This window comes from Tauraco erythrolophus, chromosome 24 (genome assembly GCF_009769465.1).
Source record: "Tauraco erythrolophus isolate bTauEry1 chromosome 24, bTauEry1.pri, whole genome shotgun sequence".
In the NCBI taxonomy this organism is placed as follows: Eukaryota; Metazoa; Chordata; class Aves; order Musophagiformes; family Musophagidae; genus Tauraco; species Tauraco erythrolophus.
Window position 1 is genome coordinate 656,414 of NC_141488.1, and position 122,967 is coordinate 779,380.

At 45.9% G+C, this 122,967-nt stretch overlaps 3 protein-coding genes and 1 long non-coding RNA gene across 10 annotated transcripts; 1 reads left to right on the forward strand and 3 right to left on the reverse strand.

Moving 5' to 3' along the window:
• Window positions 1-42,189: 42,189 nt before the first annotated feature.
• Window positions 42,190-50,701, reverse strand: LOC147527064 (uncharacterized). Of its 3 annotated transcripts, none has more exons than XR_015222842.1 (4): window positions 50,503-50,701; window positions 47,885-48,401; window positions 47,212-47,315; window positions 42,190-42,759 (listed from the first exon to the last, which is right to left on the reverse strand). It is a non-coding gene; the product is annotated as an uncharacterized LOC147527064 (long non-coding RNA). The 3 variants fall into 3 exon arrangements; XR_015222841.1 differs by lacking the exon at window positions 50,503-50,701 and having other exon boundaries at window positions 47,885-48,086; window positions 48,170-49,468; XR_015222840.1 differs by lacking the exon at window positions 50,503-50,701 and having other exon boundaries at window positions 47,885-49,468.
• Window positions 50,702-66,822: 16,121 nt separating this feature from the next.
• HNRNPR (heterogeneous nuclear ribonucleoprotein R) lies at window positions 66,823-96,291 on the reverse strand. 5 transcript variants are annotated; one of them, XM_086625860.1, is made up of 11 exons: window positions 96,186-96,291; window positions 89,705-89,870; window positions 87,213-87,331; window positions 86,684-86,791; window positions 85,862-85,975; window positions 79,830-80,006; window positions 77,078-77,213; window positions 75,776-75,981; window positions 74,933-75,082; window positions 69,551-69,672; window positions 66,823-69,364 (listed from the first exon to the last, which is right to left on the reverse strand). In XM_086625860.1, exons 1-11 carry the CDS (start codon window positions 96,258-96,260, stop codon window positions 68,752-68,754), a joined length of 1,986 nt encoding a protein of 661 aa, XP_086481986.1. In that variant the 5' UTR covers window positions 96,261-96,291; the 3' UTR covers window positions 66,823-68,751. The 5 variants fall into 5 exon arrangements, with proteins under 5 accessions (XP_086481986.1, XP_086481983.1, XP_086481985.1 ...); XM_086625857.1 differs by having other exon boundaries at window positions 89,705-89,873; XM_086625859.1 differs by having other exon boundaries at window positions 89,705-89,891.
• A 6,797-nt stretch (window positions 96,292-103,088) lies between these two features.
• On the reverse strand, window positions 103,089-103,855 carry ATP5IF1 (ATP synthase inhibitory factor subunit 1). Its single transcript, XM_086626179.1, has 3 exons — window positions 103,769-103,855; window positions 103,553-103,665; window positions 103,089-103,375 (listed from the first exon to the last, which is right to left on the reverse strand). Exons 1-3 carry the CDS (start codon window positions 103,853-103,855, stop codon window positions 103,234-103,236), a joined length of 342 nt encoding a protein of 113 aa, XP_086482305.1. The 3' UTR covers window positions 103,089-103,233.
• Window positions 103,856-104,103: 248 nt separating this feature from the next.
• Window positions 104,104-115,748, forward strand: DNAJC8 (DnaJ heat shock protein family (Hsp40) member C8). The gene is made up of 9 exons (XM_086626202.1): window positions 104,104-104,172; window positions 105,428-105,529; window positions 106,882-106,938; window positions 108,660-108,726; window positions 109,374-109,468; window positions 110,319-110,390; window positions 111,558-111,649; window positions 112,579-112,654; window positions 114,993-115,748. The coding sequence occupies exons 1-9, from the start codon at window positions 104,104-104,106 to the stop codon at window positions 115,113-115,115; spliced, it is 753 nt and encodes a 250-aa protein (XP_086482328.1). The 3' UTR covers window positions 115,116-115,748.
• The last annotated feature ends 7,219 nt before the right edge of the window (window positions 115,749-122,967 follow it).

Consider the following 122,967-nt stretch of genomic DNA (forward strand, 5'->3'; position numbering starts at 1 on the left):
TCCTCGGGCCTCTCTGTCCATCCCTGCCTGCAGCCCGTCGGCTCCGTTCCCTGCTCAGCATTAGGGTCACTTGTGCAATGACTTGTTTCACACTTGGACAGCCCAGCCTCTGCTGAACTCTTCACACAGCACAGCCTTTGGGAGCTGCAGCCCACTGTTCTATTTCCCTTCAACACCATGACTTACTTCTGCAGGCTGTACCACCATGGATCAGAGCTATTCATCACAAATGGGGGGAATTGTGGGTGTCTTCTTCAGGTGCAGGCAGAATATGGGAGAGCTGATCACCATGGTCTGTGAACGTGAGGCTTCTTCCGGTTGTTCGAAGAAGGCCTCATCTACTTCATCTTGATCAGGAAATACTACAACAGCACCCATGTTGGTCCGCCCACTAAAGCTGACCCATAAGCTCTCAACTGGCTCCTGACCCATCCCCAGGCAGATCTCCCCACTTTCTGGCTGCTCTCTCACATAAAGGGCAACCCTCTCCTTGCCTTTCTGGCCTATCCTTCCTATAGAGCAGCAGCTTCCATCCATTGCAGCACTCCAGTCGTTGAGCCATCCCACCACGTCTCCATGGTCCCGAGAGGTCACAGACCTGTAACTGCACACACACTTCTGATTCTGCCTCTTTGCTCCCTGTGCTGCGTGCATTAGCACGAAGGCATTTCAGAGGCACTCAAGCATGCCAATTCCCCTGTACTGGCTTGAGAGCTTTATTTATAGACCTTGATGGGTTTTTCCAAGTATTCATCTTTGATAGAACTAAGACATTTGGTTGACATTGATTCTTTCTTGGTCTGACTGAACTGATAATCCTTTCCCCTCAGAAAGCTCCAGCTCAGTTTTGTGTGTGCTGGGTTTCTTTGGTTATAAACTGATATTTTCAAGTCTAAGCCTTGTCCCCAGCCCACACCCAGAAAATCAACTCATCTGTCTGGAAACTCTGTGAACTACATGCACATGGGAGTGATGGTGAAAGTATTTTAATGAAGCAATGTGAGACAAAGAGAACAGGAAGATAAGCAAGGTACTCTGTGATGAGCAGCTGTTCATCTTTCAAAACATAGCTGAAGCACTTTTTTTGTTGATCTTTTGATCATGAAACTGTTTGGACAAAGAGCTGCTCCCCACATCCTGCAGTCACCCTACTCATCGTGGGTGACGAGCTATGTGACTGTACTGGATAGCAAGACCTTCTCGCTGCTCTGACTCTGTAGTGCAAAATTCCCAGTAGTCCTTCTGAATGCTCCAAAGATCTGCTCTTTAGTTTGAATTTCCAAATGCAAGGGATGCAACTCAGTCTTTCCTACCTCAGGAATAATTCTCAGATAAACGTGCTCTTCTTCAGGTGGGAGATTTGCATCCTAACACCAGTTAGGTTAGAGTGATCCCTTGCCTCAGCAATTTCAAAAGCCTTATTTGTCCTTTTACATTATTAGAGCTTTAAAACTTTCTCATCTTTATTTTGAGAGATGTGATTCCAAATATCACAAAACAAAATGCAAATAATTGGTTTTAAGCTCTTTTGAGTAGTCTAATGCCACATGGATGGTGAGGACCTCTGGAAAGATCTCACAAAACCAACCTTGGGCTAATAGGTGGCAGATGTTCTTAGGTGTAGATAAATATAAGGGAACTCATCTAGAGAAAAATAATCTACACTCTATTTCCACAATGCAGAGCCAGAACAGATAGCTGTAACTCAGCAAAGTGATGTTGAGAACATCATTGACACCATCAATTCAGTGTGCAATGCTAAGAAAAAAAATATTTTTTTGAGCATCATCAGGAAGGGCACTGAGGACAGGACAGAGGACATCACCCTGCCCTTGTTGCACCCTCATTTCAATACCTACATCTACATCAGGTCTCTGCTTGCTAAGCAGGAACAGAAAAGGCAAAATGGTTTAGAAAAGAGACATTTGCCTGCCAAAGAAAGGCTAAAAAGGCTGGAACTTTTCAGTTTGCAGAAAGAAATGCTGAGTAAGGCATGCTGATCAAGGTTCACAAAATCCTGAAGGCAGGGGATGTGCTGACAGTGGAGCTGCTCACCCAATCCTGCCACACTAGGACTGAGAGCACTCAGAAACTCATTGGAGATGAGTGTACGACAACCAAGAAGTTCTTCATGCAGCAGGTCATGAGCTGCCCTGGGTGGCTGTGGGAGCTGCCAACTGCAGCCAGTTCAGAGAGGGACTGGACAAATTTGTGGGAAACGGGTCCGTGAGTGGATGCCGGAGGACGAGGCAGGGATGTCCCCTCTGCGGCCCCAGGCTGGTGGCTGTGGGAGGGGGGTGCAGGGGTGGTGGCGAGTGGCCAGGGCCACGCGCTCCTGCCCTGGCATCTGCCCTCGGAGCTGGGGCTGGGCTGGGCCAGGCGGACTGTTCGTCTGACCCAGTGGGGTGTTTCCAATGTTCTTACGTTTTGGGTCTTCCCACTGGTCCCTTTTATTCATTTCCCCTTCCCGCAAAGAGAGCACACCTCCTGCTCCTTGCACAGGGGCTCTGGGCAGAGCCTGCTTTTCTCTCTCAGGCTGCAGTCACGGGCTCCCATCTGCCAGACCCTGCAGGTACGAAGCACCTCCACAGTACAAATAATGTGTCATCCCAGGAGCATTGTATTCGGCAGCAATGCCAGTGCAGGCAACACCACCCTCTCCCTTGGTTGCACCACAAATCCAGATTAAAAATTACCCTCGCTCCAGCTTATTGCATGGCTGCACTGGGCCAGCGCTTCAGAAAAGTAGCGTGGTCATTTCTGTGAATGGTTGACAGGGAAAAGCTGCTTAAAACTTGATGACCACTGAAGTGCTTATGAAATTAGGGTTAAATATATTATTTATTAAATCATCATGTTATTAAAATTATAATTAGTTATTAAATTTTATATTTTACATAATATTTCATTAATTACATATAATATACTGACTAAATCCTAAGGCCACAAGAACACAAACTGGGGAAGTTTTTGGTGCAAAAATTTTATAAAGGAAAATATTGAACATTTGCTTAGAAAAAACAGCTTCATGTAAAAACTGATCCAATGTCCAATGCAAGTAGAGTGAAAGAGCTGAATAAGTCCAGAACAGAAAGCAGAGCATTTATTAGGAGCTGAGAAAAATAACACTAGGTTTACTCAAAAGTTTAAAATGTCCTTAAAATTTCTGCTTAACTTCCATCTGGGTTAAATTTTCTATCAGATGCTTGGATTGACCACAGTTAAAAGTGTACTTCTGCCTGATGAGATCTAGGTGATGGCGACTCATAGAGACTTATCATAGACACATAGACTGGTTTGGGTTGGAAGGGGCCTTAAAGATCATCCAGTTCCAACCCCCCTGCCATGGGCAGGGACACCCTCAACTACACCAGGTTGCCCAAAGCCTCATCCAACCTGTCCTGGAACACTTCCAGGGATGGGGCAGTCACAACTTCTCTGGGAAACCTGGTCCAGTGCCTCACCACCCTCAGTGTAAAAACTTTCTTCCTTAGATCTAATCTAAATCTCCCGTCTTTCAGTTTAAATCCATCGCCCCTTGTCCTGTCACTACACACCCTTGTAGAAAGCACCTCTCCAGCTTTCTTGTAGGCCCCTTTAAGTACTGGAAGGCCCATATCAGATCTCCCTGGAGCCTTCTCTTCTCCAGGCTGAACAGCCCCAACTCTCTCAGCCTGTCTCCATAGCAGAGGTGCTCCAGCCCTCAGATCATCTTCGTGGCCTCCTCTGGACCCGCTCCAACAGCTCCATGTCCTTCTCGTGCTGGAGACTCCAGAGCTGAACACAGTATTCCAGGTGGGGTCTCACGAGAGCAGAGCAGAGGGGCAGAATCACTTCCCTCGACCTGCTGCCCACGCTGCTTTGGATGCAGCCCAGGACACGGTTGGCTTTCTGGGCTGCCAGTGCACATTGCTGGCTCATGGTGAGCTTCTCATCCACCAGCACACCCAAGTCCTTTTCCTCAGGGCTGCTCTCAATCCATTCTCCACCCAGCCTGTACTTGTGCTTGGGATTGCCCCAACCCATGTGCAGGACCTTGCACTTGGCCTTGTTGAACTTCATTAGGTTCTCTCCAGCCTGTCAAGGTCCCTCTGGATGGCATTCCTTCCCTCCAGTGTGTCCACCACACCACACAGCTTGGTGTCATCTGCAAACCTGCTGAGGTTGCACTCGATCCCACTGTCCAAGTCGCTGACAAAGATGTTAAACAGCACTGGCCACATACCAATCCCTGAGAAACACCATTCATCACTGATCTCCACTTGGACATTGAGCCATTGACCGCAACTCTTTGCCTCAATGACCATCCATCCAATTCCTTACCCACCGAGTGGTCCATCTGTCAAATCCATGTCTCTCCAGTTTAGAGACAAGGATGTCGTGTGGGACAGAGTCAAATGCTTTGGATAAGTCCAGGTAGATGATGTCAGTTGCTCTTCCCTTATCCATCAATACTGTAATCCCATTGTAGAAGGCCACCAAATTTTTCAGGCACAAATTGTCCTTAGTGAAGTCATGTTGGCTTTTTTGCCATGTGCCTTAGCATAGTTGCCAGCAGGATCTGCTTCATGATCTTGCCAGGCACAGTGGCAAGACTGACTGGCTTGTAGTTCCCCAGGTCTTCCATTTTTTCCTTTTTAGAAGGAAAGGCTATATTTCCCCTTTTCCAGTTGGTGAGGACTTCACCAGACTGCCACGACTTCTCAAATATGATGGACAGTGGCTTAGCAACTTCATCTGCCAGTTCCCTCAGGACCCGCGGATGCAGCTCATCAGGTCCCATGGATTTGTGCACCTTCACATTCCTTAGATGATCTTGAACATGATTTTCTCCTACAGTGGGCAGTTCTTCATTCTCCCAGCCCCTGCCTTTGCCTTCTGTGACTTGGCCAGCGCAGCTGGAGCACTTGCCAGAGAAGACTGAGGCAAAGAAGTCATTGAGTACCTCAGCTTTCTCCATATCCTGTTTCTTTCCAGAGGGGGCCCACATTTTCCCTAGTCCTCCTTTTATCACTGACATACCTATAGAAGCTTTTCTTGTTGCCCTTGATGTCCCTGGCCAGATTTAACTGTACCAGGGCTTCAGCTTTCCTAACCTGATCTCTGGTTGCTCAGACAATTGCTCTGTATTCCTCCCAGGCTACCTGTCCTTGCTTCCACCCTCTGGAGGCCTTCTTTTTGTGTTTGAGTTTGTCCAGGAGCTCCTTGTTCATCCATGCAGGCCTCCTGGTGTTTTGCCCGACTTTGTCTTTGCTGGGATGCACAGTGCCTGAGCTTGGGGGAGGTGACCCTTGAATATTCACCAGCTTTCCTGGGCCCCTCTGCCCTCCAGGGCTTTACCTCATGGGACTCTACGGAGTAGATCCCTGAGGAGGCCAGAGTCTGCTCTCCTGAGATCCAAGGCAGTGAGCTTGCTGAGCACCCTCCTCGTCACCCTAAGGATCTTGAACTCCACCATTTTGTGGTCACTGCTTCCAAGGGTGTCCTTAAGTGTCACATTCTCCTCCAGCCTCTCCTTGTTGGTGAGAACAAGGCCCAGCATGGCACCTCTCCTTGTTGGTTCCTCTATCACTTGAAGAAGTTATTATCCATGCATTCCAGGAATCTCCTGGATTGCTTATGTGCTTCTGTGTTATCCCTCCAACAGATATCGAGGTGATTGAAGTCCCCCATGAGGACCGGGACTTGTGAACGAGAGGCTGTTCCTATCTGTCTGCAAAGGACTTCATCTGCTCAGTCTTCCTGGTCAGGTGACCTGTAGCCGACCCACACTATAATGTCCCCTGTCCCTGCTCTCTCTTTCATCCTGACCCATAAGCTCTCAGTTGGCTCCTCATCTGTCCCCAGGTGCAGCTCCATGCACTCCAACTGCTCTTTGACATAGAGGCTGACACCTCCTCCTCCTTTCCCCTGCTTGTCCTTCCTAAAGAGCCTGTACCCTTCTGTTCTGACAGTCCAGTCACAGGATTCATCACACCACATCTCCATGATGCCAATAAGATCATAACCCTGCAGGTGAGCACACACCTCTAACTCCTCTTGTTTATTCCCCATGCTACCTGCGTTGGCATAGAGGCATTTGAGCTGGGCCTCTGATGAATCTGACTTACTGGCTGGAGCAGTTGGAATTCTGTTCTGCTGCTCTTCAGGTGCTCTCAGCTTGTCTTGATGAAGCCTGATATTATCCCCCTCCCCCTTCAAATCTAGTTTACAGCTCTGTCAATGAGCCCCGCTAGGATGTGCAAAGGCCATCGTTCCCCTTTGGGAAAGGTAAATCCCATCTGGTGCCAGCCAGCCTGGTGCTGTGTAGGCCATCCCATCGTCGAAAAATCCAAAATTTTGGCAATGACACCAGTCACAGAGCCATAAATATAATTATAGACTGGGCACGTCTGTTTCTTCCAGTGTCACTGCTCGCAACTGGAAGGAGAGAGGAAAAGATAACCTGTGCTCCAGATCCCCTCACCAGCCATCCCAGGGCCCTGAAGGCTCTTTCGATCACCCTTGGACTACGTGTCATGGCTTCATCACCACCCACATGGCAGAGCAGTAATGGGTAACAGTCCAAGGGCTGCACCAGGCCAGGAAGTTTCCTAGCCATGTCCTTAACCTGGGTGCCAGGGAGGCAGCAGACTTCCCTAACAGGAGGGTCTGTCCGGCATAGCGGACCCTCTGTTCCTCTCAGAAGGGAGTCACCTATAACTATTACCCATCTTTTCTTACTCGTGGAGATGGTCGTGACATGACGGGTAAGCCTTTCTGATCCCAGCAACACCTCTAGTGTAGATGGACCATCATCCACACCATCCATCGACGGACTTTCCACTTATCCAGAGCCTCATAGCTGTTGTACAGAGACACCTGGGAAGGCGAGGTGGGCAAGAGGAGGCTTGCCTGCCTTCCTGAGCACGGACTTGCCTCCACTGAGCATGGACTTGCCTCCACGCAGCGTTATGATGGGTTAGATGTAGACACATTTTGGGGAAGGATTGTGTTGGCTCGTCTCTCTTGTGGGATGCAGCCACTCTGGAAATCAGACATTAGCATGCATCTAGGATGTCTAGGAGAAGGGATGTCTGTAACGCAGCCTATATTCGTCACAGTGGGTTTGCAAGCACATACAGAAAAAGCAGTTGACACACATGACACATTTAGGTTGTCTATACATAGAGTGGATGAACTTTTCTATCTATGCACAAATATAGATCCAAATGCTGCTTCATGGGGCTTTCTTCTGCTAGGAAGCTGCTCTGCAAGACTCAACACTTACTGACACTCAGGATTTAAGTGGCAAGATTTTCACTAGTGACTGTCTCTCTTGGAGACCCGTGAATACCTTCGGGCTCATCCTGACAGTGTGAAGAGGGCTGTATCCCTCTGAGTGCTTGGTTTCTCTCACCCAACCTAAACCCACTCTAGAGGGGCTCTGTGACCACAGTCTGGGAGGGTGCACGTGGTGGCAGCTGGGCAGGTCATCGCAAGAGGTGGGATTGAGATCCATACTTTCTCAACTGGGCTGGAAATGCTGGGAGAGCGTGACAAAATGAAGAGGGAATCAGTGGTCATTTTAACCATGTACATTGTGCTGCCTCCATCCAGCCCCAAGTACCAAACTGTTCCTAGTACCAGGGTCAAGGTAGGAATGAGAAATTTTGCAACAGGCAAACACGAGGAGTTGTGTGTGGTGCAGCTCCTTCCGTGGATTGAAGAGCAATATACCTCAATGTACAGGGCTGTGGGGAGAGGACCAGTTTGGAGAAACAGAGCAGCTCTCGGGCACTGAAACCCTCCTGAGATCTCTAGATGCAGCTGTGTGCAGCCCATGAGGGTAAGTTGCATATTGCTCTTTAGAGATCCTCTCGCTTTCCAAGTTCAGCGCAAAGGCGCATGAGCAAGATGTGATCAGGTATGGCTAGCGCAACACTGCTGTAAAGAGATTCATGCATCTTTCTCTGAAACATCTGCTCCTGCACAGGGGGGAATGCCAATATTCTAGCAGCATCAAAATCCAGAAATGTTTCTTTTGGGACCAACAGAAAATATTCTGTTTGATCTGAAATACAGTATTTGACTTCTGCAGAAGTGGTAGGAAGGATGTGCAGGTGAAGGAATGGAGGGGGCTTATTTGCCCATTTTTGTTGCCACAGTTTGCTTTCCACTTAGATTGATTTTTAATTAAAAGTATCACTTGAACACAAAAAATGGGGAAAAAAATCCATCATTCTGAAAATGTCAAGAAATGCTTCTGTTTCAAAATGTCATAAAAATTCACCTGTCATGCTGAGGCCCTGTTCCAAGGGAATCATTTATCTCTGTTTCAGAAGCTGTAAGAATTTGCTAGTGAATTTTCCATTTCAAGTGTCCAGTCTCAGCCCTCATGCAAGGGACACAGCACCAACTTGAACTACCATGCTGGGAAAGGAAAGACTCCGTCTTAGGGTGCCTTGGAGCACCTCTACATACAGAACGGGAGAGTACAAGATTTGCTCTGTGCCACCCATGAAGGCCAAGAGAATCTGATGTCAGAAGAACGAGAGCCCTGTACTGTAGAGAGTCAGCCCCACCGATGACTGGAGACCAGCACAAGAGGTGTTTAATGAATGAGCTCTTGATGTGCAGGGAGGATGCCCAGGACAAGCAGAACCTGCAGGGCCAGCAGTGTGCTCAGCTGGAGGGCAGCCTCCAGACTTCACATCACCTCCAGCTCTCTCCAATGATCCAATAATCTTTCTACGATAACCACGGGATAGCTGGTATTCCCCAGTCCTGCCATGCAATCCCACCAACACAGAACTCCCGCCAGGACATTGGCTGTCCCAACTCTGATTTTCCTGTTGAGGAGTAATATGTTGTTCTCATATTGTAGACTGATGTGACAAAACTCAGCTTAAGATCTTCTTGAGGAGGGAGTTTTTTATTTTATTTGGCTTTTCTAAATTGACTCTGCGTAGTCTCACTCTCACACCCACCTTCACAGGCACCAAGACATGTCTCAAGGTGGTTTGGACAGGATCACTCATTCTGAGATGGAGGACAAGTGGCACTATTACATCCTCACTGTGTCACTCCTTTCTCCTTGGTGAGCCACGGTGAACTGAGTTTTAGGCAGTTCTGTCACACCCTTCAAGAGTAAAGGGCTATTGTGCTGACTCCACTCCCCATACATTTCAAAGTTGCTGCCCTTGCTTTGTGCTTCCTCATTTTGGGTATCTCATAGCAGCCATCTGTCTTCCAGTCAGGATAAGGGGAAGAGGCAAGGTATATGTGACGTGTGGTACCTTGTTGCCATCCTCCTGTTGTTGGAGTGCATGTGATCTGCTCAACTCATCTGCATCTTGTTTTGATACAAATGCCACTTTCCCCAGTGCTAACCAATTTGATTGCTTGGTTATCAGCACTCAGTCCTTGCTCTCGTTTTCTTCTGGTGCTTTCACACACAGACATGCTACTTCATTCAGATCAAGTTGAATATTTCTATTACAAATCTCTAAACCACGATGTATTTCACAGCTGCCCAGACCCAACTTTTTCATTGTCTTGCTAGTCTGTTTATACATCACTCATCACCAAAAACCAAAAGCCAGGTTGGAAAGGGTTGTGATCCACTACTGGTGTTGGCAGTAGGCCTTCAGAGGAGTTTGGCTATTTGATTCAAAGCAGCCTTTACACTTTGTGCCAGCCTTTATCATGTGACTCTAATAGATGATGACAGGTGACTTTCAAGCACTTGGTCCTGGAGCAACTATTTGTACATTTCAGCAAGTTTTGCCTTCCTGTAAGTAAAAAGCAAGGCCATCATCTGTCCACTGTGTTCCCTCGTCACTTGTGTTTACAGCTGCCTCTTCTAAAGCTTCAGCACGTAGCCCATGTTTTATAGCTCAAAAAATAAAAAGCGAGTCAAGGTTATCCCACTCTGATTCTCATTCCCTCCATTGACCATGTAGGAAACACACGGTGAGCACTTTCAGAGCTGAGTTAAAACCACTGTGAAGGTACAAGCACGACCCTGCTCTGCCTGGCTTCACAGTTTCCCTCAGACACCTGGGGACTTTTCTTGACATTAAGAGTTGCTCTGGGGACAACCAAGTTGGTGTCAGTGATTTCCTCAGCAAAGAAAATAACAAAGCCGCCAGTGGTACTGGAGAAACAGTATAGGAAAGGCTTTTCAAGGCATCTTCCTATAGTTTTGTTATTTTACATGTTGCAATACGTATCGCCTCAGCTGTAACTCAGCAGCTGGTGTTCCGTGGAGGAAAGCTGTGGACAGGCAGACTGAGCAAGTAGCCCTCACTCAGCCTACAGCAAGTGTGTGTTTAGGGTACCTGAACACTGAGCAGAGATGGAGGAACTGGTACGGCAGACGTCTCCTCTTGGAGCACTATCTGCAGCTGTTGTTGAGCTGCTGGCGTTTGCATTATGGATGCTTAGGGCATCTACAGGTTGAAGCTCGTTTGCATGCAGTGATGGCTGGAGGCACAACACAAGTAATGTGCTACACTGTCTGCCTTCAGGGGAGTCAAAAGGGTTGCAGACTAATGAGCAAAGCCCAGCTGGTGTCAGCAGTCCTGCAGAGCTGCCAGTTAGTAAAATTGCTAAGGCAGCTCTGTAAGACTAGAAATGTGGTTTCTTGGCATAGTAAGGTGAAATAGCTGAAGAAGGCAGAAGAGGATCATATGAAATGAAGAACTGGATGGAGGGAATAAATGCAGGATCCTTGAGCACTTCTACCTAGAACAGCTCAGGGAGCTGTTAGCAGCTCTGATGTGTTTTCTTTGGACCTGGCTGGAGATTGACCTGCCGTCCGAACCTGGGTGAAACTTTGTGGTGGTTATTCCAGGAATGACATCCAAGCTGCAGTCAAAGGCAGGAATTGGTGCTACCTTCCTTTGCAAAGCACTGTTCATCCGATACACAGGGCTCTGTGAAAACCAAGGTTATATGCAAAACTGATGTCCTGTTTAGTCACTCACTGTCTCCACCAGCAAATAGTCATTTTCCTTCCTGGTAGCACAGACACCCTCCTACTCCTCTTTGCATGCAAATCTTCCTATTCACATCCTCACTAAATCAATATTTTGCACTTCACTCTCAGAAAATAAGATGCTAGGAAGCTTGATGGTGTCCTTGGTGGACCTGTTCTTTTTCTTCTTGGGACTTTACAACCATATTCAGAGGAGTTCTCAGACAGCTTCGATAGGTGACATCATGGATCTTCTGTGAAAGATTTCTCGTCTGGAGCATTTTGATAATAGTAGTTACAGTTAAATATATACTTTTAAATTTAGGCTGAACATTGTAGAGTCAAAAATAACTGATTTTGTCTTGGATATGTGAAAGGCTTCCTCTGCCGTTTGAGTGAGTGGCCACATAGATGAACTGGCCTCTCCAGAGGTCCCAAATGGAAAAAAAAGTCCCAAGGAAACTGTTACAACTGGTCCCTTCCATCCTATATTATCCTGCGATTCCATGATCTATTAAACAATCTTTTACAGTTTGTGGAATAAACTGACACATTTTTGCTGGCGTTTCAAATGCAATCATGAATTTTCAGCAGCCAAGTACTCATTAAGGCCAGCTCGATGAGTGCTTTTGGTGGATATTTACATCAGCAAAACAGGAACATTGAAACCTCGCAAGGAGAAAATGGAAAAGGACACAGAATGCAGAACACTAGTACTCAACTGAGAATGTAGTGTCTTCATATGCAGTAGTTCTCAGAAGTGGTCTTACACAGCATTTTCCACCCAAATGGACCAGTGACACCCAATCAGCATTTCTGGAGCTCTTTTTGCTCACCCTTGAAGCACTCTTCGAGGCAGTCCCTTGGACTGAGGTTGTGATGTGATGGTTCAGACAGGCCAGCCAAACCTCGTGCCACCACCAAAGATGCTGCCTCTCTCTATCTGCATTGACACAGATACTGGTCTGTTCCTGCCGTGAGACAAGGCAGGAGCCCAAACTGAAGAACATGGCTCAGTCTTTTGGATAGGCTTGCACCTCTTCCAGTTCAGCTGCCTGCCCTGGCTCCCTAGGGATTGGAAGAGCAGCAGTGCTGAGAGAGGGAAGCAGAAGGGAGGAAGAATAGCATAGCTCTGCTCAGTGTCACCCTCTCTGTAGCCCTCAGGAGTGCTTGGAGTGATGCAGCTGCTGCAACAGCTGTAACATTTCCTGACGTTGTATGTTTAAGAGCATGTCCAAAGTCCCATGTCAAGGTAGGCTGCAGGGAGAGAAAATCCCTTCTTCTCACTGGGTCTTTGAGAGATGAATAACATCCTGAATCCTGAAGCCCAGTGCTTCTAAGCCTCAGCCCATCCTTCAGTCAAATGTTCCCACAAAGACTGTGTTGCTAACTATTTCCTTCTGAAATGCTACACTACTAATAATGGGAAAATAATAAATGTTTCTTGTCAGGAAAAGGAGAAAAGAAATGAAACAAATATTGGCAGGCAATGGAGAGAGAGAGAGAGTGAGCTCTGCTGCTCCAGAGGTACTGCTGGTGTGAGAGAGGAGAGCACGCCACTGTGGGGACCACTGTCTGACCAGTACCTGAGTCACATCAGGAGATTGTCTGGATTAGCAATGAAGCTGTTGTCGCTCGTCAGAAGAAGAGGACAGAGTGTGGAAATGCTAGTCTTATCATTAATTAATATGACTCCTAGTATCATTGTCCCTGATTAATTGTCGATAATTAGTGCATGTGCTAATGCCATCATCCCTGATGACATGAGGGGTTCAAATGCATTTTTTGCTGTGGCTTTCCTTGTTTCATCAAGCAGTTAAATTTGACCCAAGGGCATGCGTGACTGTCTTCCACAGCTTGCTGCTCAGTCCTGCAGCATTTCAGCTGGCAGAGCACGCTGAGCTCAAGTGCACGTCCGCATTATAGCAGAGCAGTGCATACAGGGAGCACGGCACACCCAGTGCAGTGTGGTTCTGGGTGACAAAATCAGCATCCTTTCAATTTTGATCTCGCTTCCCCAACACTGGGGTGAGCATTCAATGGTGAAGACACCTACCACTACAGCTGCATGGTGGCTGACCGTTGTGAGCTCGACATAGGGAGCCTGCCGAAGTAAAGGAAAGACACTTGGCACGAGCTGCACTGCTTAATTTACACGCCTACTTTGATGGAAATGCATAAATCCCTCACTGAGGTGCCTTGATAAATCCCTCACTCAGGTCACAAGTAGGAGCACAAAGCCTCCACTGAGTTGACTTGCTCAGCCAACTTTGTGGCCCATAGTCCTGGCTTGCCTCTTACATAAGTCTTACTACATTATTCCTGGCTTAAAAGGGTAGATTTAAGAATGTTCCCAAGCATGTAAAAAAAATCACAAGTTTCTCTGCTACTGCTTAGGCCTTTCTCAGCAGCATCTCGTTGTGGGTCCCATAAAATTTATGCTGGGAGAAAGGAAGGAATCATAAACAAGGTGAGAAAACTTGCTGGTGATGCAGAGTAACTGATGGTAATCCCAGGGAGGTATGCTGATAAACACTGCCGGAGCACAACACGACAGAGTGAGAGGTGATGAAAACAGCAGTTGAATTTAATTGGCCTTGGATGCAGAAGTGAATTCTGAAGATCTGCAATGGAGAGAAATTGTCTACTCACACATAGTTTGTGGGGGCAGTTTGCTGCAAAAAGGAGCTTTGTGCTCAGCTATGGCTCAAAATTAAATTATGGAATTGCTAGTAGAAGAGAGAACAAAATGCACCACCTCTTGTGTGCACACACTGTCAATGCTGGATGGGGTTCTGGTACTCCTCTTTCAAATGGATACAAGGTCTTTGAAAGGAAGGACAAAAGATCAGATAGGGAATATCTTTGCAGTGGGAGGAGAATAAACAGACTAGGAGTCATGAGGCTGGAAGAATGAGTAAAGACCATGAATGCAGAGAAGACATCAGGGAAACACTTACCTTCTTCTAGTCAGAGACTAGAAGCTTTGCAGTAAATTTACTTGGCAATGGGCTTAAAACCTGAAACAGAGGACACTTTGTCAATTTATTTGTAAAACTTACCACCCCAGAAAAAAATGTTGAATTTCAAGGGAAAAAATTTCATTGGGTGTAAATAAATTCTGCAACTGAATTTGATCCCTTGTTAAGGGTGTTCTCAAAGCACTGACTGCCAGAAGCTTGGAAAGGATATATGGGATGAGATTACGCTCTGTGTGCCATGTTTCTTGTACTGTTCCACCAAATAAATGATGCTTGGGTTTGCCAAAGAGCTTAGCTAGTGGTCCTTAACACCTCTTTCATCTTCTTGCATGCAGCCTCTTGCTATTTTAGGCCTCTCTGGGCACTAAAATAACCTCTGACTCCTTCCTGAAATAGAAGAAAGGTTGTGTGGAAGTCAGACACCTGGCACCCAGTTTGGGAGCTTCTGTGCACCCCCAACCAGCAGGGAGGCAGCACCTCTTACATGCCAAAGCAGATGGCATCCTTAACCTTCCAAGGCTGCTCTCCTCCCTCAGGATAAGATGCAGATGCTAACTCCTTGCAGGGAAATACTCCAGTGTGCTCAAGAAAGCAACCCAGGGAGTCAAAAAGGAGAGAAGGAAGAAGCTCCTTTGCTGGTGAAGGAGTCAGAGGCAGATCCCAGTGAAGAGCCATGTGCTTACACTCAGGGTGCTGCACAGATCTGTGAGCTGACAATTCCAGAGAAACAACACCTGTAGACAGCCAAAGGACACTCCCAGTAGGAAAAGCTGAAAATAAGCAGAATCTGGTTGGCACTTAATCTGTGTGCCTCATGTGACCATCCTGGGTCACAAATCATGGTCCAGGTCTGACAAGAAAGAGAAAATTAATTCACGGTTAAACGTGATTCAAATTCACAGGGCTCTGAGGAAACCCCTGCACAAGGATGCTGTCTGGGCAGCAGGGTTATAAACCCCCTCTCCAGAGACTCTTCTGCACTAGTGTACACATTAACATGGTGCTCAACCACGCTTGGTTTTTCCTCTGACCATGTCTGTTCAGGAGACAGCCGATCAAGCTGAGATAACAGGACATCTACCGACTTTGCTGCCAAGTGAAAATAAATTATCACCATTTTTTTTCTAGTCTTGAAGTCTGTGAACTACAGAGACCTTGATTAGAATTAGCTCTTAGGGCTCAGTCTCTCAAGGTGGGTTTTTTGAGAAATGCATGATTGATTTTCCATGTCCTGCTGTGCTGTATAAGAGGAAGAGCAAGGTTTTGGCTGAAGGCTAGAAAATGCTGGAAAGGTGATTATAACCAGGCCGGCTTGGCAAGTCATTTCAAGCCATTCTAAAGACAAACTAACTATCAGCCAGTCATAATGCATTATCTTCTTCCAGTCTGGCCAGCAGAACAAGTACTTACATTGTACAAAATGCACAGGCAGCATCACAGAGAGCGCATTAGGAGCAGATACCAGAGGTTTTTAACTCATCTAACAGTATCACCAGCACAGACTCGTGCCATTTTTATGGAGTCAAGATTTCTGGCTGAAACACTGGGCACTTTTCTCTTCTTAAAATCCATCTTGCCAGCAATCTGTAAGCAAACAGGATTCAATAAACGTATATCTGATTCTTCCACATACAGGAATGGACCAGTCTCTTCCTCCCACAGGAAATGAAGGAGAACATTTTGAGACAGGACAATGAAGGCCAGACCATGAGCAAGATCGAAGTCGAGATGAAGCCATCTGCAGCAGTGCCAGCGGGAAGAACAGTGTCGTGCAGCAACTAGGAAACAGCAGCCACTGCTTAGTTCCTCCTGTACTTCAAAGAGCCATCACAGCCCTGGGAATAACGTTTTCCTAAAAAGGGAGAGAGAAGCAGCTGGATCACGGTTCTTCTTCTGGGTATGTCTGATGGGTAAGCAGAGAAAGGCTGAGCTATCTTATCTAAAGGACAAAGATACCTCAAGACTCATGGGTTTGAGCTCACGGGATTAAGCTCAAAACTTATGTGTTTGTAGCTCAGAGATTTACACTAGAAATCAAATGTGCCCTGCCACAACATCAGTGAACGCCCAGAACTGCCTCGCTGCAGGTTAGACAGGAATAAACAACACAGCTGCATCAAGGATTTGATGAAGAGGAGGATGTGGCACTGTCATGTGTGAGCTCTGGGAGTGAAGATCCTGGAGATCCCTTTCAACACCACCTCTTTCGATAAGAAGTGTGACAGATCAGATTTGAAAATTTCCCTCAAAAGGTTCATGCCAACACAACCACCAGCAGTCACTGCTGGAAATTTCTTTTGGGTTCTATTTCCTCTGTACCAACCTAGATACCACTCCCAGTCCAGTGAATAACACTTGACAAAAGTGTCTGGATGGATGGGCAGAATTCATACGTTTCAATGATTAGAAGAGGGGAACAGTTTCATATGTTCAAATTGTGTTAAAAATACTTGAGAAAAATGATAGGCAATTTTTCCAATAGCTTTACTAAAGCCTTGATTTCTTTTAATATAGTTCTAGTATATTTAAGCATTACGCTTTTTTCTACATCTTTAGGATGATGTAAATAATTTTAACTGCAGGAAAAAAACTGATTTGTTCTACCTGAGCACCCAGCACCCAATTTTAACCCACGCCCAGTGATGGGCAGCTTTAACTATCTATAGGATCCCACAGATCCAAAAATGATCCAAAACTTCTCTTCAACTTCTTTGCTGCCTTAGGAGCCAGAATCAAATGAAGTGTTATTGCAAGGACTGGAAAAAAGCGTGGTTTTTTTTGTCGTGGTGGTGCAAGGGAAGCAAGAACTCAGAGATAATCTCCAGAGTGCTGATGACTAGGGGAGGCATCAGGAGCTGTCTAGAGGGAAGAAAGTCCATTTGTTCACATTCAAAATACTAGGGATTTCTACTACCTCTGGAGAGAACTCACTTAGGTGTCTAAATCCAAACATTCTTTCACTGTAGTTTATTTAGAATATGATTTCCTACACATTTGAAAAAAGAAATGTGAAAAAAAGAAATTATCATTTCCAGAGATTTGTCTTCTTGACATGGATACCTGCCATTAGAGCTAAGAGAGTTTGGCAACAGCAGGAATTTTCTGTTTTCAACATCTGAGATCATAGATACATCACCAGAATCCATAGCTCATGGCTGCCTGCTTGCCTGCAGGTTTTGGAGAAGATGCTGCTTTCCAGAGCTGAGTACGGATAACTGGGTCCTTTGTGACAGACAGGACAAGTGACGAATGATGCCCAAGGTCCATCCCTGGAGTCCAGTCAGGAACAAACAGAGATGGAGCCAGAGGCACAGCTGGAAACACTACATCATGGGTCCACTGTCCATCCAGGAGCTGGATGCTTCAAGCAGTGCTAGCTTGGAAGAAAGAGCAGATCACTAAAGACTCAGTCAAGTTTTGAAAACCTCTGTAGGCTTCTGCACTTGTGTTTGGCCAGTCCAAGTAAAGTCTATTTTTGGTTCTGTCCATTCAGGCTTTCCCTTTCTGCAAATTGTGCCTATTGCCTCTTGGCTGCTCTTCAGCTGGAGTAGACAGTATGTGAACATACTACCTGGTGAGGCAAGGAGCTGTGGGAGAGGATGAAACCTCTCCAGAGCCACCACTTAGCATGATACAAAACTTTTCCTGACTGAATTTCCTGGCTTTTCACCAAGGTGTGGGATGCCAGAGCTCATCGAGGAAAAGACTGGAAGAACTTACTACCAAAAAAAATTATTTTCCTATACTGCTGGAAATTGCTGTGGAATATATTCAAGCTATAGAGAACCACTTGGAATAAACAGGATTGTGCAAGGCATATGGAGCACAGAACATTTCAGAAAAGGGTTGGTGTGTAGGATTACATGAGGTATATCCAGCTTTAAAGTGGGAGAAGAAAAATAAAGTTGCTAGTGCAGCTAACTTGAGTTTTCCAGCAATATTATGCTGACAGCTCAGATTTGGAAATTGAGCTTGAAAGCTTGAGTATGGGTAAGGAAAGCTCCACACAACCCCACATGGCTTTTGGTCTTCCTTGCTGTCTCTGAACAAAGGAGTGAGGCCAACATGTCAGATTCAGACACCCACAGTAAGGATTCAAAGTAACTGCATGGAAGTACTTAGACATATCACCAGATTTCCTACAGAATAGAGCAGCCATAATTCCAGACCATCCACGGAAGGTGAGCTTGCTTGGTCCTACTAATAAATATGCCCGTATCAAAAAGACTGGTTACCTCTCTCCTGTGAGAAAGCAACAGATTTTTGTATTGCCTCTGCCAAAAGGTACTTACTGAAACACAGTCACAAGGATGCCCTGTGAGACCTCCTGACCGTAAAAGTAGCCGACCAGCTAGCTCTGGGAGCTCTGGAAAATTTCTGTTAGCAGCAGATAAACAGAAAGCTACTGCTTCAAACAGGAATGAGAGACACTATGGAAATCCCTTCTGCTAGGAGATGAGGAGTGCCCGTCTTTTCTGAGATGGAAAAAACTGATGTCCTCTCCTGAGGAAATGGAGACCACAGCCTCTCCTGAAGACCTGGGCTACGAAGCATTTATAGGAACTCAGCCCATCATTGGTTTTTAATCGTTACAAATACTTCAAAAGCAAACGCTCTATTCCCGGTCAACTTGAATATTTTTTGAACTGCCCAAACAACCCGTTTCACTATTCCACGTTTTTTATCATCATTTTAGTCATCATCTTTGGTGACTTTCTGCCACCCCAAAGCTTCCAGCTTTGCCAAAGGAAATGTAAACAGACTAAAGCATAAATCTTTTAAGCTCTAACCTCAATACAGTGATCTAAATTTGTATTTTTAAATTATTTGAAACACCTAGCAGCGTTCCTAATATAGAGTGTGTTCCCTGCATTCTTTCTCCTGGCAGCAGAGACATCCCAAGAAACATTGTGCTCCTTTAGACTTTTGGAACCTGTTTTTTGCTTGCTTTGGGAGTTCCAGTGAACCCAGTTTGCATTTAGAGCTGCACTGGAAAAACATTTGAAGAAAGACAGGAAAAGAAAACTGGAGCCCTTAAATGGAACCAAACAGTCTTGCTGACCGCAAGGCTCATTCATTAAATACTAAAAACAGTGCTCTGAGTACAAGGAGTCCAAAACGCTTCACGCAGGTGGGCGAGCCTCATGATGTGCTGTGAAGAGCTTCTCTCTTGTTCTCCCTGCTGAGAAAACAGAAAGGCATTTGGAGCCAAATCCAGAGCATGCTGCAGGGCTGGTGCCAGGAGACATCTTCGATGAGTCAAGGCTCCCTTCTGGCTCTCTGAGCACTGCCGTGGAGTTATCAGGAATATGGTCTCGGTGGCTCTACCAGGTCCCATCTGCTGCCCATTTGCTGACATCCACAATTGACAGAGGGAACATCTCAGGGAAACTAACTTTAGCTGAACTTGACACATCCACTATTTGAACTTACAGTAAATATCCTCTATATGGACTTAACTAAAATTCTTGTTAAAGTAGAAAATTAATAATGAAGTTGGGAATGATGGGGGTTTGTAGAGGAAATGCAGAGTGGGCAAAGAGCTCACCCGCAGGGTCTCAGTGAAGGCAGAAGTGGAGGTGACAGGCTGGGGGCACACGCCTAGTGTAGCTCGTAGCTGTCTGCTGGTGAACGTGGGGAGCCATCCCGTGGATTCACTCCTCTGAAGCATTTCCCTTCAGTGTCTGCCGGTGGACAGACTGTGGAGAGGCTCTTCTGGGTGGGACCTGCCCAAGGAGGGAATGATGAGACTTGGAAAAGAAGGAGTCCAAGATCACTGCCGAGGGGGTCAGCTAGGGGCACTGCCTGAGAGCCGAGGAGGGTTCTCAGGAAATTCTGGACTTCGACGGCCTTAGCTAGCTACATTTAGTCATTGGCTTTTCAGCAGACTGGGTGCATTTGAGAAATATCTTCCTCCCAAATGGGACTAGCTGAAATACAAGAAAAACTCTACCTTGAAAAGGCATCAAAGACCCACCGCTGTTCAAGGCTGAGCCAATCAGTGACAACAGTAGCACCTCTGTGATAAAATATTTAAGAAGGGGGAAAAGCCTGCACAATTACAACACCAGTCAGGAGAGAGAAGTAAGAATATGTGAAAGAAACAATCCTGCAGACATCACGGTCAGTGAAGAAGGAAGGGGAGGAGATGCTCCAGGTGCCGGAGCAGAGGTTCCCCTGCAGCCCATGGTGACGACCACGGTGAGGCAGGCTGTTCTCCTGCAGCCCATGGAGGAGGTGGAGCAGATATCCACCTGCAGCCCATGGAGGACCCCATGTCGGAACAGGTGGATACCCAAAGGGGACTGTGACTCTGTGGGAAGCCCTCCCTGGAGCAGGCTCCTGGCAGGACCTGCGGACCAGGTTTGCTGGCAGGACTTGTGCCCCCACAGAGGACCCACGCTGGAGCCATCTGTTCCTGAAGGACTGCAACCTATGGAAGGGACTCACACTGGAACAGTTCATGAAGGACTGCAGTCTGTGGGAAGGACTCACATCACAGAAGTTCATAGAGAACTGTCTCCTGGAGGAGGCACACCATGCTGGAGCAAGGTGTGAGAGTGTGAAGGAATCCTCCCACCTAGGAGGAAGGAGCAGCAGAGACATGTGATGACTGACGGCAACCTGCATTCCCCATCCCCCTGTGCCTCTGGGGGGACGTGCTGGGTTTATGTGGTGGGGTTTTGGTAGCGGGGGAGAAGCTGCAGATACAGCCCCTGAAAGGAGTTGCAAGAAGTTTTTCCAGCTCCAAAACCAGTCGGACCTTCCTCTGGCCAGGCTGAGCCAATCAGCATCTCCGTGAATGACATATTTAAGAAGGGGGAAAGGAACCCGTGCTGTGTGGGACCTGCACTGAAGAGAGGGAGGAGGCAGGGGGCTAGTTGCCCTGGCCTCCCATCCAGGCAGCTGCCTATACTGGGCTGCCACCACTTAGAGTAGTGGAGTAGAGACCCACCTGCAGCCCATGGGAGAGGACGCCTGGCTGGAGCAGAGATGCTTGTGCCCAAAGGAGCTTGTAGGGGACTGTCACCCATGGGAAAGGACCTCATGCTGCTGGAGATTGACAGTGGAGCAGAGATGCATCTGCAGTCAGTGGGAAGAGACTCCACACTGGAGCAGGTGGCTACACCCTAAGAAGCCCTGGCTCTGTGGGAAAAGCCCACGCTGGAGCAATCTGATGGGTAAGGATTGCATCCTGCGGGAAGGACTCATGTTGGAGAAGTTTGTGGAGCACTGTCTCCTGTGGGACAGGACCTCATGTTGGAGGAGAGAAAGAGTGTAAGGAGCAGCAGAGATAGCGTGTGATGAACTGCTGCAACCCTCATTCCCCATTCCCCTGAGCTGCTGCAGGAGAGGAGATAGGCCCAGGAAGAAGGGAAGGGTGAAGGGAAGGTGTATTTAAACTCTGGCTTTATTTCTGGTTATCCTCTCTGAATGAGCTCGTGACAAATTAAATGGATTTGTCCCCAAGGCAAGTTGGTTTTGCTCTGGAGCCATGGTTGGTGGGTGATCCATCCCCATTCTTATCTCGACCCTCAGGCCTTTTCTTACATTTTTCTCCTCTCCACTACACCTTCAGGGAGGAGTGAGGGATCTGCTGCATGGTAGCTCAGCTTCCAGCTCAGCTAAACCACAGAGGATGGGATAGAGAACTCAGGAGCAAAGTTAAGCCTGGGAAGGAGGGAAGGGTGCGGGGAAGGTGTTTTTAAGCTTTGGTTTTATTTTTCATTACCCTACTCTGATTTGATTGATAGTAAATTAAACTAATTTCCCCAAGTCAAGTCTGTTTTGCCCATGATGAACAACTTCTCCGTCTCTATCTTGACTCATGAGACTTTCATTATATTTTCTCTCCCATGTCCAGCCGAGGAGGGGGCGTGATAGAGGGGTTTTGGTGGCCACCCGGCATCTAGCCAAGGTCAACCCATCACAGTCGTCTCATTCCATTGTGTCCTTTTTGCAGCCCACACTCCTTCTGCAGTGTAGAGGGTGTGTTGCCTTCAGAGAATATTAAATGTTCCTCCTAAATCTACTTTATTTTAAAGTCAAGGGGACCGCACTATTCAAAGCTAGCACTGAGGAAGAGTTCTCCTTTTGTCAAAGAGCCTTTGCAGACTGCCTAATCCACCCCAATTTGGGCACTAGCTGCCACCTGGGTAGGTGTCTCCACTAGCCTTTTTGGTCTGGCACTGAGTCCATCTCCACAAGACCCGTGTATGCAGAACTATCAGGGAGGGTCACAGGCCTGGGGGAATGGTCACTGCAGCCTCGTCTTTGAATGGTGCAGTTATGCATCTCAGAGAGTTGCAACTGTGTCCTCCAGAGAATTAAAAAAACCCAAAGTATGCACGAAAAATCATGTTACTCCAATTAATGACTTCCGATCCCTGACAAACTGAACGATGCTATGCTCCTTCCTAAGCCTTGCTTTCATTCTTGCACTTACCGCCTGCCATCATGACAGAATGGAGTCACTGGTGCCGTACATACCCAAATGATTCTGGATTTTCTAAAGAACATCATACACGTGGATTTCCCACGCATATGGCACTTGGATCTCATAATAGAATCACAGAAAGACAGGCTGGCAGGGATCTCTGGAGGTCACCTTGTACAACCTTCGGCTCCAAATAGGGCTAACTTCAAACCTAGAGCAGATCTAGCAGGGTTTTCCCCAGTCAAGTTTTGGAAATCTCTGAAGATAGAGATGCTACCAGCTCTGGGCATCTCCTCCAGTGACTGATGTCCTCTTAGTTGACAATTTCTTTTTCTGATGCACAATCACAGTTTCCCTCATTGCAATCTGTGTGAGCTGCCTCTTGTTCTTTTGCTGTGCACCTGTGAGATGAATCTGGCTCCATCTTCATTCTGACCCTCCTTTCAGGTAGCTGAAGCCAGAAGTTTGATTGTCCCTAACACCTTCTCTTCTCTGGATTGAAGAAGACCAGTTCCTTCAGCTTCTTCTTGTACATTGTGCGCCTTCATTCTTGATCATCTATCTTACAGGTCCTCCATTAGATTCTCCAGTTTGTCAGACCCTCCCTGGCCTGGGGAACCCCAAGGTGGGCACAATGCCAAGATGTGTCTCAGAGATGATAAGTCAAGGGAATGGATCACTTCCCCAGACCTCAGGTTGTTTTCTTGCTAATACAACTCAGGATGTGACTGGCCATCTTCACTACATGGATGCACTTCCGACTCCTATTGAACCTGTTGTCCACCAGGGCTTTTTAGGGAGCTATTCCCCAAGCAGTCATTCCTCACCTGTCCTAGTTGCATGTGGTTATTCCATCCCAGAGGCAGGACAGGCATTTACCTGTGTTGAACTCCATAAGATCCCCATTGACTCATTCCTGCAGCTTACCGAGATATCTGTAAATGGCAGCTGTCTTTCCCAGGACTGACTGCACCACTTTTGAAACATTCCTGAACTACAGGCATGGCTTCCCAGATTTAAGTCCATATTAACATGCAAGCTGATAATAGAAAGCAGCAAGGTTTGTTAGAGAAATCCAGCTCATGCCCCAGTGATGATACAAATGGTCATCATCTCTCGAAGCAGTGGAGTCAGCCGTCTGCTGCGATGAATAAGGTCACGTCCCTGGAGTGGCTACAAGAATCAACGCAACTGCGCAAACTCATCAGGGCTCACTGCAGCAAGAATGAATTTCTTGGCTGTGTTTTAACAACATGTGACAGTAAAGGGTGGGATATGGGCAATATCTTTCTGACCAGGCTCTCCCAGAGTGACAGCAGATGGAATAGAGACAGTCTGCCCTTGTGGCACGTCTGGGATAATCCCTTATTTGCTACTGGAATAGTATCAAACAGTGTCCAAAGAGGACATGGTCTTCACCAAAACCAAAATAGACAAGAGGCCCACAGAGGCAGGACTGTGCTTGCTGTAGGTAAGAAGGCACTTGCTGGATCAGAGCAAAGGCCCGTGTCCCCAGGGGGACTGTCCACCGCAGTCAGGAAGGTGGGTCTCCCAAAATTAGGTCTGCCTCTTATGTTTCAGATGTGCTGGACCTGAGAAATCAGAGCAATTGCACTGCATCAATTGTGACAGTGGGGACGGGGTTCTGCAGAAAGTGCTGGAGTACAGATGTGGCACTAGAGGGTGCTGGGCTCTACTCGGGTACTAGAGCTGCACAGGGGATCCCCAGGCACCAGGATCAGGTGGAAGCTATGAACAAGAATGACATTGCAGATGGACATGGCACCTCCATATGCTGCAAGCGGCACCCACACTACATCAGAACATGCCACGTGGAGCGAGCCACAGCTGCAGTGGGGACCAGCACTACATCTTCTCCCTGGTCAAGGCTGGCCAGGGAGGATTCCATTTGTGGAGAAGTGCAGAGAGGGTGTGAATTGGCAAGAAATTCTGGGAGATGGGCTGGTGACATGCCTGCTATGGGGACAGGAGGGTGCCCAACACAATGCGGAGTACCAAAACTGAGCAGAGGGAACCCAATGAACAAAAAACACACTGAAGCCCAGAGCTTCAAGGGAGCTCTCCCTTCTCCCAACATTCATCTCCAATATCCCTATTCCCCTGGGTATAAATATTCTCCCTCTCAATCCACGGAAAACGAGAGCCCAAGAGCATGGTCCCAGCAGCAGGCATCCATCTTTCTCCATGAACATCCAGTCCTTGGCCAGATGGGAAGAGGCACTGGGAAGAACAGCCCCTCTCCACTCCCTGTGCCCTGGTTCTGGCAAGCCCTTCAGCTTGCACCGAGGCTGGTTCTCAGAGACTTGGCAGTTGAGTGGTAAGGTAAAATAGGACTAACCTGGAGGTTAACCTGGGAGGTGCTGTTGAACCCTCTGTCCTTTCCTGCTGGAAAGTCACTTCATTTCAGAGAGGATTTATAGGCCAAAATCAAAACTACCAGCCACTCAGTGTGGGACCCCTGCAACCTGATAGTATAGTGCCATGTCATCCTTAAAAAGGGTGGGGTTTTAAGGGCATCTGGCTGGTCTGGGGGAAACTCAGCATCCTTTTACTGTGTTATAAATAGTGATAAACCTGTGTCTTGCCACATGAATCTCTCTTCTAATATCTTTAAATATTTTACAATCATTAGTGAAATGCAAAATCAAAATTAGATTTGTACTCCAGTCTGGTTCTAAAGAAGGCTTGAAAGGATTAGAAAAATCAATACTTTTTCTGCTTGTTCTTTCATTAGAAATTCTAGCCCTGTGCAGGTAGCCTTTCTTGGAAGGTGCTAAGGTCAACTGGAGAGCTGGTTAGACTGTAATAATAGAGATTTCATGCAAATGAATCACAAAAACACCCTCTCCAGATATTTTTTGTCCAAGTTTCAAGTACAATGAATTGGATCTTGTTTTCAAATACGGAAAATTTTCTTAAGTATTGTGCTACTGTTGCTTCTGCATTGCTGCTTCTATCTGTCGGTGCTGAAAAATCCCTATCTAATTTCATACACCCTGTGATTTCCCTGAGCAGCCAGAGAGACCAAGGGAAACAACAGATACTTTGCAACGATGGCCAAAAGGGCCATTTTAAGCCCTCCTTTCCTAAAGTGCTGCGATTACTGCCCAGAGACCTTACTTTGTCCATTAAAGTATGATTTAAGGGGAACTGCAGCACTTAAATCTAGGAAAACCACCAAGAATTTTTCCCTACACTGGTTACATCAGAGAGTGGAGACACTTACTGTGGTGGGAGCCCAAAGATTCCCACCCTGGGGAAAGAACCAAAGGACTTAAAACCACATTTTGTCAGACTGGCTGTATTCTGTCCTGGGCTTTATTGTCCGGGTGGATGACATAAAGTGTCTATGCTTCAACACGTCAAACTCAGTGTTTAGACAGGCCTTGAAAAGCCCTGTGGCGTCAGAGATGATGCGACAGCCTGACAGGTAGTGCTGCTGCTGCTGCGTGAGCCCAGCCCGCATGGGCTGAGCTGGCCAGCACAACCCACCCCAAGCATCTCGGGGGGACCAGGGCCTGCTAAGCTTGGTTCTGGCATTTGTCCTCTCCAGCACCAATGGCAGGAGCAGGGTAGGAGAGAGAAATGATGCCAGTCTACTGCTTATAAATAAAGATTAAGAGACTGTGCAGTGAATTTCTTAGCAAAGAGTAGAGCAATTATCATCTATCAGACTTTTTTGCACTGTGCTTGTCATGTTCTGACAGCCTGACACTGTACTTGAAATCAATAAATTGCCCACCTTGGAACATGGTTTCTACTGCAACTGCTTTGCTATTTAACCTTTCTTTGTCTTGTTGTGGGTTAGGCCGATCCGGCAACTAAACCCCACGCAGCTCTCCCAGTCCAGTAAAATGGAGAGGAGAAAAATGTAATAAAAGAGCTGAGGGTCGAGACAGGAACAGAGCAGCACCGACCAACCACGGTCCCGGGCAAAAGAGGCTGTTTTCTTAAAGCAAAACTATTTATTAACAGCTGCCTACAAAGAGAAAAGCACACAAAAACGGTTACTTGAGAGGATAACAAGAAAACAAGGCCAGAACTTAAAATCAACACCACTCCCCCCCTTTGCCTTTTCTTCCCGGCTCCACCTCCTCCTCCCAGCGGCGCAGGGGGCAGGGAATGGGGGGGGTGCAGGTCAGTTCATCCCGTGCTGTTACTGCCGCTTCCCTTAAAGGAGCAGGAGCCCTTACACCATTGTCCCTTGCTCCAGCGGATCCCCTACTCACGGCGAAAGCGTGAATCCTGCCCGCTGGGGGGCAAATCCTTACCCCATCGGATTTGCCCCCAGTGCGGGCTCTACCAGCCCTGGGCTTTTCAGGAGCTGTGGCCACTCGCCCTGCCGTGGGCCATCAACAGACTGTAAATGCCTCCGGCGTGGGGCGGCACAGCGACCTGAAACGCGGCTCCGCACGGACTGAGATGCGCAAATGGCCTCGCCCCGTGCCCGGGAGTCACAGCAGGCTCCGGCTCGGGCATCTCCTGTAACGAAACCCCTCCTCATCGACGTGGGTCCTCCACGGGCTGCGAGTGGGTCTCTGCTTGCCCCACCGAGGGCCGTTTGCAAAGGGGCTGCTGGCAAGGGGGGCTCAGCCGCGGCACACGCTGTTCCGTCCCATCTTCACTGACCTCTGATCCGTGCGGCCGTTTCTCTCAGATCTCGGTCCTGTCTGGGTGAACTCGGCCCGGTGGGCGCCCCGGCAGCGGGGCTCTCCCCGAGTTCCCCAAGCGGCTCCGCCGCCGCCATCCGCGACGGGGCGGGCACCGGCCCGGCCTGGAGCCGGGAGCAGAGGCCGTGCCCCCCTCCCTTCTCCTTGCCCCTGGGCACAGGCACATCTTTCCGGTTCCTTTGTCCGACGTCAATAGGGCAATTCGCAGAGGCGCCGATTGGCTCAAGCCCCGAGGGGGATGGGAGTCCGGTCTGATGGGCAGCTCCTGCCACCCGGACCTCCTCCCCCACTTCAAACCATAACAGCCTTCATATTAAATAGTTCTGCACTTTAACAGCCATTGTGAAAGCGCGGGGCAGCAATGCCTTCTCCCCACCAGCTGAAGGACTCTGTTAGGTTGGCACAAGTTAAGTACACATCGGGACTTGGACAGTATGGGCATGATAAAGGTCTCATAAGGGTGGTCAAAGCCCTGATGTTACCAGGGAGCTGTGTTATTTGCTGCAGCGGTGTGTGCACCACAGTCGGCAGTTTCCCTGAGCCATGCACAGAGATGCTGCTGCAGAGGCTGGGGATGGCATGGCCAGGCAGAGTGATGCAATAGACCTCAAGGACAATTCAGCTGGACAGCCAGGAGCTCTACATGCAACACAGGGCGATGTGAAACCCTGACTCACCACGGTCCTGCGTCTTCCCTATATGCAGAACAATTTCACTTGGATCATGAACCTCTCCCTCTACTGAAAAATAAACCCCACCAGTCACAATGTGGGACAGAAAGTGATTGTCCTTTTAACCAGTGAGCTATCTTCCAAATGGCCAAGCATCAAAAGATGTGTCTCAAATCCCAAATTCCCTGTTATCCCTCTCCATACTAGCACTTTCTTCCATGTCTAGTTCACAGGCACTAGTCCTTTCACAATCCCATGATCAAAGGAGACTAATTTTGCTATACTAAAACCCAAGCATAAACTGGAGGACATTCCCAGATCTGTGCTCAGTTTCCAGGAGAAATCCCAGAAGCAGAAAGATCTGTAAGTGAGGAGCAGGAGCAACCAACACTGGTCTTCACATGGAATTTCTTGCCACGTTGGCAGCCGTAAGAGTAACAGAAGAGAAGCACGAAGTTTGAGTTAAACCTCACTTAGGAATGGCTGCAGCGAGATAACACCATTTATTACCACAGTTAGTGTTATCAGGAGAACAAGGATGAATCCATGGCATCGTGCACACCACAGCCCTGCAGGGTACCACGCGTAGGGCTGCAGCTGTGTGCAGAGGAGAACAGGTGATGTGATGCCTGGAGGGTGGTGGGTGTCACTGTGTGGTGGGTTAGGCTGCTCCGGCAACTATACCCTACGCAGTCCCCTCTCACCCTCCTACACCTCAGGGATGAGGGAGAGAATCGAAGAGGAAAAAAGAAAAGAGACCCGTGGGTTGAGATAAGAACAATTTACTACTACTGCTACCAATATATATATATACAGATATGTACAAGGATAAACATATGCAAACGAGTGATGTACGGTGTGATTGCTCACCACCCCTTGGCCGAGGCCTGTCTCGTTCCAAAGCTGCAATCCCAAAACAGATAAAACTTGATACGGCAATCCCGGATGAACGGGAGGCCCCGAGACAGAGAGCGAGAGAGAGAGAGAAAACACTCTGAGCACCCAAAAGTGAGAGCCCCGGAAGAGCAAAAGCCCTTCTTTCCGGCTGACCCTCACTTTTATACTGGGCATGAGGCTGCATGATATGGAATACTGATTGGCCAATTTGGCCTCAATCTTAAGTTCAGGTACAAATTGTAAGGAGAGTCATGGACCCCCTGTCCCAGCCATGCTCCCCCCTATCCTGTTGTGCTCCTGCACACTGGCAAGAACCCGGCAGACTGAAAAGTCCTTGAGACCTCAGTGCCAACTATAAACATCAGCTTGCTATCAGCATTCTTCTCAGAGCGAGCCCCTGAGTAAAACCAAAACACGGAGCTCTTCTAGCTGCTAAAAAGGAGAGCTAATCCTGGTCCCAGCTAAAACCAGGACACACTGCTGGGTGCTGCCTCCTGCCTTGTCCAGCAATGCTGGACAGGGAGTCAGTGTGCACCAGCCATCTGAGTTTCCTTTTTAGCTGGTTTTGGGGAAAAAAATATATGTGTGATTTAAATGCACCTTAAGCTGCCTGTGAGTCCAACCCCAACCTGCCAGCGCTGCACCTGAGCTGCGCGAGGTCACCAGAGCAAGGAGAACAGCAGCCAGCCAGGGCACTTCTCCCAGGCACATGCACCAGCTTCATCCGCTTCCCTGCCCTCACTGTCTGCAGGATCTGACCCTCCAGGCGTGCTTCAGGCACCAGCTATCTAAATATTTATGTTATGCCACTCTTCTCTGTGTTGCCTCACTTTCCTGCTTTGCCGACATAGAAAGAAGGGCTCTGTGGTTCACCACACTGAACTCACAAGTGATCCTGGCTGCAGCCTAGTCTAGGACCAGAGACCAGCCATCCCCATCCCTGCTGCCCACACTCGGATCCCCCTGCTCCGCGCAGGGGACAGCCAGCACATGCTGCCTTCAGGGACTAAACTGTGAGAGGTAGTCACCTTTTTTCCCTTTTTACCAGGGTTTTTGGTTTATGTATCTGCTGTCTTTGCTACTCAGACTCTTGGTTGCCCACCATACAGCCCTCTGCAACACAGCCCTTAGCCCAGGCCCCACGGAGCCCACCCGGGAGGAGGCTCCTGGGCAGAGACTGGGATGCTGAGTCAGGAGGAGGTGGGCAGGGTCCTAGAGGCACCACTTGCTCTCCCATAGATGTACCCACATATCTCATCCCAGGGATTTTTCCACCTCATCATCTCCCAGACACGCTCTCTTGTATTCTGCCCTCATGGTGGTTACAGCTGCCTTGGTCACAGTTTTTTTCTGGGGAGAAAGAGGATTGAAGCATGGTAACTTCTACCCTAAACAAGAGATGGGTCATTGGAGCCCAGTGGTCACATATCACCTAAGTAGGAGTGATGCCTGGTCTTCTCCCCACTAGCGTCCCCTCCCTCATCCACAAGCTCTTGGGCCACACAACCTCCACTAACCTTCTCCACTGCCAATCCGTAGACTGTAACCTGGAGCATGTGGGGACAGAGCGATTGGTCCATGCTTTCCAGACTTAGATTTAACTTGAGGACACCAAAGCCAGAGTTGTCTGTGAGGCAGACCCTGGGGTAAGGCCACCGACAGATGTACAGTCTGTGGGACTTGAAGATCCCAGCACAGGGGATGAGGATGTGAGCCCCTGAAGTGCAGCACTGCCCTTTACACTTCAGCCAGGTTTACTCTGGACAAACTGAAGACGGAGCTAACTATTCAGGGCTTTCCTGAGCTCTCTTCATCACCTTGCCACCACCTCTCCCTCATCGCCTCTCCACCATCACCATTTTGCATTCTGGACGCTACACTCAGGCCCCGAAGCAGAAACGTCTGTTCCTATTTCAGAAGTGGTCAGACACCAGACAGCACCTGAGGCAGCTGAACTTCGCAACATGAAATTGCTCACATGGAAAACCAGAGTGACCTTCTGCAGCAGCCAAACTGCTGAATGTTTTATTTGTTTCTGAGGCCCGAGATTCCCTTCAGGGCTGCCTTGAGCACTGGGAGCACCACTCCGTGCCAGCCCACGCCTGCCCGAACCGGCGACCTTCTTCTTCCCAGCCACGCTTGAACACCATCAGAGGCAAGGCTTTCTCAGACAAACAGACCCAAAATTAGGGACTGGATAAGACAGACAAGGGACCTCATCCCTAGGAACAAATCCTTCCCTAATTAGTCGTATGGGTTCAAAGACCTTACTGCAACAAAGCACTCTTCACAAGACTCATGTCCACAGATGCAATTCTGTGTTTGCCTTGCTCCCTTCTCTCAGCACCCTACAGCTGCTGCTGGTGTTGGAAAGGCTGATCTCCACCTTCACACCCCCAGCCAGCTCCTCCTTGTTTCTGAGTAACAGATCCAGCAGCTCAGCTCCTGGCTCATTGATTATCAGCACCAAGCGGTTGTTTCCAACATGCTCCAGAAGTCTCCTGGATTGCTTGCACCAAGCCCTGCCACCCTGCTGCCCCACCGGAGCGGCTGAGGTTCCTGATGAGCCCCACGACCCACGATTGTGAGGCTTTTTCCAACTCTCTGAAGAAGGTTTCATTTGCGTCCTCTCCTTGATCAGGCAATGGTTTCCTGTGTTGGTGCATCCTCTGAGCCTCGCCCACAAGCTCTCGGCTGGCCCACGGCCTGTGCTCTCCAGCCATCACGTTGCACAGAGCACACACGCTCTCCTCCTGCCTCCCTGCACTGCCGGACCCAGCCCTGTGAGCTATCCGCCCGCCGCACCCTTGTCTCTCCTCAAAAGTCCTTATTCCTCAGACTCAGTAAATGGATGTTAAAGTAAACCAGATATTAATATTTGAATGAAAAAACTGAAGTGTTGTGAGGCTTGCAAACACCACGGAACTGATGTCAATGCACCTGAAATGGTGCCGTGCCCACAGCAAACCCTGGCCTGGTTTAAGAGGTATTGAGATGTGCATTGAAGACTTCTAAGGGAAAGATTACGTGAGTCCTTGGCCCAGAAGCTGTGACCAGCATTAGTTAACTCAGTGAGGACTTGCTGGATCCAACCAACCATCCCTGCCCTTTCCCCCTCACCAGTAGATCAAGTAGACACCCCCCAGTCCCGCACTCATGGCCCCCACATCAGAGCCGCGTGGTGTCCAAACATGCTGAGGGTCTCCCGGGACATGTCCTTGTGCACACAAGGGTTGCCCACTGGGTGCTTCTGGATTCTCCTCCTGGTTGCAAAGGAAGATGATTTTGTGCCTGCCATTTCCACATCAGCATGATCCATCTTTTTTTTACCTTCATGTCGAGGTCCACACTAAATCTGTGCTTTCCATCAGCCTGCTCCCCAGACTGGTGTTTCCTGTTCTGTCTTCCTGCATCAGTTATTCCAGTGCCAGGAAGACAACAGGCAGCATCTCTACTAACGAGCATCTTATCGCTTTCAGATAGATCTCCAGTTTGTCCAGGTAAGCTTGAATTTTAATCTTGTCTTTACAGTTTCTCCTAACTTCATGTCTTTTTCCAATTTCTGCCTGCTCTGGATTCCAACCCCCACCATGCCCTTGGTTATTAATGGGAGGGGATGAAGGACGAATCCCTCCAGGCCCCCTTTCCATGCACTCTTCTGCTCTGACAGTGAGTGGCCACCCTGAGAGCACAGCTTTCCCACCCAGAGCCCAGCCAAGTGCTGGAACCAGATGCAGCAAGTGATCCTGCTGGTGCAAGGACCTTGGATGGCTGAGCTGACAAACCATGTGCTGCTCGTTAGCTCCCCTCCTCCTGGTTGCTCATTCCCAAGGTGCAGCTCTTGGAACATCCTCCCTTTCATCCCAAAACCTCCTTTGGAAGCTCGCAAGATCCTGGAGCAGTAACTCAAACCTTCAAGGTTGGACATGTAACAGGGAGCAGAGCTGCTGGTCTGCTGGGCTGGCTGGCACTGTCCCAGTGGGCACAAGCCCTCCACGGAGTGCCACTCTGCATGTGGCAGTTCCTGGGCTCCAGGCCAGCAGTGAAAAAACTGGGTGTCCGAGGAAACCCCACATAAATCCTCAGCAACACAGATGCATTCACTAGCAGTGTCATGGTGCTTTCTAACAGGAGTAATGTTGCTTTCATCAACACTGTAACTCGGTGCCTGTTCCCTCGTAAGGCAGCAAGACATTATGTGGGCTTGGTTGAAAACTTATGGAATAATATTAGTTTTAATGCAGAAAGAAATCAATGGTGATTATTTACAGGAAAAAAAAAGAAGCACAAAAGTACCAGTATCTCTAAGAAATCGCCATAAAACAACAGCATCTGGGAAACACGGAGAGGAAGAGGGTTGGAGGATGTGTCACAGACGAGAAAGCAATCAGGAACTAGTGCATCACTCAAACCTTTCAAATATTAACTGCCATGCTGGCCGTGTGTTGCATTATTTAACACGGTGTGGTTACAATACACTTTGAGTTATCCAAGTTGTCAGCTGTGAACCAACTTCCTATGGCTCTAGAGATGTCTGGGATGGAGAAACATTTTGGAAAACATCCAGTTAAAGCTGCCATTTGAGAGACAAGGACATGAGAGTCGGGGTGTCCTCTGGGTCAGAATTAGGTTTGCACACAGCCTGGCAATAACAAGCTTTGGGTACCACTTGCAGAAGAGAGTCTGGTACTGCAGGAAGCATCCAGGGATGGTCCTACCTGGGCTGGTGCACGGCTAGCAGGAAACAGCCCGAAAATACCTCTCCTACACTGACACCAAGTGATCTCTCGGGCTCCCAAGCAGCTTCACTAGCCCAGGCTAGCTGAGCCCTCCATCCCCATTCTCACCCAGCCCTGTCAGGCCATGTCTTCCCCAAAGGGGCAGGTCATAGAATCCCAGCAGTCCTGCAGTGGGGACCCCTGGAGGTCTGCAGTCCAGCCATCCCCAACAGCAGATCAGGTTGGCTAGGGCTTTGTCTAACCAGCTCTTGATGGACAATATGGCGCAGCTCTCTGGTGACTTGGCCTGGGGCTGCACTCTCCTGGGGAAGGAGCTTTCCTTCTTCCAGTGCTTACTGCATGTCCAGGCATCGCTTTCCACAGCATGCTGGGCAGTGGCCCCTTGATCACAGAGAAGAGCACGACCACTTCCTCTCTAAAGCGATCTTCCCCCGATGCACAGGCTATCTTGGCAGACCTCCCTCAGATGCTGCCTCAACCTGCTCCATCAGCTGGAAGAAGCGGTGGCTGAGACCAGCCTCAAAGCTCAAGCTTGAGGTCCCTCACCTGCCCCACGGCTGCACAGTCTCCTACTCCCTCTTCCACCACCACTGGCTATGGTGAGCTTTCCAGGCACGGTGTTCTTGCAGGATGTTGTGTGGGTCAGAGCATCCTCTGTCTCTGCAAAGCAGCTCAGGCACCAGTGTCGAGCGTGCGGCATTTAGCAGCACCTCCCCTACAAACCTTCCCCTTTACAATTCATCTGTGGCTTCGGGGCTCCTGAGCTGGAGCTGCTCCTGGAGCCACTGTCTTTGCAACAGCACTGCTGGTGGGAGTTTCCATCTCAGACCAGTTTCTGAGAACGTGTAAGCCCTCAGCCTCTGCACATAACCACGGCTACGTGCTTCACGGTGCGCCAGGGGAAGGACTGGTTCTGGTTCGGTTTGCATCCACCAGTTTCTTCTGTCCCCAGCTCTTATTCTGAAAGAGGTAACGGAAGATCTGAGCCCTCCAGTCTGCCCAGGATAATCCCTAACACACTCCTCAGGCACCTTCCTTGCAGATTGCGTGGTCCTTATCCATTCAGTCGCTTCTCTTACAGAAGTTAAGCCACAACTTCTGTTCTCTTTGCTGCCCTTTGCTGAGCTCCTGGCAGGGCTGGTTCACTTTCCTGAAAGAGGCGAGCTGCAGACAGCATCGCTAGACAGACAGACTAGGGATTTACACAGCACTGCACATGTGTCTTGTATTCTTTGTAAGTGCTTTTCTAATAGTATCTAACATTTGACTCTATTTCAGGGCCCACTGCTGTCTGAGTAAAACCAGGATCACTTTTTTTACACTGATGGCTTCTCACTTTCAGTAGCTTTCCTAGCCTGGCTGAGTAGCCATTATGGCCTTCATAAAAAAAGATGTAACTTTTGATAACCACGTTATCTTCAAACAGGTTTCGCACCTCCTGCAAGTATTTTACCCTTTGGTTTGTTCTTTCATTACATGTTTAACAAGATGTTGCATTTTGATTTTCATCAAGCACTACTGCAGATGACTGCCCCTGCACAAACATCATGTCACGTACAGGCAAATCAAAGCCTGTGCACTCACTGGGCCATGTCGAAAGCCACTTCTCTTACGGGCTCCCTCCTCTCTGCTCCACAAAGCAGTTGTGCATGGTATCCCTAAATTTAGCTTGAGCATCACACCCAATCTCTACTGGGGTAATCGAAGTCTCCCTTGCTGCCCCTTTCCCTACTTTCAGTCTTTCCAATGTCCGTCCATGTCCAAAGCCAGTTCTAACACTGTTCCTTTAGCTTTTAGGCCTGCAACTTCATTTCAAAAGGGGATTATTACGTTATTTGTTGAGCCACTTATTTAACTAATGTGACTTTGGCATTTCCTTAACACATGGTACCCCTCCTACACTGACACTGGAGCTCTCTGTTGTACACCATGCATCCCAGCATCACAGTGACTTCCTCACACCAGTTGTCTGATGTAATGTGCTTTTTAGTGTCCTCATTTAAAACTAGGCTTTCAGCTCTTTCCATCTGGCATCTGCGAGGAAGAAAGAGCCACTTGCAGGGCTACTGGGCTTTAAATACGAAGCATCACAGCTCCTGTAACTCGAGATTCTGCCTAAGAGCCTCACCTGACTGCCTGCATGGCACAGAGGCACCTGCTCCTAAATCAATTGTTTTACAAAATCCCAGCAGCTGCCTTTGAACTGCAAGCACATAAACTCTGTCCTCAGCCTTCCAATCCCTCACACTTACATCTGCCTAAAGCAGATCTAGCCATTTCTGCAGCATAAGCAGCAGATTTCCTCTCTGGAACCATCCTTTCATTCCTCCAGTGCAGGAAATCACAGCTAATGCTACTCCATCAGTGCCTTTATCTGCCAACACCTGCCAGCTTCCTATCGCAACGACTAGCAAGAGTCAGCACAGCGACGTCAAACGCACCAGGACGAGCTACAAGCACCTGCCTGGGGTAAGCATCAGCAGTTTCAAAGCCTACCAAGACTGGCATAAAAAACAAACAGTGAAAGGTGTGTGCCATGCAGAGGGCACAGGCTGCTCGATCAGCCTCAGCTCCACGTTCGTGCCAATGCTAGTTAGAGGTGTGCTGAGGGGCTGCGTGAGCATTGCTCACTCCAGTCCTGCACACACCATCCTGGTCCTTCCTTGTGTCCTTACTCTGCCTGTACTTCAGTCTGGGTCTAAGAGCAACTTCCAGGTAAGTCTGTCCCCTCTTCCTCCAGATGTGCAGAGCCCGGTGCCATGTGATGTCTGACCTCAGGGCATCCCAGCCGAGCCCGCCGCTGGAAGGTCTCCACAGCGGAGGCTGTCACTCTCCTCCCATCACACCCCCACATGCACCAGAGCTGAGATTTCCCATATCCTTGTTGGAACCACCAGGTTCCACTCTGCAGACCCAGCCACCAGCTGGGACACAGCTCATGGGGACAGTTCTCTGCAGAGAGCTGTGAGCCCCACATCGCTATCCTGGCAAAAGACAGACTCCTGCTTAAAGCAGAAAGCCACCCCGGAGCCCTCTGAACAGAGCAATGGCCAAGGGCAAGCAACAAGATGCACCTGGCACAGCACCAGCAGCGGTGACAGGAACACCTGAGCTGCCCAAGAAGGTCACAGCAAAGGTCTCCTTTGCCTGCGAGTGCCCAGTAGTTGCTCCCCAAGGCACACTGCAGCTACAGGACAGGGAATGATTTCTTCCTGTTTTATCTGCAGCTGATTCTGCTGATTCTTGCTTTCCGTATCAATTCCCAGCCCTTTCCTCTAGCTGGCCAACTGTCATCTCGAGTGGCACGTGGCTGCATGGGAAAGGCTTCCTCAGCCTTTCTGGGCAACTCAGGTACCCCTTTCGCCATGGTCCCAATTTGCTCCCACCGCAGACACTGCTCAGGCAGCGCCTTCCTGCTGTCATTTAGCAACATCCACCACCCGAATCTTCCTGTGAGCTCCTCAGAAGACTTCTGAGGGTCTCTGTAAACACTAGAAACAGGCAGGTATGCCTGTAAAAAGGTGGTTCTAGCAGGAACTTCCTGGGCAATAGTGTTTTGTAATCATTTCAGAAGTGACTCTTCAGAAGGCCACATCCCAGACCAAGAGCAGTGCAAAATCTCCCTATGAAGGGACCATCCTTTACTCTCACTCAGCACATTTGCATTTGTCCTATTCCTGTAGACCTCAAAATTATTGAATTCCTCCTCTCTGATATGCAGTCGCCTCTGTGTCACTCTCCCCAGGCTGCTACACCACAGCATTTTATCAGGATATGTCAAGACTATACAGAAAATATTTTAAAAGAATCCCACGCATCAGGAACTTGCCCCATAACTCACTTCTGTTCTGATTTCACTTCACCCCAAACCACCCAGTCAGAGCCAACAGAAGAGACAAAATGTGAACATGAACAGTGCCCATATTTTATTTTACAACTTCCCTGTACAATAAAAAATAAATGAAAAAATGATACTAAAAAGCAAAAATTCAGGCCGTTGTGCCTGCAATGAACACCGACTGGCTGGTGCTGCCCACAGCAAGTGGCACAGTCCAGCCACCTGCAAGCAGGCTGTGGTCTGTCTCACCACAGGTCTTTATTTACTGTGTAACTTCAGAAATGAGCAACTGAGAGCAGAAAGCTGCAGTCAGTTGATCTTTGTTGTGCTGAAGACCATAACCTTCCCGCAGAGGAGCAGGTGGGCGCGACTGCCACAGGCTGGGAGGACCCAGGGGCTCTCACAGGAAGCATCACATATCCTGATGGCCATGGAGAGCTTGGAAGGCTGGCTGTGTCTTGTCCCATCTCCAGGGCTGCAACCAGACAGGTCTCGCACTTTTGCCAGGACACAGCCTCTGGCCAGCGGTGCTAGTGCAAGGGCAATATTGGGTCACCTTTTGCAGGGTCCTCACACCAGCCACCATCCATGGCAGCAGGATGCCCAGCCCTGCAGGCAGCAGCATTGTTTCTGTACGCATCTCCTACGGAGTTTCCAAAGTCATTCCCCTCCCTAGGAGCAACCACTGAAGATTTTTAATGAGCCAAGATGGGTGGATTTCTGTAGCCCCACTGTCTTAGGTGAATGATGTTTGTCACAGTTGGGCAACATCTACAAAATGTACTGGCTGCAACAGTCCTGAACCATTTTTACAGGGATAACAAGCATGAGACAAAGGCTGTGAGTTCAACCTGATTTATTCATCCCCTCCCCACAGAAGCATTTGGTGCCCTGGGGAAGCTGCTGCCGGCTGAGCCATGCCCGAGCCAGTCCCCGAGGAATGGCACCACCAGGACACATGGCCATTTCACATAAACCTCCCAAAGCAGGAGAGTGGCTTCTTCCAAGCCTGTAACCGAAAAGCCGAGGAGAGCAGAGGGGATGAGCTCCTCTGCCCCAGAGAGCCGGGAGAGCAGCAGAGTCCCTTGCTCCTACGCTGGGGAGATGCTGAAGCCACACGTCAGTAAAACGGCATCTCCAAAGGGATGCACAAATCCAGGATTAACCTATTCAGAGATTTCTGAATGTGCCAGGACAATCAGATCTCATTTGAAAAATCTCCCCAACTGGTGGTCTTCAGCAGCTCTCAGCCCTGCTGGGGACACGCAGTCGTGTCCTGCCACCAGCCATGCAGTGGAGTTATCTGTGGACAGGTCACAGCGTCTTCACTGCATGTATCTTCTTGGAAACAGCATCTTCACTGCACACGTTATCCTGCAGACAACTCTCTCCTGCAAGGAGCCCGCAGCTCAGGAGGCACCAGCTGCCCGAGGGCAATTTCTGCAGCCCAGTCCCAGCCCCAAGCCCTCCTGGAGCCGTATTTGTGTGACTGGATGCACATCCACAAGAAAAAGCAGAGAAGAGCACTCCAAAAGCCTGCAGCTGGACACAGCTGGCCCCTGCCTCACCTTTGAGGAAGGCTGGTCCTTGGGAGAGAGGTCTGGCAGTGTCTTCACAAGCTGCACTTGGATCAGCATCCTTAGGGAGACCACCCAGTCTTAGGCCAGGGCAGGCGGGTCTTGTATTCACCCTGAGAGAACACAGCACAGCCAGTGCTTCGACAAACACAAGGACATCCAGCCCGTCCATCCAGCCCACCAAGAAAAACTACACCCTGGTTCGAAGGGGAGCATATTGGGAGAGGGGTCCTTGCCTGCAGAGCCTGGCTCGGGCAGTTCTCCAGGCACAGCCACCAGGCTGGGCTTTGCCTGGAACCTTCTGGATTTAGCACGTGCGTATCATACCTAAATACGGATACAACGTACGTCTATAGGCAGATCACAGAGCAGCCATGGGGTGACTTTGAGACGACTCTGCCTGCTGTGACCTGGGTCCAACCTCCCACCTCCAGGAAAACACTTTTTTTTGCTAATAAGCAATAAAGAAAGAGGAAAACCAGAGCGCTGCCCCAGTGCGGGTTTACTGCTGGGCCAGCGTGGATCTCTCCAGCGCTGCTCTCCCGGGAGCTGTGAGCCCCGCACGAGGGAGCGCCCCGTCACATCACGGGACGGGTGAAAATCATTCCCCAGTGGCATGAGGAAGATGAGGGCAATTGCATATTTAAACCATGAACCCCCGAGTATTTTGATGCACTCGAGGTGCTTCAGGATTTCTAACCAGATTTGAGACACTTTCTGCCCCGCAGGAGGCAGCTCCTATTTGCACGGGGGTGCACGGAGCCAGGGAAGCCCCGGCCTGGGGTGGGGAAGCAAAGGGCAGGCAGAGGCACAGGGTCCCAGCCGAGGCAGCCGGGGCACAGGACTTACAGGTTTTCACGGCATTTCAGTGTGAAGACCTTCTCCCTTGAAGACGGTGCAGGTTTTGGCATCGGAGGGAGCCGGGTGGCAGAGCTCAGACGTGGGAGGCAATGAAGAGCCGTGCCAGACCCAGCATGCGACAGATCCTGGCAGCAGACAACACTCAGGTGGAGGAGCCGTCACGCAGACGCGGGTGGTTTCACCAAGGGATAACGGGAGCTCGCCGCAGTTGCAGACCAGGAGGTTGGCTTCAGTTCCAGCCAGGACTGGCAGACCACGGCGTGCACACACGCACGGGCACACGCACACGTGCACACCTCAAGCTATTTAGAATTACAGAAGGATGACACAGGACTGGACCCAAGCAGGTCCACAGAGGGAAAGGTACTTCGTACTGCGATGGAGCTACGCGCACCTCCATGACGCTATGGGCTACTCAACTCGCTGGCAGCGCGGCACTGCTCATCTGCCACCCGGGCAACCAGACTGCAGCAGTGCCCGGCTGGCACGCTGCTCCCGTGGGAGCCCTCCTAAATTATTAGATCCCCAGTCTAATTAACACACCTAACAAAACTTTTTCCATCTCTCTTCCATAGTTTGAAGCTGCCTCCCCACAACCCTTCCTCACTTCCACACTTCTCCCTGATTTAGCTACATCCAACATTTTCTTACCCACAGTTGTGCTACCCAGATAGGAAAACAACAAAAACCAGAAATCATCTGAGAGAGAAAAAGCAAAAACGTATGTGAAAAACATAATTTACTGTCTTGCTATGTTTTCCACGTACAAGCCGACTGCTAAGCTTGAAAATGAGGGAGAATCACCAACTGTGACAGCAACTCACAGCAGCACATTGTCCCCACGTGGAAAGAGCAAGAGAGGACGGCATTTCTTACGGACTGAAACACGAACGATCCCCCTTTCTCTCCCTCAGCACACTGCTGGCCCCACCGCCCTTCCCCAGACACAGATGTTGGTGGAGAGGAGAAAAGAAAGTGTTTTGTGTTACATCTTCAAAATGCTAAAGAGGAGCATTCCACCAGGAACTAGTGATGGGCAGAGGCAGCACCGTGCCGGGTGGTGGTCAGTCCCATAATGCTGCGTTTGAGCTCCCTGTTCCTTTACAGCAGTTCGTAACACCCAACTTGTCCTTTGGCCATTCCCAAGCATGGAGCTGCTGGCTGCACTACATCCTCTCTCCCAGCTCTGGGGTCTCACCGCTGATCACCACCAACACCAGGGCCTGTACACCAGGAGCGCGCTGCATTTCCCACGTCTGACACATCTTCATCCCTGGTCTTGTTGCCCAGACCCCCAAGCCCTTCAACCTGGTTCTCATCCTCACAAAACAGTATACTCAGAAAACTTGGTCACATATCAGTCATCCTTCTGCCGAGACTATTTTCATCCGCAGTCCTGACCTTTAAAGTGGATACAGAATGTCCCTCATGTTTTTTCTCCATTCTCAATTTAAAAATCTCACTAATGACCTTAAGTGCAAGCAGAACTCCATCTCTCCTGCACAGGCTGCCTTTGTTACCAAAGTACTGCCGCTTCTTGTGGTCCAGCTCTCCTTTCATATCCCTCTCCCCTCCAACAGGCACTGGATGCACTTGAGGAAGCTGCAGGACAGGTCTCCTGTTGCCTTTAACCATGTTTTTTTAACCTTACAAAAGCATTATCACTTTGTCTCCCCACCTGCAAAACCCCGAGCAGGACTTTGTGCACCACCAGGGTAGGACAGAACCTTCTGCTCTCAAATTTCCATTTTCTGTCATTTGAGGTTAAAGAATCAGCTTCAAATTTACATGTGGACTCCAATTCAGAAGCTTTGAAACTTCCTACAAGGGCATTCCAAGAGGTTGTTTGTCCAGTTTCTCCTTTCCTGTCCATCTATGGAGCTCCTGTCCTCCTTGTACCAGGACAAGCCGAAAAGATGGGCCCTCCACTCCACTGCTGCTGGAGCACCACGCCCAGCACATCCGTGGGTATCCCTGCGTTTAGTGGGGAGCACTGGACACCATCAGCCAGCAGCTCATGTTCACAGCCTCCTCCATCCATCGTACATGTTAATATTCCTCAGATACCAGAAGCATCAGCTCTCCGAGACGTGACACTGGGCACGGCAGGCTCCACAGGCTGTTCCACTGCATGATTTGCATTTTAAGGAACAGCTTCAAAGTAGTTCAGTGATGGAACTCCCCCGGGACCTTCCCAGCAGAGACAGAGGGAACTGTGTTACCAGTGCTGACCACAGGACCACATCGGTCCCAGTGCCCTGGGCAGGAGGGGCTGCAGGGGCCAAGGGAAGGGCAGAGGGCTGTTACTTGTCTTTCCCCCAGCAGAAGGATGGCTCATGCTGCAGGGGGGGGACACTGCCCAGCCAGGGCTAGTCGGTATTTCACAATCTTCTCCCCCCACCCACCCCCGCATTGGTGCAGACAAAACCAAACCACTGTGGACACAGACATTCAGCATTGTTTATTTATAACCCAGGAGGTTACGATTTGGATTTCAGGGTTGGGAGGTGTTTCGTTTGAGGTTTTTTTGGGTTTGTTTTAATTGTTTTTTTTAAAGCCCTTCCCTATTCCATTTGCTGCCTATTTGCCACTTCGGGAAAGAGGTATCACACCTGCATCACTTCTCGCGTTTACTTTCCCATGACCTACAAGACCACAAGTGGCAGGCAGAGGATGGATGGCTGAAAACCATCACTCATGTAGCCCTAAATAAAGCTTGCTACTAAAGAAAAAAAGTATTTTTCTTCAGAGGGCAGCAGGTTTTCATTCCACTCTGCAGCAGAGCCCTTTCCTGGTGGTTGGAAAGTACCTCTGCAGATCTCTCACCCCCACGTGGCCATCCCCCACGTAAGCTCAGGGCTGCAGGGATGGCAATCTCCCTGGCTGTCCCACTGTGCCACCACTCTCCTCACAAAGATGTGGCTTATGCACAATGCGAAACTCCCAAGACACTATTTGCAGGCGTTGAACCTCATGACGTCCCCTGCTCAGCACCATCATCACGGTAAGTGCTCTCCAAGGAGCTGCGTGGTTGCCACGGGATCACACCTAAGCCCCTTCAGCCAGGCTCTGATGTTTCAGGTTAACAGCTGTCTCCAACTTCTGTCCTGGTAGAAGACCATGAGATCAAGAAGATTGAAGAGATTTAGAGGTGCTGTGTGCTTGACTATTCATAGTGTATTTTTCTACAGGTCAGCTGGCAATTAGAGATCACCACGGTTTTGCAAAGGGCTTACAGCTCCTCGCTTACGCCAGGCCAGGGCCCTGCCTCTTTGCTGCACTATTAAAGCTGCTGGCGATGCTGCAGGTCAGGAGACAGGAGAGGCTGAGGCTGGTACCAGCTCTGAAACACCAGCTCAGGTGCCTCAAAAGCAACATGGCTTGGAAAAGACAGCCAAGCTCTGCTACCTCCAGCATAGAAAGCAATTTCTGTTCTTTATTTTGTCTTTCTTTCGATTGACCGCCCCAGATGCAAAAATTGAAAGGCTTCATTTGAGCACAGCATTGCCCAAATGTGACCACGGCAGCCCCAGCAACGCCTCTGCCTTACTAACGCAGAGCCTTACTGGGCACAGAAGGAAATACAGCCCTGAGCACGTGCCCAGAGACACGGCACTCTTCACGGGTTCTGCCAACGAGGACAGCAGTGCAGCACCACCCAAAAAATTCTCCAAGACCTCTGTTTCACATCAGGGACACCCTGCAGCAGGTGGTACAGGCTTCACGCAAGAGCAGCTCAGGTCAAAACCTGGAAAGCAAAGCCCCCATTTCCACCCGCACCAAGCAGCCCTGGGGCTGCCGTCAGCCTGACTTTGCCCTTTCAATTAAAACACGCCACATTCGCTCCAGAACGCCGAAAGCCTTCCTCATCCAGGAAAGGCAGCCCTGGACTCCTGGGCAGCAGCCACCCTCCCCCCACCGGGTCCTGGGGCCAAATTCTGCCCGTCTCTGGGCATCCACCCGTTCTCTCACAGCTGTAATTCAGCATCTTCAGACACACACAGACCTGCAGGGACAGGCAGAGGGGATTGTGGCAGCTGCAGCTACAATCTGAAGAGTTTTGTAGCTCTGGGGAGGTCAGAGAGATTTTATTACTGCTTTTTTTTTTTTTTTGCAAGATTCTGTTGGAAGTCCATTTATTTGGCTCAGGAAAGGATTTTGTGGCAAGGCAAAAAGCAAGCTGCATAGGGAGAAAGTACAGGAAAAAGCACCAGAAATCAAGAAGTGGAACCAGCGAAGTTCAAAGCAGAAACCAAGCATGAATTTTTGAAGCACTGGGAGTGATCACTGCACACATATTTAAATGAGATCATCAGTTAGTTAATTAGGCTATCAACAGGAAAACAACCATTATCACCTACTTTCCTTTAGCTTAACCTTTTTGCATCAGTTCCAGCTGGTTCAGGTTCTCCCAAGCCATCCACTGCGTTTAACTTTTCCTTAGCTCCCCTGTAATGCCATGAGGCCACAGTGGTCCAGCAAGAAGCTCTTTTTTAAGTGATCCTGGTAAGAGTCTCCAAGCCCAACTCTCACAGCCATCTAAAACTCACCAGCAGCGACATTAATCCCTGGCGAGCCAGGCTGCTGGCAGTGCTGCTTCATCCAGAGTCTGAGCAGCGGAGTTAAAAAGCAGCACGGACCAGAAGGCATCAGTAACAGATTTATCCTGAAGAACTGTCCAACTCCATTGCAAAGCCCCTCCTAGACAAAGGGCTGGAACACAAAATCTCAGAAACCACCAAGGCTGCTGCTAGTCTGAGTGGCAACAGTCCTTTCTGGAGCCACACTGGTGCCAGAGGCAGGTCAGAGCCCCACCAGCTGCCCCGTCTCTCGGAGCAGCGCCCAGTACAAACCCTGGCAGAACAGGCATCTTACAGGAGGGATTTCCATGGTATTTTTCAGTTTAGTGGATTGTCAAAGTTTTCAGCTTTCCTTCTGAAGAGGAAATTCAAATATTGGCCTTTGTGTTATTTTCTCAGTTAAAATTCATAAAGGGAACAATTCAACCTTTGCGACGTCAGTGAGTGTTTCTGGAAAGAGATCAATTAGATCATGTTTCTTTAAGCACATCTCTAGTGCTTCTGCCCTCCTCTATGTGCATTTCAGGTAGGCAAATGCGTAAGTCAAAATACGAAAAAAAAAAAAAATCCCAATAAATTTTAGTTCGAAAGCAGCAGGTGGAAAGAAAAGGTCCTATAAAGAGTCTCCTAAAAACAGGAGACCTTAATGTGTCAATTTTTAAAACGTGAGAGCTGCACAGCATGAAGAATTTTGCCTACAACCAATAAAGCTGAATTATTTCGGAGGGGGAATAAAATACTGAGACCACACACCTTAAAGCCTACCCAGTACCAAGTAAAGGGTTGGGGAGTTTGCACCATGTGTACCTTCCCTATATGAAGTCTAACCAATTCTATACAACTGGTCATTATCACTGTCAAAGCAATCGGCACACTGGGAGCAAGTGTCCAAAAAAGATTAATTCCTACCTGAAAGCCCTTTAAATACACTATGTTGTTTTCCTGACAAAAAGTACTTTCAGTGTACGATTACGGCACTTCAGAGGGACACAGGTGAAACCAGAGCGTCCCAGAGCGCGCAGGGAGGATGGCGACCCGGACGCGCTGACGCGGGCTGAGCCACGTTCACCCAGCGACACGCACGCTGGCTGAAGGAGAGCGAGGACAACTGCCCGACACCATAAATATGCCTGTTCCGTTTTCGTGGTGCAGTGTCCACTGGTAAATCCCACGTGTACAGAGAGAGGAACAGCTCTGAAGAGCGTGACGTTCTCCTTGCAGTAGCTCAGCAATCCTTATTCTTACCATGTAGCATCTCGTTTGACGACTCACTTTACCACTTCATTCCTCAAAATGTAGCAGAAATGGAAGTAATGCCATCAGCCCAAGGTCTGCTGGCTGTTCCCAGCTACAGTTTAGCATTTACTGCATCAGAACAACATCACTGTTGTTCTTCAACCAACAGAACAAGCAGAGGATTTGCACATTGAACATATCCTCTCAGCCCTCTCTTGCCCAGAATACAACCTGAACACAAGGTTTATTTCCAATTCACAGGTCACTTTACCAAAAGCAGGAATTCACACAAACACACAAAAACGCAAAACATGTTTATTCATGTGCTGGTGGATTCAAAGGGCAGTGACGTCTCCTCGTCCACAAGCAGCTAATGATTCCTCTGGGCCAGTCCTGGTTGAAAAACGTCTCCCCTCTCGCTCCGTGAAAGCAATATGCTTGGTTATTCACAGGATGGTAAACCTACAAGATTTAACCTAAGTTTTTTTGTCACAGGAGACATTCACTGAATTTTGACTGAATGCAACACCACACCATCCTCTTCCCAGACAGCAAGCCAGTTACGAACGCAGAGCTGCGTTCAGAGTTCTGCACACACAGCACTAACACCACGATGTGCCGGATCGAGGTATTCGAGCTTCTGTTTATCTGAAGAGGGTTAGAGTTGCGTCAAATTTCTAAACTTCAGGATTATTTTTTTTTAATTTTCCAGACGTGTTTGTTATAGGATTAACTCTAATCCTGCTTTCTTGGCCAAGTCTCCAAAATAATCTCACATCAGCTCCTGAACTTATACTTCTGCTGTAGCTGTTTTTAGGAACCGTTCATTCCTGTTGCTCAGCAGGACCAGTACAACACTGCATGTAAAAAGGATTAAGCTTAAAAAAAAAAAGTGTCTTTCTGAGTGATTCTGGTAATGTCTGCACAGCTGAAATGAAAAAGCCAAGCTGAACTACATGACAAGCCAGAACACTTCTACAGCAGATAGGGATTTTTAATAAATACACACATGCACACACACACAAATTCCCACCTCTTGAAAAAACACGTCTATGCAGGCACACAGGCCACCTTCCTGCTATTCCCTGGAAACAATCAAAGGGAGCAAAACTGCAAACACAGTGAGGTACTGCACAATAAAGACCACTGGGTGCATTCTGCTCTCTTCTCAGTCCTCTTTGAAACAAAAAACAACAAGCCAGGATGAAGCCAAACCCTTAGTACTCATGTAAGTGCGAGGTAACTCTCTTAACTTAAATGGCTGAAGTTTCCTACAGGACTTGGCACTTCACAGGAATAAAATCACAAGATCACAATTTCCAATTTGTTTTATCATTGTTTTCCAAACAAACATTCAGAGTTACTTTTGCTTCAGAAGAAGTTTCTTCAAGTTTGCTTAAAATGGTTTTCTGTCTGATCTGAAGCATCAGGACACTCCAAGAAAATACTCAAAACAGAGAAACTATTAGAAAAGGTCTTGCATTTTGACCTGGCACCTTAAAATAAAGTTCCCATCCAAAGGAAGCAATTATGGGTTTTTCTTCTCCTCGAGGACAACCAACACATGAGAACACTCAGACCCTTGGAAAACAGCCACAAAGCAATGACTTCAAAAGATGTTTATTAGAAAAACTGGACATTACAAGAGGAGCGGGTAGGAAACAAGTTATACAAGGCACGTGCAGTTTCTAGTACACTGCACAGAACAAGAAAGACGACTGCAAATATACGTAACACACCCACCTGAAACTGCCAACGCAGGGAAATCACTGCTTGGACCACTTGCCCCAACAGGCAGATGCTGTGTTCATCGAGGAGACAGCTATCCATGGTATGTTTTACATTTACTGCAAAAGTACAGATTTAGTTTTAATGACAGTTAAAACAAGACTCATATTCAAAAATTTCTACATCATTCTTCCAAGCTGTGGCATCAATATACTGTGTCTTCTAAAATTTCGTTTGTTTATTTACTTTAATTCAAGGTAAGCTAGATCTTATACTACATTTTTCCCCAGGAATAATAAAACCTTTTTTCTACACTTGGTTCTACCTCGTAAAGCATATCTGAGACTATTTGCTTGGTTACCTAAGGAAGAAATCCAGAGACTTAATTCCCTGTCAAAACAAGATTCACAGGTAAGTCCTTCACAACCCAAATCAGAGAATTGATACATGTATTAGTTAATGCTTTCATTAGGCTTCAGAACAAATGCAACCTGAACTTGGCTGAAAACAGGAATTCTTGTGTTTAAAGCACAGCTAATCACAACCAGCAGTCCCCCATCACGGAGCAGAGAGCAATACTCAGCTGAACTCACAGCAGAGAAATAAATTGAGCACGAGCAACTCAACAGTTTCTAGCAACAAGCACTACACAGACATTCTCCATCAGGAAAATGAACAGAAAAAATACCTCAGTGAACAGACTGGTGACTTTGCATCTGGGACTACAGCCCAAAGGACAAAAAAAATACTTCAGGAAGAGTTAAAAATCTAATTCTCAGACTGTTCCCTTTTACTCCCCAATGCTAAAAACATGCCCTGTTTCTTGACATTTTTCTAAGGCTCCAGCAGCCGTCTGATCAATCCAACACGTGTCCGTAAAACTTTAAGGACTGTATCAGAAAAAAACAGAACAGATTAACTACTGAGGGCTTGGTCATCAACCCACTCCCCCCCCTACCCCCCAACAACTTACCTTCCCTGTTGCAGCACAGCTCTTGCATATGCTACAAATAAAGACAAACGTTCCTGTCAACACTGAAAGTAATAAATTGAGAACAGAGAAAACCATGGACGAGGGTCACACGGCACCGAAGGCTGCCCCAGATACGCCAGGTACCACTGGCACTCAGTAAGAGCACCTGCCATCAGAGTTCACACTGCAAGTCTGTGCTTTAGCGCCCATCACAGTGTCTATCCTTCATTACCTAAAAACAGACCAGAGCAGAAATAATTACATTTCAAACAGGAGAAAGTTGCTATAACAGAGCACAGGTCCTCTAACCCTATGCCAAGGAGAAGAGGAAACTGGCATTTAGCAGATACAGAAGCAGCAAATGATATCTGTATTACAAATAACGTGAATAAAATGACCTCACAATCTCAGGAAAGGCTCTGCTGCCCTCTTCGTTAACGTGATGAAGAATTTAATTGCGATTGCTAGTTAGTAATATTAATATGTGAATAGCTAATCGACTGTCACATACACACACGGTTTAAAAGAAAACTCAATTAGACCAAGCAGGTGTTACAATATCCTCCTGCCTCTCTGGGAGCATAAACCCAAAGGTAAGTGAAATGAAGCAAGTCCCTTGTTTTACATCCCTCAAATACTCTGAATTACTGAGGTATACGTGGAAAGATCCTCACCAGTTTTTCTAAAGAAGCTGTAACTCTTTGCATCTGTACCACTGTCTATAAACTAAAACTTAGGACTTCATCTGGACACAAGAAGGCAGGTGATGGCTACTTGAGCTACTGTTTCAGTTCACTGAAAGAAATGTGACATACTGCCAAAGTTGATTTAAGCTGTTTTTATACTTTGAACACGTTTGTCTGAGGCTTGGTCCGGGCTAAGTAATAAATAGGCATGCTCCTTGACTTCAGCAGTAAGGCTTTCTTTTTAACTCTGCTTCTCCTACCGTATGTTGGAAGCTTCTTTTAAGCATGCAGAATTAAAAGAAATCCCAACTAGTCTGGAACAGGTAATTATTTTTCTGAACTGCCCATTAAGGAGAGAGAAACCGTTCAGTCAAAGATGGACCAACCCAAATATCCTGCAGGCAACATAAAAATGCAACAGTCATTTCATCAGTGCCTACACAGACATTTCATAAAGTTCTGCAGCATTTATTAATCATTTCTACGACAAATCTACTAGAACGGGCAAGGATCTAAAATCCTAAATGAGTCTGATGAACTCAGATGGACGACGACCAACCAGGCTGCAAGATTTCTTGTTGCCTACAAGTCGAAATGGTGACACCTGTCAAGGTCTCACCAATAACCTGCTATCACAGCACACAGTGTGTTACCACGCTCTCCTGAGAGCATCTTCTAAGCCTAATGGCCAAAAGCAGGAATACAAAATGACCATTAATTTTGGAAAAAACTATGAGTTTTAAGATTCAAGAGCCACCTGACAGCTGTGATGACCACAACATGCTATTTCTCTAAAAAAAGGAAAATAAATCAAAGAAATCTTCATTTCTTGAACCCTAAAGAAAGAGATGTACATCAAGCCAGACTGACGATCCAGGACAGGCCAGAGACCAGAGATCAAGGGATCTAGAAGAAAAACACTTGCCTCGAAAGGATCTGACCAACAAATTAACTGTTCCAAGAAATAACAACTGTTGATGGGTTTCTGCCATCAGCGTGTAGGTATAAAGCTCTAAAGCTCACTCAAATCAAGCTGAACTCTGGACCTAACTAAACTCTTGGGTCACAATGAATGTATTTTGCATCAAAAAGCAGATTATCCTACTGGGACTCAGACAGAGCAAAACTCCAGAGCCGATAAAGGCCTGATTTCATCCTTTCTGCTACCTCTTGCACTCTTCAAGAAGACGGAAATCTTCCAAGCTGGCATTCAGCAACGCCAGGATAACAGCACTGCAGAGGTGGGAAGACCCCAACAGAACGGGAAGGTATTTAGAGTCAACAAAGCAGCATCACCTCAAACGTTACGTACTGCTGCCACAGCTCAGGCATTAACCAAGGCTTAAGTGACTGCCACTATCCGTGGGCAAAAACCCACCAAGGGGAACGAGAGGACTGAAAAGATTTTACTCATTGTAAACCTAAGATGGGTAGGGTCCTGAAAGACCAAGTTCTGAGAAGGGAGCATGAAAAGGGTCCTAGCCGAGAGGAGCCAAGAGGAAAAACACACACAAAAAGAGGAAGCACAGAGAGACAAGCGCAGACCTCTGTGGCAAAACATACCGAGAGTTGAAAAGCTGCAAGCAAAGCTACACTTTTTGTTTGTTTGGGTTTGGGCTTTGGCAAGATCAGGAACTTCTCCCTCACCAGGCTCGAGAGAAACTGGAAAGGACACGCGTGTACATTGGTGAGCAAAGCAGAAGCTGCAGGCAGAGGTCAGGCCACCGCAGGTCCGGGCTTCTGCAATCAAGCACAAGATGAATATGACCATGCTGCTTTCAAAGTCACATCCGCTCTGCAAACAGCTTAGGCACGTTTGTGAATGTCCTGATATAATACTGCTCTGTCAGACCCAAAACATGATCACCCAGCAGAGCCAGCTTAGCTCAGGAGGACATCACCAGCTCCGTGCAGCCCCCTCAGGGGTACCTGCCCCAGCTCCCCACGACATCCACAGCAACAGCTTTATAGGAATTCCATCTTCTCATAAACTTCTAGGGATCCCAAATACTAGTTTTGGTGGCGGTTGTTGTTCTGAAGAACATGCTAATAACTACCACCTGTAATACTGGCAAAACATCAGAAGAAAAAACAAGCTAGAAAAGCAAAAAACTTTTAACATTGCAAGGGGCGCAAAGGCAGCAAAGGAAAGTTGCACCAGTGTCTCACCAGTCTTCAGCCCCCAAAGGTCTGCCCTCCTCTATCCAGAAGATGCAGTGCTGCGCAGTTCTTCATGAGATGATCAACGAACAGAATTCCAGAACTGTTCGTTTCAAACCTCCTCTCAACCTAAACGACATGCTGAAAAAGCAGGCACTGAACTCTATTTCTGAGAATATGATGGATCTTCATCCTGCTCTGCCCTTCTTGTCACACAAACACTTCATGTGAGCCTTGCAAAGCAGCAGGTATCTCAGCAGGCACCGACATGACCCAGGTGACACCCAAAGAGGCGTTTTCAGGCAAATATCATGGGCAGTTACACAACTACTTCTGTATCTCACTTCCACTAAAAGCTAATTAAGATCCAGCTTCCTCAACAGTTCAATTTAAAAGTACAGAAACTCAGGAAAAAGTGAAATATCATACAATTCCCTTCCCCTCCCCCCCCCCCCCCCCTTTTTTTTCCCCAATGTTTGCAAGGAGAATCAGTTCGGAACTGGAAGGTAAATGAGTCGAGCCTTCTGACAGAGTGCTGACGGCCTGCACGATGAACCACAACAGGTTGAGAGGGAGAGCCTAAGTCCAGGAAACCTAGAAAACACCTAGAAAAGGAAAAATATTGAAAAAAACCCACAACAATAAATATTGAAAAGAAACTAGAGTCCTATAATCTTCTGTCCCATTTCTCTGTCAGTTTGTTGTTTTTTTTTTTTTAATTCCCCAAATGTGGGTTGCAAAAGGAACACTGGAGAGCCATCTACAGGAACGCTACAATTTCTTAAATCAGATACAACTGAAATTTGTGTGCAAAACTGTAAGAAGCAATTATAAAAATTTCAAAACAAAGGTTTGCCTGAGCCATTTCAACTCAAAAAGCACTAGGCTAAAATAAAGTTTGATTTACATAGTGAAGTACAGCTTGATTATACCAGGCATTATTGTAACAAGTTTAAGAACATGGTACCCAGCACAAGAAATCATGATCTGACTGGTATCCGTGCTCCAGTAATCCCTTTTCCCCCATTTACTGTTCTGCAAAACATCAGTTGACAGATGCATCAGTCAGAAGGTGAAGAGCAGTGCTTCCCACAGGCCATGACCCACACCAGTGGGATCCCACAGGCTGGGATTCACCCACAGGTAAACATTTATTTTGCAAGTTTTTTTATAAGTTTAAAAGCACATCCAGGATCCAATTCGCTTGCTACTGTGACACAATTTTAGCATACTGGTATGTCCACAGAGGCTGCAACACTAGACTGGGCATAAATGAAGAGCTAGGAATGAAATACTTTAGGAAAAGCTTGCCTAAGTCCTCCAGAGGTACAAAGACAGGTAACTTACCAGTCAGCTTAATTCATATGGCATCATGAATATTCTTCAAGGATTATGAGAGACGAGATGAGAATGGAAGCTAAAACATTATTAGTATATAAAAGGGACCAGGTGCTTGCACACTGAAGATATCAAACAAAGAGTTTTAACTTTTTTTGAGCATAATTTCTGACTTCTGTTCAATCAACTCTAATTTCTAAAATATCTTATTTTACTTAGATAACTAATTGACAAAAAAAAAACCAAACAACAACAACAACAAAAAAACACAACCCACAAAAACATCTTACACAGCCATAGGCTTTTGCTTCTTTCATTCTGCCATCAGATGTCATCTCCCAGACTAAGATACCTGCACTGAACTGTGATATCGACAGGACTGGACCACGAGTATAACAAGGAAACGCACGTTTAATCACACATTACATCTCAATTTTCATCAAGCAATTCTAGCTCTATAAGTAATCGCCATCATTCCCAGTCTTTTGATATTAAAAGTCTGACTGTGTTTTTTTCCTCACCAAAGATTTTGTGGTCTCAGTTTGGAACAGAGAAGCAGCTACTGCCAACACAAGCAAAGGCATCAAAAAGAATTCTGGCTTTGCCCAAGACCAGTGTGGCTTTACCAGTCCCACACTTCCTCCCGGAGGTCCTCTTTCACACTGATGTACTGCCGTCCCTCATCAGTGCACAGGGCATTCGTAAATTCAGGCATAACCATCTAATTTTCACCCCCCTAAACAGTAGCTACCAAGGGAGAGTCAATGTGAATTACGCACCCCCCACACCCCTGTTACACCCAGCGCAAAGCTCACAGTCTCTGTGGCCAGATCCAGCTCAGCATCTGAAAGACAGGCGGGTTTTATACAGAAAAAAGTCACACAAGACATCCTTGTGGTCTGCCCTGCATTGATTTACTCGTTATTGGAAGCTTTGTAAGAAATACAAGAGATGAGAAACACACAACTTCTTTGCATTTCAAGCTTGTAGACCTCACAGAATCATGGAATGGTTTGGGTTGGAAGGGACCTCAAAGATCATCTAGTTCCAACCCCTCTGCCATGGGCAGGGACACCTTCCACTACACCAGGTTGCTCAAAGCCCCATCCAATCTGGCCTTGAACACTGCCAGGGATGGGGCAGCCACAGCTTCTCTGGACAACCTGTGCCAGTGCCTCACCACTCTCAGAGGGAAGAATTTCTTTCTTATATCCAATCTAAATCTCCCCTCTTTCAGTTTAAATCCATTGCCCCTTGTCCTGTCACTACATGCCCTTGTAAAAAGTCCCTCTCAACCTGAAACACAAACAGCTACAGAAGACAGCACAGACACCATTTAGCGTTACTACTTGCTACTCTTCTGCTGGTTACCAAGACTAGAAGCAACTTGTTACTTTTGATTCCGATTTCACAGCAGGAAAAAGCTGCTCCATCACTGTCATGATCTTGACCGCACACTTGTGAAGCAGTCCACCACCCTTTATTGTTACTCAGAAAGGGTGCACTCCTGGTGGGTCTAATCGAACTGCGGAGGAAAACATTACAAGGGAAAGATACAGTCCACTACAAGCATTCTCTTAAAAATAAATAAATAATAATAAAAAAAGCAGATGCTACTTGCTCAAAAACCAAGCGACTTTCTCAGACTTTCTTCTCCCTACCCAAATATGGCCGCTACTTTGTCCTCACTTATCATATTTAGAAAAATCTGAGACCTAAGAATACAGGAGACCAAGACTACATCAGATTTCTTTTAATGCAACATCGATGTTACTGCACGTGGTCCTTTGTCCACACAAAATTATTTTGGAAACTTTTTACTGCAATCTGGGATTTTCCCAGGCATTTTTTCTTCAAAAATCTGAGATATTCTACTTGCCTGACTTACATATCTTAAAAGCGCAAGCACTCTAATAAGGTCTACTGTTTTTGTGACGGGCACACTGTTGGGAAAGCAAGACGACTCATTCCAGGAGCATGAAGTGCAAACACCTTCTTCAGATACGTTATAGGGAGATTTCAGTCAAACAGCAAGATCCTCCAGTGAGCTGACTACCATCTGATTTCACAGTACAGAGTTCAACAGAACACAGTCCTTCAAAAAGATCCGGTAACGTTCAAGAGATGTCACATCTTGACACCTTTCCAGTTTTTGAGTGGAATTCCCTACTCACCCATACAGATCTGTATCACCCGCTTCACTCCCCATCTTCAGCTGCAAGAAACAGCTGGACATGCATCCCACTTCATCACTCATTTTTTCTAGCCTTGTGCATGTGTATTAACACCAGATTTTTTTTTTTTTTTTAAAAAGGAAAATCTGCAAAGAAAGAACTTGCCAGCTGTTGTCCTCAAGCTGGGGAATTGTCCATCCTTACCTCCCTGCACCTTAAGCTGGACATCTGAAATCATTTCACCTGTTTCACTGTCTTAGCCTTCCTGCTCAACTCCTAGCAACTGCTTTATGGCACCCTTAACTACACATTCTGGTACGGAATGCCTGCCTGCCTAACACAAAAACATGGAATCATAGAATGGTTTCCGTTGGAAGAGACCTTTAAAGGTCATCTAGTCCAAGCCCCCTGCAATGAGCAGGGACATCTTCAACTAGACCAGGTGGCTCTGAGCCCTGTCCAACCTGACCTTGAATGTTTCCAGGGATGGGCCACATGCAACATCAAGGAGATCCAACCAACATGCTCCCAGTTTGTAAAGTCAGACTAATAGAAGTATTTCCCATTCAGAAAGTCACATGGTAATTGATGAGATCCACTATGCTTAATCCTTTATAGCTGGTGGGAAGAAATAGGTTGTGGGAGTCGTTGTCCTACAGCATCTACTTGGGACCACAGTTCTAGGGATGTACACGAAAAGCAGTACTCTGGCCCTTCCACAGCAGTCACTCTCAGCTCTACACAAAACCTGCACTGAAACCAGAAAACAGAAGTGTTGTCTTAGACGAGCTCCCCAACGCAGACTACGGCACTAGCAGAAGAACTACCTGCATCAGAAAGGACCGCTGCTTGCATTGACAGTGTACTGACAAACTCAAACATCTGTAAAACTGCATCATTAGATACTCATCTACATGAGAAGACAGGAATCACTGTTTGGAAGAACTTCCTTCTCACTCTGACTGCAGGTGAAATGAAGAGTTCTGGATAGAGGAAAAGTAGAGGAAAGCGAAAACCAAGACCATTTCCTAAACTTTGTAAAAACTCCAGTACTTGGCTGCTGAAATTTCTTCAGACGAACAGGTCTCTGACTACATCAAGCCTAGATGAACCCCCCCCAACCTGGCCAGCAGGAAGGAAAGACTTGTACAACTGCGTGGAATGATCCAGAACTGATATATTGCACTAAACAAAGGATATTAGGAGAGGATGGCTCTTTTATCATCTTTAGTAAGCCTGTTCTTGTACTTTACACCTTTTTAGGAACACTCTCTTCAATTTCTTTTTCTGGTACACTGGATACAGCAAATGTACAGTTCTCCGAGCTCTAGTAATACTGGCTAATCAACACATACATAAGGTGTTAGGAAGGGCAAGACATACATCAACTGTGGAGGTTTTACTCCAGAGGTTAATGCGTACATCTATGATGTGCACCTTAAAAACTAAAATGCAAGGGCATAGAAGCAGTGAGAAACAAGTCTATTCGTGTAAGATAACAGCTGAGGGTATGAGATTAGTAAACAATGCTGCTCACTGCAATCTCGCTGAAAGGAAATAGGAAATTAAAGAGATGGACAATGTGATGTTCCAGAAATATTCATGTGTAGTATGGTTTTACTCAGTTTTGAAACCACTGTTGTGTCTGTATTTCAATAAGACAGGGATTTTTCAAGATTCTACATGTTGCATGGTTCAATGCACGTTGCTTTTGCCGTAGTCGCTTCCAGCAACAACATCAAAATGCAATGGAAACAGACATGGCATATGCTTGAAATAACCATATTCCTACCTTGGCTGACTAGGGAAGGGTTTATTCAGAAATCAAAAGTTTCTGGATTGTTATTCGAAGCCCAGTTCATGCCAGACAGAAGCACAGCAGGAGGAAGAAAGTGTCACCAAGAGCATTAGGATCCCCAAGGTAACTGTCACTGTCCTCCTCTGGGAGGTCTCCTGGAGCTCCCCGCTCGTGGCTCTCCGGAGCGTGCTGCACGCACCTTGCAGCTCCACACGGCATGAACCTGGAGTCTACAGACAATAAACCAGAAGGGCTGGACACTATTTGCACAATTGGTACATTTAAGGATTACTGTCACTTTCTAAGTAATGGGAAGAGTCTCCCACTGCTAGTGGGAAATGAGTGAACTCAGTTCTGTTCACGAGATGCACCTGTGTGCACCTGAACACAAAGTACTTGTTCCAGCCACCTTGAACAAGTTACACACCTCTGAGACAAACCACACCCTTCGCTGCTAAGAGATCTTCAGAAGGGAGGATAAACTCCATTAATGAAGGAGATGACTGGTTATACTGGTCTAACACACAACCTTCCCTTTTCCCCCGTTTTTCTAAAGGTTACTCTTTCTACAGAAGTCCCGAGGGGAAAGCTTTCCTGGCTACTTGACCTCAACCCCTCTCACACAAACAGCGCTGAAAGAAGCCTAATTCAGCAGAGAATGTTTATGCTCAAAAGATCCCATTTGCAGACACACTTCCAGTTACACTTGCAATTTCAAACACGACAAGCCAACCATAAAATAAGCAACTTGTCTTAGTTTGTCAAAAATCTCTACCTTGCAGGAAAAGTCTTTGTGGAAAGCTAAGTTACCATACCTCAATCCCAAAGCACTCAAATTTATGGCTTTTTAGAGAAGAGAAAACACTGAATTAACGTAAAAAGTTCAAGCAAGTGCAAATTAGTACAGTTAAAGGATTAAGTGTTGCCTCTGAGAAGTAGGATAGTGATTCCCACCACAGAATGGGACTCTAACCACTCCAGGCTAGACTCTAAACTTTGTGCTATATCAGAAGAGCACTGATTTTTCATGTATTTCTTCAATTCAAATATAATTTAAAAATACATTATTACTATTTCTTGGTTGAGGGAGTCGTGGAGCTAATCAAAGAGCTGGAAAACTGTATTTTTTTTCTTCCATGTGTATAAACACACTGCCATTCTCACACTACACAAATCTTACACTATACCAGAAAAAACACACTTTGAGCTACTCAAGTATTTGCACATTTGTATCATTTCAGCAGCTTCTACTGATACAGCCAGACACTTGATGTTCTTTAGCTGCTTCTATTTTAAATTTCAGCTCAGTTGCTAGAAGGATTTTCGAAGCTATTTCCAACAAAAGAGCTAAGACCTACATCCATGGAGCTGCCTCCCATCTGAGCAGCCTCTCGCAAGGTGGAAGACGCCGTCTTCACCACACGTATCCCCCTCTGGCCCAGTGAAACAGCCTTAATTTATAACCTTTAGGTCTCACGCGCCACACTGCACACCTGTTGGAGCACACTCGTAAGGCTGCTGAAGACACCTATGTGACATGAGAGAAAAGGCTAAAAACTGGACAAGTCAGTCAAGTAACAAAAAAAAGGAAGAGAAAAAAAAGCACATTTATTTGCTATGGACCGCCATTACAGAAATTACACCGGAGGAAACGTGTTATGAAATATTTAATGTTTGCAAAGAACATTAAAAAAAATGTAGGTTTTAATGCTTTGCTGACATGAGGAATAAAGTGTTTATTTGCATAAAACGGGCAAATCAGATGCAAAATTAACTAGTAAGTGCATGTCTACATTCCTGTGCAACATGTACCATCTAAAAACGCTGACATAATTAGTAACTCAAGATCTCACACTTCACGTAGATAAAGTAACAATATCAAAGAAAAGAATCCTGCAGTATTTTGATCTTTACGTACCAGATCAAAAGCTCATTTGAAAAACAGCAAGGTCCATTCAAAAAACCCTCACACCTTGCAAGTGAACTTGGCATCTGGAGCTTGCTGGCTATACAGATCCAAGGTACTGCAGGAAACACTTTTGTCTTTCTCTCTCTGCAAAGACAGACAAGCAGAGGAAATATTCAATCCAAGAAGGGAGGGTAGCAAGAGCTGCAAGCAGCAAGTACACTTCACTTTAACAAGGGGTAACAGCACTGATGGTAGAAATCTGCCTTGAACCTGAATGAGAAGTAGCTGAGAACTTCTCCTACAATGCGAGTTCACTGCGAAACGCTGTCAAGAACTTCCTCTTCAACCGGAGGTTTACTTTTTCCTCTGACCTATGTGTTCAGCTCTGCAACACTGCTACAAACTCTACAGACTGCTTTCTTAGAACTGTTATATGTTGTCACCCTCTAAAGGTACAGTGATTCAAAAAATAAAAGCTACAGAAATCTGACACAAAAATGTATGGCATAAAAACTGACTAGCAATTGATTAGTAGGATTTTTGTAGTAAACTCCTAACTAATATCTGAAAGAAAATGAGTGGGGCAGAAAAAAAAACAAGTATTTGACAGAAATGCTTATGATTAAGAGTTTTCTTTAAAGTTGTGTTCAGCAAAAGTTTTATGTTGAATCCAGAACTGTTGGAAAACAGACGGTGAATAAAGGTGGCTGCTTTCTGGGGTAAGCATGATAGTGCTCACTTCTTTGAGTTTACTGCTCCACTACCTGAAGTATGATAGTACTTACATTACCTAAGGACCCTGTTATGATGTATACTATTCCAGTTTTTGACCCTCTTGAACATGGCTCGTAATCCATGATAGCTAGCTATGCCAGCTAGCTATCATCTTCCTGGCTTCATTTTTAGCACTGAGATCTTTGGATTCCCAGCAATAGAGTTCTATAAACACAACTTTGATCTTCCTCAAACAGCCTGAAGTACACTTCAGATGTGGTAACAGAAGCCCCACTGCAGCACAAACAGATTTATCAACTACCAGAAAAACGGAGAGGCTTAGAAAAATAGAAAGCAGAAACAATTTATAGTCTTTTAAGTCTTCCTGGAAAGGGATACAGCAACCTTTGCATACAAGAGTCCACAAACTTGATGTCCAACTAGAGTCACCCTTGCCAATAACTAACTTTTATCAGAAAAATGATCAGCTGCATGCACACTCTAGAACTGCTGCATTAGTGGAGTGTCCCATAAACCTGGCCAGCTCTCACCTACCTGCAGAGCCACTGCTGCAAATCACAGTGCCCTTCACGGGTACGGGACGTACAGACACGCCCCGTACAAGTGTGATGTGGGCATGGCCACGTTGGCCTTCCGTGTTTGGTGGTTTGGGTTTTTGTTGGGTTTTCTTGGTTGTTTGGTTTTGATTTTTCTTATGAAGACATGCAAGCACTAAATGTGGATTTAACGAACTGGGAAAATAATCCACTGACTGTTCCGGGGCTGAGGCCATCAAGTCCCATGTAAGAAATGGGCTCAACTTCACAAGCTGTTTCAACTGAGATATGGTGGTTCTAACTTTTTGTACACCGCTACATTCTGAAACAGCCCTGAAGAAGAGTTAGACTAGAAGCAGCCTTTCACATACTACCCAGCACTGGTAAAACTGAGGGCCTGATTCTTCCCAACAGTCTACCTTCTCCTCTCTCTCACCTCACGTAAGTCCTCCGAGATATCTTTTTATATGTTGCAAGAATCTCAGCCCACCCAGTCCTCTTTTCTGAAGGCACCAAAATTCCCCGATCATATGATGGGAAAAAATAGATTTGTGCGCAGAAACTGTACGAATTAACTAAACTACATTATATTCCTTTAGTTTTTAATGCCGATACTTAAAATAATGCTTATTTGGAAGAGAAAAAGCCTTTTGCCTCACCCACATAGATTTTTTTTGTAACAAAATACTTTTAAAGACACCATTGTTACAGCTCTGCCAACAAATCTGAGCAGCTGGTTACCCAGTGCTTTAAGGAAATAATTTCTATAGGCAAGAATAGAAATTATTTAAGTGGTTCTGAAACCACAGCTAAATCATTTGCTTCTTGCCTATCTGGAGATCCCTCCAGCCAGTTTAACCTAACTCTTCCAGGTAGCTCCTTGGTATCAAAACCATCTATACACCCCAGCACACCAAGCCACTGCTCTCTTACTCCAACACTTTCAAAAGTATTCCTGATGGAAGCTCAGACGCTTTTCAGAAGTTGACAGACAAGAACTAACCCTATCTTCTTGATGACGCACGTAGAACATAACCAGCAGCCAGAGAACAGCCTAACTTGTCTGTGTGCAAGATGCTGAGCACGCAGCTTTGATCTCCTCAACACAGCACCTACAAGAAAGCGGAAAGATAAGTCGCAAGCAAGTACAGCAGGATACAAATTCGGAGTACTCTAGTTCAGTGCAATTCACCCCAGCCATGGTACTAGCCAGAACACATCCACTCCTTTAAAGAAATGGGAGCTGAAGTTTGCTGTGCACTAACACCCGACTGTAGCCAAAGGCTCTCTGTTCTGTCAAAAAACCCCACAAGAGACTCCTTACATTTCCAAAGGAAAAACTAATCTTGTTGAGGAATCACATGCAAAAGTTAATCCATATGTTTATCTATGGATTAGTGTATTACAAAGATTTTAAAGCCTCTCCTGTACAAAGGCCCTACTAACATGGAGCACTTAATTTAGCTGAGCTTTTGCAGGACGTGTGTGTGCAACTGCACAGAAGGCTTCGCAGCTGGTTCACAGACATTTCACAAGATTGTTCTTATTTGATGCACAATACCTAGAACCTGCCTAAAGACATCCACAGGATGAGTTTGTTCTGCATTTAACAATGCAATTTTATTTAACAGAGTAATTTATTCCTTCGCACTAAAACCCGTGCCTTAAGTGCATCCCAGGCTTCAGAGTGCCTGAGTTTCCACTTGAAGCAAGCTCGCAGAAGAGCCCTGCAACAAAGATCCATAAGAAGTATCAGATCAGAGCAAGCCCTTGAATATGAACTTCAGAAGAAGAAAAGGCAGACAAGAGGAAATCTGTCCTTCTAAATAAAAGCAGGACCCCTCATGGCTGCTAATAATGGGCTTAGACTTCCTCAGCTATGTGGTTTTTCTACCTCTCCTCTTTCCAGTATCTTCAAGAGAAAAAATAAGCAGAACCTATTTGCTCCTACTCCTCCAGCTGGAAACAACCTTAATACCTGAGTGCACAGTAACAGCTAGAAAACCAGCAGAAACAAAGAAAATAGGCAACATGAGGAAGATTGGAATGCATATTTCATACCCTAAGAACAGCTACTACTGCTGGTTGTTCAAGGGGAAAATAAAGTGATAAATAAAATATTAACTAACAGGCTTGACCTGCTGCCTCAGAACAGGAAGAAACATTTATGTTCGGCTCTAGGTTGTCAAGCTGCCCACCAAGAGCTTACGAGGTTGTCTTCAGCTGCTCGTAGCCTCTTCCCGCTGCTCAAAGAGGAATGCTCCGTGCTGAATATCTGACCTCAGCCAGAATCTCTGGGAAAATCGTATTAACTGAGGTGTTCTGGATGTTCAGATCAGTAAGCATTTCAACATAACTGCCATTTAAATTCTTGCAGATCAGAGCATACTGGCTCCAGTATTTGCGTATTTACAGCACAAAAGTCACTCAGTAAAGATGTGCATGAAAATAAAGCTCATTGGAATGGTTCTTCCAAGCTGCTACAATCTCATGGATGCACAATACTGCAAGTGGGAGGAATTCCTCTCCTGTGATCTCAGCGTTCCTACTGCCAGCACTGAGCAGAACAAAACAGAGGAAAGAGCTCACTCAAAACAATGGGGAGCAAAACCTGTAACTGCAATTGATTTTGACTGAAAACGCACAAGGATGAGTTCAAGGTCTCTGGTCTTGATAAAACAGACACAAAACTTAAAACAAGGTGCTCTTATCCGTTTTGATTTTGTTCTACAAGTACCACCAGCAAAAAGTTACACTGCTTCTCTACCTCGCTGGTTCAATGTCTTGAATTTTAAAACCTGATTACTTAGGGCTCAACACGGCACCTTAGAACATGCTTCAAAGAACTCTTTCAGAAAGCAGTCTGCATCTAGGGGCTGGTGAAAAAGTGACATAAGCAGCATCAAATTACTGCTGGTGCAACGTGTATGCAGCTCTCCTGAGTACATGCATTATGATACTATCTTCAATTACGCACTCGAACTATTTTTTCACAGGACTTTTAGCCCATGCAGCGTTTCACTCCCCCCTTTTCTGTAGACGTTAAAGCAGCAAAGCAGAGAATTTAAGAAGAGACCATTCATTGCTACGAAAGCTGAAAGCTCTCCAGAATCACAAAATTAATGTTTACACCACATCCCCTCTTCAATTCAAGTTGGGTATGCATTTTCTGCAGGCTGAATTTGAAACGCCCGAAGGTACATCAGAATAACGCCATGTAAACAGGTACTGATGCAACAGACACTCATTCCTTGAAATTAAAATGGAAATACAAACCCCTTAGCACAGAGGCTGCTGTGAAGATTGTAAAAAAGAGAGAGAAGTAATTGGGTTTCCTACACTTGCACAAGTTCTGCAGAAGGTTCGACAGGAAAATTAATGAGCAACACCACATATGTTGACTGGTGTTAAGGAAGGAAAAGTGAAGCTATACTTGAAGCAAGGAGGGCAGAACTCAACTTCGGTCTGCTCCTCATTCTTTCTTCTTTTTTTTGCATTTAATGCAGTTAGGTAGATTCTAATCACATAAATACATTTTGAAGTCGTTTTAAATTCATAAGCCTCACTGATAGTAGACTGATGTTTCTGTTTTATGAAAGGAGCATGACCCATTGTGTATTCCTACAGTTACCTCCGTATTCCACATGCACAAAAGCCAATCCACTCAGTTTTTTTTTCCTGTACCAATCTTGCCATCTGCTCCATTTCCAAGAGACAGGCCACCCGAGTACCTTCAAGAGCCCTGCTACACTCTTAGTAACTCCATGTGACTATGCAGATTGCTGAATCCAGAGTTCAGAGATCCTCTTATTTCTGTTTAAGATCTTTCAAGTGAAACAGCACTGATGACTTTGTGTGATCAAAACTGTTTTCAAATCAAGGTATGACAAGCAAAGTTTATCTGGAATTAAACATACTTTGTATCTGAAAAATCCTTACAAAATACCTCTACTCACCAGTTACACTTCTTCTGCAGTTGGTGTCAGAACTGGCCTGCTATTCAGTTCCACGATACAGAATGACTGCAACGGGAATGCTCCTACAGACTAGTAAGCTCTGTCCGACTTCTCTGCTCCTTTCAAAGTACTCTATGAACGTACAATCGGGAAAAGAAAGGCCTGCACACTTTCGGCTGAGGAAACGTGCAAGATGAGCAGGTGCCATGAAGGATTCAACATGTCCAAGTATTTCAAGTTTGATTTGCAAATCTGTTCTTCAGCTGTTGTTGTTTGTCTAGAATCAACATATCACGGCCTCCACAAAAAAAGATGATTACCAATATCCAGTGGTTTTACAACGGGATCAACTACAACCGTTCCTTGGTTTAACGGCAATTCTCTCTCAATTAACGTCTTCTAAGCATTATCATGTCCAATAGATAAATGATCCAAACTCATGATATGCCAGTTTTGTTGTTATTTTCAAGATAAATTTTTATTATTTTACAGAGATCTACTTGGACACATTTCTTAACAACGTTCTTAGACTCTGAAGAAGTGTGCTGTAAGTTCTTTGTTTTTTCATGGTGGGGTGTGGGGGGAACCAAAAAACCCATACCTGGATTTAATTACAGAGGAAAAATTTAAGTGTTCAAAATCTTTTAATGCTTCCAGCATCCTTAAAATAGCATCCAGTTTTCTTTTGAAGTGCAAGTCATCTTTCTTTTCAAATTGATTTCAGTTGTAAGATCCATGCTCCTCTTGGACATGGACTAATTTAAATTTAACCTTTACCTTCAATGCTTGGAATCTCTCCATGGTAATGCCAGATTTTCAACAATATTCCAGTGATCAGGTCTGTGGAGCTCATCTCCTCCCTCCTCCCACCCCAGCCCTTTAATCTTACTGAAGGAAATGAGAAAGAAAGTTGTCTTACCGATAACTCCAAGGTTAATGTCCCTTGCGAACCCCACCTAGCAAGTCGACATCATGACATGTCAGGTCAGCCTCAACCACGCTTCCCTGATAGTCAGGTAAAAGGAAGGAGTTAAAATACAAAACTGACACTTGCAGATTTCTGGACATCAGAAATGTGATGCAATATATTCTGAACTGTCTTTCAGAGCTTCTGGTAACCTCCAAGTTGTTAAAACATTTCTTCAGAGGGATTCTCCTGCTCTAAAATTTCAAAAGTTCCTGATCAATACCCAAATACTGCAGATCCACCTTGACCATTTTGTTTGAATGAGAACAAAAGCTTAAGATTTCCCTTTAACATGAATGATTTTTTCCCCCCCTACTCTACACATTTTATTAACTATTACACGCTCAACTCAGCCGCTCTGGGTTTCAAAAGACATTTTAAGCCAATAGACTACAATGGCTTCATTTGAATTCTAAGTTAACAGAAGCTCTAACTTTCTTTTTTCTTTAGGAAAGACAGGAAACACAACCTGGTACACTCTTTCTATAAGGCTCTGATCTGCTTAAGTAGAATGACAGGGTTCAATCCGACAAACCTGCATTGGACAAGCAATCCTTAATCACAAAAGCACTCCAAGTCATGCCTGATCAAAGATTATTCATGACAGTTTAGCAGGACAGGGTCCTTGCTGTTCTACGTACAGGGCACCATCATTGCTGGGTAATAATTAAGTCTTGCTGAAAATCCATTGGGGTCTACAGGTCTAGGTACCAAGTATGTTTTACTAAGAGGTTACTAAGAGGTTCAAGACTTTTTGCTCAATACTTCACGGGTTTTTTTGCTAGCCTTATAGTAAGAGTGTGTTCTGTATTTTTTTCCTGTGTAGTTCAAAATACAGAAATGGGCTTCATGTCCAAAAGCAAAGGGGACAACAAGCGGTCAGGTTTTTATACAGAGTCAAAATCATGCGGTGATCTACTTAAGAGTTTATTTTGAAAAGGTTTAAGCAATGCAGTTGTCATTCTTCCTAGTAATTAGGCTACAAAAGCCGAGTCCTGATAAACAATTGCTACCAAAAAATCGAACCTTTAATGCTTTTAAAAAATGCAGACTATGTTTAATTAATTAATAAAATTAAAAGCTGAGTTTAGTAAACTGATTTTGTTATTAATAATAATGTGAAAGTAAGTCTATAATAACATAACAGTTGTAAAAATCTTTTGCTCAGGTTTTGGAATTGCTAGGAATCTGGCAACCTACTTCTTATTTTTTAAGTCAAACACCTTATCAATACAGACATTTAAGCAACTGCTATAAATGAGTGATCAAATGACTATTAAAATCCCATTTCATGGCTCCTCCTCCAACGCCAGCAGGACACTCACAACAGTTTAATATTAGTTTGCAAGTTGAAATTCATTTTCACCATATTCTATAAGAGGATTTTTGCTAACTTATACTGAAGAAACAATCAAAACAGATGCACAAGATTAAATTTAAATTTATTTTTTGTTTTGACTATATATCAAAACTGTGCTGAGAAGATAGTGCACAATTTTTCCCTTGAATATCTGTCATCAGGCATGATAGATTTTTCCACTGTGCTAGAGTATCTGTTATTTTTATTGAAAATAACTTTTTCAATAATTTTGTAAGTTCTTCAAGTGCAGTATACACCATTACTTTAGTAAGTTGTAGTACACATTATCTTTAAGGATTCAGTAAAGCACTGCTGCAAATTTAAATAGTGAATTTGAGTATCCGTAAAGTATGTAAATCAAAGAACTTGTGTATCTTGTGATTATAAATGTTTACTGGTTTTAATTTTCAGTTATAAAAATGTATAGCTTCTCATATTCAATAAAAATACTAGGATAAATGGTGATTTGGGCAGAAATAAATACAAGATGCAGCTTTACAACTCTTGAGGAAGAAAATGTTAACATTTCTGTTCCTTAGTTGTTTTGCATACATTATAATTGAGGTGTTTCACTGAGCCCCCACACCCCCCACAAGCATGCACTAGCACTTCACCTCTCCTGGGCTAACACTGGAAACATGCATAAGGGAACTCTATCTTTCTTCCAGGATGAAGAGTACTTTAAGTTTGATTTCAATTAAGCTCTCTTGTACCAGATCCCCTTTACAGTGATTACTGAAAAGCAAAATACTTATTGGGACTACAGGGTTCTGCTCAACACCACAAAAGCTATATAATTACTATAAAGTCATACAGATAAGGACAGCAAACCCTTGAATTAGAACAAAATTACAAGCCAGATCCTTAATACAAGCAAAAGCCTGAAATGTATACCCAGGCGATACCCCTCTGACTTCACTGCTCAATAAGGAACAGAGAGGACAGGATTTGGCCCCGTTAACTTTATGAAGTTTTTTTTTTTTAAAAAAAAACCCAAACAAAACACAAACACTGAAAAAAAACTCAACAGAAAGTCCTTTTCCCTTTTGTTAACACATTAAATACTGATTTTGAAAAGCAGTTTAAATTATTTATGACCAATTCTATCACTTTGAAAGAGCCAGACACAGGGACAACCCCATTTTTGAGAACCAGATACACATCCTCACTTGAATTCAGGTCAAAACTCAAACCATGCAATGATACACCAGACCCACAACAGTAACGTGTGGGAAGGCTCATCCTTCTGTTTACATTCTGACATAACACACTTGAGACACCAGGCAGGAATAGAAGACAAAGGGAGGAGTATGACCACTGAAGTTTAACTTCCTCAATAGTCTGTGTTTAGAATGCTGTAAATCAAGTCTGAGCAATGTATTTGATTTGGATATTTAGGTCCGGCAATAGTTTTCTTTAGAGAAAGTTTAAATCCGTTTGTTTCTCTCTTTTCTTGAGAAGCAAATGTTCTTCATTGGGGTACAGAATGGCTCAGATGCAACAGAAGAGCAATGTCATGACTTGACAGTTAAAATTGACATCTGGGAATGTCCAGGACAAGGGTCAAAGCAGCAACAATACCCCAATAATGTAGCTATAGTAATGCCCCAGAAGATACTACGTATGTTTTTTAAACAGCCTTTATTACAAGGCATGAGAATTCTAAGGCAAATTGTTCATCATGGCAGAACATCAAATTAAAACGTCAAGACAGAAATAAGCAGAATATGGAGAGTATGTTTGTGTTACCTACAGCAAGAAGTTGGTTTACTGTGCCACAGCACCCGATTTATAATTCTCGTCTCTAGTCAAATATTATCTTAAATTAGACTCTGATGCTTGAGATCAAAACCATTTCCCTACGTGTCTGTATGCTGAATAATACGATACGGCTGGATTCTAGCAGAATGGCCTCTAGAGACTCCACAGTACATGAGAAAAAGGAACAAAATTAACACCATTGTAGGCTCTGCTTCCTTCTCCACATTACATTAGAAGATTGCATTTAATTTGAATTTCCATAAATGTTTGGATACATTTCAACACTTTTTAAAAGAAAAAAAGTTTCAAAATTAGATGCTGGTTAAGTTATTGAACAGCAATTAAACAAAGAGTGCCCTCTGGGCTATCTGTAATTTCTCCTAGTTTTCAGTCTGATGTCCACAGTGCTACATGTTGGAAAGCACAAGAAATTTTGCATGAATTTGATCACTCACATAGGCAGTTATACTTTGAAAACAATGTTTTTCGCAAGAATTACCAATGAAATAATGTTTTAGGACACAATTGAATTTGAAATAGGTAATGTTTTGAATAGATTTTTGAGTTTTATTGAAATCTTACATGAACAAGAAATTGGAAATACAATCACATCAAGGAACAAATTGCCACGGCTTTGACGTTTTAAGCCAAACAAATTTTGTAGGGCAGATTTTCAAAAAGGTGTGAAGTTATAACAATTTAAAAACACAGTTAACCTACTTCTAGGAATGCAAAACATACAATCATGTTATTTTCAATACAAGAAAACTTAATTTGTTGTAATTTCTTAAAACTACTAAGACAAAGCACTAGCTTTTACTTTTATGTACAGCATACTCCTATGTAGTCTATCCGAAATCCAAAAAAAAAAGGAAACTGTCCAAAACCAGAGGTTCTGCAAAATCATGATTGAACAGTGTGCCATTCCTGCTTTTAAACTGCTAAAATGAAGCCTAAAATGATAAAAGCATTGAAACCCCATACGGAGTTCAGGAATTCTGCAAGCCCAGTAATGTCCAAGTGCGTTTATGAAAAAAGAAAACTAAGAGACTCGAGTATATACACAATAGTGATTCTTCAGCCCAATACAAGTGGCAGCCAATTGCTACTGAAGGATGAAACATTAAGCCAATTTTGTTTTGAAGGATGTAGAGCTATAGCCAATTCTATGTTTCCAATATTCTCAATCCCTCCTCACTTGTCTACTTCCACTGTTGCCCATAAGTATCCTGATAAAATTCCTGGTTGTCATTATTGTAACCATAGTTACCGGCATAGTCACCACCTTGCTGGAGCGGCTGTTGAGCGATGGGTTGGGAGCCCCAGTTCTGCTGGTTGTTGGTCTGACGGCGCTTGGAGTCAGGTTGGCTGTACCCATCTGCCTTTCTCTTGCCTCCTACGTTGCCCCCACGGTTGCCCCGGGCTCCACGAGCACCGCGTCCTCTCTGCTGCTGTGCAGGACCCCCTCTCCCACCCCTGGCTCCTCTTGGTGGTCCCATAGGTGCCCCCCTCTGTGAATAGCCAGCTCTACCTCTTGGTGGTGGTGCTCCCCGCCCCCTAGGTGGTGGAGGGGCACCTCTCCCACCCCTTCCTCCTCCTCCTCTTCCTCTTATAGCATAGCCATCATCATAGCCGTAATAGGGGTCTTCATAGCCACCACGGTAGTCATGATAGTCATAACCATAATAATCATCATAATAATCTTCATAGCCATAGTAATCTGGGGGATAGCCATATCCACCTCTCCCTCCACGGCCTCTGCCTCTAATAGGAGGTGGCATGCGAGGTGGAGGGTAGTAATAATAGTCTTCGTACCTATTAAGAAAAAGAAACACGCAATTATTTATCTCCAAAAGTCTCCCCAAATAAAGCACAAATTTCCCCTTGTTGATTAACAATGCACAACATGGAGAAAAGTCATTCGAGTTCTTCTCAACTGGCTCATGTTTTACAGCAGAACATCATTCTGCAGATTACAGTAGTGGAAGAGCGAGCACTCACGCAGTACTTCTGGAGGCCTGTCTGGCAGCCTGACGTTCTTTCCTTTTCTTATCCGGTGGCTTTGCTAACACTATTTCAATTTCTTCCCCTTCTATCTCTTTCCCATTCATTTCATTCATAGCCTGTACAAAAAAAATAGAAGAGAAACAGCTACAAATTTGTTTCAGTTCAAAAGGAAACTAAAACTTGCTGAAAGAAAGCAGAAGGTTGGGCTGCTCTGGGCTGAACTATGCCATGTGCTTTATTTCTCTGCTACTTAAACAGAATGTTACATACTATTCTTTCAAGTTCCACTTTATTCACCTGTTACAGCAATGCAGCATTTAAAAATACTCTTTATATCATAAGGTAAAAGAATGGGATTAAAATATATTGAGCATTATTTTCAAGAAATCAGACATAATACCATCACTTTTTATAGAATCATAGAATGGCTAGGGCTGGAAGGGACCTTCAAAGGTCATCTAGTCCAACCCCCCTGCAAGGAACAGGGATATCTCCAACTAGATCAGGTTGCTCAGGGCCTCGTCCAACCTGGCCTTGAACGTCTCCAGGGATGGAGCATCCACCACCTCTCTGGGCAACCTGTTCCAGTGTTCTACAACTCTCATGGTAAAAAATTTTTTCCCTAATATCCAACCTGAATCTACCTCCCTCTATTTTAAAACCATTACCCCTTGTCCTATCACAACAGGCCCTCCTGAACAGCCTCTCCCCATCTTTCCTGTAGGCCCCCTTGAGGTACTGGAAGACCGCTATAAGGTCACCCCGGAGCCTCCTCTTCTCCAGGCTGAACAGCCCCAACTCTTTCAGCCTGTCCTCATAGGAAAGGTGCTCCAGCCCTCTTATCATCTTCGTGGCCCTCCTCTGGACCCTCTCCAACTGGTCCGTGTCCTTCTTATGTTGGGGACTCCAGAACTGGACGCAATACTCCAAGTGAGGTCTCACAAGGGCAGAGTAGAGGGGGAGAATCACCTCCCTCGACCTGCTGGCCACGCTCCTCTTGATGCAGCCCAGGACGCGGTTGGCCTTCTGGGCCGCAAGAGCACATTGCCGGCTCATATTGAGCTTCTCGTCCACCAGTACTCCCAAGTCCCTCTCCTCAGGGCTGCTCTCGATCCATTCTCCGCCCAGTTTGTATTTGTGCCTGGCATTGCCACGACCCAGATGTAGGACCTTGCACTTGGCCTGGTTGAACTTCATGAGGTTGGTACGGGCCCACCTCTCCAGCCTGTCAAGGTCCCTCTGGATGGCATCCCTCCCTTCCAGCGTGTCGACGGCACCACACAGCTTGGTGTCGTCGGCGAACTTGCTGAGGGTGCACTCCATGCCACTGTCCACGTCACCGACAAAGATGTTGAAGAGGGCCGGGCCCAACACGGAGCCCTGAGGGACCCCACTCGTGACCGGTCTCCACTTGGACATCGAGCCGTTGACCACTACTCTCTGAGTGCGGCCATTGAGCCAATTCCTTATCCACCGAGTGGTCCATCCATCAAACCCATGCCTCTCTAGTTTAGAGAGAAGAATGTCGTGCAGGACAGTGTCAAAAGCTTTGCACAAGTCCAGGTAGATGATATCCGTTGGTCGACCCTTGTCCACCGATGCTGTCACCCCATTATAAAAGGCCACCAAGTCGGTCAGGCACAATCTGCCTTTGGTGAAGCCATGTTGGCTGTCACCCACCACCTCCTTGCTCTCCATGTGCCTTAGCAGATTCTCCTGGGAACCGTGCTCCATGACCTTGCCAGGCACAGAGGTGAGGCTGACCGGCCTGTAGTTGCCCGGGTCCTCCTTGTTCCCCTTTTTAAAAATGGGGGTTATGTTCCCTCTCTTCCAGTCATCGGGGACCTCGCCAGACCGCCACGACTTCTCAAATACAATGGCCAGTGGCTTGGCAACTTCATCCGCCAGTTCCTTCAGGACCCACGGATGGATCTCATCAGGTCCCATGGACTTGTGCACCTTCAAGTTCCTCAGATGTTCCCGAACCTGCTCTTCAAGTACAGTGGGTGGTGGTTCATCCTCACAGTCCCTGCTAGTTCTTTCCACAGCTTGGGCAGTAAGACAAGAGGCTTTATCAGTGAAAACTGAGGCAAAAAAGTCATTGAGTACCTCAGCCTTCTCTATGTCCCGGGTAACCAGAGCACCAGTATCCTTCCAGAGGGGGCCTACATTCTCCTTGGACTTCCTTTTGTCCCCTACATACCTATAGAAGCATTTCTTATTGCTTTTTATATCCCTTGCCAAATTCAATTCCTTCAGGGCTTTAGCCTTCCTCACCTGATCCCTGGTCACTCGTACAGCTTCTCTGTATTCCTCCCAGGCTATCTGTCTCCGCTTCCACCCTCTATAGGCTAACCTCTTCATTTTCAGTTGGTCATTTTCAGTTATGTTCCCATATCCTCTAGAAAAGTTTCAGAAATGCATTGACTCAAGTTCTCCCTACTTAAACTGACACAAACACGCACTGTACTTGTAAACCAAGTAGAGTTCATGCACACACGAGTATTTTTATATCTGGGCTTCCTAACTAGTTAAATGTGCTACACAAGTGCCTCTGAGGAAATCAAGTATTTCTGAGGACACATACTTAAAGGGAAAAAAAAAAAATTACTGAAACTTGGTGATTTCATCAAGGGAGGCAAGAATCCTCCAGAAAAGTAATGTGCAATTTGTAATTATCAAATGCACACACAAACAGTACTTAATACACATACACAAAGCACAATTAGGATTACACCCCCCAATTCTTCACCCGGAGCTATATGCTTTGCATTTAACATTTCTGAGTATTAATATCTGCATTAACAGAAGACTTTACATGTCTGTACAGCTACATGTCTCATTAGAGATCATGGCGATTTATTTCAGAAAGTATGAAAATAATTAGACACTGGAATCAAAGAGCCAATTCCACGCATTCCATGCACTAATGTAATAGTAATGCTTTCATTTTTATAACACACCCATACACAAAAATATCTCAAAAAGTTCATAAACCAATTCAGTGGCCATAAATCAATCCCATGGGCAGATGTGGTAGCATTCCAGCTTCCTGCAGAGAAGCCGAGCATTAGGAATGCTCTGCTACGCTGCATTTGATCTGCCTTCTCACCTGCTACCAGTTTTCAGCTGCCCAAATCTAACAGCGTTTAGCAGTAAGGCTACTGGGAGGGACTGGACAGTGTGTGAAGACATACTGCAATGAAGTGTGTCAGGAGGTGTTGCTGACTTACCCTCTGTCCACGATCTCTCACCCTCTTTTGAACACAGTCTAAATCTATCCAAGCTGACTGCAACCTCATGAAACCTGAGTGATATTCACCCTAAAGCCAAACTGAAGAGTACACTAAGTCCTGTTTTGGGGAGTAAGAAAATTGTAAGCGAGTATTAATTATTAATAAGAATTATTAATAAGGTAAAGGGCCTTTGAACTTTTTATGCAGCCATATAAAATATACTTGCTCAAGACTTCCAGGTGCAAAATACCTCCTCTCCTCCTCCTTCCCCTCATAAACTACGGATTTAAAAAACAGATGAAGTAATTTCTGTAGAATTCAATCCCCTGAAGTACAAACAGCAGAGATTAATGACCTTCTCAACTGCTTTTAGATACAAAGGAAGACACCTTTGAAGCTTGCAATGGCCTCCACTGTTTAAGAAGTCACATAGAAGAAACCTTCTAGTGAGCATGTAGAGTCAAAACCAGATAATGCATCAAGGGAGTTGCTAGTGCCATTCTTCTCCCCCTTGATGAGGCATTTTAATTACCTTGCAACTTCTATTCAATACTTTTGTCACTCCAAAGCTACACACAGCCTTTAAACAGGGGTCTCAGAGACAACTGATACCTTCTGTCAGTGTTTCCTCAGAAAAATTGTCTAGGTTGATCATTTGTTTTGGTTTTTGGGGTTTTTTTTCCTCTTCTCTAGACTCTCCTGCATTGGTCTATATCTCTTTTCCAGTCTACTTGTTAACTTGGTACAGTTTTGTCTTTTGCAAGTGTTATGGTTTGAAGTGGGGGGGGAGGTCCGGGTGGCAGAAGCTGCCCATCACACCGGACTCCCATCCCCCTCGGGGCTTGAGCCAATCGGCGCCTCTGCGAATTGCCCTATTGACGTCGGACAAAGGAACCGGAAAGGTGTGTGCCGGTGCCCAGGGGCGAGGAGAAGGGAGGGGGGCACGGCCCCCGCTCCCGGCTCCCGGCCGGGCCGGCGGCCTGGGCCGGGCCGGGCCCGCTCCGCTCCGTCGAGGATGGCGGCGGCGGAGCCGCTTGGGGAACTCGGGGAGAGCCCCGCTGCCGGGGCGCCCACCGGGCCGAGTTCACCCAGACAGGACTGAAATCTAAGAGAAACGGCCACACACATAAGAGGTCAGTGAAGATGGAACGGAACAACGTGTGCTGCGGCTGAGTCCCCCTTGCCAGCAGCGACCCCTTTCTAACAGTCCTCGGTGGAGCAAGCAGAGACCCACTCGAAGCCCGTGGATGATCCACGTCGGGAAGAGATGCCTGAGACTATTGTGAATCATGGGCACAGGTAGAGACACTTTTACGCATTTTACGCATTCAGAGTCTGTACGGAGACGCATGACGACCCACGCTGGAGCACATTTAAAGTTTGTTGATGACCCACGCCAGAGCGAGTGGCTACAGCTCCTTAAAAGCCCAGGACTGGTAAAGCCCGCACTTGGGCAAATCCGATGGGGTAAGGATTTGCCCCCCAGCGGGCAGGATTCACGCTTTCGCCGTGAGTAGGGGATCCACTGGAGCAAGGGACAATGGTGTAAGGACTCCTTTTCCTTTAAGAGAAGCGGCAGTAACAACTTGGAATGAACTGACCTGCACCCCCCCATTCCCTGCCCCCTGCGCCGCTGGGGGGAGGAGGTAGAGCTGGGAAGAAGAGGCAAAGGTGGGGGGGAGTGCTGTTGTTTTTAAGACCTGGCCTTGTTTTCTCGTTATTCTCTTAAGTAACCGTTTTTGTGTGCTTTTCTCTTTCTAGGTAGCTGTTAATAAATAGTTTTGCATTAAGAAAAAGCCTCTTTTGCCCGGGACTGTGGTTGGTGGGTGCTCCTCTGTTCCTGTCTCGATCCTCAGCTCTTTTATTACATTTTTTCTCTCCTCTCCATTTTACTGGACTGGGAGAGCTGCGTGGGTTTGGTTGACGGACTCAGCCTAACCCACGACAGCAAGTTTCACATCCTCCTAGCTACTGAAATCATAGGAATAAAAGTGTTAGTGTTAAAATTCTCAGAATGGGAACTCTAATAAACGGGCTCTACAAATTGTCTTATCTAATTACTGCAAATAAATTTCTTAAAACTATTTGTACAAAACAAACTGCTCACATCAATTTAGCCAGGAAAGAATAATCAACCTACCTTCACTGCCGCACCTCTGTCCTCAAAATGAACAAAAGCATAATCCTTCAACTTCTTTACTCTTTCCAGCTTTCCAAATTCAGAAAAGGATTTCTCAAGAATTTCTTCTGTCACAGTAGTGGCCAAGTTTCTTACAAATAAAACTTTCACCTGGTGAAAAAGTGAGAATGAAAGCTTTAATCTTTAGAAGTCAAATCTCAAAGGAAACTAGTAAGATATTATTCCCTTCTCTGCATTGAGAAATTTTTTGAGGGACCATATAAATTCTGTACCTGTTTAAAAAAAAAAAGCCTTTTAGTTGCCTGTATGAAGTTTCTACAACTTCTCTCCTTCCACAGTTCAAGCTTCCATGACCAGAAGAATATCCTACTTTGATTTTCTGCTTCTGGGACACTACAAATCCCAGTAAAATTTCAGTAATAGATCTCAAGAGGAGCAAAGAGTTATCCCAAAACACAGGGATACAGAACACGTCCCTTCCTATGCTGAACTTCACCTTCATGTCACTCTGGAAAATGGTTTTACAAAACACTCACCTAGTACTCGTTATCATCAGCAGCAGACAATGAACAGGCCAAAGTGCAAATCCAGCAGGATAACCCTGTACGCCACTAGTTCAGCTGTGAACAGTCAGTCACAACAGCACATTTCTAACACGTTAAACAGGTAACTAATTTTGCAGTGCTCAGACCACACCACCTCGCACGGCTCACTACAGAAGTGCTCTCTAACTGCTTTTCGTGCCTCAAAACTAGCGTTGCTCGGCTGGAACACGTCTTTGTCACTATGGCATAAAGAAATTCCTCCCCAAGCACAAGAGCATCCACTTCAGTTTCTACTTACCTTTGCCATGACTTCCGGATCAGGTTCCTCTACTGGATCGGCCCATTCCACTGTCACAACATTTCCCCAGACTTTTACTTTCCCACTCATGAGGCGGCGGCGAGCTTGTGCTGCTGACTTGTGATCCTCATATTCCAAGAAGCAAAATCCTCGATTCTTCTTTTTATCATCAGGTTGATGATATAAGATTACATCCACCAAACCCTCTGAAAAACAGGTCTTTGCCATTAAGCTTCAAAAGGAAGAAAAAATCTAGAGTCTACTCTAAAATGCCTTTACTTGTTTTTTCTAATACACAGCCTTTGAATTTAACACCTGACTGGGGGAGTGAGCACAAGAACAGCAGAACAAATAACAGATATCCATCCGATTTATCCAGAAACGAGTCATCTAGCAGGTGAAATTCTCCAGAAAAAAGCTTACCTTACAATTAGGATCTGCAAAACATCAACCTGAACAGTCTGTACAGTGTAAGTTTGCTATATTTTGTTTTAGCGTTTTTACATTTTTGAAAAGCAGTCAGCACTAATATGCAGCATCTTTCCACCTCCTTCCATATCTCTCCACAAAGAGGAGAGGTAACTAAATGAATATTCACCTTCTGTTTTCACCACCTCCCTGAAGTACTTATAAATAGCAATCCTAAAAAAGAAGTAGTAGATTAAAACTCTCCTACAGGAACAAGAGTAGGCGATCAAGACTTCAATCTCTTATTTAAAGCAGGAGCGTCCTTCCAGTGATGAGCTGATGACTCTTCTTCCTACTTGCTGCATATACTGGGGAAGAACACTGAAGAACTGGGACAGAAATTAATCTCTCATTAACTATTTCTACGATAACATTCTCTCTAAACTGATTTAGTGTTCCCTCCTTCCCATCATTCCTCAACATCACATCTGTTTGAGGCTCCCGAAAAACTCAGCAGCTGTAAAAGCAGGATCTGCTGTAGATGCAGTTACAAACACGGAGCCCTCAACAAGAAGCTAGAACAGGTAACAGAACTACGACCTTTGCTTTTTCTTTCTGAGTTCTTTTGTGCTGTTTCCACTTCCAATTGTAAACCTACAACATCACTCATTTAACAATCAGTAAAACAGAAAAAACAGTAAAACTAGTCCCTTTACGCTCCACTAAAAAAATCTATTCAATAGATAAAATTTCTACCAGAAACAAACTTGGAATCCAATGTGGAAACAATTTAAATGATAGCTGAACGCATCTGTCAAATAACTAAACCTACAAAATAGGGAGACTGAATGGTATTTTGGGATCAGTGTGGCAAACTCATTAAGAAGGTCTTACCTGTGACTTTACTGAACTCTTCTAATATGTTTTCCTTAGTCTTGTTCTTTGGAATCGACCCAACAAATAACCTGTTGTTTGCCACGGAGATACACACTCCAAGGTGCTTTCCAGGACGAATTTCATAGTTGTCACACTGAGAAAATAAAAAGTCACTTGTTTGCCTTATCCACAATAATACAGCTAAAGAGATCCTCAAAATCATCAAATCAGCTATTTCCTTCATGACCTACTATTTTTATACATAGCACATGCAATTCGCGTTGCAAGAGAATTACTACGACTGCAGTATTTAGGTCAGCAGTCACTTGGAAGAACATTGCCGAGCTGAGGTTTTCCATAGCAACTTTGGAAGTTCTGCTGAACGGAAAGCTACAAAGAAACTGAACAAGGAACAACACGAACCAGAGATAAATTGCATAAATTAATTCATTTCACCTACTGTTTATCTCAGACTGGAAATACCTTTCTAGACAACTGGTGACTGCTTCCTGCACTGGGACTCCATGTCAGTCCCAGCCGCTGTTATCAACATGCAAATACTCAGTGTTACAGATACTGCGAGTTCCTCCACTTCACTTCTGACAGCTTTCAAGCACTGAACTTACTGGCTGGGAGAGACTCAAAAGTCTGAATCCCCACCCCCACAGCAGGCATTTTGAACCTTGTAAAGTGAAAAATTTATGGAGGCCTAGTACGAAGTTTCAAAACTTACTATTAAAAAAGAAGTTAACCCACTGCTTCATGCTGGGACACACAGTTGGATTACTCTGAACACCAGAACTTCTGATAGGTCTTTAAAGGTACAAGAGTACAGCCTTTAAAATATATATCTATGTGCATATGAACTCAAGATAGACACCATCTTTGCTTCAGGTAGGATTTTCAAACATGACCTAAGAGGATGGCTGTTGGATCACCAGCCAGTTCTCATCCAATTCTTTAAAAGCAAGTTTTCAGCCATTTTCACCCTAGCTGAGACGTAGCCGTACAGACGACAGAGCAGTACCTTCAGCCACCTTCTTGACACTCAAGAAGGACTAAAACAATGTTAAGGCACCACAGGCTATCAAATAAGATCATTTTAAGGCAGACAAAAACATTTCGGAGTTTTGCTTCACATACAACAGTAATTCATAACACAATAAAACTTTGTGTTCCAGTGCCATGAACGAAATCTGAATCTGCTTTTCAAATTACATCTTAAGTTCCAAAGCCATTTTACCTACACCCAATCCCATTCCCACTGGTACCTGCAAACACAAGCAGAAGGCCTATCTGGTGTAAAGAAACCAAGGCTCCAAAATTTCAAGTTTATTTTCTCAAAGAACCTCATTCTGCTATCAAGGTTTAATTAGCTCCAAAATTAACATGTGTCTGCCCCATTTTCCTTTCTCCAGTAATCTGTGGAAAATATTTCATCCAAGTACAAGCCTGGCCTCATTACTGGATTATGGTAGGGTGCACAAGGTAGGGGTAAAGGAATCCAGATATAGGACTTGAGGAATATATTCATGTAAATTCACTTATTCGGTGCAATATCCAGGGTATGGGGCCAGTCTTCCATCAGTGGCAAATCACTTGCTACATCTCCTGTCACTTCAGCATCTTCCCTTTCATCTCCCACAATCAGTAAAAATTTAAATTAACAATTCTGGGCACCTTTAACTTGGTAAAAAAAAGAAAAAAGTTTCAAAACAATTTTTCCTTCATAAGTGACAGTAACTCATATTCACTTAAACACTGAAACCCAGGAGCACTGAATTGCAAACATATTTTGTGCATCTCCTTCAGGAAAACATCACAGTAGGTTCTAGAAAGGAAAAACAGCCTGAGCAGGGACACGCAATCCCCAGTCCTGGAAGAGCCCAATACAATAACTGCAGCTATTTCTAAATACATGGAAGTATTTGAGGAAACAAACACTGCAACATTTAAAAGGCAATGACTCCTCTGAAGCCTCACAATGCAACAGAATCACTTCCTAAGCTTCTCCAGGTTTCTGTGTTGGTTTTTGCCCTCAGCTTAACTAAACGTTTAGGTTTTCCCCCACTACTTCATATGGGATCAGCTGGATTCTGCTAAAGCAAACGAGATCAAGCATCTCCTCTGTTTTGCTTGAAAGTACCAGCAGTATTTCACAGCTATATCCAAACCCTTTGGAGATACACATTGACCTGCCTAATCCTGCTTTGTCCTCTCTGGCAGAGGCAGGGCCAAACGAACTAGGGCCCCCATCAGACTGCTGCCTCTCCTTCTAAGTCCCCAGGGACTGCTGGGTCCTTTGTCCAGCTGTCTAGATGCAGGCCAGTCAGCTTTCCACGTAGCAAGCAGAGTGCATCGCTGCCACTGGAAAGAACTAAGGGCCACTGGGAACCTTAATATGCACCAAGTCAGAGACCTCCACAGCAGCAAAGCAAAGCTGCTCTACTTAGCTCCTCGTACTAGGAAGGGTGATAAAACAAACACAGTGAAGCTTAAAGAATATCTTTTCCAGTTGTAACCAAGTAAGCTTTTACTATAATCACCCGCTACTCTCGCAGACTGCAGCAAGCTATAGCAGACCACGATAACAAAAGTAGAAAATTATTTGCGTATACACTAAATCAAATCAGGAGGCGATTTTTAGGAAAGTAAAATTTTGAGTCTGTCAATGGATGCCTTAATGAAACACTTCAAAGACTTCACTAAGAGATTACCAACATGCATGCTGTTTACATTATCCTTCCCAGTCTGAATACAGGTTACTTACCAGTTTAACTGCTTCCTGTGCTGCATCTTTACTACAAAAGGTAATGAAAGCGTAACCTCTGTTCTGACCAGAAAGAGGATCCATCATGAGGCGCAGATCCCAAATCGGACCAGCTTTCTCAAAGAGTGGTACCAATTCATCTTCATACAAGTCTCGGGGAATCTTACCAACAAAAACCTAAAAGGAAGAGGACACAAACAAAGCTTTTTTGGAAATCCAAACTTACTTTTAATACTTGAAAGCTCCTGGGAAAGGAAGTACATTGCAGCATAAACCATTACAGCAGAAACACTGTGGAAATGCACAAGACTGGAACTCCAACTTGCTCCAAGACAGTGAAAACTGTCAACTGAGCTTTCCACAAACTGTAACTGGTTTTAAGTCTGTCAAATGCAAAAAGTCCACATTAAATCATTTGTTTCAGATGCCACCATTTTCAGCAGAAATTGAAGGTGACACAGCAGGACAGGAGACTTGAGAAAAAAAAAATTAATACAAAACAAAGTCTACTCTTACAGCTATTTATCAAAGATTCACCATCCTGAAAGTTTCTGTTTCCTCCTTTCTTCCCGGTCTCTTCAACTCACTCTACAAACTTTAGACCCAACAATTCCACAAGACTACCACTACCGTTCAGCTCAGGTAATACACTCTAGGAGTTAGTAACAAGAAATAGAATTAAGGATTTAATTTGAATACATTCATGTTTGACCTACTTCCATCCACTCCAGAAGGACTAGAGAACTCTGAGTAATTCACATCTAAGTGAACTTGCTCTGAGCCTGCAAACTTGGTAAGTTTATGAACTAGAAGAGCAATAATAGACGTGACAAACACCAGGGGAACATCTTGCAAGGGTCACAAGAAACACCTGCAATAACTCTTTGTTAAAGTATATCGATAAGCTTGCTGAAATACCAAAGAATGTAAGTATCTGGTGTCTTGTTTTTCAGTTCCCCAACAAGAGTACTTTGGAAATCGGCGTTATTAGCGGAAACAATGTAAGAGACCTTATCTGGGCAGGATGCAACTGCATCACTTCTGGGCCTCTGTTGGAATCACTGACCATCAGACATACTTTTCCCAGTTTTGCTTCCTGAAAGACCTGTACAAAGCATACCATTTTACTTTTTCCTTTTTACTGTTTTAGAAGATTAATTATGAAAAGTCTTAACTAGGAAAAAATCCAGTTTCATGAAGAACTTTACAGAGCATTCTTGAGGGGTACAATTCACTTCTGCGCTCTAGACAATGCATCCTTCAGTTATTTCAACACCTGAGCCTCTTTGCTGTCCCTGCAACTAAGAAGTGTTGTCACTGCAGTGCCAAGAGCTTCTGCAAACCCTCCCTCCTTTCAATAGCACTTCACGTGCTTTGCAGTCAATCTTCCCCAAATGTCAGATTCAAGTGGTAATTAACATAGGCAGCGTGACTGCTTCACCTCATCCAAATCTACAGTCTTCATTGAAAAAAAATATGGAAGTGGAAAAAAATTCTGGTACAGTGCACAAACCTTTAAAAACCTCCACAGTTCTTCCGGTACAAAAGCGACATTCCATTTGTGTACTAAATCCAGCACAAGCTTTGTCGAATCCAGCTCCTGCTGGGTTTATTACAGCATTGCTTCTTAAGCTAGTTATTACCCATCTGCTTTTTCCCATTCTATTTGTTATGGACAACCGCAGTTTAAACTGCCCCAACATCTCCCATAACATGACACTCTCCAGACTGCAAGTTGGCCTCACAACACTTCCCTTGACTTTTTGTGACAAACTCTCACCGTGCACCCACAGGAGCACGTGCAATACCAGCTGACCATTCACAGAGCTAAAAGTAATTTTTCATTTTTGATCACATTCAAAGGTGATGTTTATCATATACTTATCCAATAAATTTCAGCTCTGAAAAGGACAGGCAGCAATTCCTCCATGTTACACAGTCTAAACTGTTACGCAGACATCTAAGCTTGCACAACATCTTAGCGCGTTATGGGTAAATAATCTATTTACAGAATTTTCAAGTTTTTATTTCACATCACAGGAAAACACTGACACAGAAGTCTCCCAAAATGTTAGGAGTAGAACTTACTTTATCCAGAGACCCTTCAATAAAACGGAAACCAATCAGTACAGACTGAAGTCAATTACTTTCTTCATGTTAGCTGCACCGTGTGAATTTTGAAAAGTGCCTTCCCCCTGTCCCTGTTACAGTGGAGTAAAGGGCTGGTATTTTACAGCTACCAATGAAGCCTCCTGTTCTTCCAATCATATCTTAACTGGTATGATATTCATTTACACCAAAAGGTGAAGGATGAAAGTCAAGTACCACATCAGCCATCCCCTTAATTTTTGGTGTAACATTAGTCTGGACATGCCATATGCATGTCAGATTTTTTTTTTTGTTGTCCTCTAAAGAAAAAAAAAAACAAACCCACAACCCAACATAATATATAATAATAAATACGAAAAATAATGAAACTTCAGTTTTCCTGAATCTAGCAATTAAAAGCTCCTCCGTCAGTAGACTGAAGATCAGGAATGCAAAACAGGTATTTTAACCTGCCCAGCAAACACAGCTCAACCTCATTAGATATTACCCAAAACCACAGACATGATGCTGAATTTGGAATCCAGCATTATCAAACTGAAACACTGAATGCCTGTTTGCATGAAAGCTTCATCATCCCTGAGGACTAGCGGACTTCCAACTAAAATTCCTTTTGTTCCTTATACACTTAAACTCCCTTGCAGTGACTGATTTAATAAAATATTTATAACATTTTCTTTCCTTGTCTTGTCTGCACTCAATTTCAAAAGTTACTGAAATTGCTCTGTAGATGTTACTACTGTCTGTGTCCTCCAATGCTGCTGAACAACTGGTTTATTTTAAACCACTGTAAGACAACTTAAAGTAGTTTTGTGTAAAAAAAAAAAAGGAATTTAAGAATACAAAAAAATTCCTTTTTCAGTGCTGCTTACATATACACTTTAGCAAAATGATTAGCTACAATTAGCATGGAGCAAGCACACGTAAGCGGAGCTTGGTAAGATACACAAATCATCAGTTACTATCTTCCAGCTGAAGGACCAATTCCAATTATTTCCCCCTGCCAAGGAATTTATTTTTCTTCATGGAATACAAACATTCCCTTTAGAAACCATTCTTACTGTGATGCCTCTAAGCATCTTCTTGACAGCATGCACAAAAGCTTCAGCACCTCAAAGGATGCAAAAATAAACCTATAAACATAAAGACATTCAAGAAGTTGACCGTTTTCTTAAATCTATTCTGGTGGTTTATGGAAGAATCTCCAGAAGAACTGCTGTATCAAAGACTAGTCACGACAGTGCCATTGACAATATTCCAAGTGTTGAAACTACAAAACAGCCTGCTAGGGACTAAAGTCTTGCAGAACAGGTAAGCAGGGAAATACACAGCTTGAGCATTTTCATAACTCAAGTGAAGCTTGCTGACAGCTTGCTAGCAAGATGCATGGGTTCAGGACCTTGAATCTCCCTGTGTGCTTCCTGACTAGACTTTGTCCTTTGAGGGAAGGAGGGGGAAAAAAAAAAACAAAAAAAAACAAAACAAAACGTAAAACCACCATCTTTAAAACCCTTGCAGCCATCCTTCCCTTTAAGGACAGATGGTGTAACAGGAGGTACGAAAAAGCAGAGAAAAACCACAGGAGCCCTACAGGCCCTTTGAGGATCAGCAGTTATGTTTGCAGATGCAATGACACAGCCAGCGTAAGGAGAACACACGCTCCCATAAACGTCTCCAAGAATCAGCATCATATATATATGTGACCTCACTATAAGCAAAATGCTTTACAATGCAACAAGCAGCCCTTAAATTAAATGAACTCAGGTTTAATATCAAATCCTACGGCAATTATTTTCTGCTCCAAGCTTCTGCACAGCTGTAGCTGCTTTGTCTTTATTATAGAATCACGTTCCAAAAAAGTCCAGCTGCTCTTAAAGCCCGCCCACTTGAAAAAACACATCAGGCAGCTTCACCCACACAATCCTTTCAGCAGAACGTTCACTGTGACTATTTGTGAGTGTTTAACAGGCTGAATATCCGTGAGATTATTTACCAACACTATAGTTTTACTGCACAATGTTTGAGTATGTATTGAAAGAGTTACAGCTACAGTTAACATGTAAAGAATCCCACTTTATGTTTTAAAGATAAATTAGTTATGTATCAATATTTACAGTAGAAAAATCTGACAAATCCTGGGGGTAAAAAGTCTACCTAGTATGTACCTTCTCGGAATGAGTAACAGTACTTGGGTATCCTTAGAAACCAGAAGTTTGCCATTACTGGCATCAGTGACAGCTCTGGCATCAACATACCTGAGCTGGCACAAGCTAGGACAGCTTCAGTATTATTGAATTAAGTTTCAAACACAAAACACACTGCCACAATCCAAAGGGATACATCTTGTGGGTTTTCCTATTTTCACCCACAATATTAGAAAAGAGGCATTTATGCTCCTACATAACCAGAACTGTTGAGGACAAGAGCAGTGGTTCTCAAAAGCTTAAGGAAAAACAAAATCAAAACCACCCACTTCATTCTGGGGAAAAAAGTGCCTTGGGCGTCTCCAGTCCCTTGTGTTCAAACATGCTCTGCCTTGTCTACCAAATCGTAAGAACATGTTCAAGCTGATGACTACTAGACAACCCCAGAGCTCAACAGCAAGACCTAAAGACTAAATTTAATAAAGCCTACACCAGTTTCAGCAAGGTGTTCAGCAGGTCAGCCAGTCAAACCAAGCAGCATGTCTAAAGCAGTAATAAGTCTTTAAATCCTACAAAATGCCAGCAATAAATTAATGGTTTCTGTAACTTGTTGGTGGGTTTTGCTACAGCCTCTAATGCTGGTTCGTGGGAAAAGCACTTATGTTCCTATTTTAAGGGAGTTTCCAGAAGTTTGTGAGCTTCAGGAAAAGCGTGAAAACACGCTCCTAATAGTATTAAAGTACAGCCAAATTCACAGCTTTCCTGTGACTTCCTGAAGAGGCTAACCATCATCAGCACAAAATACTTCAGATCAGAGAAGTATTTTCTGTCAGGAATAGAAGAGAATAGTTCCATTGGAAGGGAACTACGGCCACCACCTAGCCCAACTGCCTGACCACTTCTGGGCTGAGCAAGAGCTACAGCCATGTTACTAAGGGCATTGTCCAAATGCCTCAAACACTGACAAAAATGGGGCACCAACCACCTCTCCAGGAAGCCTGTTGCAGTGTTTGACCCCCCTCTTGGTAAAGAAATGCCACCTACTATCAGTGAGGCATGGTGCATTAAATATCACTTTACACCATCACACGATCATCCTGGCAACACCACTAAGCTGGTCAATAACTTCTAAGGCACGTTTCTGAATGCAGAAAGGCAGAAATCCACAAAAGGAAACAAGCTACACGGACTCTTTCAGTGTGGTAGTTTCACTATCAGTCCATAGGAGCATCAGGGATGCTTTCATATAGACTGAAACAAAACCAAATAAACAATTCCTTCATCATTACTAAGCTCAGTTATCCTCTTGGAAACTTTGTGAGTACTTTATACAACACTCAGGTCTTTTTCACTTGTAACACATTGCACAAACCTTGCTACTGTCACTTAAACTCTGTTTCTATTGTGAACAGAGCCAAACACCTCTAAGCCACGCTTTTACATACCTATTTGTGCAACTACTATCTACCTTGGTTGCTTTTTAAGCAATGAACCATAGGCTTTATGGTGGCCCATGAAATCTGACTGTTTAATGATCTATTTTACATTATAGGAAATTATACACAGCCTTTCCTAGTATATTCCACCTGCTTTTCCCCCCAACCTATTATCCTGTCTTTTGCAGAATACTGAGGAATCAGAAAGACTGACTAAGACACACAAATGCTTTCCTCTATCATACTCTAAACTTTCACTTGTAATACGGTTTATTTTCAAGTATTTGGAATTATTGGTTTGCACAAACATACAAAACAACAACCGGATCAGTCTGTATGTACCAACCTCTGTTCCAATACCCGGTTGAACACCAGAGTATACAGTATCTGGAGGAGGGCCCCCATATTTCCTCTGTCCTGTAGTTACATCCAAAGTGTAACCAGTCCTCTCTAGCAAAGCCTGAAAAAAAATTGTCACATTAGTTATAGGGGTGGAGGATGGCGGGTTAAAACATAAAGAATAAAAAAGCATCCTAAGACAAGCATTTCCTTATCAGCTCCTTGTCACATTTGATAACAAAGTACATATGGACAGACAGAACCTACATAAGAAACCTTGTTATTTTGGGGATTAAAAAAACACCACCACAACCAGTAACATTTGCTTTATACTACAAGGTCACTGGAGAGAACTTGTTTTTCTTTTCCCTTATTTTTCATTTTATATGTAGTACCCCAAGAGCTGCAGAACATCAGGCAACTCTTTTCACTCACTCTGTACTTAGGTTTCTGCACAACAGAAGAGTTACTTAAAATACCAATACCTTGTTGAAATGTCCAATCAGTCTCAAAGTAATTTTACGAGTGTGTAAAAGCTCTAATATAAAAGGATAACTAAGACAATTCTTAAATAGATATCAATATTTTCGTAGATCTTACATAACATTAAGTTCCTGCATTTTGTCAACTCTGCGATCAGGAAGATGTGCATTTCAAACAAGGGCTCTCCCTTTTGTATCTCTATCATGCACACATTTCTTTAAAACCAAGTGTGAATACACTTATCCAGGCAGTACTGCTGCTTTTTAAGTGCATCCAAAACTACCTCAGTCTCCGTACAGCTAATTCACCAGCTAGTACACAATAACCAGTAATTTCTAAATGTTACCTTAATTTTTGCTTCATCTGGTCCCTTCGTTGATTCCTGTACTTTGCTGCCTTGTTTCTCTCTTTGCCTGTAGGTCTTCATAACTCCACATAAAAATGCACTTTTGTTCTGCAGATACAATTTACAAAATAATTCAATTGTGCGTATGAAAAGTCCTGGGAATTCACCGAATCTTACACTCCACACTATGAGGTCACTACATCAAGCCAATGCAATAAACAAAACGTCAAAAGAATCCTTTGGAAAAGCATAACAATTCATTGAACAAACTTGTCAGACTGAACAAATCAGTGGATTTCGAGATAGTATTTTTGTTTTATTTATTTCTCAATAGCACACTCATTTTTATTATCTGGGAGCTTTTGCTCCGCACTCCAACACCTACACATTTAAGGCAATTTTTAACTGGCTTGTGATTTGGGTTTGAATACAGCAACATCAACGAATCTCTGAGTTACAACTGTCCTGCCAACAGTGCCAGAAGACTATTTACACTTATGTGCTCACACTCCTGGAGCTCTCACCTTACCTGTACATGCGACAGGTCACTTTCTTTAAACTGCTGTAATACAGAGAGGGCTCCTTCTTCATTAAATTCCCTAAGAGCATCAATTGCTCTTTCATCAAGATCGACATAAGCTACCAACCCTAAAAGTTAAAGATAAAGAAGTTACAGATTTCTATTGAATTTCATATAAACTAAGAACTATGCAGTTTGCTTTTAAAGTCAAAAAGTTATGTTCGATAGCAACAGAATTATACATTTAATATAACTACATATTCCTATACAAGTATATGATAGAACATGAGTATAACAATGAAAAAAGTTAAATTAAAATGTATATACCTAAGCACTAGCTGACATGCAAGATCATACCCCATGTGTAAGTTTCCTAACATTCAGGAACCCAATCTGCTGCATAAAAGCAGTATCACACACCAGGGTTTGAACCAGTGAACTCTGGCTCACTTCTAATAATTTGGATTTGTTTGTCTTTCCTGTGAAGTTTCATGCTTCCTTCTCTGGAATAGAGCAGTTTTAGAGCGAGCTGACATGTGAACATCACAGGTATCCTACTGCTAGTGAAAAAGGAGCTACCTCACTGACCATCAAATACTTAGGAAGCTCTACCCCACAAAATATTAGGAAGTAGAATGGTTTGTTCACTCCTTCTTCCAACTTCAAAAGCCAAAATCAGTGGACTTTCCTCTATGTATAAATATTTTTTTTCTTTTTTACTCATTTTGTTGCTCTATGCAGTTCAAGAGCCAGAATTCAAAACGGCATTATTTCGAGCCGTGCTATGTACCCGAAAAAGCTAATGTTAATTTTACAGGTACAGACTCCCCCAAGAAACACTGGACCAGTTCTGAAGCATTTTTTAAGGATCTTTGCAGGTTCGTTCTTTCCTTTTGCAATGCACTTGCAGAAGCTGTGGAGCATGAGGAGTACCGACTAAGATATGCCTTTTTTAAACTACACAGCGAAGTTTCGGACAAATACCAAGAACTCCACACACTTTGCAACAGCTTGATCTCCAAAATACACAGATTGTTTAACTGCTACTTGATTTCAAAAACGCACAGTAGTGCCAAGCCCAAGGACTACATTTCAGAAGTGATCCTGCATATTGGAAGGCACCTGTATCTTTTGTTTAAAACCTCAGCGGATTAAAAACCCCAAAGTTCAACCCCAAATTTAGCTTGGGTGTCAAAAGTAGTTTGCTTCACTGACAAACCCCTGCACAATGCGAACATCTTCAGTGGCATTAAGGAAGTGTGAATAAATGACTTGAGGTTACTCATGCAGTGGAATTACACTAGGTAGGCAGCTTCTGGGCTGAAAAGCTTTTAAATCCCTTGAGAACTCCTCACAACACAGCCTGACTGCACCACGTGTTAGAGCCCCACAAGTTCCTCTGCCCAGGCACTGGCACCTTCTCTCCACCAGCACGTGCACGTCAGCGTGACCCGCAGTTAGGAAGTGCGTGTCTGAAGCCAATAAAAGCTCGGAAAGGCTTGACGGAAGCTCACTGCGAATGACTTCCAAATACATCATCCACGGGAGCCCGAGTATCACACTGAGATTGGAAGGTATTGGTTTGGAACTGCCTCGGCTTCATCAGTGGGATTTTGACTCTTTTCAACAAAAACTGTCATCTTGCCACCAAGGCATTCAAGATCAGTGTATAGAGCATTTCTACTGTTTCTCGTAAAGCTGGCCACAGAACACACTCTAAGAGGAAAAGGGAAACTCTGGCTATAGGACAAAATAGGAAGGGAGTTACAAAAATAAAATAGAAATACCTTTGTATATAAAGAAACCTCCCCAGAAGTTGCAGAGACCACTTGCCACTTTCTCTGCCCATGGCAGGGGGGTTGGAACTAGATGATCTTTAAGATCCCTTCCAACCCAAACCATTCTATGATTCTATGATTCTACCAGCAAGGCATTACTCGATTTGCTAGATAGCTTAGTCCTCAACTTTTGTTGAAAAGCAGTTAGTGTCAAACTGAACATTTCGGTGTGATAACCAACATGGATTAAACTGTCCACTCAGAACTAGAGAGAACAAAAAATCCAGAGGCAGACTCAATTCAAATGTAGTCCCAGGCAAGACAAGCTAGTTGCTTCCCTCACTAAGTCATCTATCCAGCCTTTGAGTGTTTAAGAATCACTGTGAGGAGTTGACAGTAGAAAAGTAAAAGCAAAATGATGAATTGGATTGAAGGAAAAAAAACATGTACAGTTTAGTATGCTCAAACATACATCTCCATTTCACATCTAGGAAACTAGTACTCTGTGTCCTGAAGCAACTAAGATATCACATACAACACTACGGATGTGTCAAGTAATTAGTCAATGTCAAACCCAATTTGCCTTTAGGGAAGTCAAAGTAGCAAAACATTCAGAGCTACACAGATCAAAAACAGTAATTTTTAAACCTTAATCTATAAAAATTTGAAAATGGTATGCCCTCACTTTCATAACCAATCAGAAACAAGAAATGCATATTATACCTGTCTGAAATATTTCATCAAGTCTCTCTGCCACCTTCTGTGGGAGGCCTGCCTCTATCAGTGTCTTGTAGTGCTCTGTGTGAGTTACACTGGAAGTATCCATTGGTTCTTCCTCTTCTTTTAACTGTACCGCATTACCATTCACCTGATTAGCCATTTTATTATGCTGCTGGAAAAAATTCAGGAGCTACATTACAATAAGCCAGAAATAACTAGTTTGTAGGACAATGCACGATTTATCTAAACTAATTTGTATACATGCTGCAAATGACCTATATCAAAGTTTGATTTAATATTTTTTGGATGCAGCTCACCTAAGTTTCAAAAGAAAGCACAACCCTTAATACTATGGAAAATGTACATGGAAGAATTTACATAACTTTTTTTTTTTAAATGTACTTCATGTACATAATGATGTCTAAACTTTATCTGCTGATTGTCAGTGAGTTAATTGGTTACCATAGCAGCTAGAATGTACTGGGATACGATAATAACATCCTTCAATGAAGAATCAGAAAAGCTAGTGCTATTTGCATTTCCCATTCCTCTACTTTTAAAACAATTGTTTAAAATTTAGTGAACACACAACCCTGCAGGGTAGCTTAATGCAGAAAAATGCCAATACTTGTTTGCTAATTTTCACTTTCTCCGCTTGTTGCCATGTCTTCCTTCAAACCCAACGTGCTGCACAGGACTGGACAAACACTTGCTCATGACACTGTCAGAACTCAGTAAGATAGAAAAATTGCACTCTAATGACGTTACAATTCGAATCTGCTACTGAACTGTTTCCATGCTTTCAGCTTCACTCAAACAGGAGCTCTACAAATAGCAGCTACTCTTTTATAACACGTAACTTACTGGTTTAAAAGGAAGCCATGACTGCAGCATCTTCAGTTCTTACATTAATGAAAAGACTTGCTTTCAGAATTAATAAACTGATTCCAAATATGTGCACTGAAAAATGCACAACTATCTTCTCAGACAACTCCAGTGGGCTTTGCCCAATTCAGTAAAAACAGTTTCGAATGCTCAATTAGCCAGCCAGCTGATATTTAGCGCTCTCAAATAAAAAGGCTGACAAGAGAAATTCAACTACCCAGCAGAGAACATCAGGGTGATCAGCTGTTGAGTTCAGATAAGAAATGAGCCTGGGGCTTTAGAAGACAGGGAAGAAGTCCATCGGCAGAGAAACGATACCCAGCGAGACATACGCAGCATGGTTGGAGCAATGCAATTAATACTGGAATATAGGTATGAAGATGGTTCAAGAACAGGTTTTTTAAAATGCTGAAGCCTTGAGCTATTCACTAAGCTGCAAAACAAGTCTCCAAACATAACCACACCTCTAACAGCCACTTGTATCCCCATCCCTTCTAACTACAGCTCATGAACTTCTGGGAAGATATCCTATGAAGATTTGCAAGCTTAAGCAAGGAAAAAAAACACACCATTTTTCTTCTGACAGAAAAGTAATTATTTTACTAAAGCTGTCTTGACTTGAAGGGCAATTTTAGAGAGATGTAACATGGCCTCACATTGTTTCTCTGTCAGATGCCACTTCTTTATGCAATTAGTGAGGAAAAGAAAGGAAGTTTTCTGTAGCTACATACCACATATATATATACACACGCACACATTCTGTTACCTGACACAGAGAAATTGCTTTCTAACCAATTCAGTTTATTTAAAAGCCACCGTGACTATAGCCTGATTACAGAAGCAAAAAATTGTTGCCCGAAGACTACAATAATGCTTACCTACCACTACAGGTATTAACTGAACTCTTGAAACACTAACCAAACATGAAGCTTTTATAGGTTACAAAAGCAATGGCACACAAAAATCAGCCAGATGTCTGCTTGCTAGACAGCCTCTGCGAGATCTCAAATTTGGAACAGCGCAGGGCAGAGGGAGCTAGTAAAACTGGAAGTGCTTCAGGGGCAGTGTCATTCTAAATCCATCTTCTCAAAAACGGGTAGGATGATACACACAAAAAACACGGAGAGGGTTGGTTCTTTTTGTTTTCATCTTTTTACTGCCTTACAAAATCACTTACACGTATATTGTCTTCTCTACACACACCAAAAGCCCCGCCAAGAACTGCGATGCTAAGCCAATACACAAGTAAGAAAAGTTATTTGAAACAATCGCAAGTACCTTCTAAACTTCCATGACTGGTTTATGCTGACACTCCTGGACATTATTTTTCTGTGAACCCAGACTAGCTTTCAATGTCACATCCCCAGAAGCCTGGCACTGTTCTCAACGTTGCCTATAACCAAACCAAAGGCTGACAGCTATTCTGTGTCCAGGCAGAAACACCTCCCCTGCAGCTCAAGACTCCAACTTCTGACAGGCACGATCTGCAGCCTAACAGCAGGAAAAGATACCCACCTTCGTCACAAACACGCATCAGTGCACGGAGCAATATCTAACCCCAAGTACCAGGTGACGACACAGCCCCAGAGCTGATCAAATGCGTATTTAAGTAGGCTTTCAGGCAACGTAAAGGAAGCCTCAGCATTTTAAGTCACTAGCTGTATGGGTTACTTTTGCTTCAGAACTAGTATCCGCAGAAAGAGCTGAAGTCAATGCAGTGCACGTTCACCAGCCATAAAAGTTCTGTTTGGGTTATTTTGGTAAATTTGGTAAATTTTGTAAATTTTAGTTATTTCCTGTCACATAAACTTCATTTAAAAGACTTTTCTTAAAGAAGTTTACTCTGGAAAATTTTGAAGTGACATAGCTGTCAGAACACTCATGTCCCAATAGCATCTAGAAGAAATACAATTCTTTTCACAGTTAGAGTAAGAGATTCCCTGCTGGCTTTGCAAACTTGGCCTAAAATCTGACATTAGACCAACTTTTCTTCCTGAAGGATCACCAACAAGTACAATTACATCTCTTCCAATCCCAAATCTGCACTCTGAGTTCAGCAGAGATACAGGGGTGAACATCTTAAGTGAAAGAGATCATTTAGCTTCTCCCTCTAGATAACATCGGCGAGATGTAACTGGCAAGAAAAACATTTTTAACTTGATTTTTATCAGTAAGGAAAACATACAATAATTTTATTAACGTTTTTGTTCTCCTCTAAAAAGGTATTAGAGCCATATTAAGGCAAAAGAGGAGCGATATCTCTATCTGCATGCACAGTGTGCCCATGTGACCCAGGTCAGGCTACGCCACAGCGAAGAGCACCCACACGCACTCAGGAGATTTTCACCTGCATTAAGGAACTCAAACTTCTAGAAAAGAGGGAAACTGAATCAAAAAGATTTGAAGTGAGAATTATCAGTAAAGGACTATGCATATCAGTATGTGTGGGACATGTATTTGTTTAAAAACCACGCAGGGATGGCTGAATTTAAAACAGCACGCACCAAAAGGTGCTCAGCAAAGGAGCAGCAGCAGCAATAAATACACACGGGGGCAACTCTGCCCAGCCGAGGAGAGTTTCATGGGTGCTGAGATGCCACCTGCCTTCACCACCTTCGACCGCGTGTGCAAGCAAGGGGAGGCCTGTCTCGTTTCAGACTTCACACTCTTGCTGCCAACAATGTTTTGCTGAAGACTACGAGTGCTTCATGATATAAAATGGTTTTAGCCACCCACAATCTTTCACCTAGAATTACTGCACCTCAAAAGAGTAATTTTTCAAGTGACTAGTCCCTTTTTAAGCTCTAATCACACGACAAACAGGGGGTTAAATCTACAGGTGCTTCTAAATTACCCAGAAACAGCCTTCTTTTTCATGCTTAGCAACTCGAATTTTCCTAGGGAAAGAAAAAAAAAATCAAACACACATTTGGGTCTGATAGCATATGGCATCTTGAAAAGAGAAACTTGATCTCAGCTTCAATCCGACAATCGCCGATTAAACAGCCATGATGTTACTATTCTCTGTATCTTATTCCGTGCCTTTAACAGAGGTTGCCACCCACAGACTATCTAAGTATAACTCCATCCAATTAATTATAAATTCACAGTCTAGTTAACTCAAAACATGCTTAGGAACAGCTGAAATGAGCAGGAATGGCAATTTCTGGCAAAGGGACACCTCCTCAAACTACCATAACCAACCTCCCTGTGATTATCCATCAATGCTGTGTTCAGCTACGTAACTTCTGATTTCACGAGGAACTACACTGTTTAGCTCAGGTGCACAGGAAGCACAACTAATTCATCCATTAAAAACTCTGCACCAAAGCCATTCAACTTGCTACTTGTCCTTTTATTATGTTACTCGTGTCAAGCATTTAAGTTATACCACATGAAAAACAGTACTGAGGGGAAGGTTTCTTGGGTTTTTTCGTTTTGATTTTTCTGTTTGGTTGTTTTTGATTGGTTGGGTTTTTTTAATGAACTACAAGAAGACAGGCGTAGTCCCTATAAACTTATGCCTTACACTTCAAGAAGGTTCTTGTCTAAACAGGAAGATAAGAAATACATGAGTGAGGGGAAGATCAGAACTAACATTAAGACTGAAGGTTTATTAAAGCCTCACTTGCTCACAAACACAGCTGACAAATCCCTTTATTTTTTACATGAAGGCTATAATAGCCATTTCTTTTGTACCACGGCTTGCTCAAACACAGAAAGTACATTTTAAGAGCTTAATCATGATATACTGTTTATTAGCATGAATTACAAGACTTCTTTCAAAGTTAACACGCCTCGAAGACCTTTACACATCAGTCAAGCTCCCATACCAGCATTTCAGTGGCAGACTACCTTTCCAGCAAAGCACAGTGAGCACGCTCACCCCTCCAGCACAGTTCTCAGCCTTTCCCACTCCAGAACCCCATGAAATGAAAAAATCTGAGAACCTTCGTCACGATGCTAAGCAAGAGACTAGCACAGCCTGGATAGAAACTATGCTTCAGTATCTACATGAATATAATCGAGAGATGACTTTAGCACCACGGGTTAGCAAGGTGCACACCTTAAAATACAGCACCAACTGCATCAGCAGCTGCTACGTTCTGCTAACCTGAACTATAAAGCCTGCACACACTCATCTCTAACTCAGTTGGCCATTCACAGCTCATCTGCTTGTCTGGGTTGTACAGAACAACACGCATGGCACTCCAGTTCAAAGCAACACTCCAGCAAAAACGAGGTTTGTCCTGACAAATTCATCCTCAAAGTGTTTTTCAGATCTTTGCCTAAGAAAGCAGTACTGTTTTGTTGGGTTTTTTCACAAAATTAGTAAGCTGAGTGTTAGCAGAAGGCTCAAATATTATTCCAACAGTGTTCACACCTAAACAGAAAAACCGAGAGATAAAGATATTAAGTACGCATGGGAAATACAGTATCTAGGACATAAAATCATCAAGCGGACTCCGCTAGTTTGCAAACACCACAGTTTGCATATGTTAAAAAAATTACACTGCAAGATGTAGAATTCTGGTTGGATTACCCTAACTTTTAGAAGACTGTATAACACCGATGTTTTTACATAAGTATAATCTCAAAGGGAATAAAAAAGAAAAAAAAAAAAAGGAAGAAAACAGCTTCACGAGCATTAACATCCTCTGCAGCACAAACTGCTGGCACGATCCTTTAGTGTAGTATGCAGGGGAAAGGGAATTCGAGCAACTTTTCAAGAAGAGCAGTCCAGCATAGCGTGAGTACATAATTAGCCACATGGAAAAACGGACAGGTAACAAGGCTGCTAAGATCCAGTAACCTGAGTCTCATTTAAAAAGATACACTAATAATGACATATTTAAGCAAACTTCTAAAGATTTAGTAAACGCCTATGGTAAAAGATGGTTAAAAAAAAAAAAAAGTCTTAGCAACAAAACTGCGGACAATTTCTCCTTGGAGCATTTGACAAGCGTTACTCTCTCGACCGAAGTGGTACGCGCGAACTCGAGCCCCGAGCGGGTGCAGCGCGCCTTCCCTCCGGCTGCGGCACAACACACGCTACGCGAGAGCTGCCACAGCGCTGCGTTTTCTGCCGAAAGCTTCCCCCGGTCCCCGGGGCCCCCGCCGCGCGGGGCACGCTGCCCGAGCCGCTGCGGTGTCACAGCTGCGCGGCGCCGGCAGAGGATCGGGAAGGGACGCGACTCCCCGCGCCGCGGCTCCCTGCCGCACCCGCACGCCCGGGCGGAGCGGGGCGGCCTGAGCCCGCGGCCGCGCCGCCCTCCCCATGCACGGCCCGCGCCGCCCCGGCCAGGCCGCAGGGCCCGCCCCCGGGCCGCTCCCCGCCGCCAGCTCCCGCGCGCGGCCCGCCCGCCCCGCCGCGGCCCGCGGAGCCCCACACGCCGCGGCGGCACCGAGCGGCGCGCGCGCCCCGCCGCCCTCCGCCGCGCGAGCGCCCCGGGCCCGCCGCCGCCGCCGGGCCTACCCGGAGCCCCGCGGCCGCCCGCCCCGCCGCGAGGCCTGCGCGGGAGCCCCGGCCGCCGGCCGCGGAGCGCCTCCACCACGCGCGGCGGCCCCCCTGCGCTCCCGGCGCCCCCCGGGGACTCACCGGAGCGGGGCCTGCGCGGCGCAGCTCGGGCCCAAGCAGCGACGGCAAATGGCGCGCGCTCCTCCTTCTCCTCATGGACGGCGGCGCGACCCCGGCAACACGCGGGGTTTCCCGGAACTGTTTCCAGGGACCACTGCTTCGCCCACTCAGGAGCTCGCGCTCTGGACGAGCAACCGCCGCCACCTATGAGACGTGAAAGGCGGGACGCGCCCGTCCTCCCAGAGACCAATGAGAGGCGGACGCTCTAACCAATCACGGAGCGCCTTCCACCCGGCGCGCCGGTAGGGCCGGCGCGGGGGGGATTTAAAGGGGCAGCGCCGCCCGCGGCCGCTGAACAAAGGGAGCGTGCGGGGCCGCGCCGGCCCCTCCTCGTCTGCGCGGCGCGAGGGCGGCAGCGGCGGCGCCTCCGCCGGGGGGAGCGGCTCCGGTTCCGCTGCTCGGGGCAGCTCCGAGCTGGGGGCGGCGCCCGGCAGGGTCAGCCCCGGCCCAGGGGGTGGGCGGCGGGTGGGGCCGCCGCTCGGCAGTGCTGCCCTGCCCGGGCGCGCCAGCGCTCCGGTCCCGCGGGCGCGGCGCCGGCCGGGGGGCTCTGCAGTCTGGGCCGAATTAATCTGTAATCAGCCTGCGATTAAGCCTCGTTTGCCGGCTTACCGGATTTGCTCGATCAGGCGCTCGGCGAGCGCAGGCTCGATGCAATAAATAACGTGGGTCCGGGGGAGATCCGCGATGGTGTCGCGCTGCCTTCGCCGCCTGGTCCCGCTGTGGCAGAACGGGAGGTGAACGCGTGCGTGGCTGGGCCAAGGCGAGTCCCACTGCTCGAGTGAATCCAGGGAATCTCTGTGCGTGCGGGAACGTATCTGTGGCCATGGGAACTCCCCAGTCCCGTAAAGAGAGAAAAGCACCGCTGACGTATCCTCAAAGAAGGTCCTTCTCGGGATTTAACTACAAATGACTCTCCTGGAAGCTGCGTGCATCTGCACAGGGTATTAAGTATGTATTTTCCATCACCGTTAATGTGGAGCATGGGTAAAAACTGTACGTTACCTGACGTAAATAAAAGAAGCTTTTTGGTCCAGAAGTTGGTGGCAAACTCGTGCGGGAATCGGAGGTGCTCGGTCTGCCTCGCTGAACCCGTCCGGCAGCAGACACACTGCTGCTCCGGTGCAACCTGCGCTGCCTCTGCGGCTGCCCTCTGCAGCAGTGACAGCTCTTCTTTGCTGAACGTAGGGTCTGCCGTGGTGTAAAGATGGAAGGAGGTGTGACTGTTCATTGCCTTACCTGCTCGAGTGCCCCGCGGCAGTTTATCTTACTGGGAGTTAAGCATGATCGGTTTAAGGAGCTCTCACAGCACAGCAGCTGAGAGGAGCTGAGGGATCTGAGTGAGCATCTGTCCGTGTAGTAGTGCTTAATAAATGTCCTGCAAAGCTCTCAAGTGTTTTGTAATGCAATACTCAGGAGTGAAATACAGAGTATACGGACATACCTGCTGTCAGCTAACAACTGAACAGGATGAGACCATACCAAAATGGGCATTGAGTCATGTACACTCCGGACAGTGCAGGATTTTCGGTTGTTGAGCACTACCAGATCTTACAGCAGTTAGATTCCTTACTAATTGCCAAACTAAAAGCCTGGCTTTATTTATCGGTGAGGAGCTTTCTGAAAGCCCCTCATTTTCCATTACCCCTAAAGCAAGGAAATGCTCAGGAAAATCTCTGCCTACAGAGGCCATTGTGCTGTTATTACCAAGGTTTTTTTTGCACATGCATTTATTTTAGCTTGCACAGAGCCAGTGTATTTGATTTTGGAAAACATACGTATATGCTTTGTCTTTGTCCTACCTGATTCCCCTTGTCTGCTCGGGAGTGGGAAGGAACAGCATGACAAAAAGGCCCAAAGACTGGTCAACTTGGATATTTTGCACTGAAACCACCTTGCTAAAGATTTTGGATGTATCACTTTCCTTTCTTGTCACTTCTGTCCCCACCCCTCAGCCAAGGACCCTTGGCAATTCCCGTCATACTTGTGCAGGATGCAGCACAAACTAAGCCCCTTGGAAGAAGCTTTAGTTTGCTGCAGTGATAACCACCAGCTCACTTTTAGCTGAAAAAGTGCCCTTTTCCTGCTTCTGCAGTGGCCAAGTGGGGTTGTGCTGTGGTCTACAGGAGCAAGGTACCGACAGAGGATCTGGGAGCAAGGAATGATATGCATCTCATTGAAATGTAAAGGCCACTCCAAGAAGTGAAGCTTTTTCTTCCTGAATCTGTGTTGTAGGTGGCTGTTGAGAGCAGGGTGTTGTGAACGGGGTCAGTCCCACCCCGAGGAACAATCGAAGAACCGGGATGCACCAGTGCTGGCAGGGAAGAGAGAAGAATCTGTTCCTTTGTGTACCCCTGTGCCTGCGGGACGGAGGCGGGGGGCTGTTCATGCCATCAGTCATTCCAGACCAATTGAGAAAAACCCAGAACAGCAAGCCCCGCTATGGCCTGTTACCAAGTTAAGCACCATCCTTGCGGCCTTACCAGCCTCAAACAGCTGGCAGTTTGTAGCTGCTGATTTCCAAAAGATGGCCCTGTCCTCCAGGTTGCACTGGACTGAGGGAGAGTTCTGGGAAGGGCTCCAGACAGCTCGTACCTTCTTAACCCCGCAGTGATCACGTCGGGTCTGAGGTGTGATCTTGTTCTACTCCTGCTCTGAACTGGAGTCCTACAGCAAAGCGCAGGCACTGAAGCAGCCGCAGCCCATGGCTGCATCTCTCCATCTACAGACCCTGAGGTGGGTGACCGAACCCCAGGTAAGCTGCTTGCTCCTGGTCACACAAGTGCTCACACCCCTTGTCAGAAGCCCTACAGTATGTGCATCAGTGCGCTCCAGAATCCCATACCCTGTTGGTGAAACGTTCATCAGACTGAATGCAATCATCTTAAATCATCTCTGCCTTCTTGTAGCTGAAACATTCCTGGTGAGGGGTCTGTCTGTAACTCATACTTGGACATCTTTCACTTTTACCTGTCTCTTGACATTTTTCATCATAAGCACTTTTAAAAGAGGTGCAGAAAAAACACATTACAAGCCTCCAAGCAGGTGCTATTGCCATATTGCACCCCACTTGGAAGAAGAACCTTAGTAAAGCACCCTGGATCCAGTACACTCACCTGTGGTGGGTTACCACTGTAGCATAAGAATCAGTAACCAGCAACATACACCTGTGTCGTTAGGTAACTTTTTGCAGAGACTGACAGTTCAAAGTTCAATAGGAAAAAAAAAAAAGACTTCTGAAGAGATGCACTGATGATGAAACTACACAAAACAAGATGACTTGACAGCTCCCTTGCGAAAAGGCAGAGGTCCCCCTGGAATATTTACCTTGAGCCACCTTTGCTATTGATCAGTCACTACACAAACTCATTGTTCTTACCAACGCCAGGGAAGAGGGAAAGACATTTCTGCAATTGAATCTGCATAGAAAAGGTTTTAATGAGTATGAAAATCTGTGCAAGGAAGGGGACTGGCCAGGACTGTGGTGCTGGGAGCTCTTGTAGGAGCTCAGTTGCTCACAGAATTGTCCCTGGTAAACAGTTGGTACAAGAGGTGGGGTGGGTGAGGTGCTTGTGATTTCTAGAGACAAATTCAGGAGAGGGGTCTTTTGCTAGGCAGAGATATTTGCACTGCCAAGGAAATGAGGCAGTGCTCATTAACTAGGAATGGCCAGAGTGTCACTGGCATTAAACTAAGGAAAATTGATTTCAGGGAGATTTAGGTTACTGGAGCTCCCTGGAAGAGGAGGTCAGTGGGTAGAATGCAGCAGAGAAGCCTCATCATGAAGACAAATTGAGCAGATGCTACCCGAAGCATTAAGGTTCACAGTCACGTGGAATTCCTGGTGGGAGGATGGCTACAAAATCTATTGTCATGCCAGCTGGATAAAAATAGAGACCTTTCTAGTCTAGCAAAGGTAATTTCAAGAGACAGGAGAAGACTGCTCCCGCCACACCCCCCCCCCTCTCCTCAATACTTCTTGCATTTACCTGGTGGTGATTTTGGCACTTTTAAACTCCACAAGCCATTCAACTTGCTAAGCTAGCAAAAGATTCATTGGACCCAGAACAAAAATACAGGCTAGTGAGTGTCCTGATTTTGGCTGGGACAGAGTTAATTTTCTTCCAAGTAGCTGGTATAGTGCTGTGTTTCTGATCTAGTATGAGAATAATGTTGATAGCACACTGATGTTTTGGTTGTTGCTAAGTAGTGCTTATCCTAAGTCAAGGACTTTCAGCTTCCCCTGCTCTGCGGACTGAGGAGGCGCACAAGAAGCTGGGAGGAAGCATAGCCAGGACAGCTGACCCAAACTGGCCAAAGGGGTATTCCATTCCATAGGACGTCACGCCCAGTATATAAACTGGCGGAGTTGGCTCGGGGTGTGTGTGGGATCACTGCTCAGGGACAGGCTGGGCATCGGTATCAGTCAGCAGATGGTGAGAAGTGCACTGTGCATCGCTCATTTTGTATCTTCTGTTATTATAATTATTGTTATTCTTGTTACTATTATTTTCTCTTCCTTTGCTGTGTTGTTAAACTGTCTTTATCTCAACCCACAAGTTTTGCTTTTTTCCGATTCTTCTCCGTGTCTCACTGAGCCAGTTGGAGCGAGCAAGCGGCTGTGTGGTGTGTAGCTGCCTGCCAAGTGAAACCACATCGGGGAGATAACAGACTGGGTGACTCCCCAGGAGCCCAACACACCCAGGACAGTGAAAGGGAGGAGAAGTGGTGGAAGCGGGAGGGAGACTGTCTGCTTTACACAGCAGCATCATTAATCTGTTCAGCTTCTCCAGCAGCCACAGTCTGTGAGCAGGGCTTTGCAACCACCATCCGCCAGCCAAACCACTGCTGAAGGGCCTCCTGTCCCCAGGAGATCCTGCTCAGTCGAGATCGACACCTGCCTGCCCTCACTGCGTGTACTTGCATCACCATAACCTGGCAGAAGGTCAGGGTGACTGCAAAGTGGTGAATTAACTTGGCTTTCCTCTGCAGAAAATGGGTTTATGAACACGTGGTAAGGGACCCAGCGAGTTCACCAGCGTAGGAGCCCCTCCGAGACTTGTGCCCAGTTGAAACGTGAGGAGAGAGAGACGTGTTTCAGTGAGCACTGGTGGGCAAGCAGGCTCTCCGCTGTGCAGCAAGACCCTGTGCCACACACCTGAGCTCTGGGGCACGTCAGAGAGTTTGGAACACCTCTCCTGGCAGCATGACAGATGATAGTGGTCCAGATCACAACAGTCCCTCAGAGGCTCACAGCAAATCCTCTCTCCCTTACAGGCTCCTGGGCAGAGGCTCTGTAAGCTCTGCTTACATGGCGTAGTTAAGATTTCAGCTTAAATGAATTTAAGCCTTCATCTGTTCCCTTCAGAATATAAAGCTGTCCTAATATTTATTTCAGCTATTCCGTAGTCCACCCTAGCTGTGATGCCAAGAAATTGGTCTTCAATAGGAACATCTCGCTAGTGATTCCACAGCTTTTGGGGGAAGCCAATCAGCTGACAGATAAAATAGGAAAAAGATTTTTAAATGGGTGAAAACTAAACAGATCAGTAGTCTATTGCTTTTCATGACACAGTTCTTTCCACGAGGTTTCGTATTCCCAGGGCAGTGGGGAGATATTAATCTTTTTGGCTGAAGTTAATGATGAGCCCCAATTAGAAAGAACGCACCCCACAGGCAGCTCTACACAACTCCCTGCAACACCATCTGCCGCAGACCCGGGCTCAGCCTCTTCCACGACTGATCACACGGATGGCATTTCCCTTAAACAAGAGTTTTTAAGGGCATGGAGTCTTCGTAAGCGAGAGAGCACTGTCATTTACTCCGAAGACAAGATGTCCCCACTAGCTGCAATGTTCCTCAGGTGAAAGAGAGCGGTGCAAGGGGAGAGAAGCTGACTGGGAATGCGTGAGGTAACAGCAGAGAAACTGGGACCCCTTGGCCAGCCAGTCGCACCCCTGTCAAAGCACTTTACACCAAAGGCTCCGGCGTTTCAGGCAGGGCAGCACCAGCCACTTGCTCCCTCAGTCCAGCTTCACTGCAGCACTTTGCAGTGTAACACAACCTTCTGGGATGCAGCGTGGCTTTTCCCAGTGAAATCAGAAACTAGGTCTGTGCAGGCAGACTCGCGGACACGGCGGGCAGGTGCGGAAGGAAAGGCTGTTTTCTCACCTGCCCCTTCTCATTACGTAAAACCCCCTCGTCAGGGCTTAGAGCAGCGAGGCCACTCTGTGTCAGCAGGTCACTTGCCGTGTGTTTTACAATGGATTTCTTGTTTTGAAATCGCAAAAGTGACTGAACCTGCATAAAATAAATCTTAATTCATGCTCCTTTGGAAATTGGCTTACATAAGGAACATCGAGAATTAGAGACAGACAAAACCCCTATCACTGGGCAATGAAAGTCTTTGCAGAAAATAACGTTCGTACGGAACGCAGGATCTCAGCTGTCTCATTCCATGAACTTGCCACTACCACAAGTGGAATCAGCATGACTCAGAAATTCTTCTCTCTCAGTTTATGGCACTAACACCAAGTGTGACAAAGTAACCTTATTTTTCATAGATACTCTGCTGAATGCAACGAGCCATTTAACCCCCTACACCACAGCAACAGTTTTCCTGAGACAAAGTTATTTCTGTGCGAAGGGTCTCTACACAGGTACCGTTTTTTCCCCAACTTTTCTTGCACCTTTAACCATACCAGCATACGAAGTACAAATGTCCATTTCTTTCAAATGGACCTAAAGAAATAGTGAAGTTCTGTACAGGACTGCCTACTCAAGAGTATATCCTTATTTTGGCAGAAGGATGAATTTTAAAACCAGACAGTGGATTTTTTTTTTTCATTAAAGTTACCGAGCAGAAAAGAGAGTCTGAGTAGTTTATTTGACATTGTTGGAGACCACAGTATAATTGGACGCATTTGGATTACGTTGGCCAAAGCACACAGTCTTCAGCGCTGCTTTACACCACAATCAGTATCGGCCATGTACATTCAGCACCGGCAGCGGCTTAATCATCGTCTTTAAGCTTCTTGATTTTGTACTTGTGACGCTCGATCTCCTTCTGCAGCCGCTCTATCTCCTTCTTGTGGTGATCGATCTCTTCCTCGTGGTGTTTCCGTAGGGCAGAGAGCTGCTCCCTCTCCTTCTCCCTGCAAGGAAGCACGGCACAGCGTGCGGCACCCGCGGCCTCCTCCAGCGCGGAGCCGGGGGTTTGCGCGGAGGGAGGCCCGGCGGCGGGCGGATGCCCGGGCCAGGCCGCCGTGCCGGGCCCCGCGGCGGTCACCGAGCGCGGGGGGAGCCGCCCGCGCCCCGCCGCCCGCGCTCACCTGAAGTAGCGCTCCTCCTCGGCCGCCTGCTTCTTCCCGAAGGCGCCGCCGGCCTCGCGGATGGCGCCGCCGCCGCCGCCGCCCTTGCCGGCGCCTTTGCCCAGCTCGCCCAGCTGCGGGGAGAGACGGCGGTCAGCGGGGAAGGGACACATGGACAGACGGACACATGGGCGGATCGCGCGGATCGCCCGGCCCGGCCCGGCCCCCCGCACCCACCTGGTCGGCGCCCGAGCCCGAGCCCCAGCGCTGCTGCTGCAGCAGGAGGGCCCCGCGCAACCCGCCCCGCGCCGCCGCCGCCGCCATCGCTGCCCTTGGAGCGCCGCGCGGACACCCGCCCCGGGGCGGGGCTGCGCTGCGCGCGCCTGTCGCGTCACCGCCGCGGCACCGTCCGCGCATGCGCAACCTCCGCGCCCACCCCCGGGCGGCGGGGGGAAGGGGGGCGGCAGGGGGCGGGGCCTGTTGCTATGGGGCGCGGCGGTCACGTGCCGCAGGCGCCGCCCGCCCCCGCGCCGTGCTCACGTGGGCGCGCGCTGCGTCACGTGGTGCTGGCGATGGCGGCGGCAGGCGATCCCGCGGCGGGGGGCGCCGCCGAGGAGGCGTTCCTCACCTTCTACAACGAGGTACCGGCGCCGCACCGCGGCCGAGCCGCCGGGCGGCCCCGCCCCGGCCCCTGCGCCCCGTCCGCCCGCGGCCGGTGCCCGGCGGCCTCCTCTCGCGGCGCCGGGGCCTGGCGGGCCGCGCGGCGCCTGGCCCGGCCCGGCCGCCCTGAGGGGAGCCCGCCGAGCCCGGCTGGGCGGGCCCCGGGGCCGCCGCCGGAGCGAGGGTGGGGCGGGCGAAGCCGCTGGCGGTGCTGGGCGGCGGCCGAGCGGCAGGTGCCGGGCAGGCCGGGCGTTCTCGGGGCTCGCCGGCCCCGCGGAGCCTCCCGCCCCGCGAAGAGCCCGTGTTGTGGCGAGGGGAGGCAGCCGAGCGCTCAGCCGCCGGCCCGCTCCCCCCTGCCGGAGCCCTGGCGCTCCGTGCGCTCTGCACGTAACCCCGCGCGGTGCTCCGCGGCTCGGCCGCGCCGCAGACAAACTGCCATTCGGGAAGGGGCGCGGGGCCCCTTTCCCACAGCCGGTGCTGGTTCCCGTTTTTTTGTGAGGGATGCCGTTACCTGAGCCTGCCCGCAGAAAAGTAGTGCCGGTTTGGTGGATGCTTATTTCTTTAAATAAAGGTGAACGTCGAATGTAGGAGCGTGGTTTGGTTTGGCTTAACGCTCTGAAAGAACAAAAAGTGACTGAACCGAGCTGAATAACCTGTGGTCAGAATGAAATGGGCTTGTGTAGTTGCACCGGTGTCACATGTGTCTAATGGGCTATCCTGCCAACAGTGGGTTAAAAGGAATGGAGTCATAGAGTGATTGGGGCTGGAAGGGACCTTTAAAGGTCGTCTAGTGCAGCCCCACCTGCAATAAGCAGGGACCTCTTCAACTAGATCGGGTTGCTCAGAGCCCCAGACAGCCTGACCTTAAATGCTTGCAGGGATGGGGCATCTGCCACTTGTCCGGGCAGCAGGTTTTCAAGGAATCACCGTGACATTGCTGGGGTAGGAGCGAAGTGAGGGGAAAAGCGACACCTGTTGAGCGAGCTACAGGAGAGACAAGCAGAAGTGCCCTCTAGGGGTTTTTATAGTTAAAACGAAATGTTAAAAAGACCGTCACGCTGTAGAAAAGGCTAAAAAATGTGCTCTGCTAGTGCTTGAGTAAAGTAACTACAGGCTGGGGAGGAGCAAGAGGTATTGGCAATTGTGGTACAGGATGGTGAGCCTGGTGTAGTCACGCAGGAGAACGGTTAAGCACATGGTGACAGTCAGTTAATATAGGTCTCTCTTGTTCTTCAGGTAAAGCAAATTGAAAAACGAGATTCTGTTTTAACGTCAAAAAACCAAATTGACAGGCTGACCCGACCTGGATCTTCCTACTTCAACTTGAACCCTTTTGAGGTTAGTTTGAACGTTTTATCCTCCCTTCGGACTTGGTATACCAACTTGCAGATTTACTGGGTGTTTATTTCAGTAAAAAGACTCAACCTAAAGAAAGGAAAAAAATGCCTAGATGTATGTTACTGTGCAGAAGGTTTGCAGGAGACAGAAGGATGATGTGTATGTGCTCACTCTCTTCTTCACTGCTTTATGACAGGCACAAACTGTATTTTGACACGTTTCTCATGCAACAGCACTGGAAGTTCTGGCAGATAAATGCTAGGTGTTCTCCGAATGAGAACGTAACAGCTACAAGCCGCACGAGTGTCAGGTTCTGTTCTGAGCACTCTTGACTCAGCATCTCTGGTCGTGTCTTGTGGGATGTTCATTCCACTGAATTTGCGTAGTGCATGGAATGAGAGGGCTGTCGCTTGAGGCATCTCTGGAAAATGGGTAATTCCCAGTTTGATTCCAGTTGCAGTCAGTTACAGAGTATGAACAGGTATGAAAGCCTGAGGAAGACAGTAAATAAAACAATCTGGTGTTCCTCTGGAGCTGTCTTTCCCTATGTGTATTCCTTCCTGATGTCATCTTCGTCTGCCTTTTTAAAGGTGCTTTTTGTCGTGCTGGGTTAGGGCTGGCCAGCCACATCCGTTGGCAGATGCACCTTGGCAATGTTCACTTCTCTGTGTGTCTTAGTACTTGACTTGGAGACTAAATTAAGAAAGCCATTTAGAAGTAGACTGTAGCTTTCCTGTGAGAAAGTGGATTTTATTTACAAATTAGTGTCAGACTAGTGTACATTTGCATTGAGTAGGCTCGTTTGTTGCTTAGGATTTCTGTTCAGTAAATTAATTCACAAAAGAGCTCCTAAACTGCCACGTCCCTACAGATCAGTACGTAGATAAGTGGGCTTGTTCATGGAAACCAAACGGTAAAATTCTCCCATCTTCTTTCAAAATGATAAAAGGAGTAAATTCTTACAAAGGAGTATGTTTCCTGCCTAAAGTTCTCAGTTATGGATGATCCAACAGTGGCCCAAAGCCACCACATGCTTCTGTTTCTGCCAAAGTAAGCATTGCTACAGAACTGGTTGAAGGTTTAGACCAGTTGTGGCTATTTGGGGATGGCAGCTGTCTACGTGAGACTTGAGTGTGGAAAGGACACTGGCATAGTCAGGTGAATCTATCATTGCTGAAAGTAGAATGTCCCAAACGTCGTGTCTCTTAAAATGTTTCTGCTTTACCAGGTGAAAATTCATGTCCTGAAGCAGCTCCCTGATGGGGGAAGCTTTCTGCTTTGTGTCTGTGTGCCAGGAACCTGAAACGTGGGGAGTATCATCGAACTTGCTTTGCTCTCATGGTCTCTTTCAGGTCCTGCAGATGGATCCTGAAGCCACAGATGAAGAAATAAAGAAAAGATTCCGGCAGGTATTTGGCTTTTGCACTTGAAACCTCTGGAAGGAAACTAGAAGCTCTGTAGAGATTGCGCAGCTGTGCTTGGGAACAAGAAAAATGGTGGTAAACCTGTATCTGGGTAAAGGAGTAGACATTTGGGGAAGAAATGCCTAGAACAGTCTTTGTATCAGCAAGAGGAGAGCTGCAGAAGTGTCCCTGGGCCGTGCATGGTGTGCTGCATTGCCTGTAAGGTGTGTGATTGGCTATCGCCAGCTGACATGCCTGTGCGTAGTCAGCTTCTCGAACTTTGCTTCGAAGAGAAGGTCAACGTTTGCAGAAATTAGGGGCTGGGGAAAGGTGTTTTTCTCAAATATACGACTTGGATGCAGAAGTGTATTTTCTGTGAGGTTTCTTTGAGAACTTCAGTGGTTGTTTTTGGTGGCTGGGTTACCTGGAACAGCAGCAGTCCTGCTCACTGACCCACCTGCACTGCTGCAGGGAACGTTACCCCAGACCGACTCTGCTGACAGATCTGTAGGAGAATTTGGGGTTTTGATCAGTCCACGCCACAGAGAGACACAGTATTTGAGGGCTGGTGTGAACATCAAGAACTGTCTTTAGACAGGAGGCTGTGCTGGCTGACGGAGGAACATGCCTGCCACATCGGTGATGGGACATGGGCTGCTTCTGTGTGTGGGAAGTGGGAGGATAACCTTTTAGTCTGTTGCTGCCTTCCCAGTTCTGCGAATCCATAAACTGGGGCTGTCTTAGCTCTAGGCTGACAGAACACCACAGGGAAATGTCTCGAAGTCAGTGCGATGAAATGAGAAAAGTGCATGGAATTGTGTACTGAAGAAATCAAACATCTAAATACAGAATGGAACATCGAATGGAAAGAAAAAGACGTTGGCTGTAGCAGATCACAGAGTAAATCAGCTGTGTGCTGCTGACCAGAGGCAAATGTTTTCCTGTGAACTTGAAAGTGCCATGTGGAGAGTTCAGGAAACAAATATTTTGCCTTCTCCAGCACTGATGCAATTTCAGTTGCTGCACTGTGACCGATTTTGAACGTTCTACTTGGTCTGCATCTTTCCTAGTGTAGAGTCCGTACAGCAACAGCAAAAGTAAGAGGTCTGAAAAAAAAAAAGCGCCATATGGGAGAGTTTGAAAGAACTTTCGCTTCCTCTGGAAGAGGAAGGTGGAGAAAATGTGCTCTCTAGACCATCTAAAGTTGCCCTAAAGACGGTAGCAATCAATGTCCTGTCTCTGCTGGAAGGAGTTTTCTTAACTTTCAGTAAAGGAGCCTAAGGGAAAATTTACCCGCTCTTAAATCATTTAATATTCAAACATCCTTAGGGATATTGGGGAGCTTCTTGGGAGCCGTTGTTGAGTAAAAGATAAACTTCAGTTGAGGATGATCTTTGTGGGTTTGTTTCTTCTTAAGACAAAACTTGGGTGACCCAGGGGTTCATATGAGCCCCTAGGCACTTCAGCTGAAAGGTGTTTCTGTTGTTCTGTGCATCCCAAACTGCAGCTTTTCTCAGCCAGCCTGTTTATTACAGGCATTGTGTTGGATTTATATGCTTTTACTGGTGCATACTTCTACGTGCTATCAGCTAATTTGTCCGTATAGAAAGGAATGCGATCCCCTGTGATTCCTCCTGTCGGAGACTGTTTCCCTCCTCTCACAAAAATCCCTGAAATAGTCTTCATTTGTTACAATGATCTTGATAGCAAGATCCTTTCTCTTGTAGTTGTCAATATTGGTGCATCCAGACAAAAACCAAGATGATGCAGATAGAGCCCAGAAGGCATTTGAAGGTAATGCTCTAACCCTTTTTCTGGACTGGTGTGTGGTAGTGGTTGGACTGCTGGTTTTCTGTAGCTGCTTTAAATGCTTATTGGGGGTGGCAACCCCACCAACAGACAGAAGAGTAACTGTAGAGACGCTGTCGGTGCCGGAGCAGCAGGTGTGGGGTGGCATTTCCGCAGAGAACTTCACTAGGTGGCGATGTTCGCGTGCCCAGTTTGCAATGGGGACGAACAATTCGTGGGGTTTCGAGATCGTTCAAGAAAAACTGTTTAATCTGTGCATTGCATCTTATTCAAAGACCATACCACAGAAGGAATGCGATGATTTTAGGTCTGTGCTTTGCATTATGGTGAGGTGTTTTGCACCTCAAACTTACCTCATACCCTATAACCAAATCACTTGGTAGGACTGACACTTTCACCCTGCTAACTCCAGGAGCTGTCTGACAGTCCCGGCCATTACTGTACTCCAAATCTCATTTGACTAATCATGGTATCACTTACCTAGATGTGTTTTAAAAAAAGCAAAACAACACCCAACCAAACAAAACCCCACAAATTCTAGGAAGTGCAATTTGTGTGGTCAAGAAGTAGCAATCTCGTGATGCCTTGTCAGTGTGACTATTGCTGCTGTTAATGTTGATGCTTTTTGTTAGCTGTAGATAAAGCGTACAAGTTGCTGCTAGATCAGGAGCAAAAGAAGAGGGCCTTGGATGTGATACAGGCAGGAAAAGAATATGTGGAACACACTGTAAGTATTCCGTAGGAATGTCCAAGGGTGAGGGTGAGTGGTAACCAGTCCTTTAATTTGCTTTTTGGTACACCTGCTGCATGTGTAGATCATTGAAAGATGAGTCGAGCAAACCTTGTGCTGAAGCTGCGCAGGTGGGCTCTGAACAAGTATGCCTTGTCCAAGACTGCTCCTGAGCTCTGTGCAAGATAATTCAGTGAAATCTAGTACTTGAAATAATTAGGTCAGACCGCATGATCTCATCTAAACATTTTTCTCAAGTCTATGAGTGAGTGATGCCGTTCAAGTGTGTGTAGGTGGAAGAAAATAGGTGGTGACAGCAGGAGACGGGGAAGTTTGGGGGAAAATGGCCTATAAGATAAGGAGCTTGAATTGCATTGGCCAAGAAGTTAGATGAGTGATGTGAGTGGATTAAAACACAAGCTTGAGAAAGCAGATGATGTGGAAGAACTTGGGTACTCTGAACTAAGGAACGCTTTGTGTTCTGCTTGTTGTTGTTAGTGTTTGAATATTACAAAGCAAAATAAACTTTCTGCTGGTTTGGATGGTGTGTGTTGGATATGAATATATCTTAAAAGCAAAGAAAAAACCCCAACAAAGGGATTCTGTTGAATGAATAGTATCCAACCTAGTATTTTTAATTACTACAGTTCATGTATAGTGATCTTGTGTTTATCTCGACCTAAGACCAGGAGATTTTGATCTGACATAAAACGTCAATCCAAATCAAGAGCTTACTGTCCCACAGAGTTCTTCCCCCACAGTAGAGTAGGAGTGCAGAACTACTTGGATACAGTTATGTAAGCCTTATAAAACTTTCTAGGCTCTTATTTTTGTTCTGTATCTTTAGGTGAAAGAAAAAAAGAAGCAGCTGAAAAAGGATGGAAAACCTCCCACTGTAGAAGAGGATGATCCTGAAGTTGTAAGTCATACACTGTTCAGAGAAACTGGGGAGTACAGAATGTGTTTTGAGTAATTAAGAGTCAAAACCAGTACAGAAGTATTTGTTAGACTTGTTAGAGTGTTGTGAATGCTTGCACTTAAAGAAGAACAAATTCTGATAAGCCGCCGTAGAGTAAGTACCATGTGTTGGGTAATACCCATGTATTTTAGAAAATACTTTAACTGTAGTGTAAAGAGTAAATATATCATAAGATAACATGGGTCAAAATACCCAGTTCTTTTCTTGGAGCAAGTCTTTACTGCTTGTGAACTACGCAGCCTTTTTGGAATTTAATTTCTTGTTGTATTCTGAATGCTGAACTGTGATGTTCTTGTGGAGCTTGCGTGGAACCCGCTGCAGCATGTCTAAAACGTGCTCCTGGTGAAATTTTGTAGTAAGAGCTGTTTCAGCTCTTTCTTCCATATAGCACTTGAGGATAGATGTGCTGTTCTTCATCAAATCACTTGGATTAAAAAAGACATGACATAACTTAGTTCTTCTTACCTGGTTTCTAATCTGAAAAAGTTAAGTGATATTGGATGCTTTAACAGGGAGAGAGATGATTATCAAACACTGACATCATTAGTCTTACTGTCTTCACCTTTTTTCTCCTACAAAGTGATTTTTTCCTCTTGGTATCCCCATAGTAACTCCATAACCATCTTATTTTCCATTGATTTTCAGGAGTCTCTTGCTGTTCTTTAATAATGAAGTTTGTTTTAAGTATACTGATATTTCCTACCGCAAAGCCAATGCTAGACTACTTCCCAAGATGATCTACTGGGAAATTACTATGTAAACAGTGACCGTTTTGCCTTTTTTTTTGTCAAGTGTAACATTGCAAGACTTAACAGAAGAACAAGAGAGCTTGAAATGACGAGTTCTGTTTGGGCACAGCTTCGTAAATACAAATGAAAATGAGACTAATGTGAGGTTAATAAGTACTTGTTTCCTGATGTCAGGGCCAGGATTAATCAGCAATGTTTTATTCCCTTTCCTATGCCGCTCCTGTCCAGGCAGGATATGGGGTTATGCGGGCACAGATATGCTTCTCATTCTTTTTGTGCTCCTGACATTCTTATGTAAACCAGACTTCTTTAACTGTGTTAACAGGCATTACTTTAAGACCAGATTTGTGTTTTGCAGTTCAAACAAGCTGTATACAAACAGACCATGAAGCTCTTTGCTGAACTGGAAATTAAGAGGAAAGAAAGAGAAGCTAAAGAAATGCATGAAAGGTATGGGCAGCATTCTGCTTGTGCAGTTCAGGCTCTTCCTCCCCCTTCATGCTTTCTCGGAGAACATAAAAAAATCATAGAATCCTAGAAAACTCTAAGTTTGAACGACTTCTGGAGATTATCTGGTCCAACCTCCTGCTGAAAGCAGGGCCTGGGATTAGATTAACAAGGGTCCTGTCAAGCTGACTTCCAGTGATGCAGATTCCACCACTTCTCTGGGCAACCTGTGGGTTGTAGAGCTGTGCTTGAGAAATGCAAACAGGAAACTTACCCTCCTGTGTTTAAGACATTGATATACTTAGTATGCTTATCTAATCTTATGTGTATACATGAGGCCAGCCAAAACAGTGAAATGGTGATGCATTTCTGCATGTTATTTTGCATGCAAAGAATTTATTTTTAGTTTTAATTAAGTGCTGGAAATACCCTGATCCTGAACTACTTCAGATGTTTTGATCACATGTTGCCCAGGTGGCCACTGTGGAGTTTCGGTACTGGTCAGTGAAGGCAGTCTCGGAGGTGGTTGTAGGGCACTAATTTTGATTACAGATGAAAATTAAGGGGAAAAAAAAATTCATTCTCACCTTGTGTTTATTAACTTCTCAAAATGTGTACTCTCGACAGTTTTAGTCTTGTCACTAGAGTTATGAAGGAGTCCAGCGTGTTGTGCTGAGCAAGAGAAGCTGACTCACTAAGGATGTGCATGCTGTCAGTGGTGCCAAACCATCTCCTCTGCTTGCTGCTCTTCTAGATTTGAAATAAAATTCTATTTGCTGTGCTATGTTAGGTGTGCATATTTGTCTCTTCTGATAAGCACTTTAATCTGCCAAGAAATAAGAAGACCTTTCCGAGATGTTTTGAAAGTATTACTGCCTTTCTTTAAAGGAGATGCTTGTGGGTTCATAGCTTCTTTGTGGCTTCTCTTCCAGGAAGCGGCAGAGGGAAGAGGAAATTGAGGCACAGGAGAAAGCTAAACGAGAGCGAGAATGGCAGAAGAATTTTGAGGTAATCAGCAGCTTAACTTACAGGATGGGCCTCAGCAATTATTGGCTGTGCTGCAGGGGATGCCCCTAGAGAGAAGGGAGACTTTTTGTCTGCAGGTGCTGTAAAATAATTTGACACTTAGTAAAAGATCCTGCCCAAGCCTGTGTTTTGCCCTTGTGTGGGGAGAAGAGCCCAGCAACAGGACTTTGGTATCACCTTTCCAGAAACAGGTCTAGGAAATTAAGGTGCAGTATTTTTCAGCTCTGGCAGCAGTTCGTTCTTGTCCCTGGTCAGAAATCTGAATTGCTGCGGGGCGCAGGTCACTCGTGATGAGTAAAGGTTAATCTGGCAGCTGTTCACCGGCTGGTGTGGGCTGTCGTTGGTACTTTTCAGTCTGGTTGCTGACATTTGTGGAGTTTGTATCTCCCGTGGATGTCAGAGACCTGAACAACAGCCACTTCCCTTCGACCCCTCCACCCTGTACTCAAGATTTAGGCGTGTCAGAAGTAGCCTTGTGGTTGTGCTGCTGTTCGAGAGGTCAGACCTGCATCCTGCCAAAATATTTGGTCTGGCCTGTAACTCTTCCCTCATTACACACCAGAGGTGAAGTCTTGCAGCGTGCGGGGGTGGTGGGCAGGAAAGAAGTCAGTAACGGTGTGCAGAACCTCATGAAAAGATGAGCTAAATTCTTCATTTAATCCAAAGCCGGATCCCAGTTTATCTTCAAGGGAACTTTAAAAAAGAGGGTATCTGGGAGAGAATTGTATGAGCTGCACTGACATCCTGTGGAAAGTGGACAACCAGGATGTTTCTGGAGACTCGGATGGGAAGAGTTTGTGTCCATGTGCTATATAAAGTGGAGATAGGAAGCTGGATATTCTGGAGAACATGTAATGCTGCTGTGTTGAGTGCACTATGGGTTTTGTCACGTAATGCCAGAGAGATGAATGAGTATGTCCCTGGCCTTCGTGCTGGCAGAAGTTCTGTGTTCTCCTGGCAGAATGGCTGCAGCACTTGGGTGTCGTTGCTGTAGGGATGCAGTAAGGCAAAGCAGCTGAGGAAGTGTGGGCAAGTATTGCAAGAAACAATGATGGACCAAACAAGGGAGCTGCAGAACTGTTGATACTATTGTCCTGGAGAGCCCAGCAGAGCTGGCCTCACCAGCATGGAGCAGAGGGCAAGGATCACCTCCCTCGACCTGCTGGCAGTGCTTTGCCTAATGCAGCCCAGGACACCGTTCGCCGCCTTTGCAGCAAGGGCATGTTGTTGGCTCACGTTCAACCTGGTGTCCACCGGGACGCCCAGGTTCTCTTCTGCCGAGCTACTTTCTAGCTGGGTGGCCCCCAGCGCGTGCTGGTGCATGGGATTGTTCCTTCCCTGGGCTAGGACTTTGCATGTCTCTGTGTTGAACTGCATGAGGTTCCTGTTGGCTCGTTTCTCCAGCCTGTCCAGGTCTCACTGGTTGGCAGCACGACCCTCTGGCATATCAGCCTCTCCTCCTGTTTTGTGTCATCTACACACTCACTGCGGGTGCACTCTGCCCCGTCGTCCAGATCGCTGCTAGTGCCTGGCCTTCCCGCATCCTGCCCTGGGGAAGGAGGGGAGAAGCAGAGAGCCGTTGTAGCCAGAGACCTTGTGCAGCACCAGTGCTGCCGGCATGGCTATGGTCAGATGGGCCTGGAGTGTAGGAATCCCACGCTGTGAAGTGGATCATCCCTGGACTTGTTCCGGCCTGCTGTGTGAAACCTTCAGCCTGTAGGGATCATAGGTTGGCTTTGTGGAGAGTCTTTTTTTTTTTTTTTTTAGGAATGGTTTGTGCTGCTTTGCAGGTAGGACAGGGAGAGGAGAAAAGAGTGCACCAGAGATCTTTTCTCATTGTCTTTGTGATGAAGCTTGGGACAAGAAGCGTGAGAGAAGGCAGCAGTATGTTTCCATTCCCTCTTCTCTGTGCCTCCAAGCTGCAGCACAAGGAGAGCTGTCTCAAGGATGTGAGACAGAGTAAGGAAATGGCACATTCTGGGCTGACAGATTAGGAACATCCATTGGAGTTAAGGTTTCTTTTTTCCTTTGCACATCAGAGGATTCAGTAGGCTCTAGTCAGGACTGCACGTCCCAAGCTGGTTGCTTTGGAAACAAGACACCAGCGCAGTGGTTATGCTGGTGTTTGTCAGCTCGCTTCTAGTTCCCCTGTGCTGTGTCTGTGCTCTGGCTCTTGCCAGTGTCTGTGTGTTCTGGCTGCCAGGGTGCTTCGTGCTGGATGAGGGCGAAATTGCTATTGGTCTCTTGAAACTGGTAGGTACTGCCTGTTCTCTGTCTCTTGCACTTGTTAACTCTCCCATTTCCTCCCTGTTGTTCTCAGGAAAGTCGGGATGGTCGTGTGGACAGCTGGAGAAATTTCCAGGCAAACACAAAGGGGAAGAAAGAAAAGAAAAACAGGACCTTCCTGAGACCTCCCAAAGTAAAAATGGAACAGCGCGAATGATCCTGGCAACACTGCCCCAGTGCAGCTCCTCAGTCCCCTCCCTGCTTTTAAGGACTCATTGGCACCTAGAGTAAGAATTGCTTTTTAGTAGACTGTTTGTTTCCAGTACGATTATTGGTCAAAGTATTTTTTGTACTCTGTCCATTTGAATTAGGGCCAGGAACCCGCTCCATGTAGAACACCTGGCTTAGAGGGGTCCCCACCATTATTGCTGTCCTATTTGTCTGCTGCCCTGTAACTCAGTGTTTTGTACTTCACAGAGGTTGTGCTGTTTCACCACTTCCATTTCTAGTTTGAGAGCTGAACAAAATACTGGAAATGCATCTGTGCTTTTCCAGGCATCATCTTTCTCCACAAGTTCAGCTTCGGAAAGCTCCGAACTGACTCTGGGAATCTGCTGCCAGCACTGTGCAGTGCAGCTGACCTGCAGCTAAAGTCTTGCAGCTCTTCACTGAACTGAGTGGTGCTTGGAAGGACCCTTCCCCCAGCATCTGGTTTTCAAACTAGAATTCCAGCTCTCAGGCTTAGACTTCTGTTAATCTCAAACCAGCTGGTCACTTCCTGTAAAGGAAAAATAACTGCTGTTGATTAATAGTTAAGTTGCAATGGTCTGTATGTAAAAATAAATTTTTACCCAAGTTACTGTTGTTTTTTTTTGTGGAATTATTCAAAAATACAGTTGCAACAGTGTGAATTGAGTGCTGGCCACTGAAATGTTGCTGCTCTTCAGCATGAACGCTTTCCTTGCTGAAGGTCTGCTGTCATCCCAAAGTCTGTTCTGACTGGAATTTTGAAGTGACAATCCTGCAGAGTGGCACCAGGAAGATGGGGAGAGAATATCTCTTCCCTGGATGCTGCCTGGGTAGATGCAGGTGTGCCAGAGTCCATACTGAAAACTGAGCACATTGCTGTGCCTTTGGGGAGCATGGATGGGTTGGGAGGACTTGGACACCTGCTGGGAGTGTAACTCCTAAGAGCTATGGGATGAGCTCAGACTCATGAGTTTTTACTTTTAAAATCCTACTTTGTGTGTCTATTTGAAGTTTTTAAGAGATTCTCAACTGTTTAAAGGCATTCAGAATGGAGTATACTAGAGATTCACATGTGCCTGGCGGACTCCTGTGGGTGGCTGCCTCTGTGAAGACACTGCTTTTCTTTCTCCTCATTAGCCAGCTCCTTTCACTTGGCTCCCTGTCCTGTGTGCCCTCTTCTTCAAACGAGCATTACCCTCTGTACTGTCTTTGTGTCTGGGGCATGGGTGAGGTCTCTCTTCAGAAAGATTGGTTGGTTCTGCTTCCCCTGAAGAAATGCCTCCGTCTTCTGGTGTCTCAGCTCTTTTAAGTTTTGATTAATTGCCATCTATTTCTGCCTGCCAGGGAGGAGCAACGTAATCAAGTTGTGTTACCAAACAGATTTCTGCAGGAAATGCAGCTGCCAAGGAAGGTAGTGCTTTCTGACAAAGCCTAGGACTTACAGGAATCAGCTGAAAGCAGGCTGGTGCTCTCTGCTCACCTTCCTTTCTTCTTTTCCTCTCATAGAATCATAGAATAGAATCATGGAGTGGTTTGGGTTGGAAGGGACCTCAAAGATCATCTGGTTACAAGCCCCCTTCCACTACACCAGGTTGCTCAAAGCCTCATCCAACCTGGCCTTGAACCCTTCCAGGGATGGGGCAGCCACAACTTCTCTGGCCAACCTGGTCCAGTGCTTCACCACCCTCAGAGGGAAGAATTTCTTCCTTATCTAGTCAAAATCTTCCCTCTTTCAGTGTGAAGTCCCTGAGTAGAGGGGCAGAATCCCCTCCCTCGCCCTGCTGCCCACGCTGCTTTGGAAGCAGCCCAGAACATGGTTGGCTTTCTGGGCTGCCAGCGCACGGTGCCAGCTCATGTTGAGCTTCTCATCCACCGGCACTCCCAAGTCCTTTTCCTCAGGGCTGCTCTCCATCCATTCTCCACCCAGCCTGTACTTGTGCTTGGGATTGCCCAGACCCACATGCAGGACCTTGCACTTGGCCTTGTTGAATTTCATGAGGTTCTCACAGGCCCAACTCTGCAGCCTGTCAAGGTCCCTCTAGATGGCATCCCTTCCCTCCAGCGTGTCCACAACACCACAGAACTTGGTGTCATCTGCAAACTTGCTAAGGGTGCACTCGATCCCACTGTCCATGTCGCCAACAAAGCTGTTAAACAGCACTGGTCTGCGTGACCAGATGTAAAATAAAATAAAACTAAGGTGCTCCTACAACAGTAGAATACAGTTCTGATTTTCTGTGTAAACACAGGAATAGTTTCTTCACTTTGTTTGTCCTGCTAGATAGATAGTGTGAGCAGACTCTCAAGGGGCAAAACGTGGCTTCAAAAACTAACACATGGGTGATGTCTGTGTGGCACATGAGTCAAACGATAGCAGCAGACCAAGGTGGGCTGACAGGTCCCGGAGCCACTGACCTGTGCAGCATTGCTCTGCTCAGGTGCTGAAATTCCTTTTTGCTGGCAGAGCCGCATCCTCCATGAACTTGGAACGTGTTGGTGGGATACAACTTCCATGTCAAGGCAACAGTTAGCCACATTTGCTCTGGGAAAAATGTCAGTTGCCTTCTGCGGTGCTGTCTCAGACGGAATCTCTTCTGCTTCCTGGTGTAAGAAACGAGCAGTGCTGGCTGTAGCTCGGATGATTCGAGTGTTTCCAAGTGCAGCCTCTTGCCCAGAGGACATGCTGTCCCTCTAGCTTGTGTGCCTCTTGTCCCTAGTCAGAAGTACTTCTAGCTTAGAGATCTGTCCCAGAGTCCTTCCTTTTGATACTCAAATATTGGTCTTTCCAGTAGAATTCCCTTTCGGATGGTGCGGTGTCTTTGCTGACTGATGGTACTGACCTTTCAGATCTTTCCTTTAAATTCTTTTCAAGTAGCTCAGGATGAGTCCTATGAGAGCCTGAAATGCTTGTAAGACCCATGTTATGCTTCTGCTTCTCAGACAACGTGTATGTTTATGAGCATTTGGCCAGTGGAGTGGCTTACCACTGGACCTCAAGATGTTCAGCCAGTAGCCAAAGCCACCAAAGTACTAGTCCTACGGGCTTCTGCAGTTAAGAGTGATTTTTTCCACTGGGTATGGCTTGGTTGGGGCAGCAAAATGTGTAGCTTATAACAATGCTGTTTCGTTGTCAGTTTAGCTGTTTGTTTCCTTTTCTTCCTGTCCTGCCTATGATATGCTCCTGAATGTAAATATGCAGTATTTCTCCTGCCTTATCTACTCAGCCAAATGCTGTGACACGTCCCATCACAGCAGAGACATGGTGGAATGACTCCTGCGATTGGTGTGTTGGACTAGAGGGGTATAAACTGTTCAGGAAGGACAGGCAGGGGAGATGAGGAGGGGGTGTTGCCCTCTATGTCAACGAAGAGCTAGAATGCATGGAGCTCCACCTGGCAAGTGATGACGAAAGAACAGAGTCCTGTGGGCCAGAGTGAAAGGAAGGGTAGGAGACTTTACAGTAGGGGTGTGCTACAGACCACCCAATCAGGAGGACCAAGTGGATGAGGCCCTACATAGGCAGATAGGAGTTGCTGCTCATTTACAAGCCCTGGTCCTCTTGGGGGATTTTAACCACCCTGATATCAGTTTGGAAAAACAACACGGCAGGGAACAAGCAATTCAGGGGATTCCTGGAATACATTAACGATAACTTCCTTATCCAAGTGATAGAGGAACCAACGAGGAGAGGTGCCATGTTAGACCTCGTTCTCATCAATAAGGAAGGGCTGGTAGGTAATGTTGAACTCGTGGGTAGCCTTGGCTGCAGTGACCATGAGATGGTGGAGTTTGAGATCCTAAGGGCAGTTAAGAGGGGGAAGCTCAGCAAGCTTGAAACCCTCGATTTCAGAAGAGCTGACTTCGTCGCTTCAGGAACCTCCTTGGTAGTGTGCCATGGGATAAAGCCCTGGAAGGACTGGGAGCCCAAGATTGCTGGTTGACTTTCAAGGATCATCTCCTCCAAGTTCAAAGGCATTGCATCCCTAAAAGGAAGAAATCAGGCAAAAACACCAGGAGACCTATATGGATAAACAAAGAACTCCTGGCTAAAATCGAATACAAAAGGGGAATACAGAAAGCATGGAAGCAGGGACTGGTAACCTGGGATGAGTACAAGGCAGTTGCTCGTGCACTCAGAGACCAGGTTAGAAAAGCTCAGGCCCTGACAGAGTCAAATCTGGCCAGCCATATTAGAAATAACAGAAAAGGATTTTATGGGTATGTGAGAGAAAAAAGAAAAACGAGAGAGAATGTGGGGCCTCTCGGAAAGATACGGGTGACCTGGTTGCTGAGGACATGGAGAAGGCTGAAATTTTCAACAACTTTTTTGCCTCAGTCTTCACCAGCAACCACTTGAACTACGCCACCCAAATCACAGAGGATGTTGGCTGGGTCTGGGAGAGTCAAGAACCACCCAGGGTAGGTGCAGATCAGGTCGAGGAACACCTAGAGAACCTGAAGGTCCACAAGTCCATGGGACCTGATGAGGTACATCCATGGGTCCTGAAGGAACTGGCGGCTGAAGTTGCTAGGCCACTAGCCATCATATCTGAGAGATCCTGGTAGTCTGGTGAGGTCCCTACAGATTGGAAAACGGCCAACATAACCCCCATCTTTAAAAAAGGGACCAAGGACAACCCCGAAACTACAGACCAGTCAGCCTTACCTCTGTGCCAGGTAAAATCATGGAACAGATTCTCCTGGTAGCTGCACTAAGGCACATAAAAAATAACCAAGTGGTTGGTGACAGCCAACATGGCTTCACTAGGGGCAAGTTGTGCCTGACTAATTTAGTGGCCTTCTACGACAAAGCTACAGCGCTGGCTGACGTGGGTAAAGCAACGGATGTCGTTTTCCTGGACTTGTGCAAGGCATTTGACACTGTCCCACATGACATCCTTGTCTCTAAAATGGAGAGACACGGATTTGACAGATGGACCACTCGGTGGATAAAGAACTGGCTGGATGGTCGCACTCAAAGAGTTGTGGTCAATGGTGCGATGTCTACATGGAGACCAGTGTCGTGTCCCTCAGGGGTCTGTTCTGGGTCCAGTGCTGTTCAACATCTTTGTCAGCGACACGGATGACAGCATTGAGTGCACCCTCAGTAAGTTTGCCGATGACACCAAGCTGTGTGGTGCCGTGGACTCACTTGAGGGAAGAGACGCCATCCAGAGGGACCTTGATAGGCTTGAGAAATGGGCCAGTGCAAACTGCATGAGCTTCAACAAGTCACAATGCAAGGTCCTTCACCTGGGTTGAGCCAATCCTAGGCACAAATACAAACTGGGCACAGAGTGGGTTGAGAGTAGCCCTGAAGAGAAGGATTTGGGGGTGTTTATAGATGAGAAGCTCAACATGAGCCGGCAGTGCTGCTCATGCGGCTCAGAAGGCCAACCGCATCCTGGGATGTATCAAGAGGAGCGTGGTCAGCAGGTCAAGAGAGGTGATTCTCCCCTCCTTTGCTCTTGTGAGACCCACATCTCGAATACTGCTGTCCAGTTCTGGTGTCCCCACCATAAAAGAGACATAGATCTGTGGAGCGTGATCAGAGGAGGGCCACAAGATGATCCAGGGGCTGGAGCACCTCTGCTACGAGGGCAGGTTGCGGGAGCTGGGATTGTTCAGCCTTGAAAAGAGAAGACTTGGGGGGGATCTAAGAGCTGCCTTCCAATACCTGAAGGGAACTTACAGGAAGGCTGGGGAGGGACTTTTTACAAGAGTGTCCACTGATAGGACATGGGGAAATGGGTTTAAGTTGAAGGAGAACAGATTTAGATTAGATCTTAGGAAGAAATTCTTCAGTACGAGGGTGGTGAGACTTTGGAATAGATTGCCCAGAGAAGTTGTGGATGCCCCCTCTGTAAAATAACCGAAATTGGTGAAAATTGGAGAAATACAGCTTTGCAAAATTTAGCTCAAAGGCTGCAATATTAGAGCAACTTTGAAGTGAAACACAGTTACTGCTCCCAGAACGGACACGGCCTGCTGGACACAGCTGCTGCTCCCAGGAACAATCAAGGCCTATACAACATCCTTGAAATGGGGAGCAGAGCAGTACGGAGGTACCACGGCTCACCCTGTTATCAGGGATGAGGGAGCGCCTGGTGAAAGACAAATCACAACCGCTGCCTTAGCAGTAATGGCGGGTTAGCCACTGAATCACACCTCCACCCCTCGTGAGAGAAATTTTCACCAACCTTAATAAAGTGATGTATGACTAGAGTCACTCGAGCTCCCTCTAAAAGTAAAGAAATAATATAAAATGGTAAAAGACAAAGGGGATGCTAGGGAGAAACCCCCCCCATCGGAACGTCCGGGATCAGTTGACGGGCTGAACCTCTCTTCTCCCCCCCACAGGGACGCCTGTTGGGTCAGAGCTCTGTGTTCTGGGCGCTTAGTTACTAACACCTTGCAGCTATTTAGTGTTATCACTGAGCAGTAATAAGTTTATATTATCACTGCAGTATTTCAATTAAAGTTGTTTTTGTAGTCAGTCACTGTCACCGGCTGTCCTCGAACCTGTATTCTGTCACAAATAAAATATATATGCATGTTTCCGGAAACTTTTGAATTATTACAAGGAGTTGGCCCATAGTACTGCTAGTGACGGTCCCTAATAAGTGGGTGACTCACCCTCCGATTCACTGGGCTGCCAAGGGAAGGCAGGGGGAGTCGAACCCAAGGGTCTCACCTGACTTGGGAGCTGATAGACTGGTCTTTTGACCTCAAAACGTGACAGTAAAATTGGCGTAGTCGGCAGGATAGTCGTGGATAGACTGCTACAAAAACATCAATGTGCCCCTTCCCCAGCTGGGAAGGAGTGGGCTCAAAAGCATTGGAGAGATGAAGAGAAATGAGTAGAACGCACTGAACAATGTCAGGCTGAGCAGCAATTTAAAGTGGGTAAAAGCAAAAAAGGAGTTATTTGTGCCGTGCTTGGAGCCTGTTTGTCTTGTGCACAGCAAGAAGCTAAAAATTCTTCTGCCCCCTCCAAACAAATTGCAGACGTAGAGTATACCACTGTAAAATCAGAAAATGAGACATTAAAATCATCATTGGCTTTTGAGAGGGAGATAAAAGAAAAACTGGAAAACCAAATTGGTGAACTTAAAACTGAGAATGATCATCTTAAAACTTAATTGGACTATACTAAAACTCTGATGAGAGTTGAAAATGATCACTTTAGATAAGTGGACCACCTTAAAACCGAAGTGGACCACCTCAAAACTCTGCTCGCTGAAGCACAGCGCAGAAAGAGAGAGTTGCTGGAAAAACAGTCCTCTGTTTCGGTCAGACACAGGTGTAAATCAGCACATTATACGGATCCTGAGACTTGGGACAGGGACATTTGGAGTGATAACGAGGATGGTGAAATCATGGGGACCCCCGATCCCAACTCTCAGCCACTTCCTTTAAGACCATTAATTAAGACTGAAACTTATGTTGATAATGATGAAATTCACACTAAAACGTGAACAGCACCCTGGTCCCCTGCTGTGTTAACAAAATTACAAGAGAAATACTCTAGACGCGAATATGTGTGTTGAGTCTCCCTTCCCGGGGGAGATCGCATTTTATTAAGTGAGGGGGAGGCAGAAGGATACTGGGGCTCTGGCGTGTTTCTAACCACTACACCTGGAGATCATGTCTGCTCTTTAACTGCACGAGCGGCACACTGGGCAGGTGGTATAGATCCTCGAGAGAGGGGCGATCCGCTAACAATTACCACTGAGGGGTTCTCAGATCTGGCCTCATCGGTGCAAAAGGCAGCATGTATACACGCGATATAGAACTGAGATCTGGCAATGAAGTCCCCC

Bases quoted from the DNA above. Each gene is read 5' to 3' on its own strand.
- HNRNPR (XM_086625859.1), bottom strand. From the start codon at position 96,260: ATGAGGAGAAGGAGGAGCGCGCGCCATTTGCCGTCGCTGCTTGGGCCC. The intron at 87,332-89,704 runs GTATAATATGCA...TTTAACTTTTAG, and splicing joins TGATGAAATATTTCAGACAG to GGTTGGTAGCTTATGTCGAT. The intron at 77,214-79,829 runs GTAAGTAACCTG...TTATTTTCTCAG, and splicing joins CACAGGAAGCAGTTAAACTG to TGTGACAACTATGAAATTCG.
- ATP5IF1 (XM_086626179.1), bottom strand. From the start codon at position 103,855: ATGGCGGCGGCGGCGGCGCGGGGCGGGTTGCGCGGGGCCCTCCTGCTG. The intron at 103,666-103,768 runs GTGGGTGCGGGG...CTCTCCCCGCAG, and splicing joins CGGGCTCGGGCGCCGACCAG to CTGGGCGAGCTGGGCAAAGG. The intron at 103,376-103,552 runs GTGAGCGCGGGC...GCTTCCTTGCAG, and splicing joins GAGGAGGAGCGCTACTTCAG to GGAGAAGGAGAGGGAGCAGC.
- DNAJC8 (XM_086626202.1), top strand. From the start codon at position 104,104: ATGGCGGCGGCAGGCGATCCCGCGGCGGGGGGCGCCGCCGAGGAGGCG. The intron at 104,173-105,427 runs GTACCGGCGCCG...CTTGTTCTTCAG, and splicing joins TCCTCACCTTCTACAACGAG to GTAAAGCAAATTGAAAAACG. The intron at 106,939-108,659 runs GTATTTGGCTTT...TTTCTCTTGTAG, and splicing joins TAAAGAAAAGATTCCGGCAG to TTGTCAATATTGGTGCATCC.